Source organism: Curcuma longa, chromosome 1 (assembly GCF_044706935.1).
Source record: "Curcuma longa cultivar G26 ecotype Majalengka, Jawa Barat chromosome 1, ITB_CL_G26_1.1, whole genome shotgun sequence".
NCBI classification, from domain to species: Eukaryota; Viridiplantae; Streptophyta; class Magnoliopsida; order Zingiberales; family Zingiberaceae; genus Curcuma; species Curcuma longa.
The window spans coordinates 9,368,062-9,506,715 of record NC_133861.1 but is presented as its reverse complement, the minus strand read 5'-3'; the positions used below and the strand labels follow the sequence as shown (position 1 = coordinate 9,506,715).

General features: G+C 36.3%; 17 protein-coding genes, 3 long non-coding RNA genes, 1 other non-coding gene and 2 pseudogenes across 33 annotated transcripts in view; 12 read left to right on the top strand and 11 right to left on the bottom strand.

The window, feature by feature from the left end:
- The first annotated feature begins 7,185 nt into the window (after window positions 1–7,185).
- LOC141821992 (two-component response regulator ORR4-like) lies at window positions 7,186–8,940 on the top strand. Its single transcript, XM_074709398.1, has 5 exons — window positions 7,186–7,522; window positions 7,593–7,666; window positions 7,734–7,811; window positions 7,898–7,968; window positions 8,538–8,940. The coding sequence occupies exons 1-5, from the start codon at window positions 7,420–7,422 to the stop codon at window positions 8,797–8,799; spliced, it is 588 nt and encodes a 195-aa protein (XP_074565499.1). The 5' UTR covers window positions 7,186–7,419; the 3' UTR covers window positions 8,800–8,940.
- Window positions 8,941–18,071: 9,131 nt separating this feature from the next.
- On the top strand, window positions 18,072–18,665 carry LOC141812172 (nuclear transcription factor Y subunit B-1-like). Its single transcript, XM_074700210.1, has one exon. The coding sequence runs from the start codon at window positions 18,072–18,074 to the stop codon at window positions 18,663–18,665; it is 594 nt and encodes a 197-aa protein (XP_074556311.1).
- A 3,171-nt stretch (window positions 18,666–21,836) lies between these two features.
- LOC141814002 (uncharacterized) lies at window positions 21,837–27,652 on the bottom strand. Of its 3 annotated transcripts, none has more exons than XR_012600426.1 (4): window positions 27,600–27,652; window positions 27,345–27,455; window positions 22,244–22,671; window positions 21,837–22,155 (listed from the first exon to the last, which is right to left on the bottom strand). It is a non-coding gene; the product is annotated as an uncharacterized LOC141814002 (long non-coding RNA). The 3 variants fall into 3 exon arrangements; XR_012600425.1 differs by having other exon boundaries at window positions 21,837–22,419; window positions 22,522–22,671; XR_012600423.1 differs by having other exon boundaries at window positions 21,837–22,671.
- A 187-nt stretch (window positions 27,653–27,839) lies between these two features.
- Window positions 27,840–30,638, top strand: LOC141835067 (3beta,22alpha-dihydroxysteroid 3-dehydrogenase-like). Its single transcript, XM_074722496.1, has 7 exons — window positions 27,840–28,634; window positions 28,714–28,992; window positions 29,081–29,176; window positions 29,778–29,856; window positions 29,935–30,044; window positions 30,130–30,260; window positions 30,368–30,638. Exons 1-7 carry the CDS (start codon window positions 27,924–27,926, stop codon window positions 30,537–30,539), a joined length of 1,578 nt encoding a protein of 525 aa, XP_074578597.1. The 5' UTR covers window positions 27,840–27,923; the 3' UTR covers window positions 30,540–30,638.
- Window positions 30,639–31,371: 733 nt separating this feature from the next.
- On the bottom strand, window positions 31,372–37,011 carry LOC141835078 (uncharacterized). Its single transcript, XM_074722506.1, has 2 exons — window positions 36,172–37,011; window positions 31,372–32,118 (listed from the first exon to the last, which is right to left on the bottom strand). The coding sequence occupies exons 1-2, from the start codon at window positions 37,009–37,011 to the stop codon at window positions 31,372–31,374; spliced, it is 1,587 nt and encodes a 528-aa protein (XP_074578607.1).
- A 719-nt stretch (window positions 37,012–37,730) lies between these two features.
- LOC141844305 (uncharacterized) lies at window positions 37,731–40,441 on the bottom strand. 2 transcript variants are annotated; one of them, XR_012603129.1, is made up of 3 exons: window positions 38,898–40,441; window positions 38,412–38,659; window positions 37,731–37,962 (listed from the first exon to the last, which is right to left on the bottom strand). It is a non-coding gene; the product is annotated as an uncharacterized LOC141844305 (long non-coding RNA). The 2 variants fall into 2 exon arrangements; XR_012603130.1 differs by having other exon boundaries at window positions 38,424–38,659.
- Window positions 40,442–41,130: 689 nt separating this feature from the next.
- Window positions 41,131–42,176, bottom strand: LOC141823800 (uncharacterized; annotated as a pseudogene).
- Window positions 42,177–43,579: 1,403 nt separating this feature from the next.
- LOC141844553 (putative B3 domain-containing protein Os04g0347400) lies at window positions 43,580–44,825 on the top strand. The gene is made up of 4 exons (XM_074732628.1): window positions 43,580–43,735; window positions 43,941–44,232; window positions 44,316–44,494; window positions 44,574–44,825. The coding sequence occupies exons 1-4, from the start codon at window positions 43,676–43,678 to the stop codon at window positions 44,823–44,825; spliced, it is 783 nt and encodes a 260-aa protein (XP_074588729.1). The 5' UTR covers window positions 43,580–43,675.
- Window positions 44,826–45,283: 458 nt separating this feature from the next.
- Window positions 45,284–46,656, bottom strand: LOC141811987 (uncharacterized). The gene is made up of 3 exons (XR_012600213.1): window positions 46,510–46,656; window positions 45,683–45,817; window positions 45,284–45,595 (listed from the first exon to the last, which is right to left on the bottom strand). It is a non-coding gene; the product is annotated as an uncharacterized LOC141811987 (long non-coding RNA).
- A 2,116-nt stretch (window positions 46,657–48,772) lies between these two features.
- LOC141823793 (branched-chain-amino-acid aminotransferase-like protein 1) lies at window positions 48,773–68,491 on the bottom strand. Its single transcript, XM_074711026.1, has 18 exons — window positions 68,304–68,491; window positions 68,080–68,178; window positions 67,704–67,775; window positions 67,338–67,430; window positions 66,391–66,528; window positions 62,366–62,424; window positions 62,075–62,177; window positions 59,223–59,411; window positions 59,034–59,134; window positions 58,884–58,938; window positions 58,658–58,744; window positions 58,501–58,552; window positions 58,209–58,294; window positions 56,651–56,704; window positions 56,493–56,576; window positions 56,341–56,412; window positions 53,684–53,764; window positions 48,773–48,871 (listed from the first exon to the last, which is right to left on the bottom strand). Exons 1-18 carry the CDS (start codon window positions 68,385–68,387, stop codon window positions 48,773–48,775), a joined length of 1,608 nt encoding a protein of 535 aa, XP_074567127.1. The 5' UTR covers window positions 68,388–68,491.
- A 3,652-nt stretch (window positions 68,492–72,143) lies between these two features.
- On the top strand, window positions 72,144–76,523 carry LOC141840540 (putative E3 ubiquitin-protein ligase RF298; annotated as a pseudogene).
- Window positions 76,524–77,113: 590 nt separating this feature from the next.
- LOC141844592 (early nodulin-93-like) lies at window positions 77,114–77,954 on the bottom strand. Its single transcript, XM_074732640.1, has 4 exons — window positions 77,823–77,954; window positions 77,665–77,726; window positions 77,482–77,557; window positions 77,114–77,361 (listed from the first exon to the last, which is right to left on the bottom strand). The coding sequence occupies exons 1-4, from the start codon at window positions 77,881–77,883 to the stop codon at window positions 77,261–77,263; spliced, it is 300 nt and encodes a 99-aa protein (XP_074588741.1). The 5' UTR covers window positions 77,884–77,954; the 3' UTR covers window positions 77,114–77,260.
- Window positions 77,955–80,028: 2,074 nt separating this feature from the next.
- LOC141830691 (early nodulin-93-like) lies at window positions 80,029–80,668 on the top strand. Its single transcript, XM_074718112.1, has 4 exons — window positions 80,029–80,119; window positions 80,197–80,258; window positions 80,385–80,460; window positions 80,561–80,668. Exons 1-4 carry the CDS (start codon window positions 80,056–80,058, stop codon window positions 80,638–80,640), a joined length of 282 nt encoding a protein of 93 aa, XP_074574213.1. The 5' UTR covers window positions 80,029–80,055; the 3' UTR covers window positions 80,641–80,668.
- A 265-nt stretch (window positions 80,669–80,933) lies between these two features.
- LOC141830657 (sugar transporter ERD6-like 5) lies at window positions 80,934–101,192 on the bottom strand. Of its 3 annotated transcripts, none has more exons than XM_074718082.1 (18): window positions 101,053–101,192; window positions 99,136–99,199; window positions 98,843–98,932; window positions 98,684–98,743; window positions 98,451–98,516; window positions 97,447–97,512; window positions 97,290–97,365; window positions 96,559–96,623; window positions 93,203–93,295; window positions 93,042–93,122; window positions 92,881–92,965; window positions 82,695–82,741; window positions 82,566–82,628; window positions 82,405–82,464; window positions 82,278–82,331; window positions 82,136–82,195; window positions 81,708–81,822; window positions 80,934–81,267 (listed from the first exon to the last, which is right to left on the bottom strand). In XM_074718082.1, the coding sequence occupies exons 1-18, from the start codon at window positions 101,190–101,192 to the stop codon at window positions 81,140–81,142; spliced, it is 1,413 nt and encodes a 470-aa protein (XP_074574183.1). In that variant the 3' UTR covers window positions 80,934–81,139. The 3 variants fall into 3 exon arrangements, with proteins under 3 accessions (XP_074574183.1, XP_074574177.1, XP_074574191.1); XM_074718076.1 differs by lacking the exons at window positions 80,934–81,267; window positions 81,708–81,822; window positions 82,136–82,195; ... (2 more) ...; window positions 82,566–82,628; window positions 82,695–82,741 and adding exons at window positions 90,529–90,868; window positions 91,314–91,428; window positions 91,740–91,799; ... (2 more) ...; window positions 92,170–92,232; window positions 92,299–92,345; XM_074718090.1 differs by lacking the exons at window positions 80,934–81,267; window positions 81,708–81,822; window positions 82,136–82,195; ... (3 more) ...; window positions 82,695–82,741; window positions 101,053–101,192 and adding exons at window positions 90,529–90,868; window positions 91,314–91,428; window positions 91,740–91,799; ... (3 more) ...; window positions 92,299–92,345; window positions 99,284–99,448 and having other exon boundaries at window positions 99,136–99,198.
- On the bottom strand, window positions 83,296–88,039 carry LOC141847845 (sugar transporter ERD6-like 5). The gene is made up of 9 exons (XM_074735936.1): window positions 87,842–88,039; window positions 85,965–86,027; window positions 85,672–85,761; window positions 85,513–85,572; window positions 85,280–85,345; window positions 84,299–84,364; window positions 84,142–84,217; window positions 83,440–83,504; window positions 83,296–83,301 (listed from the first exon to the last, which is right to left on the bottom strand). The coding sequence occupies exons 1-9, from the start codon at window positions 87,980–87,982 to the stop codon at window positions 83,296–83,298; spliced, it is 633 nt and encodes a 210-aa protein (XP_074592037.1). The 5' UTR covers window positions 87,983–88,039.
- LOC141830679 (early nodulin-93-like) lies at window positions 89,611–90,327 on the top strand. The gene is made up of 4 exons (XM_074718102.1): window positions 89,611–89,717; window positions 89,795–89,856; window positions 89,974–90,049; window positions 90,147–90,327. The coding sequence occupies exons 1-4, from the start codon at window positions 89,654–89,656 to the stop codon at window positions 90,224–90,226; spliced, it is 282 nt and encodes a 93-aa protein (XP_074574203.1). The 5' UTR covers window positions 89,611–89,653; the 3' UTR covers window positions 90,227–90,327.
- Window positions 101,193–103,787: 2,595 nt separating the features above from the next.
- On the bottom strand, window positions 103,788–108,003 carry LOC141830645 (uncharacterized). Of its 2 annotated transcripts, XM_074718066.1 has the most exons (8): window positions 107,171–108,003; window positions 106,988–107,082; window positions 106,805–106,908; window positions 106,627–106,727; window positions 106,427–106,527; window positions 105,682–106,119; window positions 105,445–105,576; window positions 103,788–104,203 (listed from the first exon to the last, which is right to left on the bottom strand). In XM_074718066.1, the coding sequence occupies exons 1-8, from the start codon at window positions 107,432–107,434 to the stop codon at window positions 104,044–104,046; spliced, it is 1,395 nt and encodes a 464-aa protein (XP_074574167.1). In that variant the 5' UTR covers window positions 107,435–108,003; the 3' UTR covers window positions 103,788–104,043. The 2 variants fall into 2 exon arrangements, with proteins under 2 accessions (XP_074574167.1, XP_074574157.1); XM_074718056.1 differs by having other exon boundaries at window positions 106,427–106,727.
- A 2,626-nt stretch (window positions 108,004–110,629) lies between these two features.
- On the top strand, window positions 110,630–110,701 carry TRNAC-GCA (transfer RNA cysteine (anticodon GCA)). Its single transcript has one exon. It is a non-coding gene; the product is annotated as a tRNA-Cys (tRNA).
- Window positions 110,702–112,208: 1,507 nt separating this feature from the next.
- Window positions 112,209–116,964, top strand: LOC141834768 (cysteine proteinase inhibitor-like). The gene is made up of 3 exons (XM_074722126.1): window positions 112,209–112,456; window positions 112,664–112,874; window positions 116,734–116,964. Exons 1-2 carry the CDS (start codon window positions 112,223–112,225, stop codon window positions 112,850–112,852), a joined length of 423 nt encoding a protein of 140 aa, XP_074578227.1. The 5' UTR covers window positions 112,209–112,222; the 3' UTR covers window positions 112,853–112,874; window positions 116,734–116,964.
- Window positions 116,965–120,983: 4,019 nt separating this feature from the next.
- LOC141830760 (WAT1-related protein At5g07050-like) lies at window positions 120,984–122,953 on the bottom strand. The gene is made up of 6 exons (XM_074718186.1): window positions 122,686–122,953; window positions 122,523–122,585; window positions 122,316–122,432; window positions 121,824–122,229; window positions 121,586–121,737; window positions 120,984–121,484 (listed from the first exon to the last, which is right to left on the bottom strand). The coding sequence occupies exons 1-6, from the start codon at window positions 122,877–122,879 to the stop codon at window positions 121,208–121,210; spliced, it is 1,209 nt and encodes a 402-aa protein (XP_074574287.1). The 5' UTR covers window positions 122,880–122,953; the 3' UTR covers window positions 120,984–121,207.
- A 4,837-nt stretch (window positions 122,954–127,790) lies between these two features.
- Window positions 127,791–128,841, top strand: LOC141843353 (early nodulin-like protein 18). The gene is made up of 2 exons (XM_074731438.1): window positions 127,791–128,168; window positions 128,293–128,841. Exons 1-2 carry the CDS (start codon window positions 127,916–127,918, stop codon window positions 128,766–128,768), a joined length of 729 nt encoding a protein of 242 aa, XP_074587539.1. The 5' UTR covers window positions 127,791–127,915; the 3' UTR covers window positions 128,769–128,841.
- A 4,844-nt stretch (window positions 128,842–133,685) lies between these two features.
- On the top strand, window positions 133,686–137,315 carry LOC141812916 (uncharacterized). The gene is made up of 8 exons (XM_074700868.1): window positions 133,686–134,716; window positions 134,804–134,936; window positions 135,032–135,247; window positions 135,478–135,633; window positions 135,719–135,971; window positions 136,141–136,538; window positions 136,625–136,741; window positions 136,830–137,315. The coding sequence occupies exons 1-8, from the start codon at window positions 133,713–133,715 to the stop codon at window positions 137,187–137,189; spliced, it is 2,637 nt and encodes an 878-aa protein (XP_074556969.1). The 5' UTR covers window positions 133,686–133,712; the 3' UTR covers window positions 137,190–137,315.
- Window positions 137,316–137,549: 234 nt separating this feature from the next.
- LOC141812030 (uncharacterized) overlaps window positions 137,550–138,654 on the top strand; it is a 34,456-nt gene continuing 33,351 nt past the window's right edge. For 6 of the 7 annotated variants that reach the window (XM_074700123.1, XM_074700117.1, XM_074700126.1 and 3 more), the window contains exons 1-3: window positions 137,550–137,693; window positions 137,813–137,925; window positions 138,128–138,207. In XM_074700123.1, the coding sequence (XP_074556224.1) occupies window positions 137,621–137,693; window positions 137,813–137,925; window positions 138,128–138,207 (266 nt within the window). In that variant the 5' untranslated portion in view covers window positions 137,550–137,620. The remainder of the gene's footprint in view (window positions 137,694–137,812; window positions 137,926–138,127; window positions 138,208–138,654) is intronic. The other variant, XM_074700130.1, reaches the window with a different exon arrangement.

Here is a 138,654-nt window from a genome sequence, read left to right as displayed (position 1 = left end):
TTCTCCAAATACGCTCTACTGCTCTCTACCCTACATCAATATGTTTTTTTTTCCTTTGATGCTAAACTAGATTCTTTCCTAAAGTAATTGTAGACTTGCTATCCATGTAAATTCTTGCATCTTCATCTTATTTTAATCTTCCAGTCAGCTAAGTACTCTCTGCCCAATCGCCATTTGAATACCCTATAAGTTAAAATTTGTTAGAAAATAAGAGTAATCCATGGCTTAGGTATCATGGGGTTTGATTGGTGGCTTCTTCCTCCTTTTATGCCATCAAAAGAACACAATCTCTGCTCTCACGGGCTAGTACAGATGGTTCTTACAGAGGTGTTATTACCAATAGGCTTGGGGTCGATTCTCGACGGGTGTGGAATGCCCCATTGATTGCCTCCCTCTGCCAGCAATGTACCCCCTTCCATGGAGTGTGGGGCTGCCTTGGAGGGGTTGTCAAAGTGATGGTTTCACCTTTTTGTTACCAAAAGAACACAATCTCTCTCTCTTTTTTTGGTGTAATTAACTTTCTCTTGCACTAAGATCATGCCAACATTCAAATGCATAATGCCCAAAATTTTTACAATTGAAATATTGATCTTTGATTTTCTTATACCTTCAACCTTTGTCTATTTCTTCCTCTAATATGGTGGCTACTTTCTTTGTTGATTTTGTAACCACCAAGTCCTTGACTACGTTCAAGATTTTCACCATGGCCTCTTCCACGATTATAACTGTGATCTCCTTGGCTACTTTCTTCTTTTGAATCTTCTTGTCATTGATGGAAAGTTTGTTTTGTAGAGCTTGCCACAATGTCTCTCTCTCTCTCTTCTGTCTTTCTTTTGGATTTTAATCTCATAGGTGGAAAGAGAACCCATAAGTTCATCCAATTTCATGTCTTTTACATCATTAGAAATCTCAATAGCCATCACACCATAGTCAAATTTAAGATCCAAATATCGTAGAATCTTCACCACTTGATTCTCTTCAAATTCTATACCTGCCGATCGACATCCTTGTGGAGAAGTCCGACGCAAGCTCAGACTCTTCAAAGCTTTAAAGTCTCTTCTCAGGGATTAGAGGAGAATCCTTTTCATCTCTTGGTTCTATAGAATTCCACTCACCTTGGAACTAGTCCTTCAGAATTTTACTTGGTTGACCTTTTTTGGCACTAGTTTTCCTAGAGAATTACAAACACTGACTCAGATTATGAACATCTCTGCCCCTTTTAAATTAAGCTTGATATTTTATTTTTTCTAATAGTGTAATTCACTGCGAACATTGATTTTGTAGTTTTCTAGATTGTATAGTAATGTGACTTACCTACTTATATATTTCACTGTAGCTTCTTGTGGTGAAACATAATGATCTCATCCATGCTGGAAATATGTAGTGTGTTGCTTGTACTATAGAATTCAAGGCCATGCCTTACTGGAAAGCTTCTTTGCACGTCTGAATCTGTGCCTAATGCCATGCATTGTTTGAGGGCAGATTTGTTGAGTGTGCAAAATAAGACAGGCACAACGAATTGATTATTCTGAGTAATATTGCACCAATGTAGATGCCTTTACAGTGAGTTTGTGTAGTAGGTGTTCGAATGTATGCCTTTACAGTTAGTTAATCCTCTCTATTCCTTCAAATTTATCCAAATATGTAGGCATAGGAATTGGTGTTGAATGAACTCTAGTCTTATCTGTCTGCACTTTGATTATCTTTTATAGTTATTTGTTTATCAAGATAGAAAACATGATGTATATATTGACATCCTGTTGAATTTGGTTGGAACTTCTTCTATCTCGAAATTATTAATCATTCAAAGAAAAGTTACCAATACATAAAGATTAGTTTAAGGTTCATAAGAGATCATTGTTACTTAAATTTTGAATGGGATAATAAAATATCGAAGAAGCTATTAAAACTTCAATGATAATATAACATTTTAAATTACTTTTAGATGTAATTATTACATCAGGAATGTGGTAGATAAGGTTGAGGAATTTGTGGAGATATTTTTTTTTTCATACTTTGAATGGATTTGCCCTGTGATAGAGAAGGTTGACCATCAAAATCAAAATTAATTCGCCATGCAACTTGAATAAGCTTATAAGAATTTTGATTAATTTGGTAAGGTCATTTATTAGACAAAATTAGCACTTAACCAATTAAAATTATTAAATCTTAGAAATATAAGGGAGAGTAGATTTATGGGTGACTAAAACAGATAAGTCATGTAAGAAAAAATAATAATAAATCAATAAAAAAAGCCTAAATGCGTATTCATTAAGCAACTCTAAAATGCGAAGGACCGCGAATGCAACTTTGTGAGTGAAAAAAGATAAATTGTGTCTTTAATATGTTTTGATATGAAAATAATTAAGGGAGAATTATTAAAACTTAAATGGAAATAATAAATGCTGTTATAACATGATTAAAAGTAAGGATTAAATGACTTGTCAAAATTACAATAAACAACATTTTAAAAAGTATTTTTATATGTAATTATGTATCTTCAATAATTTTTAAACTTTATTTCCTCAACTAGTATAGGTTGCAAGTTGAATTTTGAAATAATAAGACTATTAAATACTTTAATTATTATAATCGAATTTATAATCATAAGAAATTTTAAATTTAAAACAAATATTTTTTCCAAACAATAATATTACACTAAATAATTTTAATATCTAAAAGCAAACTACTACTCTTTCTATGTCTAATAATATGACATTTTTGAAAGTAATATTATTAAATAAATTAATACTATTTAAATAAATTTTTGAAAATAATAGTTAAAAATTAAAATAACTAAAACATGATGAAAGTTTGTATTCACTAATATCAGGATTTAGAATTTTAAATATAGATGAATAGTGATATCAATTAATATTAATATTTTATGATGAAATTTCATAAATTTTGAACATACAATTTTGTTAAAAAATATTTAATGTGATACAGAAATTGATATAAGGTAAGATATAATTTAATTAATTAATTAATATTACAAGATAATTAAAGTATTTAATATTACAAAATAATTATAATAATATTCCACGTCATGATTTATTATAGTTTTTTAGTTGATACTGTTATTGACATTTTGACTAGTGTTATGTTTTTCGTAGTTAAGCGTAAGCTTAGGAAGGAAGTATTTTAAGGTATGTTTTATGGATGAGAAAAATTATATTAATTATAAAAATAAAAATTTCTTCTAAGAGATTTTTTAAATATTTTTCTTAATAATCTTTTTTTTCAATTGATGCGAAGAAAGTAGTCTATTGTAGCAAATGAAGAAAGTAGTCTAGAAAGGATAGAGAGGTCTTTCTTGTACAAAATGAAAATATTGATTTGTTTGTTTTTTATTATACTTTTCACTTATTATACATAGTTTTGACACTTGTGATTGCAATTATAGTCAGGTTATTGATTCTTGGAATATTCTTTAGGATTTTATAGTAGGTAGAGACGAAAGCACATAGATCATTTAGGGAATGAAAGAGATTTTGATATGTATATTGGCATTGTTTTTATTTTTGTGTGAGATCGCTGGCAGGTGAATCAATAAGAGATGATCATTGAGGAGGTGATATTGAATGATGACGAGGGCGAAGAAAATTTCTAAGATGCCTATAATACTTAGATGAGGATTAGAAGGGATATCGAGGCGGACTCGGCGTGACTATTCCGACATTTAAATTAGCATAAAGGCTAAGGAGTAGAGAAGAAGAGAAAGGAAAAAGTGAGTGCGCGTACATCCCCCTCTACACATACAATCTCTAGGGTTTATATAGAGCATAAAGAGCATAAAGAGCATCTCCACCCTAGCGCCAATTAAGAAGCTAGATCCGATAACCATTGAAGGTCTCTCCAATCACTAAGCGTCACCTATCTGTAGAGGGGCATCTAGCTAGGAGACCATGTCTAGTAGTCGTATGATTGCTTCTCTGTTCAACCATGGCGTTGCGTTTGAGAATATTCGTAGTAGTTGTTAGTGGATTTCGTAGGGTACAAGTCCCAATTGTGGATAAGGAAATGAAGTACATGGAGAGTGGTCTTGAAGATCAAGCTGTCTTAGTCGAGTAGCCGAGTACTCGGAGTCGAGAAGTTTGAGTCATTTGGAGTTGAGGTGGTTTAGCTAATGGAGTTGGGGTGACCCAGTTGATGTTTTCTAGCGTCGGGGTCGCCCAGTCGATGGAGTCAAGACGACTATGTCTTTTAGAGTCGAGGTGGTTGAGTCGAGAGAGTCAAGGAGTTTGTGTCCTCTGTAGTCAGGGTGATCGAGTTGATGGAATTGAGGAACTTGTGTCTTCTAGAGTCATGTGGACCGAGCTGAATGAGTCGAGGAGTTTAAGTCTTCTGGGATTGCGTGGACTGAACTGAATGAGTCGAACTGAATGAGTCTGGAGTTGTCCTCTGAGATTACGTGGACTAAATTAAATGAGTCGAGATGTCTCAGTCCTCTGGGTAGTTTAATTGTTGATTTGACTTTGCCACTTGTATATCCTCCTCTTCACCATAACAATTTCATATCAATGAAGTATATATGATCGTCTAAATATATATTCTATTCGTATTATCTTAACGAATACGTGCACAACACGCTAGTCTAACCAGTAATTAAACTCCATATATGGTACCAAACATGTAAACAAATAGACAAGCGAGGATCTCCCCGGCCCAGCCCTTATATTCTAATTAATAGCACTAACTAGCATTTTGTTTTAAGATATTTTTTACGATGATCCTCGTCTTTATTTTTTGGCTGACTTCAAACTGTGAAGGTTATAATTTTACAGCAAGTGTGAATTCTTTATAATGGGTGGGATGTTTCTACGTTAAATAATTGCCGAGAACATTGCTTGGGACACGGTGGTCGAATCAATAATTGTTGGGTTGTAGATAAGAGATTTTTCAAAGATATGGATGATTCGCTTTTTGCGACTTGCGTTTGGAGTCTTCGGCGTTTCCTGCTCTGCGCTGCTCTGGACGCTTGATTTCTTTTGGGAACTCCCTGCCTGCCTAAATTCAATTTGTGGATGGTCAAGACAGCTCGATCGAAATCACATCATATCTTATGTGAATCGTGGGAAGAAAAGATTGCATGATATCTCGCTAAAAGATATGATTCTAGAACGATCAGCATTCAAACAGCAGCGTGGACTGGTAGATACAGTGAGCACATATGCGTTGGGAATACGGCCCAGTCAGAGGCTGAGTTTCACTGAAACTGAAACACTTGATATCGCTTCATTGGCTGGCTGGCTGACTCTTGACTTGAAGATGATCTGTTCCATTCGCGATATCAGTATCACATCGCTTGATAGAAATGGATGCTTCCTTCAAAGTTCTCATATTGAATAAGAGAATGCTGCACCTGGACATTAATTAACCCATTTACACTGGAGGACTTGTATGATCATCGTTCTTTTCCATCACTTTATGAAAACACAAAAAGCAGAGGAAATTTAAGAAATGGGGCACTCAATTTTCAATGATACCTAAAAAAGGACTCAACTTTTGTATTTATTAAAAAATGCATCTATTTTTTAAAAATATCTTTCTCTTTAAAAAAAATAAAATAATAACACATCTTTGAGTGATCGTTCTCTTGGCCACAATCGCCATCCTAATGCGCAATCAACCTCCGATCACAAACAGAGGCTGCGCTTGTACTATTGGAATATAATTAAAATTTCACATTAAAAATATATGAAAAAGATCTTGTGATTATAAGATAAAAAATATTTCATTGATACGAGATCTTTTGAGTAAAATTTAAAAATAAAATCATGAAGACGTGGGTCCAAAATGGACAATATCGTATTGTTATGAAGATATATATACAATCAAACTCTCAAAAGTCCTTTATTTGAGAGGTAGATCCAATAAGAGATCCATTGGGGCTGTTAAGGGAGGCTCTCAGAAATTCTTTATTTGAGGGGTAGATTGTTGGAATACAATCAAAGTTCTACATTAGAAATACATAAAAAAAATCCTAAACTCTCAGAGGTGGTTTAAAAAGATTTTTCTGAGATTATAAGATGGAAAAATTCAAAAATAAAATCATGAGGGTTTGAATCTAAAGTAGACAATATCGTATCATTATATAAATATATATGGATTTCATCGGAGGAGTCGTGATTGGTTTTTGTCCATGATTTCGCTACAAAGAGGTTGAGTTCTTGCTGGCTCTATCCTTAATTATACTCTCCAAGCTTATCTTTTACATTGCCATACATATGACGATATTTTTAGCTTGATCTGTTATCTATAGGAAAATAATTAGACCTCAATGAGTTGGAAGATGATGTACACATTAAGCGGGAGATTTATTATTCCGCCACACCAATAAAAGTAAAATCAAAATAAAATGACGAACTTAAACGCTGTGCAGACTTTAAAAAGTTGCAAGTTTCATGATATATAGATATGAAATTCCACGGCGAATCATCTTTCCACAGCCGCCTCCAGATAATCTTTGGATCTGTCTCAAAGATTTGCTCATTGGCCTCATCAGCGAGCGCATGCATGCAGCTGTGGAAGAGAGGTTAGCACTGTGGCATGTGATTTTGAGAGCGCGACAAGCGCCCTGTTATTTTCCTACCTGCCCCGTGCCGAGCATGAGCATGAGCATGAGCATGAGAGGTGGTGCAGATCAGAGCCCGAGATTTGGTCTCTTTGTCATTAATAAGGTGTGACCAACGCGAGATAATAAGAAAGCGATGGAAAGGAGGGGGAAGATTTGGAGGTTGGGAGGCAAATCTTTGGAAATCACATGGAATTGCCTACCAACTATTATTGCCGCGAGATCGGATGTGGCCAAGACAGCATGTGTGATCTCTCTCTCACACAGGGTGGCCCCCTCCATCTGACGTCACCGTATCTGGTTCCCGGATTTTGTGGGGCCCCCTCTCCCACCACACACTCCTCCTCCTCCTCGTCCTCCTCCGCCGGGTGGTCATTCATTATCTTTTACTTAAGGCGTAATTAATGGCCCATGTGATACGAGCAAGTAAAAATTTTCCTGTACTGCAGCAGCGTACTTTTAGTTCATCATAAATTTTTCAGAAAAACATGTATAATAAATATTTTACTCAAAACATCACTATATATTTACTGTCTTTTATGAAACATGCTCTATATAATTTTTTTTAAAAAGGAATTCTTTGTGTTTGTGTGTGTGTGTTATATTACAGTGAGAGATATGCCTCCGTATATAATTTTGTTTGGTCATGGAGAGATACGGTGAGATTATATCATGTGGGATCTTGCTTTCCCAGAGTCGGGATTTGGTGGGTTGGATGCTTAGTTTATATTGCCTCCTCACTTTGCTTGCTGGCCGAGAGAAGGAAGGAAACAAAGAAGGAAAGCGAGCTATTTTTGCAACTCCCGTTCGAGCCCAAAGTGGAGGAGATCAGGTTGTAATCCATGGCAGTGGATGCAGAGACCCAATTCCACGTCCTGGCCGTGGATGACAGCCTCCTTGACAGGAAGCTCATTGAGAGACTCCTCAAGACCTCTTCCTTTCAAGGTAGTTAATTGGTTATACAATTCAGTCATCTTCTCTCTTCAAAATCCTGATGGGGTTGGTGTTGTTGCAGTCACCACTGTGGATTCTGGGAGCAAAGCTCTGGAAGTCTTGGGGTTGAGGGAGGACCAGCCGCCTGAACACAATGTAAAAAGGGCTTAATTTCTTCCTAATTTTTCAACTGCCACGATTGTGATGATCGTTGTCGCTACAGGAGATTGAGGTGAATTTGGTGATAACTGATTACTGTATGCCCGGAATGACCGGCTATGACCTTCTCATGAAGATCAAGGTACAATTCTTTTTTGCTTCTTTCATGCTATTCTTAATTCACTGCTACACTATCAAATTTGATGAACTTTTCTTGTGTATTACCAGGAGTCATCCTCTTTGAGGGACATCCCTGTGGTGATCATGTCATCTGAGAATGTTCCCTCCAGGATTAACAGGTGAGGAGGAGGATTGAATTCTCTCTAGCAATTTTGCCTAACTAACTTACTTTAGAGGTGTAGATTGTATATTGTCATAGATTTGCTGCTACCTAAAGAAATTCCACCAGTATTATTATTTAAGTCAAGAAAGCCAGGTAGCTACCTGTTTTAGTGCCCATGAATGGCATTCTGATGTGATGGGGCCTAAAAAAAAGTAGATATTCCTGATCTTCTAGCGCATTCAAAAAGATTTGCCTTCGAGGAAATCTTGTAAAAAAGAGAGAATGGCAGATAAATGTTGCTTTCATGAATGAGATCCGTGTAAGATCTATCTTGGCTTGAAAACTGTGGTCCTAGGTATTTTCCTCCCAAGAAAATTCTGCAATAGAAAACAAATTGCCTAGATTTCATCTACTCTGTGGTCAAATCAGGGAAGGAATCAGGGGGGATAGGGCGTCCTTCTCTGCGACTTCGTCAAACACATCAAAATCTTTTCCTTGTTCTTCTAGATTTGTTCAATATTCTGAAGTTGATGTGAAGACCACAAAATATTTGATGGAATTGCTTTTGATGTCTACTGCTCACAGATGCTTGGAAGGAGGAGCAGAGGAGTTCTTTCTGAAGCCTGTGCAGCTCTCGGACTTGAAAAGACTCAGACCTCACATACTGAAAGGCAAATCAAAGGAACAGGAGAAGGAGAATACGACTATCATTAGCACTAGCACGAGCACCACCAGCAGCAGTGGCAGCAATAAGAGAAAAGCCATAGCCATCGATGAGGATCTTGCACCTAACAAGAGGACAAGGCTAAGATTTTCTTCTAGTAGCAGTAGCCTAACCCTGGTGTGATGGGAGGAGGCTTAAAGGTCATACAGTATCTAGCTTTACAGATATACCTCAAGACGATGCCAATTTTGCTGCTTTTAAAAGCTATCGACAGCTAGGGAATGTAAATATCTGAAGAATATTGAAGGATTTAAACATTTTTAAGGCTGTTCTCACATGCATGTTCAAAGTGGCGTTTATAATTCAACTGAATTAGACATCATCAAGTTTGATGTGATTACTAGTCTTCTACCAGCTTATGCTCGACTTTGTGATGAAGGATGTAAATTGTGAAATGATCACATATGTGAAAGCTATAAGTATTTTCAGTCCAATAAAGAACTCAATCAATTTTTTTTATATAGAAACATGACTATTAAAACAGATTGACAAAATTTTGGTGTTGAAATAACAAAAGAAATTCCAAAATGTAATACGCATGGTACATAATAAAAGTCTATTGTATGAGAAAATAATAATAACCTATTGTAGATTTATGTATTTACTTGTTCAAATGATCTACTTGAGTTATGTAATACAAGTGTGGTAGATGGCGTGACTTTTTTGGGATAAAGGTCCAAAGTCAAGTGAAGATCAAGATTCAGACGGGGCTGACAAGACAAAGTCAATATGAACTGGGAGAAATGATCCCATGAGGGTGAGATAGCTATCGCCTTCGGCTCGAACCGTACTTTGAGCTCAACATTGGCTTAGTTTTGGATCTCACTTGGGCCTCGGCCATCTCATCTCGACCATCTCAGTCTCGGCCATCTCGTTTCGGCGATCTCATCTCGACTATCTAGTCTCGATCTCTCGGTTTCAATCTTGATCATCTAGTCTCAGCCTCTCGATCTTAGTCTCGACCATCTCAGTCTCGACTATTTCATCTCGACTAGCCTCGTCTCGATCATTTTGGTCCCGAGTCTCATTTCGGCCATCTCAATCCTGAGTCTCGTCTCGGCAAGCCTAGTCTCGACCATCTTGATCTCAAGTCTCGCCTCAGCTATGCTGTCTCAATTGGCTCCATCCTGGGCTCTATTTTTACGTCTTCTGTAAACCACTATCTTATATAGGTCTACTAAGAGGGAATGTGAATATTCTCGTGGACACGCGGTAGTCTGAAAATGAATAGACGATTAAGAGGTTGTTAGATTTGGTTCCCTCGGTTATCTTTTTTTTTTGCATATAAGACCAAAAGGAAATGACTGTCAGATCTAGTCTCCTCATAAGTTTCTATAATGACGTTATCCGATTCGAGATGGAGATGCCCTTGGCAAGTTATAAAAAGCCTATACACTCTTTTTCCATGTTCGACTCCGAAAACTCTTCTAGTATCACATTCTTTTTTGTCTACACTCATTTAGAATCCAAACTTGAACGTCAAAGTAACTTGCTCGGATTCCACGGCACGAGTCTAACTTCTTCTTGAAGTGTGTTTCAGTTTCTCATCGTCTCCCTCATCGAGCTCGTCCAGGAGGTCGCACACGTTGGACTGTTCGTTGACTAATAGTTTGACCATTCGCGATATTTAATTGGAATACTATGCATTAGGACTTGTGATTTGTACTTTTTATGCTAACTGATGCCCCAGTAAACAATAACATAACAATACGAGGAAAGGAGTCGATCGACACAAATTTGATCAATTCCAACAACTTATGAAATATCTAATTTAATATCTCTATATAAATTAAGAAGAGTATAATAATAAAGATTGAATTTCCTTTCAAAATCTTGGTCTCTTGCAGTTAATCTTTCATGTATGCCTCTTAAATTATATACAATTGGTTTTGGGCAAAAAAAAAAAAAACCCTATTTTTTCAGCCTGAACCATGTAACAAACTTTTGGAATATCCAAAATCACGTACGAAGGTTTTAATATTCTCAAATCACGTCTCTTTTCCTGTAATACCCTTCTTCCTTTCCACATATTCATCCGAACCAAAAAAAACTCCGAACTACTTTATTTGTTTCCGTAAAAAAAAAAATCTCCCAGCCCTCTTCTTTCATTTATGTCCCCGTGTCCCGACAAGTTACCTTCATCTCCATTCCTTTGTAAACATTGAGGTCCATCTTTCTTAAAGAGCTTCATCTATGCTAACCTTCACAAATATCTTGGCGGCGCCTGGGTCTATCTTTGCCTTCTCTGTACAAAAGTTATTCTTATTATATATCCAGATTAACAGCCATCCAATCAGTTGCGCCTTGGCATTTCATCAAACAACACTGCTAAAAAAATAGAAACTGTCCTAAAACATACAAAGTTCGTATCTTTGATTTGAAATAAAAAAAATTACTTCACCATCGGGACACATCCACACTACTGCAAATGTACCAACCTTACTGCGATTGTGGTTGCCCTTCAGTGAAGAATCGACGAAGTCAGTCTTATTCGCTAGAAACACTTATTTTCTATCCCTCGTGATCGGCTTCTTCGACACATCGAAGCTTGACAGACCAAGGCATAGCTCGTTGTCCTTGACGTAGCTCATCACAGTTTTCTTTCAAATCTCGATTAGAAACACCACCGATTCTCAGCGGCTACCACAGATCAATCCAAAGCTCTAACCTTGATCACAAATTATCGTCAATTTGTTGTGTCTCTTTGAGTCGTTGGGTGGAGGTGAAGGGGACGACGATAGACATTTGCTGCCGCCGATGCTCCTCCAGGTGGACAATGATGGAGGAAATTCATCGAGACAGAGACGAAAGAGGAGGGCTAGGAGATAAACCTTTTTTACGAGAAAAAATAAAGTGGTTTGAAGTTTTTTTTGTTTGTCAGCTTATCGTATCAACTTATTTGAATTCATTAAAAAAAAATTATTTGCAAGTAAATATTTTACACAGACCTAATATTTATTGGGAGATATTTCACAATACGCACGAGAAAAAAGGATGATACTTTTATCAATACTCGATTAAAAGTCATCGATATTGTTGGGTTGCAACGGTGAAAACATAGACCCACATCTAAAGTATATAGAAAAGATCATGGAATTAAAAAGATGGAAAGTATCTCCATTGGTATGAGATATTGAACAAAGGAGGATTTAGGTCCAAAATGGACAATATCATACCATACCATCATACCATTGTGGATGGTATGATATAAAATATATTCTTACAAAGTTTATATTCTTACATCTGAAATTATTCTATTTCATAAAATAATTGTTTTATTCTAATTTAAAAATAATGTCTTAAAATAATTATTTAAAAAAAATAATATCTATTTCATACAATAATTATTTTTTTAAAAAATAATCATTTCTGTTTTTCTAAAAAATATATTGTTTTGTAGAATAATTATTTTAAATTTATATCAACCTTTTTATTTTTTATTTATTAATTGTATATCAACTTTTTCTATTCTTTATTTATCCTGATCCAGCTGCTCGCAGCGGCCGACAAGCTCAACAGCAAACGGTGAGCTCATAGCCAGGCGGGCTTGCGAGCAAACTGTGAGCTTGTGGGCGCGCGGCTAGTGGACTCGCTAATAGACAACAAGCTCGCGGGCGACCGATGGGCCCACGAAGAGGCCTCAATCTCGCGGAAGTCTGACAAAGATGCTGCGAGTTCAGTGGTGGTGGGCTTAGCTTGGGAGGAAGGCGACGGGTGGACAACGAGGACGATATATATATATATTCACAAATGATATGCAAACCTTCTACTCATGTATGACTATCTCTATTTTTATACGATTAGATTTATACTAATAAATAAGATTCATGTAAAAAGTAAATAGGCCATTAAAGATATATAGGAAACACTTCCTCTATTTAGTTTTCTATTTTACTGTTAAACCTTTGATTTTTTTTCAATATCTCAACAAATTAATTAATTTATTATTAAGTTCAAAATGACAATAAATTTGTGGACAAAGGAAAAAAGAAATCTAAATTATTTAGAAGAGGAATATGCATGTAAGTTCATTCAAGAAAATCACTCTTTTTAGTATTTTTTTAGATAAAAAATGTAAGAGGTTGATTGCTAATCTAGGAGCCGTTTCTGAATTTATTACCGTATTATAAAAAAATAAAAATAAACAAGGCGACATTTTTTTTTCTTCCTTGCTAACCCCAAAACAAAAGTTTGGTTGGGTGCAATGGAATATATATATACATATAATGATAGCACCAAATAGCAAACCTTGGTCACGAGCAGCAACAATACAAGCAATCCTTGGCCCCCTTTGTCGCATGCATATGCACGTATAGTTGTAGCTCGTGGCGATCGAGGTCCCTTCATCCCTTCTGGACACGTACGCCTGATGATTCAAGTGCCTACGAACAGGGCCGGGGCAGATTCCATTGCTCACGAGGCCATGATAAGTCCGCGGCGTTCTCATTTAGTTCGCTCTCGTTTGGGCTTCCACACGTGAATTGAAGCCTCTGCTCTGCCCCTTGCTTGGCATGCCTATTAATCTGCAAATTGTTTTGATTCCTTGCTAATATATGGAAACATACAGATTATTGTATGGCATGTTCTTGTGTAAACTTACTATGTTTAAGTAAACAAGACTTAACTATCTGACATGAACCATTGTTTGGGCATGCACATTGATGTGGTGGATAGAAAATTGAGTTAAGTCAGTGGTTAACTCAATAGGTCAGATGGGGATGAAAGTCTAAATACTCATCCGACTGTTTTGAGTCATTAGATTTCTTCATCTCGATCATCCCGATTTTAACAACTTAGTCACTCGATCTCGCTGGTTCGGTGCACTTGATTCCAGCTCGGTCACCCTCCGACTCCACCAAATCCAACTCTTTCAGTTTGGGCCACCCGACCCCTTTAATTCGGTCTGTCCGATTCTCTCAACTTGATCATCCGACCTCTTTAGCTCAATCACCCCTGATGGGGACCCATATCCTATATGACCCCTGGTTGGTATCCTTGAATCAATCAATTCTGAAACTTAGGTTCCACCACAAACAATCAAACTTAGGTTGCTATAGAAACGATCCAAATTTGGTAGAGAAATGGAAAAGAGTAATACTGAATGTCAACAAATTAAAAGAAAAAAAAAGTAGAGAAAGGGCAAAATTTGGTAGGCACTTTTAAAATAAAAAGTTATTATCAATAGAGCGCTCAAGCATTCATTAAACAAATAAAAGTCAAGGTGACCAATGAGTAATTGGTATCTTCAAACATGACAAGAAATTAATTAGGATCTCCACCATAATGTGGATGTCGTTTTCTTGACTTGCACATTAATTACACTCTAATTATAAAAATCGTGCGATAAAAAGTGTTGATAAGATTAATAAAAAAGTGTTGAAAGATATATCTTGAGTCTACCACATAGATGGATAGGAGTCATATGTATAATGAAGTAGTACCTACGTACATGCATGTAGAAAGAGACTCGGTGCTCAAAGCAAAAAAATTGATTGCCATTGGTTCATATCTCTTGAAATGCAACGTCTCTTACAAAAGTCTGTAAGAGGCAGGGCGGTACACCCATCTCTCGTTGAGTATATCATATGTTTGCGGTGCTTGAACTACTGATGATGTTGGACCGTCATGTCAAGATCCAGGATTAGTAAGACTTGAATATATGGTGGATTAACAAAAGGAGACTTTTGATAGTTTTTGGCAAAAACATGATATTTTCTACCTACCCATATTTTGCAAAGTGGCATCACCTATTCTAGAAGTGCAAGAGTTTGGGCTCTATAAAGGGGAATTATAATTTGAACTTATCACTTCAGATTACATCTTCCATCTCAAGTAATGTACTTAATGTACTTAACCTAGCCAAATCATTTATATAAGGTTGTAGCTACTTCCACTCAATCATGCATCCACCTTAAACTCCCTAGGGACGAATTTATTTATCATCGCTAATTTTCCAACGAATTTAAAATTTTTCGTCGCCGTAGGTTGCGGCGAGCTATTGCCAACGAAAAATTTGTCGTCATCAAATTCGTCGCAAATCGGATTTGCGACGAAAATTTTATATTTTTTCGTCGTAAAATTCATCGCAAATTGCCTTTATTTTTGTAGTGCCTATTCAGTTCAACTAAACTCAACTTGGGCTACACTCGGGAATCAAAGTCAAACACTTACAACCCAAACTTGTCACTTTAGACAACTTCTTCCATCTCAACTATGCACTCAATTCTGCCAAATCATACCACCTCAACAAGGCTATAGCTAACTTAACTCAATGATCATGTGCCTACCTTGGACAAATCATGTTTACCTTCTATTCATTTTCAACTAAACTCAACATGTATCCTTTGGCTGCATGCAACCATATTAAGTTGTTGAGTCATATTGATAATAAAAGTCGTACTTGACCAACTCTTTTTTTATTCGTAACAATGAGAACATTATAGAGAAAATTGAGATGATGTCTATTGAGGAAAAACTCTGAGACACGTTTAAAATGATATAAACATGTACTTAAACGACCAATAGATGTACTAGTTAGGCGATGTGAAAAAAATGATAAATATACATATTAATCAAGGAAAAGAGAGACTAAAAAAACTTGATTAGTAATGATAAAATAAAATAAAATTTATTTTAATATAAATACAGATATAGTAGAGAATTGAGTCCCATAATATAGAAAGATTCATATAACTGACTCTACTTAGTGGGATAAAAATTTAATTATTGTTGTCTTTATAAGTTCGTTTATGAGAATCATCTAAAAGAAAAATTAGATAATTACCTTATTCCAATCTCATAATTGCAAATGTTATATTTTTATTTGTTGTGCTTGCTTTTGTTTCTTTGGGTGAAATCTTAATTATCTTATATTATGTAAACATGCATGTTGAGAAAATAACTACTTATAATTATCTTCCCTACATTATTTAAGTGTTCCTATAAATCATTTAGATTAATATATAGTTAATTGATCTATTTTTCCTTTCTTTTTACACTAATTGGCTAACATATATAGTTTGATATTCATGTTGACGTTGTTTTTATTAAACATTGGCTTTAGCACACAATAAATCTCTAATGCAGCCAGTGATGATCCTCAAAAGACTTAAACACCTAGGTTTTTGCTCCTTAATTTGGCTTAGTTTGAAGTTTCCACTGTATTGGAGCTAAATTAAAACACTACAGTGATTTCGTTCTTATCTGTGTGCATGCGCTCTAGGTTTGAGCTTCGTGTAGACTGTACTATTTATGGTTATGTGGCATCTTGTTGTCCAAAGACATGATTTAGGAACCCTAGATAATATGTTGCTCTAACTTTGGCATTGGACTAAAAAAATTCATAGCACTAATTGGTCATCAGAAACTGTATGATCTCCATTGATTGGTTATAATATAGTTTAACTTCGGCAACCGTGATATCTGTTGGAAATAAACTAATTAGAAAGTACTGCAAAGCTCCTTATTAATTAACTACTAAAATTCTCAACTTTTAAGAGAAATAATTATCCACAGTTCTTTTTGGATTAAGTTCGAGAAGGGCTTGAATTAATCTTTGAGTATTAGGGTTAAATGTGGTGCTTCTGTTAAAAGAAGAATGAGAAGTTTTGATAAAATCAATTTGTTGCAGCCAAGAGGTTGATGCAGACTAACCAAAAATCAATAGGATGTAACAACAAATCTAAACATGAAAACTAGTTGAGCTGTTCAATGAAACAAATAGAACATATTGAAGAATTAGTGAGATCTAAATTAACTTTCAGTAGAAAAATATAAAAACTAATACCACAAAAACCATCAAACATGTTTTGTATTTGTTGTTGTTAATTCTTTAGTTCAGGATAAATCAATGTTCAGAAATGAACAACAACTTATAGCTCCTCTCATAAAAAGAAAAGAGAAAAATGGAATTCTCATCATCGATAACAGAAATTAAAATTGCACTGGCAAAATATCATAGGAACTAATTCACTTACTGAGAACTTAGAACATCTTAATTACCAATAACTTTTAGCTTCAAAAATAAAATTTCTGTTGCATATGATCATGTTATATGATCATGTTGAGTGGTGCATCTATATGCTGTATTTCCAAAATAACAGTGACTTGAAGATTAACTAGTAAAGTTTCTGAAACAGCAAGAATATAGTTAATAAGGATTAATGCTGTAAAGAATCCTTCACTTCTTGTATAAATGAAGTTCTTTCACTTTGATCCCTCAATTTTTTATCGAGATTTTGAAGAGAGCTATGACCATTTGCGCTAAAGCTTACGTGTATAGATACACGTCTTGTCGACTAGTGTCTCCTTCATGTTCAGAAAGAATATTCAACATGTAGTTTGAAATAATTGAGACTTTATAGATTTTAGTACCACTTCCTTGATCTAGGGTTAGAACTAGACTAATGGCAGACAATGGTCAGAATTACTTAACTATTGTTCTTGCTCATCATAATGTTCACACTGCACTATCTATTTTTTCCCTCCATTCGATGTAATGAGTTCTCTATAGTCTATGATCCTCACATGACCCCTATATTTGCACTGTTTATTACTATAATTGTTCTTATCTCGGTGTCCAAAGTACAAAATCTAACCGAGATTGTCTATGTACTAGCTACCATATTTGGCATAAAATTTACTAAATAATAAGATGATCAACATACTGTGCACTGAATTTGTTAGGAAATAATAGTACGGCAACTTCTCCTGTAGCTTGAAGACAACTTAGAGAATTTTGCTATATATTTTTTCATACTGAAGTTGCAAAGAGAATATGTTAAGTTGCCTCACATGGATTGTTTTGTCTACATTTTCCTTTTATACCATCTAGTTAACTCGTTATCTATGTATTGCTAGGGTTTCATGCAACACTGATAAGTAAAGTGAGATAAACAAAGTATTGATCAGATTTTTTTTATTACTTGTATACTGAAAATAGTAGCTTTCTTTTATGAAATCAAGAACCTACTTTTTCTATTTGATAACCAGCATCTAATAATATGTTGCTGCAGTATCTTTCTTTTGATATATGCATGCATCTCATAGGAGTTATATATGAAGCCCTAAGTAACCATGCCATTCTCCCATAAGCTGCAAAAAATTGCCTTGAGATGCTCACACACAATCAAACTGGCCATGAGGAAGCTGACTAAAGTTCATAAAAAGAAAACAAGATTCACTATAGTACATACAATCCTTATTCTTATGTCAAAAAGTGTGGCTGTTCTTTAAAACAAGTGGTTCCACTAATAGTTAAGTTGAGGAATGACCAACCGACACACCGAATAATGTTAGGATTTGGAGCACCAATATAATCTTCCTTTCGTGAGTAGTTCAAGAAAAAAAATCCCTGACCATTTACATTCTGCTTTATACTCAAACAGTTGTAAAAGATGTCAGAGCAATTGCTGATATATGTAGTCATGTTGATGTGTTGCCTTCTAAAGGCATGGGAAGTAGGAGCTACATGTGTAAACCTATTCATGGATTTTAGCTTCTCCCTTAATGAGATGGAAGGCATGCCTCAAGGCCACGACTGCAATACCCCCAAAGCCACAAGTGGCTTTTCAGGAGATGCATGCATTAGTGAGCAGCAAGAACATCTACTGCCGATCGCTAATGTGGGACGAATCATGAAGAAAGTACTTCCACCTAATGCCAAGATATCCAAGGAAGCAAAAGAAACCATGCAAGAATGTGCTTCCGAGTTCATTGGCTTCATCACTGGAGAGGCTGCGGACATATGCCACAAGGATGATCGCAAGAGCGTCAATGGAGATGACATTTGTAGTGCTATGAAGACACTTGGGCTTGACTATTACGCGAATGCCACGAGGAGATACTTGCACAGGTACAAGGAACATGAGGAGAATGGATCCACTTCCAAACTTATAAATAGAAACACTGTAATCGATATCGTTGATGAATTGTCTATCTCAAAGGCTGGTTCCTCTGGAAGGTCTCCAATGAATCGTCCAAGAGGTTGATAGTCAAATAGGTTGCAATTAATGGTTATGGAGATGATTTCCTGTTTCTTTTCTATCGCTTTTTTATGATAAAATCTCAGGTGATGAATGTTTATCTAATTCGTGCACCTATCAACCTATGCAGAAAGTGATAATTATATAATCTCTGAACTCATATCAGTCGCAGCAAAGAAAATATAGTAGAATATGATGCATATTGATATTGAGCAGGTGTTTGAAATGTAATACATCACTGCACTTTTAAAAACATCAACAAACTGATATTATATGATTAGATTTCAAAACAAGCTTAGAATTTTCTTAGAATAGACAGCATGTTCTTTCTTTGGAGCTTCAATATGAATTGATGAATACTTGTTTCAGATTTCTAACTCTAAATTTGGGAGAATTGGGTTGCTTCATTATACAAGGGACTAAAAAGAGAAGGAGCAATGAGAATACATTTTTCTCTCTAGATAAACTAGAGGTATGGATCGAAAATCCCAAGATTAACCATTTTGGCAAAGAAAAAAAAAACAATTACAAAGACAAAAAAGATAATCATCAAAGCAAAGTTTTATATTATGGCTTATAACTTCTCTAATCTATCAAAACAATGAGTCAGTAGAATTGAATCCACATAAAATTCATCTTGATCTGACAACAAATCGAACTTGTTGGAGCAGTTGATGTAAGCCATCTCAGCATATATTGACATTTGAGGTGCCAAGTGTATGTAAATTTATGATGCTGTGAAAATCTATTGACATTTACAGTTCTTATAAAGGCCATTATTATGTGCAAAATCATATCTAACTATGATGGCTGACTTATTTGTAATAGTCGATCGATATAAGGTAATAAATATATCATCTAGTATAACTTAAATCATGTTATTAAAATTTTAAAATATCCTGATTAGATCTAACCACAGTGAAAAACCATCATCCCAACATAAACAAGGCCTTGGAAATCCTTCTTTTAACCTTGACTATTAAAGTAATTAATGAAGTTGTGGCTAGTTGAATAAACCTATCATTAACTTGAGAATGAGGCCAATATAACATTTTTAAACATTCTCGTAAAGTAAGGAAAAGTTTGTACATAAGGTCGCCAAAGTAACCAAGAGGGTGGAAGAGTTTCTAACATTGGAGAGGAATCACTCATATGTCTATTTGGTTCCATGGATTTCTTTAATGAAGAGGCATGTCTGAAGCTTGATTTCCATTTCTAATTTATAAAAGACTAACAAATTCAGTTTAAGCATACACAAATTGTTAGAACTGAGCTGAACAATTAAAGTTTTGTATAAATATATTATACATAGCTAAGTTGGTATGTTAATAATGTTCTCCTATTATATTTATTACATTTTTTCGATTAAAACTTTATTTAAAGGCAATTTTCAATTTTTTTATGAATGTAGTTTATTTTTTCAACATTTCAAACCAAGACCAAACTAAAAATTTTAGTTTGGTTTCAAATCAAAGCACACTAGTATCAACTTGTTTGTCATGATTTAGATTTTTCCTATTAACTCAATAAATCGAATTATGCCACCCCTAATATTAATAGTTCAATACTCTAAGGGAACTAGCCACATATTAGTGTTTGGTTCTAAGAAATCAAAGGGTAAAGGTGCATGGAATGCATTCAATGAGAACCTACTCTCACACCCAAGCCAAGGTTAGTGACATGCTAGGAAGTTTAAATCACTAGGATGTAGTTGTTACCTCTCTTAGCTTGGGGTTACCACTAGGTTCATCTAACCTTCTAAAATTTGCCTCATCTTTGTGACAAGCTCCACTTTATGGATTTGAATAGCAAAGCAGATTATAGTCTCTAATTATGCACTTTGTTTCTTTAGGGACTTGTTTACTTATTTGTATGTAGTGAGTATAGCGACTAACTTGGCCAAAAATTTAGCTCTCAATTCAGTGGTGGTTGTTTGCTATATTTAGTCTTGGATGTTAATGTTGGTAGGAGATTGTTTGTCTTTATTCTATTTGTGTCTCGTGTGAAATTATCATTTAACATAATCCTAACTAGGTTAGGTAGGATTAAAATAGACATCTAAAGGATTTATTTTTTATCTTGTCCTCACTAATAACATCATTAGCACCTAGATGACATGCATTGCCATAGCTCTCGAGAATAACCCTAAACCTCAATCATCAAGCACAAGAACTTTTTAAGCAAAGCTCTAAAAGATAGGGCACATCAAATGCAAAAAAACATACAGCTACAACGCAAACATAACGCACTAATACAAGGACAAAGGTGAATGAATCCTTTAAACAATACGACACCCAAGCACCAAACGATTCTTGTCCTTTCCTTTTTTTGAATCTTTTTTTTTTTTTTTTCACTCAATCTTGCTATGAAAGCATCTCAAAAGAGAGCATTTCTCGTTAAAAAAAAAATGATAAATCACAGTCAGTCTCATAGACTCAATCCCTAGGGGTGGTCGACCCGGTCCCACAGAAGTTTCCCACCGACCACCAGGGTAAATCGAAAAGCGCATACGGCGGCCAATCCAGATGCCCAATATCCTTTGATTGCGTTCCTCATTTGAAAGAAAATTCTTACAAATACGCCGTAGTTGGGGATCGAATCGCGGGTTCTGGGTCACAACCCAGATGTCCTACCGTTGCACCATTATCCCAAAGACTTTGTTCAAAGCTTCTAGTGATAATAGTTTATCAATATTTGTTCAATCATTATTCTCACAAAAATAAATGTATGCCATTCAAAAGAACTTGGACAAACAAAAAGCCTTTTTTTTATTATCATCGAAAGGATATTTCATTTTAAAAATTATCAAAAAGAGATCTCATTATATTTTTTATCTCAAAAATATTTTTATTCCACTACAACATGTAACAAATATGATCATAATTGCTATATAAACTTTAAATCAAATTCCTCCACGGTATAGTAGTCATGACCAAACTTGCTACAACAATATTAATTAAAATGATTTTGATTAAATGAGAACAATTTTTATACATTAAAAACTTCTAAAAACGATTCCCATATTGTCGAGTTTTTATTTCCTACCTGATATTGCAAACAAGTTATAAGCTAAAAACATCAAGAAAACAATAGTGCTTTTTGTAATCTTCCTAGAAAAAAGAGAGTTAAAGAAAGCACAGCATGGCTTTATCAAACAGCAATACAGATTCACTACTTTCTTGATGTTTGCCAACGAGGGACGAGTCTACTGAGCCGAGCCCATGGCCTTAGCTCAGTGGATCCATGGGCTCAGAAACGTGACCAGACATTTGAAATTAAACATGATTCAGGATCAGCCACAGGAGAAAAAGGCAAAAAAAAAAAAGGACAATTAATGAAAAGTGCTTTGAGCATGAAACTTGGTAGAGCCCACGCCGACAGGGAAGGCTACCATACCATCATAGCAGTTTCATGTTCCAGAGTAAACTTTGTTCAAAGCTCCGACAGCTGCTCCCTTCACTTTGCCATCCTGATGTTACTCATAATTGTGTAGCCCCTACAAAGAAAGTATACCTCAGCTGGAAGCATTCAAACTAATGCAAGTTATTGCACACACCTTTTCCTCTCTTGATGAGAAGCATCACCATTGTCTGTGCCATCTTTATGCTACTTGCCTGTAAAAGATCTTTTTCTTTGTAGTCTGTTTCAGAGATTCAAAGGTCCTACACAGCATACTTTATTGGTACCATTTTCAGTACTGCATGCAGATCATCATCAAGGGAGGTTCCTTGTGTTCAGAGCAACATCATTCTTCATGGGTCTGTTTAGTTGAATTGTTCACTCAAAATGAGTTCCAGCACCCATAAAGGAGCCAACAAGACATCCTACCAGAAGAGTAACATGGGGCAGCAGGAGACTTTACCAGCACAGAACATATACACGCTTTGGCATATCGACGTTGACAATTCGAAAGAGCTTGAACTTTGAACAAGATTTGATTGATGTCGGCACAAGTAGCTTGACACTATGTCAGAAACCATGAGGCACACCAGGAGTCTTTAGTTTAAAATAACTGAAAACCAAGGAGTGATGAGTTACATTTAGACTCTAGTCAGCAAGCACATTATAGAACAATTTCATGTGGCATAGTAGATAATATGCATAGATTAAAGATACAAGATGGGGCAGAACACAAGGAGGCAAAGAGATAAGGAAAAAACAGGTATCGACATCGTTTGTCCATCAGAAAGAACCCACAGCATTATGGAAGAAAAGCTACCAATAAGGTGAAGTGGAAAAATCCATGAGTCAACATAGCTATTATTGAGTAAAAAGTTCATAAATCAAATAATCACCAAAGTAGGACAATGAAAAATTATGAAAGAAAAAAGGAAAGATAGAGATCTTTGCTGTAATTCACATCCACAAGGACACTAAATAATATGCTGACTCAAGTGGGAAACTTAGACTTGGTGCAGCCATAGCACAGTTGATACCACTAAAAAATCATAATAAAACATTAAAATATATAAACTAAAGGATGTAAAAGGTAACATGGTTGTAGCAGTTGCACCAGTTTGAACAAATTACCAAGATCAAGTTCATACTCTATTGAAGACCATGAAAAATATCAAACCTTTGTCGATGGCTTGGTCAATCGGCTTGGGATGCCAGATTGCTCGCAGCTCGGAATGAGCTTTGAGAGTTTAAAGATGCAGATGTTGAGAAGAACAATGTTTGGCTGAAAGCATGGAGGCTGTTAAGGAGGCTCAGATGGTAAGGAGGCAAGCTGCGAGATTGAAGATGTTCTAGGTGGTCAAGAAAGCGGTTGAAGAGGCACTTGCTTTGAATGTGAAAAAAAAATCAGTTAACAAATCTTATTGTTGGGTTCATTTTGTTGACTACATGGTTAACAACCCTTTTCACCTAAACACTGTGAGAACCAAGATTCTTATTTTGGATTTTTGAGTCAATCCTTCTATCTGGTTCACACTTACCTGATTCGCCTGACAGCTATCTCCTCCCTAGTCCACTAGGTATTCACCTTCGAGATCAACTCCTGAAAGGTGGAGAATTATGCCTCAACTAGTGGAAAAAAGAAGAATTCCTCACGTTTTCAGATAGGCAGTGTCGAAGTTACTCATTTAGGCAGTTGTTCCTTCCCAACATCAATAGGCTAAGTGGCATCTATGTTACTCGGATGGGTACAAATATCTATACATGGCTGCGGATCAAGAGAAATATTGAGTGTGCACTCAAAGTGTTGGTGTCTAAATATTTTCAGTACCCGACATAGGTATGGAGGGAGTAGATGAAGAGTAAAATAGCAAAAGATGGCACATCGAGGTTTGTTTCTCTTGCAAGTTAACCATGTCACCACTTGCATCGTTTGGTTGAATGATGCCTCGTGAAGGGCTCTTTTCCATTCATTTGAGTGGTGCCTTGGGAAGGGTCCATGACAAGCAATGCCTCAAGCAAAGCGCCTAACTCATCATACAATCAGAATGCCACAATTAAAGCATCTACCTTGTTACAGGATGATTAATGCTTTCAGTAGAGCTGCTTGATTCACATTAGGTCGAGGGTACAATTGTTTCATATATCGAAAGATCTTCATCTCCTTATAAATTGAAAAACTCAATATGTTTAGGTATCCACAATCAACATTGTGAGTCTAAATTCTAATAGAAGTATAGCAACTTCTCTACAACAAAGTTATCGAGCTCACATTGTCATACTTTCTTTAGGGAATGCTCCACTGTTGTGACAATGCCACCTTCAAGAATTGAGGGAGTTACTTAAGCAGTGGGTAGAGAGGTCTTGATGTCGATAACTTACAGTTGATCCTAGTTTTTTGGATGCAAAGGGATAGGAGCGAAGATCTCTCGACCATTGCCCTCTCTTGAAAACTACCCTGAATTTCCATCCCCTATCATTTTATGTAAGGACAATTTTTGAATTTTCCATGTTGATTGGGAATAGAAATATAATACATATTTGACAAATAGCAAGGTTTAAAGTCCCAGTGTGGAACAAATTTTGGTCCTATCCCCAGATGATCCCATGTTGATCCGTTGGATTATTGCATAGTGCCTCAAATGTCATATATAGATACAAAGTTCTCTTCCCAAGATAACCATGTAACCTATAGAACAAATTAATTAATTTATGAAAACTAAAAGCGTACCTTTCTTCTCTATGGCTTAGTCTTCCTCCTCTCCTCTTAAATGATCTTCTTTGGGTTGGCACACGTTGAGCAATCCTTATACAGATACATTGAGAGGGTTTAGATCTACACAACCATCAATCTCATCATGAAGAGGGTGCCTATCAAAGCCCAATCCTTATACAGATGCAAAATCTTAAATGGTAGATGTTGCAACATCTCACAAAGAGTTACAGGGTTTGCCCTTCATCTCTTTCTTCTAGGTGCCTTAAGAGTGGTGATATGCTGAGATAATCATTGAACTCTTGAAAAGCTTTGTCACACTTCTGTTCCCACCATTGTCTACATGCTACAATTGATTGATTGGACAAGGAATTATGGTTCCTATATGCCCTGTCAACTTCTAGAATCCTCATATATGGCGATTAGGGTTGTCATGTCAAGGAAGATTACAATATTTTGTGGTTATCCTCCATTACCTTGTGGTTGATCATGAAACTGATAGGCTTCCTAATCTGACATTGAACATACACTTCTCTAGATTGAGGCATAGGTTGTTATGCCTCATGATCTGGAAGGTGACTGGAGGCATATGACATAGTCGGATGGCCTTGCTTTCAGTAACAATGATGTTATTGTAAATCTCCATTTCCTTTCTGATTAGTAGCTTGAACAACTTATTCACCATTCTAGTACTTCTTTGAGTCAAGGCAGGAGCTAGGTGTCCCAATTTCCCTTGCCTTTTGTAGTAGACTCCTTGCCTAGCTAAGAGTCTGAAAGTAAAGATATTTAGGGGGTAAACTGGATATCACTTCCTTCTCCTCCTCCTCCACCTCCTCCTATCTATTCTATGATTATGTGTTAGGTTGTTTGGTCTGGAATACCTTCCAGTGTAGCAGCAAAGAGGACACCAAGTTCAATGTTGGGCATCATGTAAGTTTTATCAAATGAACCAAGTAGTTCCATACAATTCATTAGGAGACACCTTGTTTTTTTTAATCAAAGAGAACCCTTGCTTCTTTAGCAATGGCCAATGGAGTGTCTTTGCAACTCTATGGACCATTTTGGAGGACCACATTTGAGTTAGTTTGGCAATCAAAAATAAGAAGCCACCTCTTTGGCCCCTACCTCCTCAACAAAAGGAGAGTGCTTAGTCATGAACTCCTTTCTTTGCCTTCTCCTTTCTCAATCATAATAATCTTCATAAAAGTCGAAGTCATTGTTGTACTTGAATCTTCTATTCTGAGCCTTACTACAGAATCAACTTATGGCATAGCGCACCTAAAGTGACTAGAGAAACCTAAAGAACTTTCTCTTTTGCTATGTTCGCTTCACCTTCCCATTTCCCTCCCTCTTACAGCCATTAGGATCTTTCCATGATGTCCTTCAGCATGTGCCTCAAAGCAAGGAGTAGGACAAACCACCAGATGTGGGGTGGTAATCACGAGGGCTCAAGTGTCATCGTGCCTTGATTAGGTTGAATTAGGGGATCATGACAGTTGGAGTGGACATCTAAATTGCATCTCTTGCTTGGACCTGAACTTGCTTGTAAAGTCTGAGAACACATCTATAGTGATGAGTGCTAGACAAAGCCAATGACAAAATTTCTGAACCTAGCTGGAATAATTGACATTGCATCCATACAATCAATAATGTCTCAAAACCTAAAAGTTAGTAAGGACTGTAGAACCTCTAACTAATTCTCAGGAGTTTACTTCTCTTGATTCATTTCTCTATCTCAAAGAAACCCTTCTTTAACACTGAATGAGTTTCAAAGGGTCAACATTTGACCACGTGGAGGAGCTCCAATCTGAATCAAATCAGTCTTTTAGTAATCGTCGATCTTTTTGTTTCCCTACCCTTGAGTTGCCATCCAAACAAGAGGAAAGAAGGAACTACGAATTAGCTAAGGGGATCGACACTCTGGTTTAAATTAGATCCTTATTTTATCATGTTAGAAGCAAGCATATTAACCAAGCTTGATTAATGAGCATACCTATGCCCCTCACCCTGAATGAGGAATATTACAATATAGAGAAAGGATAGATGTGCAGGATGACAGGTTATGTGGTTAGATTGATGCTTATTGAGCATGTGCATGCTTTAAATGTTTGTGCGACTAGCTAAAAGTAATCTATTTCTATAAGAGTAAATTTTGTTGCTTAAAAGAGTAACAAAATGTAAAATTGAATAGTAAAATTCATAGTACCAACCAAAAATAAAGGTATATATGAAGCATTAAATATCATCGTAAGTTAGGTTCAAACTGCGCACAGGAAATCACAAGATTATACTGGAAAACAGACCATTGTTAAGCAGGGCATAATTTTGGATGTCTAATTAAATCCGAAAGCTCAGATTGGTTAAACCTATCTGTAATTATACACTAAAGCATTATATTTACCAATGTAGAAAATTGTGTAAAATAGTAATCTGCAAACTAAATTGATAAGATCTTAACAAGAAGATAAAATTTCATTGGCCAAAAAAGAAAGAAATGAAGCTCTTTTGTTGTTAATTCTAACAATGGAAAAATCAAATGAAAGGCAATGAAGAGAACAGCACTTGTTAGATGTTACCCCAACAAGAACCAGTTAGCCAACCAGATGAAATCGTTGGAACATTACACCTCTGGTCAACTCCAAGATCCAGCAGCTCTGTTCTCTCTACCATGAAAGCAGGACCGTTTGCTGATCTAACACAACGACAGAGGTAAGTGGACGAGAACAGCAAAGCAAAAAATAACTACTGCTTTCAACATTACTTTCTGCTAAAATTGACCAACCAGATCAGCAAGAAGATGTTGAAGAGAAGGAAATGGCTGAGAGGTTTACCTCGAGTTTAGGAATTGGGATGGTAGTTTCTCTCCCCTGTGCAAAACCCTAGCAGGAAGGTCTGCATGGTACAAAATTGTCTATGGTGGGTTAGAAAATCGACAATGGGGCCCGCGCAACAAGGTCGGCCACGCTCGTCCGCCCGTGCGATCCCTTTACTACAGCGAAACGGATCCCATCTCTCTCACTATACTTAGTCAGTACCTCTCTGTCAATGCCAATTTATACTCGACGAGTTACTCTTCGTTGCCTCCCATCCGTCTTCCAGTCTCTCAATCGGAAAGCCAGCCTTTTGATTCCGGAACTTGCTTCGCGATCTGGTGAATGATGGATTCATGGTCTCTCCAGCTGCTTGATGTGCTCCTCATTGTGATAGCGAGCGTGGTGTTTTGGGAATTGGGGAGGTGGAGGAGGAGGAAGACGAGGGGCGGGCTGCCGCCGGGCAGCGTCGGACTGCCGGTGGTGGGAGAGACGCTGCGCTTGATCGCGGCGTACAAGACGGAGGACCCTGAGCCGTTCATCGACGAGCGGGTGCGGCGCCACGGCCGGCTGTTCACGACGCACGTCTTCGGGGAGCGCACCGTGTTCTCGGCGGACCCGGAGTTCAACCGGATGGTGCTCGCGGCCGAGGGCCGGACCGTGGAGTGCAGCTACCCGTCGTCGATCTCCACCTTGCTGGGCGCCCACTCGCTCCTGCTGATGCGCGGCGTCCGCCACAAGCGGATGCACTCCCTCACCCTGACCCGCCTCGCCTCGCCTGCCGCCATCCGCGACGCCGCCCTCCTGCCCCACATCGACCGCCTCGTCCGCCGCACCCTCGACGCCTGGTGCCAGTCGCCGGACCCCGTCCGCGTCCTCCTTCTCGATCAGGCCAAAAAGATCACTTTCGAGCTTACCGTTAAACAGCTGGTGAGCGTCGACCCGGGCGAGTGGACCGAGTCGCTCCGCCGCGAGTACCTCCTCCTCATCGAGGGCTTCTTCTCCATTCCCTTCCCTTCTTTCCTCTCCTTCACCACCTACGGCCGCGCCCTCAAGGTTCTAGCCCAACCCCAAATCTTCCCTCTCTCTCTCTCTCTCTCTCTCTCTCTCTCTCACCCGGATTCAATTGACGCAGGCGCGGAAGAAGGTGGAAGCAGCGCTTAAAGATGTCATAAGGAACAGGAAACGGGAGAGAGAAGCGGCAAGCAGAGGAAGCGACATCGCGAAGAGGAAGGCGGACATGCTGGAGGAGCTTATGGACGGCGCGGTGGAGGAAGAAGAGGCGATGACGGAGGAGGAGATAGTGGACTTCCTGCTGTCGCTGCTGGTGGCGGGATACGAGACCACGCCCACCATCATGACCTTGGCCGTGAAGTTCCTCACCGACCACCCCGACGCCCTCGCTCTCCTCCGGGTGCGTATGGCCGCCGGCCGCTTCTCCCCTCGCATACAGACCTGTAACCTCTAACACCAATGCTCACTGTCGGCATTTCATGGCGCAGGCGGAGCAGGACGAGATCAGAGCGAAGGAGGGAGCGCTCAAGGAAGGGGAGCCTTTGACCTGGACCCATTACAAGTCAATGCCCTTCACACAATGCGTAAGCCGCCCACCCCCTCCTCTTTCCTCAGCTTCCTGCTTTTTTATCTGTTATTTTAGTCTGATTTCAATCTCTCAGTTTCAATCGAGGAGTCTTTGATCAGAATTTTTCGCTTTGAGTATAAATTTAGCTACAATTATGCAATAAAACAATATAGATTACTGGCGACATAACACCCAAATTCTCGCCGTGGGTGGAGATTGTGATCGAGCTGCAACCTTCCATGATCATACCACTCAATTATGAAGGCATTTACTATTCCTTTTAAGAAAACGTGAAAGCTGTTATCCATAATAAAGAGAGGGTGGGTTGGGATGGTCAAGCTTAGGATTAGGAAGGAACAGAGTGTTGTGTGAGTGGGGTCCAAGTCCATAAAGATCCCGTGTCAATCTGCGTAGATTCTGATAGAAATCCAGCGTCGAATCCCGTCGGTTCAGCTGACTGATCCGTCAACGTCGCATCGTACGCAGTTCTGGAGATGTGAACAGCATTAATGAAAATTAATTTCTGGTTTTTGTCTTCATCTGTTCTCTCTGAGCCGGCTCGGCTGAAATGAATGCTCTCTCTTTCTCTCTGACGAACGCATGCGCATCATCGTCAGGTGATCAACGAGACGCTTCGAGTGGCCAACATCATAAGCGGAGTCTTCAGACGCGCCATGACGGACATCCATTTCAAAGGTATATCTATATATATAATAGTCTGATGGAGAAGGATTGTATTATAGCATGTTGGTTGAATTAATTAATTACTTGTAGGATATACGATCCCGAAGGGGTGCAAAGTTTTCATCTCGTTCCGAGCCGTGCACCTTGATCCTTTGTACTTCGAGGATGCTCGGACCTTCAATCCTTGGAGATGGCAGCAGGTCATTAATATCAATTAGTTGGTTAATCATCGATTGAATTGGTTAATTAATTAACTAACTAACTGCGCGCTAGCTGTGGATGCAGAATAAGGAGTCAGCAGCGACGACGCAGCCGCACTACGCGCCCTTCGGCGGAGGATCTCGGCTCTGCCCTGGCTACGAACTCGCCCGCGTCGTCATCTCCGTCTTCCTCCATTACCTCGTCACTCGCTTCAGGTGCCAGCCTAGTTAAATTTTAGTTACCAATTGATAATGTAATTGATTTTTCATAGTTTAGGATCTCAGATATATATTGGGAATTACTATATATATAATTAATGCAGTTGGGAGGAAGCTGAGAAAGATAGGTTGGTGTTCTTCCCCACCACGAGGACTCTCAAGGGCTACCCCATCAATGTGCGATATCGTAACATTAGCAATGATAATAACAATGGCGAGCCAGTCACTGATCAGTCTGCACCGTCTTCTTCCTCATCCAATATCGGTACACCTTGAAAAAGGGATAAATAAGAGGATTATGTATGTATAGGATAAATAAATCCATGTATTCATCCTATTTAGTTAGTTAGTGAACTATATATGTATGTAATTGATATGAAGCTTGTTCATCATATATAAAACAACTAATTAAAATGTATAAGTTAATCAATCTATATTATAATCAATTAGTTTGAAAAATGTGACTAAATTGCAAATATAATTAATTACATCAACAAAGTATATGAATGATTATGCCAAGAATGATAAAGAAGTTATCCGAAACTTTCATTTACTTCCAATTGGTGTTTAGTTTGATTGGCATCTACGATTTCACCGGTTATACTTTCCATCTTATGTGGGCATGATTTAAGGTAGTTTTTATTTGAAAAAAAAATGAACAATGTTGTTAATAATACATTCATCTTTAGCTATAAAAAGAAACATTTTAAGAAACATAACAAGTGTGTTGAGCCAAATAGAAAACCTCTAATTTGGACTGCATGCGTGTTCGTTCAGAAGAAGAGGTAGGCAAAATAGTGGATTGCAATTCTTATCATAGCTAGAACATTCCTGGGTTGGGATGTCAGTTAGCAGCAATAAAGAACGCCTATATTTCACTTCAAAGTCTAAATCCTTCTAATCCATTTCTAAAAGACAAAAGAGGTGATCCAAATTCATTAGTCTTCTACCAGCAAAAACAAAATACATTTTCAAGCTATAGGAACTGAAAACCAGAAGCTTTTTTGTTTTTTTTTTCCCAAGGATTTATACATCAACCAGATGTTGAGCGTTGAATATTGTTGAATTTATCTTTAAAGCCGAACTTGTAAAGTGAAAGAAGATTTGCTCATGCGTCCTCATCCACATCAAAACTACACTTCTCTGCAGAAGTACTATCATCATCATAATCCAATGCATTCAACTGCCTGTCCTGAAAATGGCCGATAACCGCTTGTGCTTCAGTCGTTAAAGCAGCCATAGCAGCTTTTATAACTCCAGATTGTGGCCTGTTATCATTCATATTATTGCAACTAACAGCATGATTTTCTTTACCGTGGCACGTTCTCCTTCTTCTTGCTTCTACACAATGTAGATGGTCAATATATTTCTCATGCAAAGCAACATTCTTAATCCGCTTCAGAACCTCTGGGCTTGGATCTACATCATTTGTTTTGAACCTGGACAAAGGCCTCTTATGAGCTGAGGAAGACGTCTCACTGCACTTCATAATAAAACCTGTAGTAAACAAAGAATCTGGAGTTCCAGGATCTCCACTTCCAGGCATTATAATGGCAGATGCATTTGGAGAGTTTTCAAGATGCGAGAAATAGTCTACACCTGTGGTTTGATCTGCCAATTGATGCTTTCTCAGCAAATGCCTGACTGTCTTTTGGGCGGCAAGAGTCCTGCGTTTACTTCCCCTTGCCTTGTTGATTTTCAACTTTGTGTCATCTGGAGGTTTGCCTCCGAATGCAAAATGGACTATTGGAGATAAATCAGCTTTCTTGGCTCTTGAACGAGGCTGGTGTTGAGGCGGAGTTGCAAGATTAGCATGGATTCTGTCAAAGCATTCTTGTGCAGACTTTGCTGGTACCTGTGGATGCATGAAATTATGGCATTGTATATGGAGCACTACAATTCATTCTAGCAAGGGAATCACTATCAATATAATGCTAGTCGGTGAGCAATATAGACCATGAATCATCACCATAATATGCCACATTCTATCCTCCAGTGGGTTTCACATGTTTATGTCATAAACAGAGAGTTTTTTTGCTATTTACTCTGGTGATCCTGTACATCCACCATATTGGGAAAAGGGAATACAAGCTCTGAGTAAAACACCTTTCATAAGGAATTCATCAGGAACAAAATAACAGTTGACAATAAATCAACTGAGCTAAACTGAAAACAAATCGGCTAGGTTATCTGCTGAATATAGGAATCACAAGGAACAACTACTAGTTGAAAATGTTTTTGCTACTCAATCAAGCAGGACCTTAAGCTACTCTTTAGTGGTACTGAATGTAAACATTGCTGAATGTTAAAACTCTTTGACATGTCTCTTGGTATCACCAAAAATGTATAAGACAATGCTAGAATTTACAAATGTATTCTTTCCTTGGTTTCACTTTCCTATGGTGAAATATGAAAGGTGATTGCACACCAGTTAGATGTTGTTTATATCATGGCAGACGTCCTGACAATAAATAGTGCACAACAGCACCACAATCATAGAATTCTCATCAAACCTAAGAAGGACATGCCACAAACACGACTCCAGAAACTCTTTTCATTTAAATTGCCCATTCTTTACTTATTAATGATATCTTCGTCCACCTCACCTTGTTGATTAGTATATCAAGATATTTAGAAAATCTACCTATACAGATTTTTTTAAAAAAATCTTAACTATATCCTTAATTCCCTTTATGTAGTTGACATATTCTGAGTTTTAATCCTGCATAACTTATTAGTTTGTATAATTTACTCCACACTCCAAACTTCAATTTTATTGGTCCACACTCATCAATTAGCACAATGTCATCAACAAATAACATGCATATATTAAATATGATAATAAGTTCATTTATTAATAATTTGAAAGATAGGAGCTTAGATTTACTCCTAGATTCTATCGGACAGACTGTTGTATCTATTAGACAGTGAAATGAATTTTTGGAATTTATTAACATCCTCCAAGAAAATTGTCAAAATTCCCATTGTACTGAAACCAATGAAAGAACACTTAATAATTTATTGAGCAGTGTGCAAAGGGTGGTTTGAAATACAGGAAAGAATATCATTCAAGTAAGATTTGCAAAGGAATTTCAAACAGATTTGCTAGTTCACCAAACCTTATTATAAAATTAGTTTAGGATGCAAGATGTATGACTCAAAGTTTTGATGTTGTGAATCGTGATAAATAGAATGAAAAAGTAAATTTGATAAATTTGCAAACTGACCACTTAAAAAAAGTAAACTCTAGTAGCTCTCAACACAACTGAAGGGATGTAACAAGAAATGAAACATATACTAGTTTGTCAACAAAATGGCAAATAAATCCAGCAAGTATGGTAGAAAAACTGTCAACTACCAAAACAAATTTCAACAACACTCAATTTTTTTCTTCTGGATTGACATACGTGGAATCTCTCAAGCCACCATTTGATGGAGGCTCCAACCAAGACCTTGGCACCAACTTCCAAGTCCCTTACCGAGTTAAAACAGACTTCTTTTAGTGCTGAATTACATAGACACAATTGTTTAGTCACTTAAGTAATCCCTACATATTTAGACAACAATTTACTAGATTCAAATGATTTTTAATAGATTTTTTTTCTAGAAAATGCTAAATGGTAAAGAAAAAGGCATAAAGTAACATAAATATAAAGGGAAATAAGACAGTAAAGGATATTTTCATTGCTCATCCTAACTTGAAGGTGACGACTAGCTTAGTTTTTAGGTTTTATCACTTACCGCTAAAACAAAACTATTTACCCTGATTTAGTGTTGTGCAGTCACAATCATCCACACAATTTAGTAGCTCATAAATGAAGATTCTCATGAAGAGTTAAAAATAAAGTTCATGCAGCTAAATGCTGAAAACTGACCAAGTGAGCACATTAGAATATTGTATAAATAGTAAAGTAAATATCTCAGTAATTCCATTTACTTGAACATAAGTCCATATAGATGAATCAGCCAAATATTTTTGTTTGAGCTAATAATAAAATGTAAAGGAACAAACACCTTAACAGCAATTTAATCAAGATATGAGATGACAAAAGGGCCTATGAGATTCTGTTACTATGCTAGACATGTGGTTCCTTACAAAATCACAACCTGTTCCTAGATAGACTAATGCTTGGAAAAATGGGTCTCATCATTCTGTTTTGTAAAGTACAACTGAACCCCATGGTGATTCGCTTGTTTAAACATGAATTATCAATATGCTTATACATGTATTTCAATAAAAAGGGGTAAGTTACCTAAAAACCACATACCATACCTCAATTTCTATTGTTATCTTGTTTTCAAGATGTAGCAAGGTGGGCCACAATCAAAGCAATTTTTCATTCAACCACTGGTTTAAAGCAGTCATTAAGTTGACAATCTGATTTTACATGAATAAATCTTAGTTAATGTTTTGTAGATAGGTAATTACATGGACAATGATAATAAGTTGATGGAGCCAAGATGACGGTAAACCAAGCTACAATTGAAGCTATTTTAGGAAATTAGCTCTAATACATCAAACCATATATAGCTGCTTCCCGTGCATGTAATTAAGATTTCTTTAACATCTCATGGTTTTGTTAACGTGTACCTCTAGCTCAGACCTCCATTATTACTTGTACTTCCCTTCAGTTATACCAGGCATAGTTTGAATTTTTCGTAAAGGTAGAATGGCCTTAAGAAAGAAATCATAAAAATAAGATCTGTCATTGACAAAGTGCTATGAATCAGCAATAGGCTCCAGCATCATCTTCATCATATACTCCATTGTGGACCACAGGAAATCACACAAATTTCTGCTTAATTATATAACTGTTGATGTTTAAAGAAAAAAAAGTATAATTATGAATATATTTGGGAATAGATAAATGTTTTTGGTACCAATTTATAAGAATAAAACTGATATACTTTTTTCTACTTAGCAGAGTCATAGGACAACTTTGGGAAGTATGCTTAAAAGAAGCAAATATGAAACAATGTACTAAAAATCATAGGCTCTGCGCCCAGAAGATCAATTGTCAATATTATTTATCAAGCTGGTATGGATAAATGCAGAGAAAAGAAGTATGTATATATATGAATTTTCTATCGAGCATATTCTGCTAATTGATGGGAGTCTATACATGAAATGTTGTTTCCACAAGATGGACATATAAAAAAAAAAAACTCTGCAAGAGTCTTTGAAGTCCTGAACTCTGTTTTTCACAACATGGACTTCAGCAATAAAATGAAATGAAGGAATAGCTATAGTTCCCCAAATACATATAAAATTCCATTATTAGTTTGTCATAGAACACAATCAAATCATAAAGTGAATATTTAATAGAGACCAGAAAGCTACATGCCAAGGCAAATTTATGCATGAAGCCTAGTATGAAATGTTAAATGACACTATTTCTTCCTTTCGATACCAATGCTTAAATATACTAAGACCTAATAGTTGATCCGTGGACCAAAGATTTAACTCATCCTTCCTGAAAATCTAGTGTCATATCTTTTCACATGAAACTCTTACATACGTGTATACTCAAAAGGTTCAGTTTTAGAGTCGGAGTGGGAGATGGAAGTACACTTGACAACCTAGAAGACAATCCAGAATTTTAACTTCAAAGAAGACAACTTGCTCTCTGTTTTCTATTTGTTTAAGACCACACTAAGACTCCATTGGTCTTATTGTCTATTGAAGTACTTTGATAGTCATATAACAATTATCTAATGCTAATACATGAAGTTTCACCAGGGAAAGGAAAAAGGGATCACAAGATAAAATTAGTAGATCTATCATATTAGTGGCAAAGGAACTAGCAGCAAGGCTGACCAAGACATAGGTAGGCATTGAAAAACTCAAGCAACTTGAGCACAAACAGGAGAACTGAACAGTAGAGAAGAACAATCCAGGGAAAAATACCATCTTGGAGACCTTCTTCCAGAAATGCGGTGAAGGCCTCGCCAACAAGTAAGCCCTCTGCAGTGCTCCCTCTTGCTCTTCCGTCCAATCCTCCGAAGTACAATCATGATGGACTTGGCCATCTCCTCCTGCAGCCTCTTTCCTCTCCTCGACCAAGATTTCAACTTTCCTGCTCTTGTCCCGCTTGCCTTTGCTCTCCGCAACATCCTCCACCTTCCCTCCACCCACCAAACCAAGAACTCCGTCCGTGTGCACATGCGTAACCGCACTGGATGCCAACCTCGAGGACCTCCTCAGCTTCTGAGGCGTCTCTAGCGAACCAAGAACTCCGTTCGCGTTCACATGCCTAATCGCAATGGATTGCAACCTCAATGACCTCCTCACCTTCTGAGGCGTCTCTACCAAACCAAGAACTCCGCCCGCGCTCACGCGCCTGACGGCAATGGATGCCAACCGTGAGGACCTCCTCAGATTCTGAGGCGCCTCGACCGACCTAGAACCCCTAATCTTCCTCCAATCAGGAGCAACTTCTTTCATGAATCCTCCACTTGAGCCGGGATCACTCTCGCTCTCCTTCGCCTCTCCTGAAGCCAATCTAGGAGACCTTCGAAGGAAGCGGGGTGCTGGGACGGGAGGCGAAGTTAGTTTATCCTCAGAAGACGGCGTTGCATTGCTAGGTTTCTTCGTTTTCTTGTTGCCGTTTGAACGACTGGGAGTCGGTCGTCCGGTCGTCTCGATACTCTTTAATGTCTGGAATCGAGGAGATCTGCTGGGGATTTGGTGATACCTGAGTCGCCGGCCGGTTTCACGAGGCCCGGTGGTCGGAACTCTCTTGGCCATCTTGTTTTTTTTGGAGCAAATGATTATGTGACTCGAGGAAGAGAGGGGAGACGATAGAGGGAAAAGAACATTCAGTATTTCGAAATTCATGGGCCGTTTGGGCTTTTACGACCCAATTAGATCTATTTATAGTATCAGCAACTTTAATCGTTTTGGTACAATTTTTAAAAGAGTGATGCTACTTGTCACAATATATTCCCGTCACAAATTTGTGATGGAAATCTGGACCGTTCAATCATAATCACTCATTCAATCACAATCATCCATTCAATCTACGATCATGATTTAATCTTAATTTTAAAATCCAACGGTGCAGATTCCCGTCACAACATTTGTGACGGAAATTCTATTGTGACAAGTAGCTTTTTTATTTTTAAAAGTGGTAATTTATATCATGCAGTAAGTGATGTTATAAATAGATGCTCATCTGAAAGGAATAAAAAACTATTAGAGAAATTTAAAACAATTTTTTATAAATTAGTTAATGCTTTTTAAATAAATTATGTTTACAAATTGCTTACGGGATATAACCCATTTACATATTCAAATCTATTTTATTTCCATTAATTATATTTTAGATTAAATCAAATCATATTTCAGAATTGCATTCCGATTTAATAGGCAGATCTGTACAGATAGCAACCAGGAGATTTTGTTTCCTTCCTGAACATAAGCATTTATCATTTATGTAGAAAAGAATCTCTACCATTTGAGCAGATACTACACCTGATAAAAGAGATAATCTGATTTAAAGAGTAAGAAAAAGGTCATCCACTGTATTCTGGTAAGAAAAACAAAATGCAGGACGCTAGCAACGATATTAAAGGTAAAGGCATCGTCATGGATTTGTGACTATTATCTTCTATTGTCCTTCGGACTGCTGTTTCTGTTGGCTTTAAGCAACCACCAGACTCCACTTGGTGAGAGAACAATGCGTCATGATTAGACATTCTGGAGGACAATTATCAAAGAGAATAATAGTTAAACCAAACATTGCACATTCTGAACTGAATAAAGAACCTCCATAAATGGTAATAAAATTGTAATATGAATTGTCTCGATCTAAGCAAAGAAAATTTCAGGTGCAAAACGATATGCCAGTGCATCTGATTTAAGTTGAAAAATCCTCAGCAGAACAAGCATGCTTTATTAGATGTGGTGCAGAGAATGTCAATAAGGTAAAGGAAGCAGCAGTTAAAGATCGTAGAAACAATCGAAGAAATAATCATGGAGATGAGAGTTTGGATACCTCCCTAATCGAGAAGCTAGAATTCACCTATGTGCTTGTTTAAACTTTCTTAAAACACAAATCATGCACACAAAACGATCCATCACAATCTTAACTGGAAATTTCCGAAAGGAAACAATAAATTCATTGTGACAAAGGAGTTCCAAAGTACCACTGTCAACACCTGACATCCGTTATCTTCTTCCCATGCCCAGCTTTATGGTACATCCTTTGTCTAGAAAGAACCTGTCATCACGTAAATATCAACCCGAGTGCAGTGAAAGAGCGCCAATTTCATCACTATTTAAACCAAACTTGAAGTCTTAACATTCATGTTGACCCTGCAAATCAATCTGCTGACCCGGACTTCACTTGATCTGCCAAAAAATGTAAAATGCTCTGCCAATCTGACTATTGATTCTGCAAATGAGAGCGATTGAGTTAGAATTGTGTTCAAATGGGGTTGTGTAAAATAGACTCTAGGCTTGCTAAAATTATAGAATAATTACAATTTTGATTAGGATTAAGATTAAGAATATTTAATTATAAATATCAAGGTTTATAGGACTAATTAGAAATATGATATTAGCTACTATGAGAGATCAAACCAAAAGAGCGGCTTTCCAAAGAATGGGTAACATCACAGATCCACCCTCACCATTAGGATGAAGCTACCCACTGCCTCTTTCACCCAATCTGAGGGAGGCAAGGTCGTACCCTCCGAATCATAGGGAAACTCCATTTTTAAAAGGTTGGATTTCCATCATTCAAATGGAACTGATGATCCAGCTGCATGGTTGGCCAACTGTGAACACTATTTCAACCATCAAAGTGGTTTTACCACCAAGTGAGATTACTAAAATATCATCACAAAAGTCATGCAAGTGTGGTCCCTCAAACTGTCCATGTATCAGACAGATCAGGCAGGGATTGGTCAAGCCAAACCTGAAAATGATAGATTTCAATAAAGTTATACAAATAATGAACAGTAAAATTGTTTGATAACACTTACCGTAATCTACAATGCAAGATTGGGAGGGAGGTATATGGAGATTGACAGAATAGAAATATTCCATTGTACTTGAACAGAATGATTTGTTTGGAAAAGATTTTTTTTTTAAAAAAAATACAACTGAGGATAAAATTTTTGGATGCAATATGATCTCAGATTAGCATTTTGGCACATTAATCCTCACCACCAATAGCCCAGGTCACATTGCACCCGGTACGCATATGCCAATGGGGCTCATGCCACAACTTATCATCATTGAGATATTAAAAATAATTAAGCATCAACATAAACGGGCTGTAAAAAGATAAAATCAAAGACATAGCAATCCATGTTAAAGTGATAAAAACAATACAGAGGACTCTTTACACAATATTTGTGCAATATTTTGAATGAGTCCTAAAATTACAAAAAACCAAATAAATAAAATTGCAAAAGTGAAGGCATTGAAAAAAGAAGACAATAGTACGAACACAATTTTCCTTAATCAAATAAAATAAAAATTTGGGATGCAAATGAAAGCTCAGATTAGCATTTTGACACATTAATCCTTGCCACCAATAGCTCAGGCCACACTGAACCTGATGCGCAGATGCTATTAGGGCTATTGTTACAAGCTATCATCATTGCATTCACAATCAACAAAATCTTTGGGTACCAACATGAACAAGCTATAAAAGTACAAAACCAAAGAAATAAAATTCTGTAGTAGAATAAAAAAATTTACAAACTTATTTTACCAAAAACTTGGATATTCAAATTGGAAATCAATTTATCAACATTATCCTCGAAAAGAGAACCAAAAATGAAAGAGAAAATACTGGAGGAAAAGAATACAATAGGCCAAGCATAGATTGAATTGATCTTGTGTGAGAAAGAGATAACAAATGGGGACAAGGTTTCATCCCCTGGAGCTGCAAGCAGAAAAATCTTTGAATTTGTGTACAAGAGACACAAGTTACACCTCCCTTCACCACTAGAAGGTAACTAGAGAGAAATCGAGAAGATACATCATATGTGCAAGAGAAAAGGTAGATGGTCATATTTATGTTCTCTCCTTCCATCCCACAGATTGAGGAGCAAATGAAGATTCCTTTATAGTACTTTTCCATTCATCTGAAGATTTAATCTTCTTCCCTCTCACTGCCCTCCAATCTAGATTCTCACCAACAAAATACAGGACAAGTAGAAGGAAAGAGGAAATGATGAAGCATCATAAATCACTAGTCGGAGATAACTCGCCATTGGTTTCGTGTCGAGGGATGAGAACGTTCGCATCGAGGGAGGAAGAAGAAGCAGTAGATGCGTCGTAGCGCGAGTAGATCGCAAGATCAGGAAGTGGGAGGCGCGGGCGGCGGCGTCATCTCCCTCTCCACAAGCAGCCACCCCCTCAAATATGGAAAACCCTAGCGCTTCAAATGAACGAACCTGGTTCGCTGCAACTGAACCGTAGGCCTGAATTTGATTGAGCCGGTTCATTACTTTATCTTTGTTTTTCTTTTTCAAAAGGAATTACTTGAGCAACATGAATAGAAAATTAGTTTTTAATAGTTTGGATCAAACATGGGGAAAAAACTCTAGTTAAAAACTTATCTGGTTATTGGAATAGAAAATTAGTCAAAAGCAATCAATCTTTTGCCCCAGAACAAGAAATTTCAAGAACCAAGAGCTTTAATGATCATAGTTGCACCGAAAACAAACCCCTCTTCTTAAATGACCTGTTGAAATCAATACATGTTTGAATTATTTTATTGCAGTCGATCCTTTGTGGATTTGTTGAGAACCTTAGTCAAACTTACAATCTCCAAATGGCCACCATTCTAAGTCCTCTAAGGAAGTTGTTGGCACGTTCGAATCAAGCGCAAAGGTTACACCTTATCTTTCACCGATGGCTGGAGGAAATTTGCTCAAGCTCACGACTTTGGTGGTATTTTATTCGCCATGATCTCCCTTTCATATCTTTGAGCAGAAATATTTGATCTGTGTTGCATTCACTACGTGAGGACAATTTTTTTGGAATACCCTGCATCAAATTTCCTCCTTTACTACTCTTCAACATTAGAAATTTCTTCAGGTACAACAGCAAAGTTCACCATTATCTTATACTTCAGATTGTATGGACGTATTTTCTTCTCGAATTGAAGTGGTAGTTCTGTCCCATTTGCCAACTGTAGTGGAGAATCTTCCACTACGATGCCATCTTTTTCTTCAATAAAGTTGTGATTTCATCCTCAACGAAATGGTGTTCCTCCTCATCGTCTGATCGCACTGCAACAAATAATTAGTAGCAAGAATCGCGTTCAGATAATAACTAGAAAACAGTTTTACTTGTTCTTTTGGCACGAGATTACCTAAACTTCTGCTCAAGCATCTGCTGCCAGTGCCATTCAAGTCTTGGTAGCGGGAAACCAAGAAGAATTTAACAACAAAGTCGCGTGCTTGAGCAAATTCTCTCAGCAATCGGTGAAAGATAAGTTGCAACCTTCACGTTTGATTCGAGCGTGCCAAAACTTCCTTAGAGGACTCAGAATGGCAGCCATTTGGGGACTGTAAGTTTGAGGAAGGTTCTCAGCGAATCCACAAGTGATCGACTGCAACAAAATAATTCAAACGTATATTGATTTCAACAAGTCATTTAAGAAGAGGAGTATGATTTCGATACTCTGATCATTAAAGCTCTTGTTCTCGAAATCTCATGTTTTGAAGCAAAAGATTGATTGCTTTTGAGTATTTAACTAGAGTTTTTCTGGGTGAATTCGAATGACTAATAATCTACCATGTGTTGAATAGCATTTCTTTGTGTTGCTCAAATAATTCTTTTTGAAAAAGAACAAGAAACAAAATAAATCAGCTGAGAAAAAGAAGAATACCAATTTCTCCAGGAATTCAGGCAAGAACCTTGAAGAACTGAGGCCTAGTCGAATCCATTCCTCCTTGATTTAGATCGAGCTTCTCCAGTAAATAGAATGCTCCGGGAAGGAAATGAGGGAGGAAGAAAACCAGTCTTGAGGAACAGATGATTTTGCAGTGTTTCTGAAGTCATATGCTGTTTCAGCTTTCTCAGTCACCAAAGAAGGTATCTTTGGCAGACGGAAGGTTGACAATGGAAAAAACTGAATTAATAAAATAAAAGAAAAGCTGCTTCAAATTAATGATTTCTTGTCTTCATCTTGCAGATCTGCTGTTTCTGGCGAGTTACCGGGTTTGGGAACACTGACTACGACGGCGACCTTCACTGCTGCCGCTGTACTGGCCGTTCTTGAACCTGGTGCGACGTGCGTGGGTAAAACTATCATGGACGAGCTGGCATGCAGGTTAACAGCGGCATAATGCTTATTTTTCCATGAATTTGATAGAATTATTTTGCGTACTGGAAAAGCAACAAATGTGATTTTCTTTCCTTTTATTGGATGTCTCCTGCAGCATTAATGGAGAAAACTATCATTATGGCACACCAACTAATCCATGTGCCCCTGATAGAGGCCCTGGCGGATCATCAAGTGGATCTGCAGTAGCAGTTGCTGCAAACCTAGTTGACTTTTCACTAGGTTTTTGCACCAAATTTCTTCACGTTTTTTATTCCAATAAATTATTTATTGTTATGCTGACTTTTATGGATGCAAACACCTACACAGATCACTTAACGAGGCCGAGTAATTATAAGCAAATGAACTGTAAGACCTTTTTTCTTCAAAAGCATTCAAACTAGGCCCTCATCCTTGAAGTCTTACAATCAAGACCATGAAAAAAAAAAATCACAAGTTTGTTGCTAAAACTATAGGTGCAACTCCAATGGCACAAATCTTTGACACTGTTGGTAAGGATCAAACTTCATTCTTTCAATACAATTTACTCTAGTTCATTTATTTTATGCTTTCATTACAGTGTAATGCCCTCCCTATATATGCATTATTCATAGGCAAAACCAAATCATGAAGGAAAATGGTTCTTCACCAAATGCCAAAATCTGAATATGCTTGTTATTGCATGGATATGCTACCTATTAGTATTCAGAATCTAATCTTTTATCATAAAATTTAAATATACTCTAGGTTCAACAAGGTACAGTGATCTAGATACGCATCAACTTCATACTTGAAGAATGATCCATGAAAAGATTGAACTTTTTTTCTTCCAGATTTTACATACAAGTGTAGAAGAACAGAAACAGCAGATCTGCGAGACGAAGACAAGAAACAGCAGATCAGGTTTTATGCATGGTCAACCTTCCTTCTGCCAAAGATATCTTCCACTGAGAAAGCTGAAACAGTACTTCACCAACCTTCATGCTTTAGAAACACGGCAAATTCATCTGTTCCCCCACCTTTTTGCTTCTCTTTGCTCCACGGCAAAGTCTGGTTTTCTTCCTTCATTTCCTTCCCGCAACATCCTATTTGCTGGAGAAGCTCGATCTAAATCCAGGAGGAATGGATTCGACTAGGCCTCAGTTCTTTAAGGTGCTCGTGCCTGGATTCCTGGAGAAACTGGTATTCTTCTCTTTCTCAATTGATTTATTTTCGTTTCTTATTCTTTTTCATGCTATGCAACACATGGTAGATGTTAGTCATTCAAATTAACCCAGAAAAAACTCTAGTTGAACACTTATCTGGTTATGATCAGAGTACCGAAAACATACTCCTCTTCTTAAATAGCCTGTTGAAGTCTATATATGTTTGAATTATTTTGTTGTAGTCGATCCCTTGTGGAGTTGCTGAGAACATTCCTCAAACTTACCGTCACCAAATGGCCACCATTCTAAGCCCTCTATGGACGTTTTGGCACGTCCGAATCAAGCGTGAAGGTGGCACCTTGTCTTTCACCGATGGCTGGAGGGAATTCGCTCAAGCTCACGACTTTGCTGTTGGATTCTTCTTGGTTTTCCGCTACCAAGGCAATATGGTTTTCACCATTAAGGTCTACGGCTTCAATGGATGTCTCAAGGATTACAATGACACTGGCAGCAGATGCTTGAGCATAAGTTCAGGTAATGTCGTGCCAAAAGGGCAAGTCAAACTGTTCACTAGTGATTATCTGAACGCGATTCTTGCTGCTAATTCTTTGTTGCAGTGTCATCAGACGATGAGGAGGAACAACATCTGGTTGAGGATGAGAATCATAACTCGGTTGAAGAAGAAGAAGATTGCATCATAGTGGAAGATTCTCCACTACAATTGCCAAGTGGGAGAGAATTACCACTTCAATTCGAGAAGAGAATACGTCCATACAATCTGAAGTACAAGATAATGGTGAGTTCTCTAAACTTTGCTGTCGTAGATGAAGAATTTCCTAGTGTTGAAGAGTAGTAAAGGAGGAAATCTGATGCAGGGTATTCCAAGAGGCTTGTCCTCACGTAGGGAATTCAACACGGATCAAACATTCCTACTCAAAGATACGAAAGGGAGATCATGGCAAGTGAAATACTACCTAAATGGTAAGGACGGTTTCTTAAGGAGTGGATGGGATGTTTTCAGTGAGGAAAATAATCTAGAATTGGGTGATCGATGCATCTTCAAGTTTATATCACAAGGAGTGATGGATGTAGAGGTGGTGAAGCGTGCGAAATATTTACTAGGATGAGGAGATTTGTCAACTAAACACACTGAAAGTTAGAGTTTAGGGAACTTTCAAGCTTATACTATAGAACCTACTTTTGGATTAACACTTTAGAAACTTTTAATATGTTGTCATGACATGATACATCCTTTTACATTGCAGAATATTTGAGGATTTAATAATTGATTATTAATCATCTTCACTGAATAGTTCAGGTAGAGGTGTTCATTCTAAATACTTGCAATGCATCATTAATGCCTACTCTTGACGAAAGAAGAAAAGAATTGATTGCACAAGAATCAAAATATTTTTCATCCTTACTTTATATAAAATTAAAGAAACAATCTTCCTTTCTCACCCTCACCAACTTCAACAATCCTAATCTTTTTATGTGTGCTTACAATCTTTTTATGTGTGCTTACATTCGCTGAAAGGATTCAGTTATATAACTCCATTTACATAAACTCAAGATAGACAACCTCTTTGTTACAACATCAAGAAATCATCAGTGTTAATGATGAAGTGTACATTCATTATCATTGTTTTTTTTAGAATAACAAATGGGGGAAATCCAAACAAAACTAGAGATCATATAGTGTACAAGAGACTCAAATAAACAACTTGACTTTTGACAATTACACTTAATTAGCATCTTCCCATGCTATGCTTGCTTGCTCCTTAAGGGTATCATAAAGTGTTTGGGCTAGATTTAGTAGAAAAAGATCTGAATTATGCTTCGCTAAAAGGGAAACGGACACAGGAAGGCCATCATGCATCCCAAGTGGTATAGAAATCTGGGCATCATGATACCAGTAAGCTTGCCATCCGGTAGTATGATAAAGAGAAAAATAGTGAAACCATGAATAGATTTACTTGGGTACCTGGCAAAATCCAGACATTCCGGCAATAGAAAGCAAGGAAAACGCCTTCGATCGAAAATTCTCCAGCTTATCAACCTCCATGTTTAATTTAGGTGGGGCACCAGGAGTCGTAGGCAGTGCAAGAACTCCATTGTCCTGTGACAAAAAAAGCAGAAGCAAAAAAAAAAAAAAAGAATGTCACATTCCCAAAGTATAGTAATGAGCAACTCAAGATTCAAGTTCTCTTCCAACTCTAGTTCTTAATCACTAGTAGACACGATCAATTATTGACAATATAAAAAATTAAACATCCATCAGTTTATTCAGTCCTTTAATAGTTCTACCACAATTGCATCATGCCCCTAGGGCGTAGCCGAGCGGTTGCAAGTGGTTGAATTGCCACCATATAGCAAGGATCGAATCGCAGCAACCGCGAAATACCCGTCCACCTGTGGACCTGTTCGGTACCTGATTTATCTACCTATATCTAGCAGTGGGGTCGGCGATACTGGACCACTTAGGGTGAGTGTAATCACCTTTTGCCACCATACCACAATTGCATCATGTGCCCAGATAAATCTAACTGATCTTTTCAGTACATGGACTACACATCACAATAAACCAAAGAAGAAAAGATGCAGTTTAACTAGTGAAGGTAGAGAAACTTAAAACGTTCAATATAATTAACATTTGTATCACATTTGAAGAGATACATATAGTCCAATAGCATAGAAGGATCCATATAGCCGACCCCACCTAGTGGGATAAGACTTGATTGTTATTATTGTATTACATTTGAAGAATGTGCAATAATAAAGGGAAAAAGTATTGGATATTTTTCAGGGTACCTGCAAAAGGTTCGACAGTGACACTTGAAGCTCGCTTCTTACAAGATAACATAATTCCAAGTCTTCATATGTTGTATTAAGAGCTTCGGATACCCGTTCGAGTATTCCAGGACCTAATATAGGTTTTGTTAAATTCAACCAAGCTTCATGATTTGTTTTGAACTCAAATCTACAGAAAGAAGAGAATGCAGAATAACTTGTAAGAAAAAATAATTTAGATTATCTCAAGATACATTAATAGACAATGAAAAAAACAAAACAAAAGAACGGCTATAATGGTTAGAAGCAGGGCTCTAAACACAAACTGAATCAATCCATCATACAAGGATATGCCAACAGGCATTCATTATTGTTGTTAACTCTTTTACATAAGTGTATCTTGGTACTCTATTAGTCTCCACAGTATGAAAATGACATGGTCTCCACATACATAAGCTCCAAGAGTTGCTACGTAAGCGGCTCCTTGATATGAAAATTTCTACAGGAGGGGGGGGGGGGGGGGGGGGGGGGGGGGATGACCAAGGAAGTTATTTGTTAGTTTTCCTTTACAAAATTGCACAACAGAGCATGGTGTTTTAGTGTAGGTAGTACTAGGCCATAATATACTAGGATATGCATAAATGTTCAAATTCCAATGGTAATTGTTGTTCAAATATTAATAGTTTTGTTGAGCAGGTAGTGGCCTGACCATGATACAAAAAATCTTCTGTGAATTAAATTTCGAGCACTTATTAGTTATCAGTTCTTCCTAGGAAAGACTGGATATCTTATGACAATAATGACATTGGAATCATAAAAAACACATTTTGATCATTGTTTATAGAAACTCGGAGGGGGAAGAAGGGGAAGGAGTGGAGGCGACCAAAGAAGGGGCAAGGAGGAGAACTTTAATTTGTCACGGCACTTTTGCTCACGGAAGACACAAGGAGCCGACAGAACGTGCTTGGGAGACAAAGTCCATGAGACAGAAAAGACTTGCAATGCACCACAGCACGAGTGAGATTCCAGTGCTAGGTTGTTCTATGTGTCAGTAAGTGGGAGGAATGAAATGTTTCGTAAGTGCCAATCGACACACAATGCACCTTTAAACCTTGGTAGCAATTGAGTCAATATACATTACTACATATTAGATAGCATTACTCAGTCAATAGGAGGAAATGCTAAGTGTACCAATATATAGTGTAGATACATGAAAAGAAAAGAAAAGAATCTATATGACTATTATCAAATTAATTATTCGAAAAGGATCTAGTTCATATCCATGAATATTTGATTCTTTCTCAGCATTTAAAATTTTCTTTTGAACCAATCTCAATGATTCATGACATGGTATTGGTATCATGTGGTCTGACATGATGCTGAGTGGTTAATCACTAGTCAACCTGGTGTAGGAAAAGGAGGAAGAAAACAGAAAGCCTTTCTTATTCACTGGACGAGGAATGTGGGATATTGGATTGAGGTTAATGGGTTAATTAGTCGGTTAAGTCTAATAGATCTGAATCTTAGGTTATATAGGGTGGGTTACTCTAATCGCAGCCTCTGTTAATCTAGAGGAATGCTTGCGCATTTTGTTCTAGAGGATCTTAGGTTATATAAGATGGCGTTGTTGTAACTTTCTACATCAGTCTTGTGGCAGGCACTGCATTCCACACTGAGGATATCTTAAAGTGAAGCAGAAGAGGCAATATAGGTCAACACCTTATCCTTTTTCCTCACATAGAGACTTTGCAGTCAGATTATTACCCTCCCTCATTAGGGCATTATGAACCGTAGATTAAATCTCATGCTTTGCTACCAAAAACCGAGCAACATATGTCATTCTATTCACACACTGAGATAAGGAATGCTTTTCAAACAACAACACCAAATCAAGATGAACAAGTTCCAACAATGTTGAGGAAGTCGTCGGCAAGATTGAAAAGGTTGACATGTTGACAAAGCTGATGACATAGGCAAGAAGATAAGCACAGAGGAGGCCTTGGTTGACTACTCAGTGACTTAAAATTATTGTTCTTTCTATTCCTCTTCCTCTTCAGTTCATCTTCTTGTTAACCAACTGATACGAGGTTGTACACTACTAAATAGTATCAAGAGGTAAAAAGGTAAATATCATGCCCACCAACTGATATGCTCCTTGTTCACTGGTGGTTCCTTGTCAGACCAGTAAACTTGGACTGCAATGAATGATAAAACATTTTTCTTTCTTATAATCTTTGAAAAAATTATATTATGAAATACTGCAACCACAGTTGTAAACACAGAATCAACTTAGTGAATAAGGATGCTGATTTAGCTCAAGCGACCAGTGGCAAATAAAAGAACAAACCGGTGTAAGTTCACCCATAGTTCCAGTTGTCCAAACCTGCACATAATCAAATGGTCACATTATAAGTGGAATTGAAATGAAAACTACTAAATCCAAATATCTTACAATTAATATTTAAAAAGCACAATCACACGGCGTTTATGTGAACTGTAGAACTTTATGTTTACATTCCTCATGTTACAATGGTTGTTATAGAGAATAAGCAATCTGACAGGTTGACTACTGAGTAAATGGATGGAATAATGAGCATAATGACATCATCCACAATGTCACAAATGAAACTGAACAAAGGATAATCTAGAAATTCTAAGCTCCCCTTGAGTCAAAGTAGCCTTCTGGAATTTACTAAAAGGGAGATGCTAAGTGCTAACTATATCTGCACTAGATATAGCTTTCTGTCTTGATCGGAGCCCTTTACAGATTAAATACTACAACTAACCATTGCCTCCAGGTTGACCTTGTTGAACGACAGTTAGCTCCATGAAGAAAATGTTGGAGTTGGAACAAATGTCAGCAAAAGCTAGCCTTGAGAGAACCTTATCAAAACTATGGGTACTGGATTGCGAACAATTAACAATGGAAGTCATCCCCATACTAATTAGCTATCACAATTTCTTACATTTGCGTTAGGCTCAAGCTTCTGACAAAAAATTGTTTCTAAGAAAATGATTCCAGTCTTTTTGTGATTGGCATTTGGTAAATAAAGAAGTAATTTCCCTGAAATAAGATAACAATTCATCATTTTTTAAAACTATTTTACTATTTTATTTTTCATACAACTTGGTTCAGCTAATTTTTGCTCACTGCATATCAGTGATGACATCATAAATATTTATAGTAAAAAAAGAAAATATATAAGAAATTGGCTAATTGCTAAATCTAGAACAGATTTCCATTTTGGCAAAATCTTAAATGTACTTTCAGTTTTGTAAAATATATATATATAAGTGCATTCTTAATTTAACACATTGTATGACATTTTATGATAAATGATACATTAAGTCATATATTGATTAAAATATTTTAAACATACTTTTTTAAAAAAAGAGTAAAAGTGTCATTAAACTTCTATTATATAAAGGGCAGCTAGGTACATGAAGCTCCAACTAATGTGGGGTCCTGAGGAAGGGTCTGACCACATAGGGTCTATTGTACACAGTCTTACCTTGCATTATAAGAGGTTATTCTGCGACTCGAACCCATGACCTATTAGGTCGCACGACAACAACTTTACCATTGCAGTAAGGCTCCCCTTCATTAAACTTCTATTACATCTATTACGAAATTGAAACTATGCTAAATATTCATTCAAATGAGAATTCATTCAAAAGTTGAGAAATTTATGTAGATTTTGCAATTTCCCTAAAGAAAATAACAAAACATACATAAATATAAAAATAAAAATACATAAAAAAAATTTACTTATGAAAAACTAAAATTTATATATGAATATAATGGACAATGTAAAATATTGCCTAGGTTGGCATGTCCTAAGCCATGCTATGCTCAAAACCAGAAGGAAAAATATGTTAACCAAAATAGACAAAATAATCACCAATATCTAAATATACAGCGGACAATATCTTAATTCAAACAGGAAAGAGTTCATCATGCTTCAATGCCAAAAGTTGGAATTCCCACTCAAAGCCCCAAGCTTTACAAACTCTCCAGTTTGCCTCTAACTTTGTCAGTGTTTGTGATGAAGCATGAATGTAGGAGCACTTTGAAGTTAATAAAAGCCTAAGACAAAGGCCAACCTCACTAGTGAGGCTGCAAGGTTAACTCCATTACTGCCATCCTTACTACCAAATGCAATGTCGGCGGGGGGCAATGTCATTAGTAGTATTAAGAGAGTGAGAATAAGGAAGTGGGGCAAATGAGTGGCACACTTTTAAGGGAGCCAATAACAGATCCTGCATTTGGTTGACTCCTATTAGGGTGACAACAAAAGTTGACTCCTACAGTCTGACCTATAATTATATGGGTATGGGTTTGAGTTCGGGTTGAGTCATAAATGGGGCCAACCCATTCATGATTTACAAATAAAATTGGCCATGTTCGGGTTCGATAAATTGGCCCTCTTTGACTCATTTAAACATGACCCATTTTGACCACATTTAAATATAAGTACGCCTATTTTGCCCCATTTAACTATGGCAGTTGACCCCTTTAAACATTTCTTCATTGTTTGGTATGTTCTTTTAATTTTTTATCTGGGTTTACAAATATTGTTTTACGTTGTGGCTTGTGATCCACCTATGATATGAGTCGACATAATCCATATAATTAAATGGGTCTTGTCGGGTCAGCCCATTCAAACCCTTAACGTGTTTAGGACATATTTTGACTCGTTTGTTAATCAGATTATGTTCAGGTCAAAGTTAAATATGTCGTGGGTCAAGTCAATTGACTTGTTGATCTGATTTGCCACCCTTAGCTCCTTGTTGGCGTTGTGACTTGGGCTCACGATACCATCATCTTTTTCCTTAGATGTCGTGCACATGTTTCAACTCAATGTCAACTTCTTTTGCCTCAATGAATGTGCACTATAATGGACCTCCATCACAAGAAAATTTATTGAGATGGGTGCACGGGTTGCATGGGTAGACCAATGCCTTCAATAAATTATACTTATCATCACCTCTACATTGCAATTTCTATGCCTCTTAAAGAACCCCGACCTCAACTCTAAACATTGAGACCTCCAACTTGAATTGACTTCTGTAGATCCTTTACCTGTACTTATAAAAACATTTTCCTCAAATCTAAAAAACAACCAAAAAACAAAAGGTGGTGACTTTGGTTTGTTGACCACTTTGAGTAAATAAGCAAAATCAAAGAGGAACTTGTCATTACATACTAAAGCTTGAGAGTTTTGAATCTTTCGTATTGTTCACTTTGTTATGATTCTTTGAAGTAGTAGTATTGTACCATCTTCAAGTTATCAGAAAATGAAGGGAGAAAGGAGGGGGAAAAAAGAAGATGGTTCAACTAATGTCTGTTTCTTGGTCTCTCTATCTTCTTCTCAAGATCTGTGTTTGGCTTGCAAGTTCTAAATTTGATTTGGAGTGTACTTACAAGTGGCATAAGAAGGAAGTGATAAGTGGTAACTGTACTCTTCAATCCATCTTATGTTGATCACATTTTTCTATAATAACAGTTTGGCTGAGTAATAAAATATTTCAATGTCTAGCGAACCGTGAAATTTGAACTCTTTTAAATAGTTGTTGAATGATGGAAGAATGGATGGTAAGTAGATTAAACGCGGCCATAGCTACAATTTCCACTACAAAGGGTGATAGACACATGATGGATCATGGAAGATAACAAAAAGGAATCATGCTCTCTCTTTAGCATGGAAATGGATGCATAATTGTATAGTCTGAGATACTATAACTCTACAACTCAGATGTCATTAAAGGGCTTCTGATATGTATCCTAGTTTAAAATTTCGAACCGTATCGGAGTTTCGATATGTGACTGAAACAATATGATTTCAATATTATATCGTATCATACCGATACAGTTTCGGTACTTTTTAAATATAAAATATATTTATAATAATCAAATATTATTATAATATTTGATTATTATAAATACTTACTATTAGGTTAAACTAATATTTTAAAAATTAGGATTGAGTAAAAGTTAATTTAGGAAAGGAATAATAAAAAGGAAAGGAATAAAAAAAAGAATTTTTTTCTCATGCATTGAAGGATGAAAGGAATAAAAAGAAATTAAAATATGGGTAGAAAGGAGAAAAAATTAAGAGGGGAAAGAATTAACCATTAAAAAATTAAAAAATAAGAAAAAACTCAATGGCCTTCGTGCGGCCGCAAGGTCTCGCATGAGGCCTTCGCGAGGCAGCGGTTTCGGTCAGCTTGGTACACGAAGCTCCCGCAAATGCGGGATCTCCTTTTGATAACTGTTCCTTTCTAGAAGAGTCTTGGATCACATTGGATCTATTGTATACAACTTTACCCAGCATTGCAAGAGATTATTTTCGCGACTCTATTGAACCCGAGACTTATTTTCAGGTTACACGACATCAATTTTATCATTACGCCAAGGAACTGCTTTTTGAAAGGAAATAGTTTCCATCAAACAAATAGAGTTATGTCGTAATTATGTTAGAGAACCACAACAAGCTTCCACAAGATATACAGCAGCAGTTCCTTACCCAACAAATAATGGAAGCTAACTCACTATTTGTGTCACACCTTCTGGGTTGTTCTGGAATAATCCTAATGTAAAAGTTATATATGGTATTTCCAAAATTTATTTATCGATGATCTTGAACAGCTAAAATGACTAGAGATAGAGTCAAGCTGCAAAAGAAATATAGTAATCATAGTACAGATGATTATCTAGAGATAGAGTCAAGCTGCAAAAGAAATATAGTAATCATAGTACAGATGATTATCCATATTATGCCAACACAGCACATACAATATTAACAATCAACTTGATTATTAACAGGTGTTTGAGGGAAACCACTATCAAAAAAAGGTAAACCAAGAAGTTGAAAATTTTAATTAAACTTTATGTGCAAATAAATTCACATATTTCACCCATGGTTTGACGCTTAATTAACTAAATGGCAATTTTCTGTTTCTTTATCTACTGGATGAAGTTTAATTAGCTAAATGGTAGGTTTCTGGACATTCACTCACAGCACAAAGCTTGTCAACTAAATGAAGGTTTCTGGAATTCATATACCCATCTAACGGCAAGAAGCTTAGCTAACTAAAACAGCAGATAAGCTATTCTTCAGTCACCTTAATGCTAAGAGAATCAACTAAACACTTCACTAAATTTGACTAAATTTCTGAATGTTAAAGCGCATACCTCATCAGCAGCATGGAACTCAGATAGACTTATCCGTCTTTCATGTAGAATTAGGTTTTCTTTAACAACAAGATCCATAACCTGTCATTTCACGGCAGAATGATGAATCAACAATCTACATTAGCTGAAAGTTTTCTCAGAACCAAACTTGTCATGCATTTGTAGAATTAAAATAAAAGGAACACTTGAATATTCACTTTCTCAAGATTGCATGTGTAAGTTTTTAGACGATGAAATATGATACAAGTGCATCTTTGAGATAATCTTAATCTTTAAGTATTGAAGTTGATTTATCCTTTTTTTCTTAGCTTTATGTTGGTTGTTATTATATTTCATTTATTTCATCTTAGGATCATGTATTTTAGTGAGTTTAGATGGCTGAAAATAGTTTGTGATAAGTGGAGATAAAAGCAAGGTTTAAAATATCGAGCCGTACTGAGGCTTCAATCCCGGACCGGAATGATACCATATCGTGTCGTGCCATACTAGTATAGTTTCGATATTTTTAAAATCTAAAATATATTAACTAAAAATAAAAAAATTAAATCTAAATATTTAAAAATAAAAATAAAATATTTTTTAAAAAATAATAGGATAATTTTATGATATTTTAATTAAGTCTATTTAAATTATCCCAACTATAGCTAGGAGTTAATTAAAATTATTAACCTAAGATATTATTAAAATCTAAGTTTAAAAACCCATCCACTGTTTCGCCCGACCCACGATCGGGTAGCGCGACACCTCCGGAGGCGTTGCCAGACTTGGGCGATGCCTCCGAATAGGGTCCCGGTCGAAATCGCTGGTGTTAGTGATGATCCACTGGCGGAATGAGAAATTTCACCAGTATCGAATGAAACAGCTCGAAATTTCAATCATTGGATAAAAGCAAGGATTAAAGCCATAGTTTTGATGATCAGTTGAAATGATACAAAATCCGAACTGTGCAGTTCCAACAGTTCACACATTTTTGGCATACTTCAAAGGGCGCCAAGATAATTTTAAACAAGTTTTGCTAACATAATTCCCTTTCACAAAGCTTGTATAGTTCCAAAATTTAAAATTTGAATGTAGCAATTTTATTGTTATACCTAAGCTTTAAAACAAAAAAGGCCCTTAGCCTATTAACTCTTCTTCTCCTAACCTGTTAACCCCTTTTTCTCCGTCAGGCCTCTAAATCTCCACATCTCCACAAATAGCAGAGGATTAATATCCAGAAGTGTGTCAAGATTTCACTTGCCTCACGATCTCCTTTTGCACATCCTCCTCGGTTAGAGTTGGCCAGAGACAATTTTGTCTATTGGCTCATAAAAAAGAAGATATGAGGTTGAGGATGGAGATCTTCGTCAGGAGGCCCTTCCTTTCTCCCCCACAGGTGAGCCTGTTCCCTTCCCCCTTTCTGCTCAAGCAGCAGAAGGAGATTGCCTTCATCCTTCTGAAGCATATAAAATCTAAATTGGAAATCAAACTGGCTGAGCTTCTTGTCAGACAAACGGCATGTGGAACACCACCTAGATCCACTAAACTGCAAATTTATTGATTGAATTTTTGAACATAAATTTAGATAATGAAGAAGATTAAAAAATTATATCACAGAGAAATACATATGTTTTATTTCATTATAGTTTTACATATAGTAATAAAAATAAGAAAAAATTAAACAAAACAAGGGTGATATAAAAATTACTGGTAGGTAATCTAACATAAACATGTAAGAAGAAATATTAGTATATATGAAATATAAACATTGATATAAAATTAGAATAATCAACTTGCAGAAATGGAGGATTTTCTAAAAATGGACGTGTTTAGTATTAGAGTAGCTTAACAATAAGAAAGGAATTATATTATTATCTTAAATTAAATTATTTGAAATTACAAATGGTCATTTTTGACATTTCAAGTCATGTTACCAATTAACACAATGTTTTGAAAATTTCTGACCCGTCCAATCCATGAATTTACCTGATCCAGAGAATGACCTTCCCTCATATATGATTTTGAGTCACTAAGATGCAATGGCACTCATTTGGCATGAACCAGGTCATCAAATACTTTTTCAAACACATTTATCCAAAAGTTTTTGATGGGCCTAGAGAGCTCCAAATAAGGGGAAAAACATAGACAGACCCAAAGGACCAATAGAGGTGTAACAGTGATCATTTGGCATGAATTCGAGCCTTTTAGAGCTGTCAAACACTTGGCAAAAAATATTTGATGGTCCTAAAACACTTAATATCTAGAGAAAAAAAGGCATAGATAGTTATCGCTAGGGGATGTGACAATTTGGCACAAATCTGAGCCCTTTAAGGCAATCAAAGTGTTTGATAAACACGAAAGGGCTCAAAACCTAAGGAAAAAAAGTAAAAACAAACTTAGGGGGCTAATCAGGGTGCAATGGTGCCAATTTAGCACGAATTCAAATTTTTTTAGGGCCATCAAATACTTGTAACTTCTTATCATGATTCGGTTTAGGCGAGCAGAGGACGCATAATACAGAGGGGTATCTTGGGAAACAGATGCTCCCTTTGGTAAATATCAAAGTAGGATGCGCCTTTTTGTGTGATAAATTTTAACACTATGAATGTCAAGGCTTTACTAATTTGGAATATAAGAATAGCAGAAAAATATTTAAAAAATAGAAATATAGAACTTACAGTTGCTCGAGTTATGCCTGGAAGGCAATAGTCAGCATGAGGAGTCAAAACATCCCCCTTCTTTACCATAAACTGAAAAAGAATGAAGGCATTTTGATTTAACTGGCTATTTTCTAATAAGACACCTCAGTATAACTACAGCAATGTCTCACGATGTTTGTAGCATTAGTTTCAGAGACAAAACCATCTTTGTCTAGCATGATAGCGTCCTCTGCATTGGCAAGGTTCCCTTCTATCTGGGAAAAAAATAGTCAGTTAGACCAAGAGCAGGAGACAGAAGTATGATTCAATTTTGAAGGAAAAGGAAGACCTTGGCCAATATGTTGTTGATCAGATTATTGTGATGAATCTTGGAGTCTATGCTCTGAAAGAAAGATGCAAAAAGTGACTCTAAGCATACAGAACATAAGAAGAAAGAACATATTTGAACTTGCATAATAAAAACTATATACATGCAAAATGAATTTTGGTGATATATGTCAATGAAATAAGTGCTAAATTTTAAGTTGTATGTTTCATTAAAGTTTATTTGCCAAATGACATGAAGCAAACAACGATAAAGCATACTTTTTTTTTAGTAAAATTGGTGACCCTAATAACTCCAGCTTTGAGTAGGAAATTAAGGCATTTACTTTTATTTCCTTATAAAGACCACAAGATTTCAATGAACAAAGATATAGAATGATACAAAGTAAAAATACCAATTCTGGTGCCAATATCAATGGTGTGGTGGAATGCTAAGATTCCGGTGCCAACTAGCAAACCATTTGACGATATAAGATGGTGCAAATTCGCGCTGATCACAGGATAAGTGCCAAGGATAGAAGAAGATGAAGATTAGGAGAAAGAAGTGAAAGAAGATGATAAGAGGAAGAGGACTGAGAGAAACAAAACATATACAAGATCTAGTGTTCTGTCAGATTGTTAAAGAAATTTCATTGTTGTTGACCATGGCAATTCACCAACCTTCATCACTAACTGGAGTACAAACTTCATCAGCTAGCATTGGAGTTTGCATTAACCTAGTATCGAGGTTTCAAGAATGTTTCCATACCAGTGGGAAGGAGGAATGGTTCATCTTGCCAGATATCAGGCAAGGCAAACAAAATTATAACCAATGAGACAAACAGAATCTTAATCTTTGGTTCCTTAATTGGTTTATGGGCTTTATGTTCATTGGCTAACCCAGTTTTTATTCAATTGGCGATACATTGTTCAATTTAACAAAGATTATCTCTTATGATATGTTCCTGGAGATAAAAGCTTGGTGATTTGTTTCTTGAATGTTAAGGTGTAAACCTTAAATATGAACTTTAAGGTAGATTCTTCTGCTAAGTAAGTTCCACCAAAGAACTTCCCTTGGAAAATAGCTTTAGTGTAGATTTGAGTACCAAGGTAGAGTGATGGGATGTGGGGTTCTTTGGCATGGTGTAGGCATGGGAGGATTGAGTAGTCGGATTCTGTGATGGTGCAATAATTGCAGGATTGTCCCATTGATTTGGTGCAACCAACATCAATATTGAGGTGCTGGAGAGGGAGAGGCCCTTGTTGCTCAAATATTTTTTGGAGACATCGCACACAAGTGAGTCTGCAAGCAATTAATATGGCACAGAACCTTGTGACAATCACTTTTGCATCTGTTGAGCCAGAAAGTATGCCCCATTGTAGTATTACACCAACTTAGCTTAGTTCCTTCATATTAGTTGACTTGAAAGCTTTGAAGTTAGAAGCTTGCACTTTATCACTAGACAAAGTGACTAAGATTTGTTCTTATTAGTTGAATCAAAAGGTTAGATACTTCAAATCATTCAGGGTATAGGAAACTCAATAATTCAACAAAGAACAAAATTTTAGTAGAATGCTCTTACATTTGGTGAGTTACGACGAGTAGTTGCTGTAACCAATCTTATGCCTCCTGTATTGTCATAAACTGGTGGTTTCCATTCAGCAAGCACTGCCATTGACCAGAAGAAAATTCTGACAAACTAGGATCAAGAATGTTCACTGCATGGGCGTAATGACCCTATTGTCTTAGGAATACATTAACTGGTTAATGATTGTATTAGAGCCAAAAATGAAGTTGAAAAAAAAATACAAAAACAAAGAATAAGCATGACTATAAACAACACAAGAATGTTGCTGTGTGATATGAGCTATTACCAATCAAAGTGCAACCATAAAGATTGAAAGCTGGACTCATACCAGAAGTAACCTGAGAGAAACAAATGACTTTTGTAGATAAATACAAGCTATAATTTCAGCTCCACACATCTGATCCTAAGTGGATATTTGATCAACAACCTACTATACTGATTACCTTCTTGCCACGTGTTAATGTGAGTCTAATATGAGCATTATCAAACATCCCATTTGTAACCAGGGTCTTGAAAACAGCACCTTTTATCTGAAAGAGCAAATAATAAAGAAATTTATTAAGTAATAATTATTTCATTTAAGACAAGCCTAGAATTAGACAATTAGTTTTACTATTTTGAAAGATTGCTTTGTCAAGGTTTGAACAGCATAGCAATCGTAATTCTAACCTCTTCTCGTGTTGGAACATCAATAAAGGCTAAAGCTTTTGCTGAATCGAACAATCTGGAAGAATTGAAGCAAATGAGGAAAATTAAATTATATTGAGTAACAAATATGGCTGCATTACATTGAAGACTAGAATGGATAAAAAAAACTACCTATCTAAATGTTCATCAAGCTTAAAGACTTTTCCATTGTATACACGGAGACCTTCCCACACTGCATCACCACCTTGTACAACTGAATCAAACACGGATACCTTTAAAAAAACATGGTTAGTTCACCAAAACAAAGAAACAAATAGTCAAAATGTAACAGGAAAATGACAAAAATAAACATTTCAGTACCTTGGCATTTTCACGAGGTAAGAGTTCATCGCCAACCCAAACGAGTATTTTCTCATTGGCTGGGACAGGAAGAGGTGGAAATGGTAGTGAAGGATGAAGAGATGATACCAATCTCCTACAATGGCGTCTGAGCATGTTGTAGAAAGGCAGGCTTTGTTCCAGCAAGTCATATAATTCAAGTGGAAAGGGCTGCAAATATTTTTATATCAGGAACACACAAAATGTGTCTCTTGGATGTCAGAGACAATACAAAATGTCTTCTGGAAAACAGGAAATGGTGCAATCAATTTAGTAGTGTTAGTATGAGCCAGGATATTGTTAACAAAATATTATATGATAAACATCAGCACAGGCTAATGTGCAGGACAGAAGAAGTCAAAAAAGGACTATGAGTGGCAATTTCTTGCAAAAAGATGCAGAATAGAATAGCCATTAATAACTCTAATTAGCAACAAAAGTGTGCAGCAGATAATGAACAAGAACTGAGGCAAATGCACATGATGCTTAAACAGACAAGCACTAAAAAAAGTAAGTCATAATGAGAAAAAAATACATACTATTCTTTCTAGCTGTTAAACTAATTAAAATAATTCAGCCTAATGGTCCATTACACCTTGCCTCCTATATATATAGAAGGGCTTATTTAATAAAAGATGAGACGATTATTCCCCTTTAACTTGGTACTAGAGCAAACTTCCTTCCCCATCCCCCTCTCTGATTGACCTCTTTAAGAGTTCGATAGATAAACTAAATCTAGCTGATTTAACTTACTTGGTACTCCCTTTAACTTGTGCAATCCTCAAGATCTCCACTAGATTAGATAGAGTCCTTGCAACAATGCCATGATCTATGTTGTTTGACACATTTGTCAAAGGTGACTTCTGTCCCTACTCATCCATTAATTAGTGTTATTCCAAGAATAAACAAAAAGAAAAAGGTTCTTTACCTTTAAACATTATTGAAAAGTCAGAATTAATGGTAAACACATAGTTTGAGACTCCTAACAACAGAAACCCTATGCTTACTCTCAGTAACAAGTTAATTTCTTTAAATTCTAATTTAACAACTTGGATCAGAGAAAATACTGGAAACCTTGGACTAAAAATCAAGGAAAATTCGAGTGCTATTAAGTTACTTGAAGATCAAGATTCTAGATCTGGCCTGTCCTTTAAGACCTAACTAACTTCAAAATCCTTCAACAAAAATTATTGTGCTTAACCAACAAATTAATCTTAAATGCTGGGTGAAGTCTAGATCCAAATGGATGGATAGCAGACGGTGACAAGGGCACTTCCTATTTTCATCAACTTACCCAGCACAGGAAGATTGCTGCAATAAAGTATATCATCAACTGAGAAAAGTGAGATTTTACAAGATCAACAACAGATTATTATTCATTTTATAGTTTGATATGCCTCTCTTTAGAATTCTGGTACTCAACAATATCCTTACAAATTTTCAGTTACAAATTCCTTCAGTTAATAGTGAATAGCATTCTGATCTTGTTAGTGAATTTCATTTTTTATACAAGTTCTTCTGCAGTTCTGCCTTTGTCATGGGTCTTTCATCTTAATACTAGCTCCACCCAAGCCTTTCGGCTTGGTTGTGAGCATCACCGAAGCTGTTTGCCTTCGTTGTGAGCTTTGCCCAAGTATTCAATCTTCGTTGTCAGCCGCCCGCAAGCACTCTGCTTCACGGCAAGTGTCTTCCACCTATGCCACGAGCTTTGCCAAAGCTGTGAGCTCCTTTTTGTGAGCATCTTCCAGCTTTGTTGCAAAACTGCAGCCAAGCAGGGAGCTACTTTGGGACCCCAATCCCGAGCGTCTTCTATGACCCACTTTTGAATCACAAGCTCCTTTTGCGACCCAAATCCTTCGAGTAATCCTCTTCCTACTCTTCTTCCCAGTCTCCTCCACAGAGCAATTGACACCTACCTAAATGGAATCATATTGTATCGAAATGATTTTGTTCCGGCAAGGAACCAAAACTCTGAAACAAATAAAGAATTTAAACCTTGATATTAACTCCCTTACAAGACATTGGCTTCTTGTCAAATCTGTTCTTGATTTTTTAATTCCCAAAGAGCAGTCAGCTTTTATTGCTGGAACCAGGAAAATGCATTCATGACTATACCATGATTGTGAGTATACTGAGATGAGATAATATGAAACATTCCAAGGGAAATCAACCTTTGATCTCAACTAAAATTGATATTAAGCCTTTGTAAAATCTCTTGACAAGGTCTCATCCTTGCAGTTAATGCATTTCCTAAAGAAGTTCATTGGTTGGGTTCGTGCTTGTATTTCCTCCCCATATTGGCTTGCAAAATCAATGAAAATATTTCTCACTAGTTTTCCAGATCAAGGCGTATAAGACAAGGTGACCCTCTATCACCATATCTTTTTATTCTTACTCAAATAGCTTTCTTTGATTCTTCTTTCGTGGATAAAATAAAACTACTTTTACAGTCAAAGTCAAGAAATTTTCTCATCTTATGTTAGCTGACGACTTTCTTATTGCCATTAGGGGAAATGACAAATCATGTAGGAATTTATTTAAATTATTTCAACACTTTCAAGGCCTATGAAATATTTCAATTAACTTGAACAAATCAGCGAATTACTTTACTAATTGTTTGCTTATGATTAGCATAAAATTTATGGAATTGTTCATATGAAATATGGTTTTATATTCTATGTCTTTGCTTGGAAACTATTTATCACCAAAAAGAATTCCAGAATAATATCGACATAAAATTTGTTGACAAAGTTATTACACATAAAATAAGATAAAATAAAAACTATCTTTATTCTTAGCATGGTTTCATAATAGACATTCAACATGGAACTTACAATCGTATGCAAATTTGGTTTCTGAAAACCTGTGGATTTGTGCACACTCTCATACCACCAAGGAGCCCAGATTCCATCAATGGATTTTGGTCCAGCTTCCCACCTGTACAATAATCCCAGATAAAGTAAAAAAGTTGAATCCGTTGTAAAGAATCATCAAGGTAACTTAGAAAATTGCATAGTTTTGAGTAGAAGATATAATTTGTAAGGCTCAATCATCAAAAACAGTCTTCATCAGTTATGTAAAGAATCAAATTTAAAAGTTGATTTTTCTATCATCTATAGCCATACTTTAGCATTGATGTCTGAAATGGGATGTCCAGATCTTGACAAAGCCCACGGAGGACAACCTGAAGGTTGGAAGAGATTAATTTATTATTATTCTCAAAACTAAAAAAAAAAAAGTTAAACTAAATGTCAGATAGATAATAAAACAAAAATATAGAGTCCTTAAGTCATATTTTCTAACCAAACAATGTGAACCTAGATTAAATCGTAGTAAAGTGTATTAATCTCCCTAAACAAAATATTACAATATATATCAGTTAGCCTACTACATCCAAGCAAAATAACTAAGGTAAGGAGAGTACTGTAGCCACGTAATTTCATTATTATTCAGATTGACTAGATTCAAACCTCTCTTACTGGTAGGAGATCATACATTGGGAAGTAGTTACCCTCCTATACATCTCTTATTTTAGCTGGATTTTTATTTCTAAATGTATGTTTTACACAAGAATTTGATGGTTCAAGAGTTGGAACTGGTGGTGTTTCGGTTAGTAAGGTGGCTAGGTTGCATTATATAATGAAGTCCAAGGTTTACGATATCGAGCCGTGTCAAGGTTTCAGTCCCGGACCAGAACGATACAATTTCGGTACCGTATCATGTCGTGCCAATATAATTTCAATATTTTTAAAATATAAAATATATTAACTAAAAATAAAAATTAATCCAAATATTTAAAAGTAAAAATATAATATAAAATATTTTTTAAAAAAATAATAGAATATTTTTATGAGGCTTTAATTAAGCCTATTTAAATTATCTCAACTATAGTTAGGAGTTGATTAAAATTATTAATCTAAGTTAAAAAAATCTGAATTCTGCATGACCGTGACCGTGACCAGGGCATGCATGGCCCGCGCGATGCCTCCGGAGGCGTAGCCGGACCCGCGCGACGCCTCCAGACAGTATCCCAGTCGAAACGCGAGTGGTGATGCCAGTCCGCTGGCGGAATAAAAATTTCGTCAGTATCGACCGAAATGGTTCGAAATTTCAATCCTTGATGAAGTCCTTTCTCCATTACATCAAAAGCTTTCTTGTATGATAAAGAAATGCTAGTTATATTAGAAATGCTAGTTTTTCACTTTGTGCAAAACTGAAGGGCTTACTTAATTAGGCACCAACTCCTGAAGTCCATATTAGAAATGGTCATAAAAGCTTGATGTGTATGGTAACAACAACAACCACCACCAAGCTTTGTCCCACTAGGTGGGGTCAGCTATATGGATCCTCCTATGTCATTGAGCTCTATCCCTTACTATATCATCGTCTATATTTAAATAAATTTTATCTGGTTTTATTGTTGCCCATATGTGTATGGTAACATGGTTTTAAAAAGCTCATATGTGGCCACCAAAACGAATTTCAAAGGAAATCCTCATAGCGGCATAATATGACTGCATATGACATATCTATTTGTGAAGTTGAAAAACAAAGACCATATCTGCTTCATTTGGACCAATTTAGAATGAACAAAATTGACCTTAAACCCAAAGCTACCTATTTGGTAGCTTGTGACTTGTAAGCATTAACTGAATCCCTTGTTTTTGTAAATCATAGACACTAGATATAAATTATATGAATATTACTTAATTATATTATTGTGTAATATTGATTATTGTACTACATGTGTTTTACATTGTATCAGTGATATATATTTTCTATGTGGAAGTATGAACTGGTAGTGTCAATAAATATACCGTATGGATTCAAGAGCAATCTAAATTGAAACTCTGCCATATATGAAATGAAGCACAAGGGGAAACAAATGGGTCACAAATTACATCTCATGCAAGACTGCGTGCAAGTACCCAGCACGCAATCAGACCCTCGTGGCCACACACCACCATGCTGCACACTGCACAACAATCTGCATCTATGATGTATGTTGGATTGTTAATTTTTTTTATCAATATAAATCATTTTTAATACTTTTAATACAGACTCATGTACCTCCACAGATTGCATATACATTATGCAGTTGGTCGACTGCATGACACCTCTATATATTTTTTAAAACCTTGTATTGTAGAACAGAGGAACACTTCTATAGAGCAACAAAAGTGGACCTTCAAATTGCTGGTTGTGACTAGAGGGGCACTTTTATCAAACAACACAAGTGGATGTTCAAATTGCTGGTTGAGATAATCTACAAAAAAGGAAGTCAGAGATGTGGACTAATGGCTAAATCATTTTTTATATTCCAGAGAAAGAAAGTTTGACACCCATCTGTAAGCATATTTCTATTGATTTGGATATCATTAGAAAGGAGTGACTAGAGGACCCATCCACTCCATGGACCATTCAGAAATTACTTCAATATATAGACACAACAACTGGGATGGAATTGAATTGAGATATGAATGGAGGATATTGCTGATTACAAAATATACTCAATGGTTACTGCTTCATGTGAGGCACTCTACTTTTACAGAAAAGAATTTACATTTTCTTGGCAACTAAAAGTTTACAGAAAGAAATTTACGTTTTCTTAGCAACTAAAAGATAAGTGTCTCTTAGAAAAATCAGACACATCCAATGACAAAAAGTTAAAGAAAGAAACATGCAAGGACATGCTTTGCTTTAACCTTTACAAATTAAACATCTAATGTGGCCAGATATTTCAATGGATATCATTGAAGGCATAGTAATATAGGAAGTAGCATTATGTTAGTGGTAAAAAAACTTACAGATTATGCTCACTTTCCCATTATACACCACATATAAATTTAATTGGACTTGAATATAAGTATCCTACATGAGCATGGATCTAGCTGTCTGACATGATTGTTCAATGGGAGCATCAGTGGTCAACTCAATGTCCAAAGTGGAGCATGGGAACAAAGGAGTAGATCCTCAATGTCCAAAGTGGAGCATGGGAACAAAGGAGTAGATGATAAATCCAAGTATCAAGATCATATATTGCCTATAAATGACCAATTTTCATTAACAGCCATTGTTTTCAAAGCAACCTTGGGGGTTTATATGGTCCAATTTTCAACCAGCTTAAGCAAACACCCAAAGAAGTGAAACTATGATATATTCAAGCCAAGTTTGGGTTAAGTCAAATAAAATAATTTTAACCCATATGATTATTACTTTCTCTGATCTCTTCTCAATTAATAAGGATTCTTATAAGGAAAATTATTGGAGTCTCATAAGTATTAATTTAAATACTTGGCAACTATATGATACATCTATCATTGTTAATTAATATAGATCAGTACATATAATGTATTTTACCATGTGTAGTTACATATAACAATTGTAAAAACTTTTAGCGAACTATTTTTACACTATGCAATGGGCCAACCGTAAACTGCTTTTATAGAATATTGTTAATACATCCTTAATACTTACATAATTTCCCATCAACAACAGTTAGCAATTATCCGATGTTTATAAGCAAATTTCAGCAAGAATTATTGTCTCTTGGAAAAAGCTACACATAATCACTTCCTACAATACCTACACGATAGGCAACCAAGATGGTAGTTTGATGTATTGAAACATATCTATATTGATTAGCTAGATTAACTAAAGGGATAGGGGTGTTGGATACCATAAGTTGTAGTGGTATAATACTACTTCTCATTTCTTCTATAAATAGAACAATTTAAGGTGTATCAAGCGAGTGCCAAAGACTCCCTCTCCCTCTCATGCAAGTTCGCTAGAATTTAAGCTTCAATAAACAAGAAGCTGACTAGAACAGATGAGTTTCTCAAAATCAGTTTAATCTGACATTGAGCATATTTAAATTGATTCTCTCATTTTCTAGATAAATCTTACTATTTTCTGGCTAATTTCTGAGACTTCTATTTTTTTAACTTATCCAACAATCTTCATCAGATATCCAAATCTCTAAAAAGATCAAATCAACCATTGCCAATACTAATCCAGCTCAGGCAGTATCATACAATTTTAACAAGCATAAAATAACCCTAGCTTCAACTAGCACCACTTATAAAACCAGACAACTAAAGTACAAAATTCATGTTTAAACAACAAAGATAATAACAACAAGTAAACTAACCTCCGGATCTTTTTTTAAGTCATCAGCATCTATTACAGGTGGATGTTTACCAAGCTTGCAAAGCTCACTGTATATGGATACAAGATCTCCCAGACCGAGCTCAAGAAATGAAGGCGATATAACTTTGTTGAATGATTGCTGATGGCATAAATCATAATGTAGCATTAGGAAGGAACGCATAAGCAGTTTGTAATGTTGGATTACTGAATATATGTACACCAGGTACTTCTGGTAATTGAGTCAACTTAGCTGCAAATATATGTACACCAGGTACTTCTGGTAATTGAGTCACTTAGCTATTGCAGCAATAAGTAGCTTGTGTTGTGTGAAAAAATCTTGAACGCAGAAAACAAATTATACAAATTTTCAGATAAGCATCCAGAATGAGAAATAATTACATGACAAAGAAAATGCTGCAGCTTTGAATGCCTCTTCATTCTTGAAGTATCAGTAAAATGCTATGCAGCAATGGACTGTGTATTATCAATTTTCACCATGGCTCAATTGCTTAAACCATGGGCCTCTAAGTTGCAGAAGAATATTGGTTTCTACTCCTGAGGAATTTGTCCATGGATTTGCATATTCACATCAGCCTATTCTTCACTTGGTTATGCAGCAAATATCTAAAGACTATGGCATGCATTTGAGGGCCCTAAATTCTGAGTTGTACTTTATTTGACCAGTATTCCATTATTGCAAAAAGAAGAAGAAGAAGAAGATTGGGCCTATTCTTTGAACAGACTTAAGAAATCTGAAATACAACATCATATAAGAAATTACACAATCATAAAACATTAAAACCACTCTAACATGTAACAATTGTCCAATAAATGCGAATTATTTGGATAAGTCTAGAAAATTCAATAATTAACCAGAGGCAAAGAGCAAGCCTAGCTAGTTAGGAAATAACAAGAGGCAAAAAGTTGTGGTTCACAATGTGTGCTTACCAAGATATTAAGGGGATTGCGAATCAATATAAAATGTTTTCCTTTCTTCATCAAATCATTTGTCAAATTTGGAAGATGTTGTTTTGCTATATGCTATAAAAAAGATAAAAAGATCGAATTAGATTCAGAAATAAGAATCATGATAGTTGACAATAGGCTAAAATCAGGCAAAACTAATTGCACTTCAGTGAAATCCAGAAGCATACTAGAAGCCAACAAATTAAGAATCGTGATAGTTGACAACAGGCTGAAATCAGGAAAAATTAATTGCACTTCGGTGAAGTCCAGAAGCATACTAGAAGCCAACAAATCCAGCATAAAACCGTTCAATGCAAGGTTTGAGTAACAATGATATGAAGTTAGTACCTTGCAGTATCGATATTTCTTCTCACCAGGACCAAATATCACCTCTTTTACCACCTTATTTCCATCAGAATCCTACATTTTGCAATCACAAACCCAAGTGGTTAACAAGATAAACACACACACACAGATATTCGTAAGTCTACCCTAAAAACAGCATGAAAGTCATATCGAAATTCAGAAAGTGAAATGTTGCTTGGCAAGATGGGGAAGCTATGACATAGTCCGCTCTCTTTAGGAAAAAGAAAAGAAAAAACTTGCATTTTGAAACTTACTCCGGTGATATAAAAGAAGCCAATGTTCCATCACTCTATCGATTAATCACTCAATTTGACTACGCCAAGAAAAACAGACTCAAAAACTCGTAACGAATCATTACCATCTTGGCAAGGAGTTCATCCCGGTAGGGCCTCTCCACGCCAGTGATCCTCAAAAAGTTTGCATATAGAGGTTCGTCGACCACATCCATATCGTCCCTCTGAACCCAAACCAACAAAAAGGATGAATGACGATCAAATGGCCATCAGGATCTCACCGTCAAAAAGAACACTGAATCACACAAGATCAAACACACGGCGGATGCAGAGAGAGGAGAAAACAAACCTGAGCGAAAGAGTACATGAGACTGGTGCTGAGGGACCTGGGCGCCGACCACGAGTGGATCACCTGCACCTCCTCGGTCGCCATGGTCGTGAATTGACTCAGAACTTCAGAGGTTTCCCCGTCGACTCTCGATCCGCCTCTTCCCTCTCCAACACTTTGGCCCTCTCTGTTGTCATCTTACGATGAGCGCAGGCACTCTTCTATTGCCTCTCTCGCAGCTTACTGCGACTCCATTGCCGCAATGTTGCTAAAATTAATCATTTTCCTCACTTTTTCAATAACTATTAATAGAATTCGATTGTGGGCTCTCCGTATGAGGCCAATAATAGTTTGGTGATCACGAAAGGGGCTGTTTTCACGTGCGTATGAAGTTTTTTCCTTTTCCAAGGCACGTCTTATTATTATATTAAATAACCCTCAACCCTAAAACCCTACAATATAGTATTATTATTATATTAATCAAATTTATATATTATAAATATAATCCCGTAGTTATACCACAGTATCAAAAATAAAAAATATTTTTTGAAAAAGAAATTAATGGAGTATTATTTTAATAAAAAATAAAAAATAAGACGATTCTAATAAAAGGGATGTGCTCTTGATTTTAAAGACCCAACAACTGAATCAACATCGAAACAGATTTTTTTATGCAAAATTTATCTGTTTAACTTTCAATTTTAAAAATAAAATAAAATTTAAGATGATGAAATCAATTATTTAATTATCTTTAATATATATATAAATAGATAATGATATGATAAAAAATTGAATTCAAGAGAATTTATATACTCGATCATATTTAATGAAGTAAAATTTTAACTATTATTTTGATATACTTTACTATGAAAAGATTATAATTTTAAAAGCACGTAATATAAAATTAGAAATTTAAATCTTTATTAATAGTTTGGAATTCAATATAACTAATACATGCATGCGCTTAATTACGGGCACATACACGTACAAAAAGGGAGACAACAATACAAAAAAATAAAAAATATATATATAAAGCAAGAGCAAAGAGATACCAAAATCAAACTAAGCAGAAGATAAAACTAAAACTATGTAAGAAAACTTGTCATCTAAAATACTTAGTCTGCTTTCTTGCAACAGTTTCATTAAACTAAAATCATAAAATAAATGCTTTGCAGAAAATGTAACAAAAATATGCAAACAGTGTTACCAAAATCAATTTATAAAGATAACAAAGCTGGCCAAGTGGTTCTACATTAGGAACACAAGGAGAGTTTGAATTGCTACCAGGAATGCCTAGTGACATTTTGTCTTCCTTTATAGAAAAGATGGGTATGAAATAAAAGAAAAGAAAAGAAATAATCTTCAACCATTCATTCAGAATGCTGATGGTTTCTTCTATCAGTCATCAAGGATATAGTGTAGAACTGTATCAAGATTCCAAGGCACTGCGCTGGTTTTCACCAAAGTAGTAAATAGATTTTATTCAATGAATAATACAGTGCTCCAACCTGGACTTTGTTTACTGTCTTGTCATCAATGTTAAAGCTAGAATGTAGTCTAAATCAAGCCAATTTGTTGGTACATTCCATACTATTGACTTTAGACTGAACTCACGTTAGAAATAGTTACACTAGAGCCTTCAGTTCACTCTGAGCTTTAGTGTCTGTAGACATAAAGTTAATTAAACGCTGACACCATCACTTTTCTTACAAGATTCTTCAATGTCATAAAAACTAATCAATGTTTGTAGTTACAATGACATGAATGATATCATATCCCCTATTTTGACAGGTTCTAGATGAGAATTCCATACTAAGTAGGGGCATTCAACCTGATGGTTCCAAATTAGTTACGGCACAAAAGCAAAAGAATCTCATTTCTAGTTTTTGTGGCATGCACAAAGAGCAAGCCACAGAACAATGACTTTGTTTCCGGCATATTAACAACAAGTAGCTATGCATTCTAAGTATTTGGCATCAGCTAGTTGAAATTATTAAATAGTCGAGTGGACCTCTTGTCAAACTCAGAATTCTTACAGATCTTAGTATATTTGGCTAACAATATGGCTCCTGTGTGGACATGAAACAAAGAAACTATGGTGGAGCATTCCCCAACTTGTAGATAAGTTGATACTAGCGTATGCATGGAACTCTTTTCAGAGAATGACAAAACTGAAGAAGCAATGGAGTAGACAGAAACAACTAATATAATGTTGGAATTTTAGCCTCATGGGGAAATTTTAGTCCCACATTAGAATTTGGAAAAAGGGTTGCAAATAAGTATAGATGGCATACCTGAGGTGCTTTGTTAGAACACTTTGCACGTTGCTTCATTGTAAGGCACACATTTAATTTTTTTCCAAGTGATTCAATGGCCTCAGATAAACATAGAGAGGTCAACTCCTGTTGTGCATAGATCACCTGCTTCATTAATGGTCATGTTTCCCAGCCTGCACATTCAGCAATCGCAACTTGAATTCTGGACATAAGAAAATAGCATACAAGATAGATTTCTCAAAGCCTGGATTACTAATAGATCAGAGCTCCACTGGATTTTTTTTGGAATTAAACCAGTCGAATCCAAACGGGCGAACTACCTCTGAATGTACCTGACCGGCTGGCCGCCCCCATGCTTGAAGTGGGACGTACCGCCTCCATAGCTTCCCTTCTCATGCACCCAATTCTGTCCCCCTTAAACCTCGGCGAGGCGCGAATGATTCACATTGTTACGCGGCACATAGTGCCTGCTCGTAGGCCACCTTATGGGTATCTTGAGTCAGCCGGCGGAGGCACCAAGCAAAACAAGCTTCTCTCCAAGCCTCTTTTCTTAGAAATATCCAAAATTCAGATCAAACTTAGTGCAACTTGAATCGTGACAAGGAATGTGTTCGTTGTACTCAGTAGACCAGACATTGACGCCCGTCGGTGGGATCGGCATCGACCTTGTTCTGTATGCGAGAGCGACTAGGTTCGGGAACCCCATTTCGCCTGCAAAAAGAATCTCCGGTTACATGGCCGGATCTAGGAGATTCCCGCATAAAGTTAGTGGAGGGAAGAAACGGTACCTTAAAATACGAGTGAAGGGAGAATGACCAGAAGGGAGAGGACTACGGCAACGGAGGATGAGGAGCTGGGGGAGACGAGAGTGTCAGCGTAGAAGGAAGCGACCATGAGGAGGAGGGCGATCAAGATCAACTGGACAGAATTGGAATCGAACTCGTCTTCTAACTTTACCGTTGGGTTGGGAAGCGAACTGAGCGGGCGTCGAGACGCAGAAGAGCACAGTTTGACGGGAAAATTTACAGTGACAACTTCACGCCATATCCCACATGGGCAATAAAGAAGCCATTAGCTTATATCGAAAAAATAAATCTTTTTCAACTATAAATTTTATTTGGTATTATAAAATGGGGGAAAAAATTAATTTTTAAAATTTAATTTGAATAAAAAAATCTTAATTAATGACACAAATAAAAATATTCAGAGTCAATGATAAATCTTCGTCAATCTCATGTACTCAATAAAATTTAATTTAAAAAATTCTTGCAAATACGCCGTAGCTAATCGAATAATGACAACCCGAATATCCTACCGTTGCAATTGTCCCGGGTAAAATATTCGGAGTCAAATTCTCAAGATATTTGTCTAATTTGATTGATTTTTTTTTTTAAATTTATTTGTAAATGTCAGATCATTTTATATTTTTTTTTTTAATGTTAAAAAAAATCCGTGGGGAAAAAAAGAAAATTCTAACCATGGCTGATGTCATTAAGTAAATGAACTGAAGGTTAAAATTGCAATTGGCTATATATACCGCGACAAATCTGATAGCCAACCCCAAAGCCAAATTGAGAGTAATTTTTCTGCCAAGCCGTTGTGCCGCGACCCAATCCACCCCCAATCCCCCCTTTTTTGATCGCCGATCGATCCTCCAATCGATCTAGACCGCGGTAGATCCACCCTGGTAAGCTCCGATCTTTATTGCGGCGCTCCATGCAACGAATTGCCTTGTCTCCGCCCGTCTGTGACGGTGTTTTCATCCGATGGATTCACACCTCTTCTTGATTGGACCTTATGGAATTCAATGTTAAACTTTCCGCACGATCGAACATTGGGGGCAGATTTACCCTAACTGATGTGTTTTTTTCCTCAAAAAGTCGCTGTGTTTTGTGTCGGAAATCGTTCCAATTTGTTTCTTGCTTAACAAATTTATGTTAAATGCGTTGGTTTGATCTCTCGTTGATTTCTTTATTGTTGTTCGTAGAACCGATGTGTTGATGAAGATTTGATTGCCACTCTGATATCAGATTTTTTTTTTCCCCAAATTTTTTGGGGGGTAGTCTGAGTTTCTTGGCATTACAATAATAATCTAGAAAATCTGAATGCTATTGTATTTTACGATTGTTATGACTGAAATTTATAGTCCAACTCTTGCGTCATCCTTGTGTTTCTGAATGATGTTTGTGTTCAATTTAATGTATCAATGGGGTTATCATTTCTATAATCTTGATATACAGATATCAATCTGTGCCGCTACCCGAAGCTAGAATGGCAGCAATTGTTGCCGCAAATGGTGCTCTTGCATCATCTGCTATATCCTCTCAAGAGAAGTATAGCAGGAATAAGAGAAAATTTCCTGCAGATTCCCCAGTACTCGACACGCCTGATCCTTCTTTAATGGAAAGTGCATACCATGACTATGAAACAATTTCAGCTGAACCTTTGAGTAGTCAAGAACTTGAGAAACATGTAAGCTTGTGTAGTACTTGTAGAGCGCTTACTCATAGTCTCAAAGAGGTATTAGATTTGGAAGATGTAAGAGAAACTGACTGGAGTGGCATGACAGAAACCCAACTTGAGGAGCTTCTACTGAGTAATTTGGATGCAGCTTACAAGAATGCAATAAAAAAGATTACTTCTTACGGATATACAGAGTCTATTGCAAATAATGCTCTCTTAAATGTTGGTCATTGCTATGGTTGTAAAGACCCTGTTGCAAGTATTGCTGAACATGCTCTGGAGTACCTAGCAAGCGGAAAAGCAGTGGATGTTTCTGAGAGTGAGAATGCTTCTGAACAGATTAGAAAGTTGGAGAAGACCTTATTGGAAGACATGCTTAGCGTGCTTATGGAGATGAGGCCTTTTTTTAGTAGAGGAAATGCGATGTGGTCCTTGTTAATGTGCGATATGAATCTTTCCGTTGCATGTATGATGAATAGTGATACTTTCAGTAGTTCAGGATACAGTGACATTTCAGGTTCTACTGCTGTTCAGTTGAATTCCAACTGTAATTCCTATGGTTCTAGTTCAGTCATGTCGGAATGCAATGCTCCTGCTGGTGAGCTAAGTTCTTCAACTCATCCTCCACTTTCCTTTAGCAATGAAGCCTCAAGATTGGCTAGCGTCCCTGACTTGCCTTCTTCACAATTCTATGCCTCAGGCAGTGTGCATGGTCCATACAGTCATTCAGAACCTTTAGAGGAGAATCCACTAACTTCATCTAAATCTTTAGAGGAGAATCTCTTCTCTCATGCTCTACCTAGATCTTCTCTTCCACGTGAAAAGCCTGCTGGAAGTAAAAAACAACTTGCTAGTAGTTCTAGAGGCCGGTGCCGATCAAATCAATCTGATAGGAATAGTCGACTTCATGGTTATAGGTCAGGTTCAAGATCAACCAAAAATAGCAACTTGGCTAGTGTTCTGTTAGCCAAAAAAAATAAGTCCATTTCAGATTTTATTAGTAATCCAAAATCCTCTCAACAAAAACTGGATAAAACAGTTGAACTGGCCTCTTCAGAATCAATTACAACTCAGTCCTTCTCTTTTACTGCTGGTTCATCTAACATTGTATCAACTGGCTTGGATACAGTTAGTAAGAACCCTTCCTTGCCTCCTGCAAGCATTGATGCTTCCTTATCACGTACTATTAATACTTGCCATAATGTCATTATTGGAAAAAATGGTAGTTCTGACTTCACTAGGAGGACTTGCATTTCTAATTTTCTGTACAGTCAGGCTAGTTCAAACTGGACGCCTATGAATGCCAAAGATGAAATATTGGTTAAATTACTCTCTCGAGTTGAGGTGTTAAAGACCCAGCTACAAGACTGGACAGAGTGGGGACAACAAAAGGTGATGCAGGCTGCTCGTAGACTCAACAAGGAAAAGGCTGAACTTCAAAGTCTGAGGCAAGAAAGAGATGAAGCAGCTCATCTCCTTAAAGAAAAGGAAACACTAGAAGATAGTATGATGAAGAAAGTCGCAGAGACAGAATTTGCTTGGTCAAAGGCCTGTTCTCAGTATGAATCGTTAAATGATACTATCAGGAGGCTTGAAGATGATAACAACAAGCTGAGGCAGGAATTGGAAGTTGCTAAGGCACATGCTACTAAACTAGCTAATAGTTGTCAAGAAGCATCTCTGAGGGAAATCATGACACAGAAAAAGAAGCAATCATGGGAAAAGGAAAAAATAATGCTTGCCGAGGATCTTGCAGCTGAAAAACAGAAGTTATTGCATCTTAGCCGGAAGTTTGAAGAAACTAAAGTGTACCATGACCAAAGTGAGGTAATTATCAATTGCAATTGTGCAACATAGTTGTGCCATTAATTTCTTGTTTCCACTTGTCCTTGTTTTTTTCTTGTTTTGTGAATGCTAGTCATTCGTCTCAATCATTGTTTCCCCTTTTCATTTAATGCTCTTCCTTTGTTACAGAAAAGAGAACTACTTGGTAACCTATGATTATATAAGCGGCTATACTCTATGATTGCTATATTGTTATAAATGATTGTAAATGAGGTAACATTTCCTGGCACACCATGAGCTGTTACTGAAAGCAATAGTAAGTTGACTTCATTATTCTCATCTGCTCTGTGTGTTTCTTCGTCCCACAAGGACTATTTTAAGAACCAAATAATGTTATATTTACAGAGGGAATTCATACTTCATTTGTGGACAAATTGTAACAGAATGCTGTAATTCTAGAACCTTATAGCTAAGAAAATCATTGATAATTTGCCTCATTGGAAAGTATTCAACATCCCTTGCCAGCCAATAATATCATTTTCACTTGTGTTTTTTGTCATTGTACCTGAGACTCTTTTAGATTCTATCTGAGACTTTAATTGTCACGTTTTTGGTTGAGAACAAAGGTGTAATCAACACTCAAGTGAACTGAAATAATAAATTTGACTATATATGTGTGTGCATGAGCGTGTCACAATTATAATAGTGACAAGTAAATAAATCATGTCTATCTAAGAGCCTATTCATTCAAGCACTTATGATGTGTATGTTTAGATATAAATACATATTTGTTTGTATGTAACTTACATCGAAGTCATCCTTGAAGGAAAACAATTTATAGACCAGGTAAATGGTCAAGGGAAGAACCAAGTGTGTTTTAGATGCCAGAGACCCAGATAATTTTTGTTTTCAGTTCTCTCCAATCCCTTGGTTCAATTATAGCTTCTGTCACTTTGTATGATACATTTTTTTCTCAGTAAAGTATTGGTCATTTTGAGTTTGTATATGTAACTTCAGATGGTGGTTCACTTAGAATAAATATTACAGGATAGATGGAAACTTGAAGTTAAGGCTAAACAAGATATCCTCATGCTGGTTGCTGCTGAAAGGAATGAACGTGAACAAATAGAAACTTCAGCTAAATTGGAGGAAACAGCCTTTGTATTGAAGTCAGAAAGTGATTTACAAAAATACAAAGAAGAAATCAGGGGCCTTGAGGACAAGATTTCAAAACTGAGAATTAATAGTTACACAAAAATCCCAGCACTTACATGGGACATGAATGGTCATTCTAATACTGAGATATTGGATTCCCAGGGATCTGACAATGAAGTACAGCGTGATAGAGAGTGTGTAATGTGCTTGACTGAGGAAATGTCAGTTGTTTTCCTTCCCTGCTCCCATCAAATTGTTTGTGCAAAATGCAATGAACTGCATGAGAAGCAAGGGAATGAAGGATTGCCCTTCTTGCAGGACCCCTATTCAGCGAAGGATACATGTTCGCTCAGCTTAATCTCAAATTGCAAATTCCATCTTAGGTCAGAAATAAAAGTTTGAGTTGTATTCTGAGGTTTTATACTGAATATGGAGGTTGTTCCTTTTATTTTCTCTTTCCTTTTAGTTAAAGCAATCAGACACCATTGAAGTGTAATTCAGTTGTCTTTTTTATCCTATTGCTTTCTTTTTTGTTTGAATAGCACACATATTACATATCAGATTACTGTTGCCATGGACATTACAGTGAAGAAAAATAAATTTGATTTAAAGATCTTGAATACAAAGTTATAAACTTTCACAGCATGTTTTTATTATGAGAGAGATTGAGATAAGCCTACTCCCTCCCGTTTGTCAGGTCAAATTTAATCTGCCAGTTAGTGTATATGCATTTCATCATCAAGTTTCTTGTATGATTGATTGAAAAAAAAAAGAATCTTGCTCTCTTTTACCTCCTTTTTTGTGCAATGGTCATTTGAGTTGTAGTGTACTTTTTTCCACTAGTATCAAAAATCATGGTCTGTGAGCAACTACTGTCTGACTTAATTTTGTTGCATTATAGTAGTGGAAATTCTTGGTTCCTAGAAGATAAGAAGCTGATATGCACTAAATAATTCTTTGAAAAAAAGTATGGGCTTTAGTAGTTAACTTAATTACCTAAAGTGTATAAGCCTTCATGAAACCTTCCAACTTGAATATTTATATATACACTGCTCCCGTTGCATTGATACTACACTGTTTGACAACTTTCGACTTGATCATTAGCAATTGGGACTTAAGGTTAAAGGTGTTTGTTTTTTTTTTTTTGCCATTGCAACAAGAGGGTACTCTTGTATAGATATTTTTCCAGACAATACTTGTGCGAAATACATTAATCTCACTCATTTTACATGCATTTACTTAAATTTTAGCATCAAGATAGCTGATTATATATATATTAATTAGATTCTTAACTAAGCACTAACGTAATTGCTTGGACATTTCAGCATGCTTGAAGGAGTTCTTCCTGGCTTGTGCCAGCACCGTCTTGTCTGCAACTACAAAGTAGGCGAATCCGGCAGCTGCATATATCGATCGATCCACAACATTCCAAACTATTAACTAATTATCCCACAACCGATAGTATTATAATTAAGAAGATCATCCACAACAGTGTGTTGATAAGATGAATATTGTACTACCTGTGGAAACGATGAGTGCTTGGGCTGTAGGATTGAGGTTGCGCTTCGCCCATGGCAGCATCCTAACGCTGGCCAACTTTATTTTTCCTCAAAATTAAGAAAAAAACTAAGTTAATAAACTGAAAACTGATCATAAGTCGCAGTTTTCATTAATGTGCCCGGCCGGCCGGCTTGCTTACGTACAGTGGGGACGGCAGCGGCGACGCTCGCGACGACGGCCGCCTTGGCGCCTGCGATAACTCCCTCTGCCATGAAATCGTGTGATGAGAATTCTTGAGATCTTTCATACTGTGGAAGTACTAAATTAAGCAATTAAGCTGGATATCGATTAGAATACCCACGAGAGCAGCGCTTGGCCATGGCCAGCTTCTGGTCCATTGAAGCACGAGTGACCGAAGCCATCAATTAACGTGTGTGTCTTTGGACGAAGAAGAAGAGGAGGAGGAAGAAGAAGGGAATGTGTTGAGGGGACGTCTTTGAGCCGGGGGTGGTGTTGGGATGGAGATGTTGGTAGGAGGGACAGGTATTTATGGGCAGTGGGGACTGTGTGCGTGCTGTGGAAAGGCAGAGGAGAGCAGAGGATCAAATCAAATACTGGATATTGCAGCAGCTAGCTGATGGTTTTGGGACTTCCTTCCTACCAAATTATCTCCGTGGCTGGCAGCTGCTTGTTTTGAAGCCATGCATGCAGGAGAGTGTGGGCGCCCCTATTTTACTGATGGGAAGGTAGAGATTCGTTGTACCCTCTGGTCTCATAGAAGACCACAAGACCATTAATCCTGTCCCTGTCCCAGTTTTGGACTGCCTGATAATCGGGTTAATTATGAAAGGTGTCTTTTTCTTTCAAAAACTGTCAAAAAAAAGTTTTTCTTGTCATTAATTTATCTATTGTGTTCAAAGGGAGGTTTCACTCGAAAAGAATTAAATCGATTTTTTCTTCAATTTTTTCAGAAAATCTAGTTCAATTTTTTCATATATATATATAGAGAAAATTAATTAGGAGAAGTTGGTGACCAGATCCAACTAAATAAATAGGCTCAAAGCACTTCAAGTAGTTGAGACCGTACGCAATGGTTATTGGACCACTAAATCTACAAGCATTTAAGGAAAATGATTGTCCCATCGGCATGGTACAGCGGTAAAACATCAAGATGGATACTGAGAGCGATCAATCCTCAACTAGGAGATACATGCATGGGCACTTAATTTGGAGGAAAAGACTGCGGTGGATCCACGGTTTGAGCTATGGATTATCAAAAATGATTTAATTGTGAGATTTGATGAAGGCACTCAATTGTGAAATCCAAGGTATCAAATCAATCGAATACTGGTTTAATTCTTGGGCAAAATCAAAGGATTGTCCATTTTATCCATCATCAAAGAAATGCTCTTTTTATTAAAAATTAATAAGACGTTCCATCCCATCAACCTCTCTTTTAAAATGACATAAGTGTTCTATATACTGTTTGATATTATTATGTTCTGTCATCTGACCACATCAGTCAGTTATATAAATATGATAAATTAATATTAAGTAGTTATTAAAATCTTAATTGTTACAATGTGAAAATTATTGAATATGAAAAATTTGAATTGTAACAATTATAGTTGTAGCTGCTACAATATGAATATTATCAAATATAATAAGTTTAAGTTATAATCAACTACTATTTCATAATTGCTACAACGTGAATATAAAATAAACAAATTTGAGTTATAACAATTATGATTTTATAACTGGTACAATGTTAATATTAATGAGCAAGTTAAATCAATATTATAGCAGTTATGAAATCGTACTTGTTATAATATAAATATTTTTAAATTTGTTAAATATGTATTATAACCGTTACGATTTCGTAACTATTAAATCATAACTATTACAATATAAATATATTCCTATAATTAGATTGATTTAAAATTTAATATATATGGTAGAAAATTTTAATATTGAATAGTATACTTGAAGATAAGTTATGTAATTTTATAAGGAAGACGGTGAGATGGAATATCCTTTGTATGAAAAAATTTTAAAATGGAACAAAGTCCTTTCAATTATTGACCTTAATTCTTCACAGATTTACTTTTCCATAAAACATGCACACCGTAATATTTTCATAATTGACGTTTATTTTAAGAAAAATTCATTCTTATGCACCATACTCGGTATTCTAACCAAAAAAAAAAATCTCAGGCTTAAAATTAATGAAAACTCAAGTATTTTGGTTTGTCGAGTGTTAACAAAAATTAAAAAATTCTATGTTTTGATAACTGGAAAAGAAAAAAAAAAATTAAGAAACAGAAATGATTCAAAAGAAAGACCAGGGGCTGTGGGCCTGTCTGCCACTACTTCAGTCAGTACTCGATCTTCACATGATTTCAAAACAAGCAAAAGATTCTGTTCCTGCCCAATCCAACCCATGGAATTCGCAAAACCATCAGCAGCAGCATCACTGTACTCAGTCTCATCCACCGCTGCCCATAAATACCGACTCATCGCACCCATCTCCCTCTCGCAAAACTCACTTTAACCTTCTTCTTCTTCGACTGTAGTAAACATAATTCAATCAACTGATGGCTCCGGTGACTCTTGCATCAATGGATCAGAAGTTGGCCGTGGCCAAGCGCGGCTCTCATGGTATTCTGCTTTTTTAATGCAACTTCATTGCGTTAGAGTTTCAGTACTTCTTATCACATGACTATCTTTTATGGCAGAGGGGGTTGTTGCAGGCGCCAAGGCGGCCGTCGTCGCAGGCGTTGCTGCTGCCGTGCCCACTGTAAGCAGTGCAGTAATTAATTGATGCAAACAAGTTTAATCTTTCTTTTCTTTTCTTTTCTTTTTAATTTGAATTTTCATTCGCCGTCAGTTTAATTTAATTTATTAACTTTGGCAAATTAACAAGCTGGCCAGCGTTAGGATGCTACCATGGGCGAAGTACAACCTCAATCCTACAGCCCAAGCACTCATCATTTCCACAGGTTTAATTTATTCAACATTTAATTTCATCTCGTAATTACACTCTTATGTTGGTAATTTTTTCATTATTAATATACTTTGAGATGTTGGCGCCGGATGCAGCTGCTGGATTAGCCTACTTCGTTGTGGCAGACAAGACGGTGCTGGCACAAGCCAGGAAGAACTCCTTCAAGGATGCTTGATTAAGAATCCATTAATTGAGTTATTTTCATGCTGATAGTGAAATGTATATGGATGGAATGTAAAAAATAATTATTGTTCTCGATACACATCGATCGATCGTATTCACTGTTTGCCCTTGTGGAACCGTGTTATGGATGTGATTCCCGATTTCGTACAAGCTGCAGGCAGGTTTGCTAGGTTGAAATTATGAACAGGACATATATTCATATTGTGAGACGAGAAAATTAAATTAGAGTACAATATGTATCTTGTGAATGAGCGACATAATAATTATGAAAATATATTAATTCGATTAAAACTGAAATTATGAATGCATTTTCAGGAATATACATTGGTGGTGCATATTATTTTGGCCTTTGATTCCTATTCTGAACCTGAGATAAATATTACAGATAAAGGAACTTTATCCTTTATATTATTTTTTATTATCAGAAATTTATCTTTTATGTTATTTTTACAAGTAACCAATTACTTCAACCTCAAAACATGGAGTCTTTGTTAACTTGAAGAAATGAAGCTCATAGAAGCCTGGATCTCTTCCAGAGTTCTTCCCTTGGTTTCTGGTACCAACCGTTCCACAAATACAACAGTGAGGCCACAATTGCTCGCAAATATGAAAAAGGTACCTGTCAAGACAAACAATCAATTCATGTATAAAACCCTCAAACTATGGCGTAGATGTTTAAAAACAACTAGACCTTTTACAGAAAAAAAAAACCTCCCACCTGAGAATCATGTTTCGTTAAAACAATATATTAAAAAAATTACTAAAGTATTGTCGCATGTGTTTTGGTTAAACATAACAAAGGCAAAATCAGAACTATCGAATCATGATTCCTTAAAACAATATATAAAAAAACTACTAAATTATTGTCGTATGTGTTTTGGTTAAACATAACAAAGGCAAAATCAGAACTATCTTAATTCGTGAAGTTTTAATAGCCTTCTTTTTTTAATGAAAGAAAGCTTCATTAAATCGTGAAGTTCCTTCTCATGTTTTGCGAATATCTTTTTTATTTCTGAAAATTCCAGCATAAAATGGAAGCACCTAGTTAGGCTTAATTACCTGCTGAGTTCCACATCATGAGAAAGTTGAAACCAAATGAGACAACCCATGAACCAGCCCAGCTAACGAAGGTCACAAGGCTTCCTGCGGTTCCTTTCATGTTCAGAGGAAATATCTGCAACCAAAGTCTCAATTATGACAAGCTGCTTCAATGACAATAATTTTCAGGTAATTTTTAAAATGCTCCCAACTTTTAATATTTTTTAAACTACTCCTCAAAGTTTTAATAATGTCAAAATGCCTTCTAAAATTTTTATTTTATATCAAAATCCCCAGAGTGGGGGTCGCTCATAACAGAATAAAAATCTTAAAAGGGCATTTTTGACATTTATAAAATTTCAAGAGGTATTTTGAAAAATATGTTAAATATTGGAGGGCATTTTAAAAATTACCCTTATTTTTCAGTTCCTTTTGTTCAAGTAAATCACCTCTGACATAATAACCCATGGTATCGCCCCCATACCCAATGAGAACGACCCAGTATATATCTGATATGAAAAAAAAAATGCCAGCTTGAATAATATAAATACAATTTAAAAGAAAAGTTATAATGAAATAAGATTGAGGTACCAAAATGCCACCCAGAGCAAGCGCGGTGGTCAAGTCCTTCGGAAAGTCATGGTCCTGTTGCACTTGAGAAATGAATGAGATTTCTTTTTTCACATTAATAAAGAGAGTTCTCGATTCAAGTGAAGACCTTCAATAGGAATACTATAGCAACAAGGAAACAACCTACACACGTTCCTGCGGCAGAAACCTAAAATCAAAAGTGGTAAAGACATGAGTTAATATGCAGATCATTTTTATGGAAAAGGAAAGAGAAATCTGAGCTGAAATATATTGCTTATATTTTCTTGCCATTAAAAGTGGTCTCCTCCCTGATCTATCCATTAAAATCACGCCTAATGTAGTCATTGGAATCTGCAACTAGCAATTCAGTTGTAATGTATTTGATAAAGTAAAACAGAAATTTCATAAAGGTTATACCTGCACTGCAGCCATAGCAATCATTCCGGTATTGCCAGAAGAAAAACCTGGTAAGATCATAAAGTTTGTGCGCATTGTGATTATGTCCCTCAACTCATTTTCATAAAAAAAAGGCATGGAAAATTTGCATTATTTGTCCCTCAACTTATTTGGACTTTTTAAAAAAAGTTGCCACCACCACTAGTTTAGGACTTTCAGTGCATTCACCACATTCTTTTCAAGAAAATGAAAATGCTGCTTCTAAATTTTCAGAAGCAAAATTTTAAATGACTCTGCACGATGTCATAGTCATGTAAGAGGAATCATCGTTAGTCCTCTATCAGTGTGACAATTGCACTCTCCGTAATGATATCTTTTGTTCATGGTTTTTCTCCCCTAAAGATCATCACATAAATCATTTTAACTGTTTTTCCTTATTCTGTATTTCTGGTCCATCATTCTTTATATCAAATAGGTATTAGGGTGATTCTAAGTAGTTTAGGTCTATAAAATCCACCGTAAGTTTGATAAAATGACCACTTACTTCTAGAGCACCAACCTAAACTTCTATTTGAACTCTGACGGGTGGGTGGAAAATAAATTCATTGAGGCCTGAATTCTCTTAGACCTGAAGACAATCTATAGTTTAATACTCATTAACACTTCTAACTCTTAGTTGTGAAATAAGGAATCCATTGAGGCTTATGTACTTAGACCTGAATATTAGTTTCACTTCAAAACTATAATTGATGTTCAACTTACTAACCAGCCATCGCGGAGATTCTGGAATAAAGAAGAGACCCATTAATTGCAGAAAACATGGAAATGTACCTGAAACAGAACATATTAGGTCAGTCAACTTCAAGATACGCTTGTTAGGAAAGAAAGGAGGTTGAAGACGTAATGCATTCATTAGGTGGGAAAAGTGAAGCTATTTGTAGAAACTAGTAAACCCGACACACAAAAACACTCTAGTTCAGTACCCCAATTAAGTGCTCATACAGGCAAAAGATTTAAAAAAAACTAAAAGAGGCAAGTACTAAGTTGGAGGTAGGAAGTAAGGTAGTTCAGTGCAATAAATAGTGCAGTATTGTCATTTGTGTGCAGGTTGCAGTCTTCATTGGCAATTTTTAGACAAGCCTACACCAAGCCATGAAAATGTGCAGCCCAAGGATAATCAGATCTCTGCTCGACCAGTACTTAATCTTCAAAATGTGGGGCTGGAGAAGTTGTTAATCTTCAAAATGCTTTTGAGAGGGACCAATAATCAGAATGATAGACCTTTTCTGTAACCCTATATAGCATAACAATGACCAGTTCAATCTAGCTTACACCTCTATGTAGAACATATAATTAGTTTTCAAATCCCAAACTGCTAGATTTTTAGTGGTATGAATCTTGTCAAATGATTCAACAATTCAACAATTAGGATGAAAATTATCTTTTCTTCAGATGTTAATAGTTTTACCTATAATTGCAAGAATACGCCAAGTGAAAACAGTTCCAAACAGGTAAGCTAGTGCCCCTCCACAACATATCATTAGCTGCACTAAAATTTTGTTAAAATAATATGATGCCTAAATTTAACTATGTACTATCCAGCTTCAGAAACCTTCTTCCATTACCTGATTAAGTGCAGCAAATCCTCCTCTTAAACTCTTTGGTGTTATTTCAGCAATGTACACTGGGACCTGAATTTGGAAAACAACTAAACTTCACAACTATATGCATAATAATAAACACGTGTATGTTGTAAGAGAGACAAATTTGTTATAACAAGTACAATCATTGATAAAGCTCAGCTTAAACCCATCATTGAAATTCATCATACTTGGTGTTCCTACTACTATGGTTTGGTTACAACATACGGTGATAAATCAAATCAAAGATCTCAGATCTACTAGTATCCATATCCTATAGTTGTGCTTGTCACAGGTCCAATTGTGTTAGTCTAAGCTTCATTGACAAACAAGAGTATAATAATAAATATATAGATTAACCAATTCAAATATCATCCTGCAAGCAAAAGCAATATTCTCATCCAATGCAAGACACTCATTATAGTTGAAACTCCTATTAATAAGGAATTAGTAGAAACACTTTCACTAGTAAGGTATGCTATAAGTTGAGATGGTTTTGATATTTGAGTCATACAAGAAGAAAATTTAATTCAATTGACTATGAAATTGTTATATTCTTGTTTTTTGAAGTAAATAAATCAAATGGGAGAAGAGTGGGGCAGTCCAAAACTATCTCAGCCCAAAACATACCCTATTGGTCCATGCTGACCACCAACACAGCTGGACATCAAGATAATACCTATTTGAATTGATACAAATCAACACAACCAAAATTTTAAACCTTGGGCCAAAGAAAAACAATCTAGTGTCTACACCCATAACTATTTATCAAGAAAGAAACCAATTGTAGCATTATCAAATTATCTTGAATGATGAGGATATAGTAACATATTTTGCATATGTCAGACTATATTTATATTCCACATAAAGACAGATGTGTCATGGCAATTTTTGACCAAAATAAAAATGAGAACAAGATAATTAGCTTCTAATTTTATTCAGAAAACCATACTGGCATGAGCTTACCACATACGAAAGAAGACCGATGCCACATCCAACTAATAATCTTCCAATATCAAGCAACCAGATATCCTTACAACAGGTAATAAGCTCATGATAATCAGTGATCATTCGAAACACAAGCATAGTGTTTAAGGACGAAACCTACATGACTGCTTTTGCAGGCTTCATGCTTCTTAGTGAATTTACACTAATAAAAAAAGTGACATAAAGCCTCAATTTCATACTCAGGGAAGAACCTTTGTTAAGAAAATAAAAATCCATCCAGTAATACAAAGAACATCTGAAACTGCCATTGCCTGCAATAGTCATGAATAAGTAATGCATCAGTTATGTGATTGTGGATTCTCTGATATGGATCCAGCATTGGGGGAAAAATAGATGTAGTTTTAACTTACACTTCTTCTTCCAATTAGATCTGCAACCCTTCCACTCAATATAGCACCTATCATTGCTCCAATTGTCAATATTGACCCAAACAGAGAGTACTGCACAGCCAAGTATAACATATGAATATGTGATATAAAATTGTGCTAGAAATTACTGTTTCATGTATCCCAGTGCACACAATGCTCAGGCTGTTTCTGAACCACCAAAAATTCTTTCTATTTGATTCTAATACTGCATCTGTAAGTTGTTTCTCCTTTTCTTTACCCATAATTAGGTGCCCATGTGAGAATGAAACGCATACCTGGGGCAATGAAAGGTTAAGGTCTTGCATTATTCCAGATTGTGATGGTGAAGAATATCCTACCTGAAAGGACAAATAAGGAAAAAATGAAAGAATTACAGAAAGTGACCAAGTAAACAGACTTCATTTTAACAGAAAACAAAAGTGCCTAAATTTGCAAGGATGTTTTCCTTATTTTACTGGACAAAGTACTGAAATTTTTTAACCATGCCATGCACAGATGAATGGCAGCATGTAATGCCCCAGTGATATTTATTACTTCAGCAACTTCTTTAGTTTTCTATGTCTAGGAATTTAGTAGAGAGTGTACCTGATTCAAATATTTAACCAAAATTACCAGCTTTCTAGCAACGACTGGGATGGCCCATTTGGTATGGCATGTGTTCCAGATGTTGAATTATTTTTTTCCAGAAAAAAGATATTTATTGAGCATATATTGTTAGATCTCTAGATGAAATATCTAACCTCTATTTTTCTTAAGCAGTTTTAACAGATTCTTGGAGGCATTTTAAGAAACATGCACCTGTCAAGAGCATATGAACTGGCAACATGCAATGGAAAGTGAAAACAAACACAAGATGGGGAAATGAGTTTACTCGGATAAGTAGGACAAGTTACAAAGAAAGATAAATCAATAAGTACGGATGGGATTTATTTGATCACTATTAATCCACCTTAATTACATATGAGAATAAAAGGTAAATGAGATAGTACTGATATCTTTTACACTGTTTGTAAAAGTCTAAAAGGATTGCTTTTCGTCTGGCTAATCTACAAAAATGTGAAAACTTCTAGTGTTTAAGCTACTTCAAATATAGACTGAAATCAACTACACACTCACAAACATAATCCCTTCTGTACTTGATATCAACCCCTAGTATAAAAATATAACTAAGCTTCATACGAGTTGCAAATTTAACACCTAAATGATCTCAAATTAACAACGGGAAAATAGGCTTATATCTAGTAGACAACTCCGAACAAGCATCTTTGACCTCTCCATTGAATAAGTTTGTTCTCAAATCTTCTTGTTGAAACCCCCAAGTGTTTTCAGTTCTTCATTCATAGTTTTGACTGATTTGGGAACCATCCGCCATCAATTTCAATCTTATTATCTAACATAGTTGACCTCAAATAGTTGGGATTAACACACGTTATTGTAGTTTAGACCAACTACTTTCTTAGATATCACATGGTATTATCTCTCTATTAGTTTTTAGCAAAATACTCTAAGACACTCGAATATAGTAAACAACATTCATGTTAGATGCTTAACCCCATCTCACATAGCAAAATCTTTACATCACTTAATTACTTAAGCATGTAAAAGTATGATTAGAGTCAATATCAAGATGTATTCGGTTAGCTAGGATTGTCATTCAACAAAAGGTGACTGAAACAAAATCTAAGAATCACACCCGTCAGTATAGTTCCTTGAAATTGCAGAGCATTCGATTTAATTATGAACCAACCTTGATATGCCAACATGCGTCGAAAAAGTTAAAATCAAAACTATTCACGTAAGGTTCTCCCGCATTTCTGGCACTTTTTTTTTCACATTTCTTTCGGCTTTATTCTCTAATTCCTACTTTCTTTCAGCAGCATCCGGTCCACTCGATATGCCCGAACCCACCAAATGAAAACATTTTCTGTATATTTACTTCTAAAACTTTTCAGATTCATTGGAAACCGGTGTCTGTGCTACCTAAATTTTGAACGTTCACGCTGTTGGTATTGACGAAAAGACTACTCTTGGGCTAGTTCCCAAATCCAGGGACTGACATGCAGGGAATCACCCCTTATCAATTTTTCACCCTCGAATAACCACCACTGAAATAGGAGAGATATGATTTTATAACAGGAGATTGTTCGCATACCGACATGCCGAACTCGAAGGAGCCGGAGACCGCGACGGCTGTGCTGGCGACCACCATCCATAAGGAAGGCGAAGCGCTTGCCTTCTCCCTCTTCCTCTCCATCAGCGGCTTCACTGTTTCGCCCTCTCCCTTCACTTCCATCTCGCCTTCGCAGCACCAGCCGAACAACTCCAAAGAGGACGCGAGTGTCAAATGAGATTGGAATTACCGGCGAAAGGGCCCGAGTAATCATGTTCGCCATATTTGACATTGGATTTAATAATTTTAATAGTTAAAGATTCCTCTACAACTACAGCAGCAAATTTAGTACTACAGTGTAACGATGATTTATTTTCATAATTAATTAGATATTTATAAATTAATTTTTAATTATAATATATTATGGATTAATTTCTTTCGATGAAAGACCGTCCTTGGAATGTTGACTGTAAAGTGAGATATCATCCGTATTTTTTAATTTATTTGATGATTGATGAGAAATTTTAATGAGCTCGAATATAAATTTAAAAATATTAATTATGAAACGGCGTGTTATTCATATTTCTTAATTTATTTAATAATCAATAGAAAATTTTTATGGAATCGAAGACCAAGTATAACTCTGGAACATTGATTATAAAGTGATTTGTTGTTTGTACTTCTCAATTTAACTTGATGATTAATAAAAAAAATTTTCATAAAATTGAATTAGTTACTTTTAGAATTAATCATTTGATCACACTAGCTAATTGTATAAATATGATAAGTTAATATTGTAGCAGCTAAGAAACCTTAGTTGCTACAATTGAAAATTATTGAATAAGACAAGTTCGAGTTGTATCAATATAATTAAGTTTGAATTGTAACAATTACGATTTCATAATTACTACAACGTAAATATAAAGTAAAACATATTTGAATAACAACTATGATTTTGTAATTATTATAATATAAACATTAAGTAAATAAGTCACATCTGTATTATAACAATCACGAAATTGTATTTACTATAATATGAATATTTTTAAATATGTTAAATATGCATTATAGCAATTACGATTTTATAATTATTAAATCATAATTATTACAATGCGGATTTATCATATTCATAAAATTTGACAAATTAATTTAAAATTTAATATATTTAATGTTAAATAATGTACTTGAAGATAGTTGTGTAATTTTATAGGAAAAATTGATGAGATAGAATATCGATAAAAAAAATTAAAAATAGATCAAATAAAAATGATGCCTTTTAATTATTGACCTTAATTCTTCACAGATTTACTTTTCCATAAAACATGCACACCGTAATATTTTCATAATTGACGTTTATTTTAAGAAAAAATCATTCTTATGCACCATATATATACTCGGTATTCTAACAAAAGAAATCTCAGTCTTAAAATGAAAACTGAAGTATTTTGATTTGTCGAGTGTTAACAGAAATAAAAATATATAATTATATGTTTTGATAACTGGAAAATAAAAAAAAATAATTAAGAAACAGAGATGATTCAAAAGAAAAAGAGCAACAGGCATATAATATTATTCTATAGATATATAGTCATTCAAGACCAGGGGCTGTCTGCCACTACTTCAGTCAGTACTCGATCTTCACATGACTTCAAAACAAGCAAAAGATTCTTCTGTTCCTGTCCAATCCAACCCATGGAATTCGCAAAACCATCAGCAGCAGGATCATCACTGTACTCAGTCTCATCCACTGCTGCCCATAAATACCTACTCATCGCCCCATCTCCCTCTCGCAAAACTCACTATAACCTTCTTCTTCTTCTTCTTCGACTGTAGTAAACATAATTCAATCAACTGATGGCTCCGGTCACTCTTGCTTCAATGGATCAGAAGTTGGCCGTGGCCAAGCGCTGCTCTCATGGTATTCTGCTTTTTCATGCACCTTCATTGCGTTAAGAGTTTCAGTACTTCTTATCACATGCCTATCTTTCATGGCAGAGGGGGTTGTTGCAGGCGCCAAGGCGGCCGTCGTCGCAGGCGTTGCTGCTGCCGTGCCCACTGTAAGCAGTGCAGTAATTGATTGATGCAAACAAGTTTAATCTTTCTTTTCTTTTCTTTTTTGAATTTTCATTTGCCATCAGTTTAATTTAATTTATTAACTTTGGTAAATTAACAAGTTGGCCAGCGTTAGGATGCTACCATGGGCGAAGTACAACCTCAATCCTACAGCCCAAGCACTCATCATTTCCACAGGTTTAATTTATTCATCATTTAATTTCATCTCGTAATTACACTCTTATGTTGGTTTATTTTTCGTTATTAATATACTTTGAGATGTTGGCGGATGTAGCTGCTGGATTAGCCTACTTCGTTGTGGCAGACAAGACGGTGCTGGCACAAGCCAGGAAGAACTCCTTCAAGGATGTTTGATTAAGAATCCATTAAATTGACATATTTTCATGCTGAAATAGTGAAATGTATCCGTGCAAATTATGAGGATAGATGGAACGTAAAATATAATTATTGTTCTAAATACATTGTGGAACCTTGTTATGGATGTGATTCCGGTTTCGAACAAGCTAAAGCAGAGCAGGTTTGCTAGATTAAAATTATGAACAGGATCGTGAGATCGATATATGAGGCAAGTGACATTCCACCTTATACAAAAGATTATGAGACGAGAAAATTAAATTAGAGTAAAATATGTATCTTGTGAATGAACGACAAAATAATTATGAAAATAATAATTTGATTAAAACTGAAATTCTGAATGCATTTTCAGGAATATACATTGGTGGTGCATATTATTTTGGCCTGAAGCTGTGATAAATATTACAGATAAAGGAACTTTATCCTTTATATTATTTTTTATCATCAGAAATTTATCTTTTATGTTATTTTTACAAGTAACCAATTACTTCAACCTCAAAACATGGAGTCTTTGTTAACCTGAAGAAATGAAGCTCATAGAAGCCTGGATCTCTTCCAGAGTTCTTCCCTTGGTTTCTGGTACCAACCGCTCCACAAATACAACAGTGAGGCCACAAATGCTCGCAAATATGAAAAAGGTACCTGTCAAGATAAACAATCAATTCATGTATAAAACCCTCAAACTATGGCGTAGATGTTTAAAAACAACTAGACCTTTTACACACACACACACACACAAACTCCCACCTGAGAATCATGATTCGTTAAAACAATATATAAAAAAGTTACTAAAGTATTGTCGCATGTGTTTTGGTTAAACATAACAAAGGCAAAATCAGAACAATCGAATCATGGTTCGTTAAAACAATATATAAAAAAATTACTAAATTATTGTCGCATGTGTTTTGGTTAAACATAACAAAGGCAAAATCAGAACTATCTTAATTCGTGAAGTTTTAATAGCCTTCTTTTTTTAATGAAAGAAAGCTTCATTAAATCGTGAAGTTCCTTCTCATGTTTTGCGAATATCTTTTTTATTTCTGAAAATTCCAGCATAAAATGGAAGCAACTAGTTAGGCTTAATTACCTGCTGAGTTCCACATCATGAGAAAGTTGAAACCAAATGAGACAACCCATGAACCAGCCCAGCTAACGAAGGTCACAAGGCTTCCTGCGGTTCCTTTCATGTTCAGAGGAAATATCTGCAACCAAAGTCTCAATTATGACAAGCTGCTTCAATGACAATAATTTTCAGGTAATTTTTAAAATGCTCCCAACTTTTAATACTTTTTAAACTACTCCTCAAAGTTTTAATAATGTCAAAATGCCTTCTAAAATTTTTATTTTATATCAAAATCCCCAGAGTGGGGTCGCTCATAACAGAATAAAAATCTTAAAAGGGCATTTTGACATTTATAAAATTTCAAGAGGTATTTTGAAAAAGATGTTAAAGATTGGAGGGCATTTTAAAAATTACCCTTATTTTTCAGTTCCTTTTGTTCAAGTAAATCACCTCTGACATAATAACCCATGGTATCGCCCCCATACCCAATGAGAACGATCCAGTATATATCTGATATGAAAAAAAAAATGCCAGCTTGAATAATATAAATACAATTTAAAAGAAAAGTTATAATGAAATAAGATTGAGGTACCAAAATGCCACCCAGAGCAAGCGCGGTGGTCAAGTCCTTCGGAAAGTCATGGTCCTGTTGCACTTGAGAAATGAATGAGATTTCTTTTTTCACATTAATAAAGAGAGTTCTCGATTCAAGTGAAGACCTTCAATAGGAATACTATAGCAACAAGGAAACAACCTACACACGTTCCTGCGGCAGAAACCTAAAATCAAAAGTGGAAAAGACATGAGTTCATATGCAGATCATTTTTATGGAAAAGGAAAGAGAAATCTGAGCTGAAATATATTGCTTATATTTTCTTGCCATTAAAAGTGGTCTCCTCCCTGATCTATCCATTAAAATCACGCCTAATGTAGTCAGTGGAATCTGCAACTAGCAATTCAGTTATAATGTATTTGATAAAGAAAAACAGAAATTTCATAAAGGTTATACCTTCACTGCAGCCATAGCAATCATTCCAGTATTGCCAGATGAAAAACCTGGTAAGATCATAGAGTTGGTGTGCATTTGTGATTATGTTCCTCAACTCATTTTCTTAAAAAAAAAAAAAGGAGGCATGGAAAATTCGAATTATATGTCCCTCAACTTATATGGACTTTTTAAAAAAATTGCCACCACCACTAGTTTAGGACTTTCAGTGCATTCACCACAGTCTTTTCAAGAAAATGAAAATACTGCTTCTAAATTTCCAGAAGAAAAATTTTAAATGACCCTGCACGATGTCAAATTTTAAGGAAGTCTGATGAGTACACAATTTTGGACCCAATCTAGCCTGCACATTAAAGGATGCATCCCATGTGCTCCAAAGGCCAGCAGGAATATGATGGCTTGGATTCGCCTTCATAAAGAACCACAATAGTTTTATTCTCAAAATTAAAAAATATTAAAAAAATTAAACATAAAAAACTTTGGATAAAGCCCTTATAAAATAATAGAAGTCCCATTTATTTGGTCTAGGATGAGGCCATATAGTTAAATTCACAATTATAGTTTGGAGGGACATTAATACTTCACCTGCTGACACAAATATTTCACTTGCATAAAAGCATATAGCATTAACTCCTCCAAATTGCTGGAGTATCATAAGACCAACTCCGACCTGGTTAATAAATTTGAACAAGAAAATATCAAGATAACTTAAAGCATTGACCAGTTTTGCTGAACAAGAACCTTACAGTCACTGCATGAAGGTATCTCTTCTGAAACAAGTCCACCATGTTGGACTGAGGAAGCCGTTGAAGACTTGCTGTGAACTCCTAAATGACCAACGTTAAATCATTCTTATATTCCAGAAGCTATTATATGCTATGAAACCATTTGAAGTCAAATATAGTACCATTATCTCCTCTGCTTCTTGAGAAACATCAGAGTTTTTTCCCCTTAGCCTTTTAAAGACAGCTACAAACACGTGATGGCTACCAATCATAGCCTGCAAAAAGAGTTTGAACGTGTACTTCAATGCCAAGTAAAGTTTGATGCCCTTACATTTTGATATTTGAAACCAATAATCTATCCATGACAACATTTAGCTAAGCCTTAGCACGGAAGAATCTTGAAAACTTCAATCACTGCTAGGAAGACACCTGTATTTCTACTTTTTTTTGTTTTAAATCTCTGCAGAATGTGAATAAGATTGAGAACCAAGTATTGCAAACAAAAAAAAAATCCTAAACATAAGAACTCAAAAAGGATGTTAATCTAGGAAATGCAATTGTTGGATCTATATGGTAACAAGAAAAATATGTTCAACACTCAAGATAAAATTTGTTCAAAAGGGAAGGTAACGAGACAAGAGTAGTTGAATTAGATATTTCCTATTTTTAGAATATTCTTAAAAAACAATATTCTTTTAAAAATATTGGTTTAAGACATTATCGTAATATCAAAGTGAGCTACTTTAATAGAAGAGTTCATACTACACTGACATATAATTACCTACTTGTTACTTACCCTTTTGAGGTCATACATACAATCCCTTTTGCTCTTGCCTCCAAATTCTCTTGAGGTCAGTGCTATATGAGTCAGACCAAGTTATTAAGCAATGCCCTAAGACATACTATGCTGTTGGACTTTCAAGGAGTTCATTCAGTTGGACTTCTCAAGGCTTCTTCATTATACTCTCCTTTTTGTTTCTGCTACTTATGTTTTCATGAGTTGAAGAGATATCTTTAGCTGTTTATTTTATAATGCCATGTTAATTATTTTGTTTTGCATTATTGGCCATTGTGCCATTATTCGGCTCAATGCTGGAACTAGTATTAGGTTGTGAGACATCTCACACATTTTTAATGCTATGACTACAAGGGTCAATGATCAACAATTTATCATCGATGAGGTTGTCTCCTCATTAAGTGAATCCTATCCCATCCATGGGAAAGGAGCCACTTGGGTCATGCCAATGGTGTACAAGGGATAACATGTTCTCTAGAGGTATAGTTAAATACCATGAGTTAAATTCAATGGTCATTTATCCCGATCTCAAGGAAATCTACATGTAAAAATCAGAAAGCCTTGTGATTGAGGGTGAAGAAGACTTGATAAGAAAGCTAACATGTCATTGCTTGAAACAATCTCTGAGCAGCATACAAAAGATTTAACTATTTTATATTCACTTTAGTTCAACAGTAGCTATTATGACGGTTGTGTCTCTCAAGAAACTAGATGGTGGCTTGCTCATCTACTCAGTACTACATATTGGTAACATATTGATTATTGTCTATAAATAAAGAAGTGAAAATTTTTCATTATGTACAGAAGACTTTTGACATGAATATGTGAAACGGATATGGAGTGGAGCTAGGCAAGTTGTTAATTGATCGAAAACACTACATCAAGAAGGTATTAAAATTATTTAACCTCCCATGTTATTCAATGCACTGTTAGTAAGAATTCAAACTAATAAATGTGGTACCTAAATCATCTCAGGAGATTGAATGAATGCACTTGTCCATTATGGTTAATGTGTCAGGAGTATGATTGTATGTCATAATCAGGTTCGAACTAGATCATCTAGACATTATTAGTAGAGATAGATGATGAAACTAGGGAAGCAACACTGACAAGCATTGGAGTAGAATAAGAAACAAGAAAGTACAGAAGAATGTTCACAATTTGGCAGATCAAGAATGATCTACAGGGCTATGTAGACTTGATCTATCTTGCAGCAGATCCAGACAAGAGATCATAGGTGGTGCTCATGCTTAGTAGGTGAGACATTGTTAGGCATTGCCCTCTATAGGCTATAGTTATTGTTTACTAAGGCAGGTGATATTAGATGTGGCAAAGAAAGCAATTCATGCAAAGGGCTTGGTCAATGAATTCAGTGTTTTCCTATGTGAGTCTCACATACTTGACTAAGGATCAAATGTTTTATAAGAGGACCAGACACAGGTAGTATCACTTTGTGTTTTATGCATGATGTGAGATTTTGAGGTGAAGCTTCTGTGGGATTATCATATATGATAACCTGTCTAATAATTTAACAGAGGCTCTTTTGAGCACCAAGATCTTACACTAATAGAATTTGGTGGGTGGACATTACAGCAACTATCCTATGGATTAGCAAGGAGTTAATAGCAGTTGTCTTTCACACATGTGAATCAAGGTGGAAAATTATTGTGCCACTCAAATGCATCTCACCTGCTCAATAAAATATTTTGAAGTGTTGTGTCAGTTGACACTTCTGAAGTATATGTTTACCCCTTCTAAAGTGTGTAGAGCTATCATGTAGAGGAAGCGCATGAATCGAGGTGTTGTAGAAGTGCATGAATCGAGGTGTTGTAGAAGTGCATGTGCCGAGTTGTTGTGATAACTGACCGCTCAAGTTAGACCCTTAAATCAAGCAGGTTAGATCCATACTAGTGAAATTAAGGCATTTTAGAATGGTTTGCTATGCTGCCAACACCTAAGAGGTGGACATATTAGTTTAGACTAGATTCATCTGTAGAACAATTGGAGAACCAAGTTGCAATACTAGATAGAAGCAGATCAACCCAATTTGGTCAAGGTTGACCAGCAGCAAGTCGTATCAAAAGAAGGTGACAAACTCATTAAATCATCACACATCACGCTCATCATCCCCTCAGCATTTCATCTGTACCATGTGTGGTTCAAGGTTTGTAGTCGCACTAATGTAGGTCGCCTATAAATACATGCATTGCATGTGTATCAAGATATAAAATCAGTGCGGGAACTGGGAAGTGTGAGAAGAATCATAGTCATGTAAGAGGAATCATCATAGTCCTCTACCAGTGTGGCTATTGCACCTTTTCCGGTTTTCTCTCCGTAATGATATCTTTTGTTCATGGTTTTTCTCCCTAAAGATCATCACATAAATCATTTTAACTGTTTTTTCTTATTCTGTATTTCTGGTCCATCATTCTTTATATCAAATAGGTATTAGGGTGATTCTAAGTAGTTTAGGTCTGTAAAATCCACCATAAGTTTGATGAAATGACCACTTACTTCTAGAGCACCGACCTGAACTTCTATAACAGCTTGAACTATGAAGGGTGGGTGGAAAATAAATTCATTGAGGCCTGAATACTCTTAGACCTGAAGACAATATATAGTTTAATACTCATTAGCACTTCTAACTCTTAGTTGTGAAATAAGGAATCCATTGAAGCTTATGTACTTAGACCTGAATATTAGTTTCACTTCAAAACTGTAATTGATGTTCAACTTACTAACCAGCCATCGCGGAGATTCTGGAATAAAGAAGAGACCCATTAACTGCAAAAAACATGGAAATGTACCTGAAATAGAAAATATTAGGTCAGTCAACTTCAAGATACACTTGTTAGGAAAGAAGGTTGAAGACCTAATGCATTCATTAGGTGAGAAAAGTACTAAGCTATTAGTAGAAACTAGTAAACCCAACACACAAAAACACTCTAGTTCAGTACCCCCAATTAAGTGCTCATACAGGCAAAAGATAAAAAGTTAAAAACTAAAAGAGCCAAGTGCTAAGTTGAAGGTAGGAAGTAAGGTAGTTCAGTGCAATAAATAGTGCAGTATTGTCACTTGTGTGCAGGTTGCAGTCTTCATTGGAAATTTTTAGACAAGCATACACCAAGCCATGAATAGTTGCAGCCAAAGGATAATCAGATCTCTACTCGACAGGTACTTAATCTTCAAAATGTGGGGCAGGAGAAGTTGTTATTGCCTGTTTGCTGATATGCTTTTGAGAGGGACCAATAATCAGAATGATAGGCCTTTTTTCTAGCCCTATATAGCATAACAATGACCAGTTCAATCTAGCTTACACCTCTATGTAGAACATATAATTAGTTTTCAAATCCCAAACTGCTAGATTTTTAGTGGTATGAATCTTGTCAAATGATTCAACAATTCCCAATATTAACTCTGCAATATCAAATTAGGATGAAAATTATCTTTTCTTCAGATGTTAATAGTTTTACCTATAATTGCAAGAATACGCCAAGTGAAAACAGTTCCAAACAGGTAAGCTAGCGCCAGTCCACAACATATCATTAGCTGCACTAAAATTTTGTTAAAATAATATGATGCCTAAATTTAACTCTGTACTATCCAGCTTCAGAAACCTTCTTCCATTACCTGATTAACTGCAGTAAATCCTCCTCTTAAACTCTTTGGTGTTATTTCAGCAATGTACACTGGGACCTGAATTTGGAAATCAACTAAACTTCACAAATATATGCATAATAATAAACACATGCGTATGTTGTAAGAGAGACAAATTTGTTATAACAAGTACAATCATTGATAAAGCTCAGCTTAACCCCATCATTGAAATTCATCATACTTGGTGTTCCTACTACTATGGTTTGGCTACAACATACGGTGATAAATCAAATCAAAGATCTGAGATCTACTTGTATCCATATCCTATAGTTGTGCTTGTCACAGGTCCAATTGTGTTAGTCTAACCTTCATTGACAAACAAGAGTATAATGATAAATATATAGATTAACCAATTCAAATATCATCCTGCAAGCAAAAGCAATATTCTCATCCAATGCAAGACACTCATTATAGTTGAAACTCCTATTAATAAGGAATTAGTAGAAACACTTTCACTAGTAAGGTATGCTATAAGTTGAGATGGTTTTGATATTTGAGTCATTCAAGAGGAAAATTTAATTCAATTGACTATGAAAACGTTATATTCCTGTTTACCATTCTTGTTTTTTGAAGTAAATAAATCAAATGGGAGGAGATCAAAAGAGTGGGGTCAGTCCAAAACTATCTCAGCCCAATACATACCCTATTGGTCCATGCTGACCATCAACACAGCTGGACATCAAGATAATACCTATTTGAGTTGATACAAATCAACACAACCAAAATTTTAAACCTACTGCCAGACAATAACAATCTAGTGTCTACACCCATAACTATTTATCAAGAAAGAAACCAATTATAGCATAATCAAATTATCTTGAATGATGAGGATATAGTAACATATTTTGCATATGTCAGACTATATTATATTCCACATAAAGAATGATGTGTCATGGCAATTTTTGACCAAAATAAAAATGAGAACAAGATAATTAGCTTCTAATTTTATTCAGAAAACCATATTGGCTTGAGCTTACCACATAGGAATGAAGACCGATGCCACATCCAACTAATAATCTTCCAATATCAAGCAACCAGATACCCTTACAACAGGTAATAAACTCATGATAACCAGTGATCATTCAAAACACAAGCATAGTGTTTAAGAATGAAACCTACATGACTACTTTTGCAGGCTTCATGCTTCTTAGTGAATTTACACTAATAAAAAAAGTGACATAAAGCCTCAATTTCATACTCAGGGAAGAACCTTTGTTAAGAAAATAAAAATCCATCCAGTAATACAAAGAAAATCTGAAACTGCCATTGCCTGCAATAGTCATGAATAAGCAATGCATCAGTTATGTGATTGTGGATTCTCTGATATGGATCCAGCATTGGGGGGAAAATAGATGTAGTTTTAACTTACACTTCTTCTTCCAATTAGATCTGCAACCCTTCCACTCAATATAGCACCTATCATTGCTCCAATTGTCAATATTGACCCAAACAGAGAGTACTGCACAGCCAAGTATAACATATGAATATGTGATATAAAATTGTGCTAGAAATTACTGTTTCATGTATCCCAGTGCACACAATGCTCAGGCTGTTTCTGAACCACCAAAAATTCTTTCTATTTGATTCTAATACTGCATCTGTAAGTTGTTTCGCCTTTTCTTTACCCATAATTAGGTGCCCATGTGAGAATGAAACACATACCTGGGGCAATGAAAGTTTAAGGTCGTGCATTATTCCAGACTGTGATGGTGAAGAATATCCTACCTGAAAGGACAAATAAGGAGAAAATGAAAGAATTACAAAAAGTGACCACGTAAGCAGACTTCATTTTAACGGAAAACAAAAGTACCTAAAGTTTGCAAGGATGTTTTCCTTATTTTACTGGACAAAGTACTGAAATTTTTTAACCATGGCAGTAGACCACAGATGAATGGCAGCATGTAATTCCCCAGTGATATTTATTACTTCAGCAACTTCTTTAGTTTCCTATGTCTAGGAATTTAGTAGAGGGTGTACGTGTACCTGATTCAAATATTTAACCAAAATTACCAGCTTTCTAGCAACAACTGGGATGACCCATTTGGTATGGCAAGTGTTCCAGATGTTGAATTATTTTTTTCAAGAAAAAGATATTTATTGAGCATATATTGTTAGATCTCTAGATGAAATATCTAACCTCTATTTTTCTTAAGCATTCTCTTTTAATGGATTCTTGGAGGCATTTTCAGAAACATGCACCTGCCAAAGAGCATATGAACTGGCAACATCCAATGGAAAGTGAAAACAAACACAAGATGGGGAAATGAGTTTACTCGGATAAGTAGGACAAGTTACAAAGAAAGATAAATCAATATGTATGGATGGTATTTATTTGATCGCTATTAATCCACCTTAATTACATATGAGAATAAAAGGTAAATAAGATAGTACTGATATCTTTTACACTGTTTGTAAAAAAATCTAAAAGGATTGATTTTCTTCTGCTAATCTACAAAAATGTGAAAACTTCTAGTGTTTAAGCTACTTCAAATATAGACTGAAATCAATTATGCACTCACAAACATAATCCCTTCTGTACTTGATATCAACCCCTAGTATAAATATATAACTAAGCTTCATACATGTTGCAAATTTAACACCTAAATGATCTCAAATTAACAGCGGGAAAATAGGCTTATATCTAGTAGACAACTCCGAACAAGCATCTTTGACCTCTCCATTGAATAAGTTTGTTCTCAAATCTTCTTGTTGAAACCCCCTAGTGTTTTCAGTTCTTCATTCATAGTTTTGACTGATTTGGGATCCATCCACCATTAATTTCAATCTTATTATCTAACATAGTTGACCTCAACTAGTTGGGATTAACACACGTTATTGTAGTTTAGACCAACTACTTTCTTAGATATCACATGGTATTATCTCTCTATTAGTTTTTAGCAAAATACTCTAAGACACTCAAATATAGTAAACAACATTCATGTTAGATGCTTAACCCCATCTCACATAGCAAAATCTTTGCATCACTTAATTACTTAAGTATGTAAAAGTATGATTAGAGTCAATATCAAGATGTACCATCACCAGCAATGGTGCGGTTAGCTAGGATTGTCATTCAACAAAAGGTGACTGAAACAAAATCTAAGAATCACACCCATCAGTATAGTTCCTTGAAATTGCAGAGCATTCGAATTTAATTTGAACCAACCTTGATATGCCAACATGCATCAAAAAAGTTAAAATCAAAACTATTCACGTAAGGCTCTCCGCGCATTTCTGGCACTTTTTTTTCACATTTCTTTCGGCTTTATTCACTAATTCCTACCTTCTATCAGCAGCATCGGGTCCACTCGGATATGCCCGAACCAACCAAATGAAAACATTTTCTGCATATTTACTTCTAAAACTTTTCTGATTCATTGGAAACCGGTGTCTGTGCTACCTAAATTTTGAACGTTCACAGAAAAGTGCACTGTTGTTGGTATTGACGAAAAGACTACTCTTGGGCTAGTTCCCAAATCCAGGGACTGACATGCAGGGAATCGCCCCTTATCAATTTTCACCCTCGAATAACCGCCACTGAAATAGGAGAGACATGATTTTATAACAGGAGATTGTTCCGACATGCCGAACTCGAAGGAGCCGGAGACCGCGACGGCTGTGCTGGCGACCACCATCCATGAGGAAGGCGAAGCGCTTGCCTTCTCCCTCTTCCTCTCCATCAGCGGCTTCACCATTTCGCCCTCTCCCTTCGCTTCCATCTCGCCTTCGCAGCACCAGCCGAACAACTCCAAAGAGGACGCGAGTGTCAAATGAGAATGGAAGTACCGGCAAAAGGGCCCCAGTATTCATTGGCTTCCTCTACAACTACCACAGCAAATTTAGTACTTAGTGATGCTACTTGTCCTAACATATTTCTGTCATAAATTATAAATTTATGATGAAAATCTGGACCGTTCAATTATAATCACCCATTCAATCACAATTATCCATTCAATCTACAATCAAGATTTAATCTTAATTTTAAAATTCAACAGTGTAGATTTCCGTGACAAATTTGTGACGGAAATTCTATTGTAACAAGTAGCTTTTTTCTTTGAATTAATATAATCTTTAATAAAATGCTCTAAGATAAATTTACAATTATATATCGTTGGAATATTTCTAATATTACGCCCCAAGACTAAGGTGGCATTTTCGTAGTTGGGATGACAATCTTACAATGTTTACTGTAAAATGACTTACCATTCCCGATTTACTTGATGATCAAATATTTTTTCATGGGATCGGATACAAACCTGCAAATACTTCTCAATTTATTTAGTTAGCAATCCCACACGATCACCTCCATGAATCAAACTCTGAAACATTGATTGTGAAGCGACACATCATCTGAACTTCTCAATTTATCTTAAATTGATGAAAAATTTCTATAACATCAAATTGATCAATTGATAAATTTGAATAGTTAGATACTTGATTATAAAGAAAAATTAATATTATTGAGTTTGTAATAATACTCCTAGAATTGTAGTCGTTCTCTTTTTAATTAAATATAATATAATAACTATATACAATTGTAATATTTTTAATATTACGCCCTTGTTTTTATAGTGTAACGATAAGATATTTTATAGTTAATTAAATATTCATGAGACAATTTTTAATTATAATATACTATGGATTAATTTCTTTGAATAAGAAAATAATTCTGGAATGTTAATTGTGAAACGATGAAACTTTCCGATTTAATGATTATGAAAAATTTTTATAGGACCGGATGTAATTCTACAATACTGGTTGCAAATTTATATATTGTTCATATATTTCTCGATTTACTTAGTGATCAATGAGCTGAGCATAAATTTTAAAATATTAATTATGAAGTGACATATTGTTCATACTTTTCGATTTACTTGGATGATTAATAAAAAAATTTCATGAAGTCGAATTGATTACCTTAGCGATTAATAAGTTGGAATAGTTAGATACTTTATTATTAAAAAAATTTCTAATATTACTGAGTTTGCAATAATACTTGCAGAGTCGCAGTTAGCCTCCTTGTAATTAAGTATAATATTTATTGTATTATTGACTTCATCAAAATTAATTAACTTTTATGATTCAAAATTTAAATCACTTAAACTGCAACCGGAGCCATTTTAGTCAACTCACAGTAATGCGCAGGTGCCGTCAGAAAGCAGGTACCAAATAACTTTTGTACGTGGATAATGTGTATGACAAGTTGAAAACAAGTCCTCATTTGTTTGGAGGTGGGGTTTGACCATAAAATCAACTTCCAAGATCTTGATTCACTTGGTAATTCGGCAAATCAAATGAATGCCCTTTTTGAGAGGACAATTAGTGTTCTTTATTTATTTATCATACCTACTATAATACACATATTTTAATTATAATTAATACTAATTTATAATTATGAATTATAATTATTATAATATAAATAATTTATTTTTGATCAACAGGAGTTTATATATTATAACAGCTATAAAATTATTTTGATAATCTCATAGCTATTTCAATATTATCGAAAATAAAAATAAATGGAGACGGAATGGAATAGATTGTTATTTTGATAATAAATAAAAAAGATGGCCTTTACGAACTCAATAAAAAATATCATTTTAACTTTTATCCAAGTAAATTAGTTAATACTTCAACAAATATTAGAATCTGCCATCCAGCGGTTTCATACGGTCGATCTCACGATCATCTATAAAGAGATAAATCGATAAATTATAGTTGGCCACAATGGAGGAAGACATAGATTCGATCCGTACTCATTTCAACAACTCTGTTCCATCGTAACCAACTCAATTATGTCCCGAGAGGACATATCTTCCCAACATAGAGCCCATCACAATACAAACGTAAGAGCTTACAGTTTAGATGACTTTCATCTTAAAATAAAGGTATTCTGTTGATGAACTTTCAAAACATTAGAACTTTTTAGGAACAAGAAAAGGAGAAGAGATCTTCAACTTTAGTTGTTTTGAATAACAAAAAGAGAATCTGTTTTTAAGGGCGAAAGTCTAAAATATTTTGTCTGGTAAATGAGATCAACTTTTAATCACTCGAAAATTCATAGACATTAATTTTTTATTTACTTATTTTTTTTAAATGTAATAAGTAAGCAACTCCATATATTCATCAATAAGGGAGTGTTGAGCTGGAAATTTGAAGTGTAGTTGTTATATTGGAGTCGTTAAGTTTAGACAGTATGCTGAAAACTCAGAATATTTACTATGAACTTTTTACTAGAACTGCTGCTGGACAGTGTTGAAGAAGGCCGAATATAAAAGCACACAATTTACGCTAAAACCTGATTTTTTTTTTTTTTTATTTTTTCCATTCACGAAATGCATATGTACAAACAAGCAAAGCTAAAAATCAGTACGAGTATGCCCTGTAAAACCTAGAAGCTTCAGGTTTGAATAATTTCAAGTCAATTGTGAGTGAGCATTGTCACAACATTGTGGTGGACTAAGGCGTGCATTCGAGGAAGCATGCTTGTAAAAGGATGTGTAGGATAAACTTGATGCATATTCCTTATCTGTTCCCTAGCCATATCTAATGAAGAAGAGAATGATGGTGTCATTGACTGCTCTCGTTGGGTATTAGTGTTTTGCTGCTTCTGAATACATGCTTTCTGCACCTCTGAAATATGCCATCGTACAGAACATCAAACTGCACTCCTGCTCTCTCCCTATTTACTATGAACAAGATGTGATCAGCCTCGATGATCTTATAGTACCTGTTACAACAATGGAGGATTACTTAGCATTCACAATAAGCAAATTTAAGAAATGAAATGAGGATATAATGACGTGTATGATTAAGCAAGTAACTCTTGAGAGAAAAGTCAGTAATAGCAGGAAGGGAATATGAGCAGCATGGGCATGTGTAATTGATTGTTGTAATAACCACATCATTTCTACCTGCACATTTACTGAGATACACACAAGAAAATTTTCAATTACAGAAAAAACATGAATCTTCTTGTTTGACCAAAAGGAAGTTCAAGCTCTTTGTGAGACAAAGAATTATCAATGATTGACCATGCCCTAAAGTGGATCCAGCATGTTTTATCAAAATGCAAATGGATGTCGGCTAGTAGGTTGAAATGAATCTTTCCGCAAAATTTTCATGTTGGAACAAGGAAAGATGACAGAAAAATTCTCCACAACGAATAGATAACTTATAGGTTCCACAGGGAATGTGTTTGAAATGGAGACACATTTAAATGAGGCAAAGTAGGGAAGTTGGACAGGACTATGCTAAGAGCTGAAATTTAAAGGAATTGTTCACCACAGCAATAGAGTGAATTTCTTAGATGCAAAAGGGTGTCCTTTTTATTGGAATCATCAAGAGGCACTCTTTTTTCATTTATCATCAAAACAGTTTCCCATCCCACTTCAATCTATTTTTATGTTTAAAAATACCCTCATTCGGCGTTATTGTAACAACTATGATTCGTAACTACTACAATATAAACACTTGAATTCTCATCAACACTAATAACGCAACTACAGTTTATAGTTATATACTTCATTTTTAGTCAATATTATATTATAACAACTACAAATTATAATTAGTATAACATAATCACTTCATCTCTAATCAACATTGATCAATATTATGTTGTAGCAACTACAAGATCATAGCTACACAGTCATAATAACTACGGGATGGTAACTACTATAATTATGTAATGGTAGTAACCATGAGATCGTAGCTGCTACAAATCTCATAACTGATATGACTATGTAACCGCTATGATTTCGTAACTACTACAATATTTAAAAAATAAAAGAATTATCAAAAACAAAAATAGGTTGAAACAGGATAGGATGTTGTTTCGATGATAAATAAAAAAGAAGCTCCTTTATAATGATTCCAATAAAAAGGATACTTTGCCTATGATATTTGCAGATAAGTAGCATTGTAATAATTATCCGTGTCAACGAATAGCTATTGAGGGTGAGCAAGACTGACCAGATTCCTGGTTGCAAAGGATGGCACTCCGAGTCATCCACAACATAAAAGCTTGGATGTTCCACCGGCAGACGAGGGTGGGTCATTGATATTGTGTTTAGAGCTCCATCATTGTGTTCCCAGTCTTCATCCCTGTACGACAATGTATTCAACTTGGTGTCAGATTAGCACCAAACGGTGAAAAAAATTCAACGGCCATGTCTCAATATGATCTGCATTATACCAAGTCCTACTGACCTGTACCCTTTATAGGGTGGGGGTGCGCCGGCCGGGAACCTCCATTGGCACATCTGCAAGACTCTAATAAAGAGCATAGGGTGGATGCCCCAGATGCTAGAAGGAACAGTGAAGCCAAGGATTTTTCGCGTCCTCCTAGTCGCATAGCTGAAATAGAAGGTGTTGGGGAAGGTCTGGAGACCAGAATTGAGATTGATTGAGCCTTGAATTGTAAGGTCTGGGAGGATCCAGTCTCCAGAAGCAAAAGGTCCTGAGTTTCCCAGTATGAGATCAACCAAACCAGTAATGCCAGAATTTCTCCATGCCATCTGAAAATGATCAAACCCAAAGTTGTAGTAGTTCTTCAGCCATGTAATGTCCAGCCAGTCATAGACTATGACTCCTAGGCGACAGAGCTGAAGCAGACATATCGATTTCATCGATCTTCCATCTTCAGGCCTGAATCAAATTCATCAAACGTGTATCAATGACAATAGAGTCAGCATAAATTTCAAGATCTTGTTACATAGATAATATAGTCACTATGACAAGACACAGATATATAATTATTATTCATGCATTTATCTTCAAAATTATTTTCAATGACACCGCTTTAAAGTTTGTTCATCTTTTTGGAGTGCATGTCCAGAAACATTCTAGCAGAGAACTAAATGTGCATTCGAATTGATCACTAATAATAAACAAGTACCAAGAGAGAATAATCCAACAAGCTAAGATCATGATCTAAAATAGACAAGTTACTCACTGCATGCCATCATAATATGTCCTAGTGGTTCCGTTGAGGGCTCCAGAGAGGGAGGTGATGCTCAAAACCCAGTCCTCAGAGGTGTCAAAGCCATTGAAAGCCTGTTGATAACCCATGTGTAGTTCATGAAGGTTTGGGTTATCGATCAAGAAACTGGCAAAAATAAGTAATGAATTCCTTAGATGCAATAAATCGAACACCTTATCTGCAAGCATCTGCTGCAACACCCTGACGACCTGCACGCCAGCAGAGTGGCCAACAAAATGGACAGGATGGTGCTCACCCCATGAAGGGTAATGGCCTGCACCCCAATCACAGCAATAATTTATGAGAAATGCGGGGGAACCCTAACTGACAGAAGGCATTCGAAAATCTCACCTCGTTCATATGTTCTTCCAAACTGTGAATGGCCAAATTTCCTACTGTGTTCCTCTCCATAATCCACCTTCCCTCCTTTCAGGTAATAGAACAATTCCCTTGCCCTAAAAAGTTTCAATTTTTTCCAACCTTCAATGTTCATGTCCTTTGCTTAATCAAACAAAAGAATTTGAGAAAGTTCACCTATCGTGGATGCTGCTTAGGGATCCCAAATCAGGGACAAGAACTCGTTCATCCTTCTTCTCTGCCCCAGCAAAGTAGGACAAACCTCCGAGTCTCTGCAACAATAGCAGCATCTCAAGATCCAACTTAAGATTGAGGCAATTCTCTAAAAGCAAAGAATGTCGAGGAATGGCATTGCTGTACCCCTTTGCCAAACCCAAAAATGCCATGAACAAGCACAATTGGGGGCGGAGAGCCCTCCAATACCACCATTTTCTCCTTGCTATCATTCCCTCCCTCCTCTCTGGCTCCCAGGTTGAAGATATTGGGCCGCAGGCAATCAGTTAGGACCTGACAGACATCTGATGCCACCGCGGTGCTGAAAATGTAGAAACCGAAGAGCATATGCACTGCTGTGCTGATAAAGAGCTCGGTGAGACCGAGGAACCCGATCGAGATCCTTGCCATTTCTCCTCCTCCAGCAAACCCAACAAGATGTCTCCACAAGCGCAAAAGGAGCGTTCGAGAGGATTGAATGGTGGAGGAAAAGAGAGTTGGAGGAAGAAAAACGCCTCTTTGTCCTCCACTTGTTAACAATTGAGTTGTGAAAATGAAAGATGAAGGGGAAAAAGGAAGATAACTTTGAAGAATTGCAGAAAACAAAATGGGAGGAGAAAAAGGCACCACCTTTATGTCGACTAGGATTCCGTAATGTATGGTTTGAAGATCAAAAAAGAAAACAAGAGGCACCTTCCCCTCCTCTTCCAGCAAGGAATTGCTGGAATGAGTGGATTAGAAGAAGAGGAAAGGATGAAGCTCCTCCTCCTCCTCCTCCTCCTCCTTCCTCTCTTTCCTCCTCCTCTGTTCCAAATCACAAATTGTGCTCCTTTTGACGGGGAAGGGAGGGAGGACGAGTCGTTATATTCTATTTATAGAGCGAATGAATGGATTGGACGAAGACGAACAGAGGACACGATGAAGCACCATCTCCTCCTTCCTCTGCTTTCTCCTCCTCCGCTTCAAATCACAAATTGTGCTCCTTCCGACAGGGACGGCAGAGAAAATGAGTTGTTATTCTATTTATAGAGCACAGACATTGGCAGGTGGGAAGGTGGGAAAAACATGCGATTTGTGCCACAAATGTCAACTCTTCACCAGTCCATTTTTATCTCTCCCCTTCAATTGCGTTCTTTGCCTCCCTCTACTTCCTTAATTGCTAGCTCTCTTGCACGAAAGCGTCAGGATAGGATCATTCTTCTGCAAGCTTGTGATTTTTTGTTTCTTTGTTTTTTTGATGATCTGGGTGTCCAGATTCTTATCCATTAATTTTTGGAGACGTGGACGGGCCTCTTCCGATTCGCTCATCAGACAATTCTAGAAACGCAAATGGTTCCTCATAATTATGATTCAAACCATTAATATTTGATTCCTCATAATCGTGATATTTTTCTTTAACGAGTGATTCTAGTGTGACTAATAAATGCAAGTTAGTTGATGCAGTGGGGGAAATATTTTTTTTCCAGCAATTTTTTTATTTATCATTAAGAGGATCTAGCTTTATGTTATGTGTTCTGTCAAAATTGTCAATTTAAAGCTCACCTTCACGTGCTGGTGTAGAAAATTTAGGTCAGTCATTGAACGGGTGTGATGGATTAAACATAAAGTGACTAGTATTAAAAAAATAAAAGTTTATAAATACTGCTGCATTTCATAAATTTGGCCGCTGGGATTGGACGGGCAGAAGCCGAGAGTCGATGAAGAGGACGTACGGCGGTGATCTACCGAGCGTAATGAAGGTCGTCGTATCTGACTTTTCTTAATCAGATAATGTCTCATTAATTAAGGGGCAGTTGAGCTGCCATATGTTCTCTCGTAATTTCGGCTTTAATGAGCTGTTATTGTATGCGGAGACCTTCTGGAAGTAGTTGACTAAACGGGTGTATGGGTTTGCGAGCCGTCGAATTAACCGCAATCCGCGCCACGGACTCGGTCCTTTACGGGCTGTGGCTGGGTGCGGCCCGGCCAATATAAATATTAGCCCATTGATTCCTCGTCTACTAATCATTAACTTCACGATATAAATGTTGATCGATAAATTTTTCATCCGTTAACAATTAACTTCATAGTACATATTATGAGTTATACATCTAATTGAAGAAAGTCAAGATCTAATGTAATTGACAGCGACACAATATGTGCAAGGTCTGATCTCGTGAATGACTGGCTCAGTTCGATACGTACCCAACCTCACAACTAGTACATCGATGATCATCTAGCTTGGCTTGATGCCCTAGACCTCCTTGATCAACCGTTCGAGCTCTCCCCTCTAACTCAGTGGTTGATATCCGACTCAGCTCCCTGGTCAACCGCCTGAGCTCTCCCCTTTAGCTCAGTGGTTGATCTCCGACTCTAGCTCCGACCGACTTCCTCAACTTTATGACCAAGCTTATGCCCAACTCCTAGACCATCTGAGCTTCCCACTCTAGTCCAGTGGCCGAGTTGCGGCTCGGCTCCTTGATCAACCAACTCTATGACCCACTCAGCGTCCTCACTCGGTGCTTCTACTGGCTTTGCTCCAAAATGAATCCAAGATCTCTTAGCTAGAAGTCGACCCCTTAGTCAGCTTAGTCTCTTCGAATCCATGTTTTTGCCTAGATCGACAGCCAGAAGGATACGTACAATGATATAATATTTGATGATAGTTCACTTACCTTATCAGTACAACATGTTTAACGTAATGAGATCCTGGACCATACCAAATATGAACGATAAAACCCTTAACTACCGCGATGATAGGATATTCTCTTTATCAACGATGGGGCATCTCCTCCCAATGATTTCATATAATGACCTGCTTCTTGCGGACGTAGATACGTGTACACACAATCAACACTCTCCTTCTTTAATATTTCTGGTTCTTCTTCTCTATCTTCGATTAATTTGTGACTTGACTTGAGCGTCAGAGTGATTAAGCAAGACACCTCATAGTCTTTCATTATCACCCTAGCTCCTTCTTTTTGCAATTTGATAGGAGTTCCACCGTTTACGGATCTTGCGTTACTTTATCATCATCAACCCGCCGGTGACTCATCCGTAGATAATCTCAAGTATAAACGGTACAACCATTAATCTACTAATTCATAATATAAACTTTAATATTCACTGACACTTATAAAATCCCCTAACTCACTCATTCATGACCCATAAGTTGCAACTCCTAAATCTCATTGTGTCAGCTTCTGTGCTGAAAGTATTTGAGCAAGCCTTAGAGCAATATTTATGGTATTTCTATGGATATAGAGCAGGTAATTAAAAAGCATGATAGCCGTAAAAAAAAGAAGAATTTCAAGGACGCCTTCGAACATTTTCTCCAGTATAAAATATAACGTAATCATTCATCCAAAAAGTTAGATGTCATGTTAATATATTAAGGCAAAATGACTTCTCTAATTATTCTGTGACTTTCAAACAAATATGCTTATAGATTCAAAGTCGGTAAACACTACTCTTTTTCTTTTTTATGTTGTGCATTAAATTCACCCTATGCTATTTGTTGACGGTAAAAGATAAGTTGATTTCAACTAAAACCTATTAATAAAAATCGGAGTGAGGCTCAACTCATACGTTAGAAAATATATTAATTAAATAGTGCAATTTATCAAAGGGTCCATAGCTCAGTGGTAGAGCAATTGACTGCAGATCAATAGGTCACCGGTTTGAACCCGGTTGGGCCCTTTTTAAAATAGTTTTTAATTTCTTTTGTTGGTTTAGCTATGCAGATCACTTAGGTGTTCTTAAAGTTTATTCGATCACACACATTGCAACTATTGCATAAAAAGACGTCGATAAATCTTTAAAAGTCACGACATTTTTTGGGATCCATTCTTAATATAGATAATTATAAAAGAATATCTAACGGTTTAAGATATTAAGTTAGTATATTTTTGTTCTTTCATATATAAGATAGTCACTTTGAACTTCTTTTCCATTAACATAAATTCTTTGATATTTTTAGATGCTCGTAGTTCATATTTTTCTTAGTTTTTCTCTTCGTTTGGTCCCATCTCATGGTCACTCCAACTGAAAGAAGGGTTTACTTTATAATCCATTTAATTCCTCTAATTTTTAATAAATTCAACTTATTTAATTAGCTTTATTTATTTGAATAGTGCAATTTGTCTCGTGCATTTAATATGATCTATTGAGCTAATTAGTTAAGTAGATTTGGTTAATTTGACTTAGAGATTTCAATTTAGTCTAGTTGACTCATCCATCCTACCTTTTTCTAGGCTTTCGGCAAATTTTTAAAAATGAGTCTTCTCAAATAATATCATAAGATTTGAATTAATATTTTCTCTCTCTTTATTTTCTTTTTTTTTGGAGCTAGACAAACATGTAAGAGTTATTTTTACTAATTATATCTAATAAAATATTTTAAAATATTAAAACATATAAATTATTGTTATTTTAAAAATAATCACTTTAAATACTTTAAATCGAATTTACGAAATATAAACATATAAATATATGAATGAATGAATGATATGAATACTTCACAACAAAGAGTAATTAAGAAACAATTTACTTAATTCATAATGAAGAGAGGAAAAACTAATATACGCTGTCAAATTAATTAATTAAATAATAAAAAGATATTAAAAATAAAATGAAAATAACACATCATTTGCCAAGCAAAATAAATTAAAAGTCCTTAGAGTTCACAACACTCGTTGAGGTTCAACATATTATATAAGAAAATATATATATTAGATGAAGTATAATAATTAATAAAAAATTCTCGATCAAATGAAAGGGATGTAAATTATGAAAGAAAATAGATTGTATTATTGACTCACCATCTATCAACATTACTAGATTGTAAAATTTTAAACTTATTTTGTTTTACAACTTATGATTTAAAATGGCTTTAAAAAAATTTAAGTCCTAAGTATGTTTGGATAATTATATTACGTAAGATTTAAAAAATTAAAATTATTTTTTTGAACTTATAATTAATTTATAATATTTTTAAGACCCTAAGATGGTTGGTTGGTTGGTCGAATAATTGATTAGCGAATATGATTTATAATATTATTGATTAGCGAATATTGCACGAGAAAAGTAAAAAATTAGGATTGCAAATTAGAAGAGATATATATATGATTTTATATTTGGCGGAAAAGAAAAATCCACGATGATCCAACGAGGCCCAACCCAACAGCATCGATGCGATCTGCAATTTTCTTAAAAGCCGGGATGGAATTGACCAAACTAGCGATCAGAAACAAGCGAATAAAGAGGAAAGGGATGGTTTCCTTCGCCGCGAAGACGATCCTCATTTTCTCCTTCTTTCTCTGCGTAATAGCGATAGCAGATCCGAACTCCATGGCCAACCTCGGAGGGATCAGAGACGTTGAGGGGGAGGCTGCCAACGGCCTCGAGATCGAGCAACTAGGTCGCTTCGCCGTCGATCAACACAACAAGAAGGAGGTATCTCTTTCTACTCTCTTATCTCGCTACGCTCCTTTGATTGAGTTTTTTTTTTTCACATCCTGTTTTTCCAAGCTACATTCGTTAAATTATTGTTCTTGATCTTTTATTTTTGGCTCTTATTCGCTCTTCCTCGCCTCGATCGGTTGTTGTTTTTTTTTTCTTGTCGTTTCTTGGTGCTTAAGTGTTTTGTTTGTGGTGGTGAAGAACGCTTTACTGGAGTTTGCGAGGGTGATCAAAGCGAGGGAGCAGGTGGTCGCTGGGACTCTGCACCACTTGACGGTCGAGGTCATTGATGCGGGAAAGAAGAAGACATACGAGGCCAAGGTGTGGGTCAAGCCATGGCTCAACTTCAAGGAGCTTCAGGAGTTCAGTCACGCTGGAGGCTCATCCTAAGACATCCCCTGCCATAAGCTAGGTAATGTGATGCTACCGAACCTCAAGTTGCTTGAAAGTTTATTTTTATTTTTTCTATAGGTGAGGTCGTATTGTGCTGTGGCATCTAAACTGTTTGCAAATAGAGTAGGCATCGATTTGTCTACTTCTTAAGATGTGTAGTGTGTGGTGTGAAAATAGGGCTGGTAATGAATGAACTGTGTTGATACCAGCAAAATCATCCTCGAGATTGTTTATAAATCTTATTAGCTTCAATCTGAGATCAAAAATTAATGTTGAAGTTTTTTTTTAATTAAAAAAATGGCTTTAGCAACCTTTTTTACCTATCTTAACTAGATTCAACGTGGTAGTTCGCTTTAAACTAAATCTCAGCTTTATCAAGTTTTGATATTTTAGAGTCTATTAAAACACATAATTACTACTTTTAACAATAAGTTTACATTTTAAAGTGTTAATTAACTTTTCTATCATATGAGTAACAGGCATTAATATCACCATATTCATGAAAACATGATAAATGTTTATCTAAATGTAAACTGTATCTCCAAATGATGTATACACGTTTAATATTTGATTAAAATCCACCAACAAAACCTTAAGCTCTCTTTATCAGTTTCTCCCCACCTTTTACATAACGTAAAATATATTATATTTTTATAATACATATGTTTAATTGAATATAAAGTTATATATGCACGACAATTATGGATGCAGAAATCAAATACTTATTTACATAAATAAACTTAAATCCAAGTATATATTCAAGACTTGATTGAATATCTATTTAAGACTCATTGGTCTTGTTCAAAAACATTATTCATAATTTTTGTTATTAGCTTTGACGAGAAATGTTTGCCAATAGTGCATAAGCATTGTTACCAAACCATTATTTTAAAAATTGGTTGCTTGGGGGTGCAGTCAAATTCCTCTTTGTCAACATGGTTAGATGGAAAAGCAAGGGGAAGTGAAGCAATTTGTAGTGCTTTCCCCACTTTTTTTCCCATTCAAAACTGGATAGAAGAGAGCAAAACTGATAAAAGGACTAATTTAGCTCTGTATATCTTAGAAATTATAGAATCAAAGGCTAGTTTTGTAATTTGTTCTTCTATATTCAACTAGACACAAAGACAACTCCTCTCTTCTTCCTTCTTTTCTCTCCTCCCTTTCTCAGAACTATTTCTTCTTGTTTCTCTTACTCTACTCAAGTAGACATGCCCTTGGAGTGTTGAGCTTTTTGTCCTTCTTGCTAATGCAGCTGAAAAAGATGTTCTAATTGTTCATTTACTGTCTTAAACATGAATAAACACTTCTCAAATCGAGTACAAGTTTGTAGATGAACGTTTAGTTACAATTAGTGGAGAAATATATCGGCATGATATGTAACTTTGCATAAAGCTCGGTTGAATGAGGACAATAGATTGGATATTAGACCTACAAGTTGTAAAAAGAAAAAGTATTTGTGATGTAGTCAGGAAAGGGAAGTATGCAAATTTCATGGAAATAGAACATAATTAAATTGAGAATGGATGTTAGGTATTCAACTAAAACTGCTAAAAAGAAAAGGCAACTATGATGAATGATGAACTTAAGAACACTTTGAACTAGATAACAAATGCAAGGGGTGATAGGAAGGGATGCTTGCAACCTGATATTGGAAAAGAAAACTTTCCTTAGTCAGAACTCAGAACAACGACAATTTCACACCTCTCATACATAGGCTACAAACCACCACAATAGATAAGTTGCTAGGCTTTAAAAAGCATACACGGGCAGTATGTGGTTAATCCACTGCATAATGGACAAGCAGTGCAGAAATGCAGGTGGGGGCATATGTGGTTTGTATTAAAATATTTATATCAATGAAAATGATTAAAACTTATATAATTAAATTTATCATCCTAAACACTCCATCAGTTATTTTTCATATCAATCTAAGCATTACATATATATCCTAAAATAGTAACATATAACAATGCATGTTAATCAACCAATGTTGCTCACATGAGAGGAAAAGAAAATCATCCATTCATCCAAAAAATTCAAAATTTACATTAGTGTAATGGACCAAGGGGTGGCAGAAATCCTCGGAAATCCTCGTTCTTGGAACCTGAAAGAAAACTTGAAATTAGAATAGATTTGAAATGAATTTGTCTTAATGCAATTTTAATGCGAACATAACTCATATCACAGCTCCACACCACGTAAAATAGAAAACTACGACGTGAAATTAAACTTAAACATGATTTAATCAACACATTGAGACATTTATCATTCCCAAATTACGATGTGACTTAAATGGCTCCTTCACCACAGCCTAATTTGGTCGTCACGTGTTGTGGTACCAAAACATTGCTTGAGCCTCTCACTTTATTCTTCAAGTTTGGTCGGCTGGTGTGGACTTTGATCCAAATCAAACTGTAATGAATACGTAGGCTTAGTCTGGTTTGGTTCATGGTTGCAAGACACAATTCTTAGCTTTTCCCTGTTTTTTCTTATCTAACCCATAAATATTGATAATCCAAATTGATGTGTAGCTAGAGTAGATTGTAATCGAAGAAATACAGTTGTAGAGGAAGGCATTACCAGATGAGTTGAATTAATTTCCATCTATTTTGATGAGCATTTATTGGATGTGTTTGTCTAACTATTGTTTCATAGACTTACAATTGCATCATTGTTACGGGTCATATTTGTGCTGCATGTTTTTCTTAAAAGTCATATTGGAATTGATTTTAAACATGCAGATTCTTTGGCTTATCCTTCAACCATGATTTTTTGCTTGTTGGAGAACTTGTACAATTTTGCTTCAGTATGTCAGATTTTGTTTTTGGAATCCTCGAATAGTTTAATTTTTCTAGATTTTGTCAATTGGTGCTTGTTGCTTGCATGTAGTTGAAAAGTGTTTCTGTTAAGCGCAAAAAGGCTTCCTCGTTGACTTTTGTTTTTGAATCTTTTTTATCCTCCTATGAGGATGTAGCATAAATTGTCTTAAATTCTTTTACTAAATATATTTAGAATTTCAATAATATGGTAATTTAAATGTTAAGGATTACAAATGAATTTAAGCAAAATATAAATTGATGAACAATTACTTACAAAAGCTTTATCTCATTGTCACAAATGTATCTATACGATGTGTGACTATTAGGACCAAATTTTAAGATCTCAATTAATATCATTATGGGTCATTGGTCAAACTACAATTTACCATTTGCATTGTGTATCATCCCTCAATACATAATGCTCAAACATCAGGTTGGCCCAGTGGTGGATGTATCTAGTTGTATGTGTTACCTTTGTGATGTAGTTACCTATAAGGTAAAATTCAGAAAAATATAAAAATTGGCAATGTTCGCTCGCTCCTGACTCCATCAGCTTTTACCTAAGCAATCAAGTTTTAGTTATAATTTTAACCCAGAATGCTTTGCACTCTGACTCACAATTCTACTATACCAAGTATTCTAAAATGCACTACAATTTGAGTTTATTTTATTTTTGTTCAGTAGAATCATTTAAGGTCTCTCCTCTTCTCAGTCAATCATGGCATATTCCTTCCACTGCTCATAGAAATAGGGTTCTTCTGAACTCAATCATTTAAATAGGATTTTTTGCTTCAAATTAAGTTCGTGTTCAAATTTTGATCGTTCATATAAACTTTCATCCTAACTTAGTAGGTTTGTGGGCGTTAAGTTTCCAAAGAAGACTGGTTTCTTTTCACTCTTTTGAGCTAGTAAGTTTAAATTGACTTACAATTTTGAGGTCTTGCTTCAAATCAATATTGCTTCCATAGTTTGTTTTCTATATGACCTGTTGGTCTTTATTCTTCCATAGTTTGTTTTCTATATGACCTGTTCGTCTTTATTTCTATTGTTTTTCCACAGGGGATTGAAAGCGAAGACTTCGCCAAGACTTTATATTGTGTGTCAATAAATGGAGTGATTGCATACTTTGAAAACTGATGTCTCTATATTGTCTGTACTTTGGACCTCAAACTCCCAACTTATATAATTAACTAAGAAGTTTATCTTCTATTAGTCTTGGGCGTTCTATTGCTTTTCCACAGGTGATTGAAAAGTGAAGACTTCGCCAAGACTTCATATTGTGTCAATAAATGGAATGATTGCCTACTTTGAAAACTCATTCCTCTATATTGTCTGTGCTTTGAACCTCAAACTCCCAACTTATATAATTAACTAATTAAGAAGTTTATCTTCTATTAGTCTTGGACGTTGTATTGTTTTTCCACAGGAGATTGAAAAGTGACGACTTAGGCCAAGACTTCATATTGTTTGTCAATAAATGGAGTGATCTGCTTACTTTGAAAACTCATTCCTCTATATTGTCTGTATATAATTAACTAAGAAGTTTATCTTCTGTTTGCTAGTCTTGGACGTTCTTTGATGGTTGTGCTGTATGTGTGAGATTCGGAACAGAGTGGTCTCTGAATTAATCAATCATATCCCTCTCCAACCTTTTATACATAAGATAGAGACACTCGGTCCCCTAATCTGCTGCCGATAATCAACTTCTTCAACACGTTCGAGAGAAAATCTTTATTTTTTATTTATAAATATTATTCATTTGTTTTATAATTCACTGTTATTTTACTCGCTTTCACAATTATTATCTAAACATCTTATTGTTTGAAGAAATGCCTATATAAATAGGGTACTATCAGCAATCCTTGTAAAGGTATAAGAGGTAAAATGCAATAAGAATATTTAATGGTCATTGTTCATGTTGGTGTTTAGCTTTAGGCTGAGTCATGTGAATATGTCATATAGATACAAGTAAAACCGATGAAATTTTCAACCTACTTGCGATCTCTTGATCGTGATAAAATCAGTCTTGCCAAAGTCCATTAGTACTCAAGCATGGTTCTCTTCAGAGCTACGGACGAAAGTCCACTAATGAAAGAACTTTCAACTACAAACACCGTTCAAATACTGCCTTGCTTTGTTAATCTGGACATGCAGAGTGCCAATAGCTAACAATGTTTCAAAAGTTCATATTTCTTTATCTTCATATCTCTCAATATCGGAAGGCATTAAAAGCGTATCTGTTTCTTGCATCAGCTGTTCAGTTGTGGCTTTCATCACAGAGACAGACAGTATGCATGTTGCCAATTATTTAGAAATATTGGAGTCTGTGTGTACTCCACTTTTGTCCAAATTGTCCAAATGATTCACTAATGCATTCGCCTCTACTTGCGAGTTCAAGGACGTGCTTATCGATTTTTTTTTTCTTTCAGTCTCAGAGGGATTCGGACTGCCACACTTTTGGAATTTGCTTGCTCAACTTACTCAAGTTAATGAATCGTGTATGAGTGTGTATCCACTCGCTTTTCATTTCGAAATCCATTGTAAATTTACTTTCCATTTAATGTAACCACACAATCAGCTGCAGTGCGAGTTCTTTTTTAAGCTGAAAGGAAGTTGTTGCTTAATTATTGCTGGAGAAAGATTTTTAACAGTTTAGTCTCTATTAATATTTGATGGAACTTGCCTTTTTGTTTTCTTTCCAGTATTAAAAATCTGAAGCTACAGATATAAAGCGAGAATCACAGACGTATAAGCGTTTGTTTTGTTCGTCCAAGTATAGAACTTATTTTTCTCGTGAGGCCAGTAATAATTGAGCCTTTGGAGACCATGAACTGCTTGCTACATTGCCAAGTGTATAGGTTCACAAAGGATTTGCAGCCCTTTCCTTGGAACTTCACGATGGTCAACATCCAACTCTTAATTTTCTTTAAAAAAAAGAAAGGAAGCCAGGAACAACTAAGCAGAGTTCCTCCAAAATGGAAATACCAGTACTTTGTGTTGCAATCAGTTACTGTAAGCCTAATTAAAGAACGAAAACTATAGAGACGGCCATGGTGAACTCTCTTCCAAACTTTTGAGGTCAGTACTCTTGATTTGGAGGATAGCGATCAGAAAAGATGTTCGTTGCATGCTTTGGTTTGCCACATTTCCTATACTTCTACAGATGGTCTATTATTTCAAAAAAGAGGAAGAGTTAAAAGGTGTTTTAAGGAGTGGGGGTTTGTTAACCTTTATGTGCATTACATGTAGTAAACTTTTCTATTTGGAAAATTAATATTTGCTCGAGTTCTTTTTAGATACAAGTTCTCCAAGGAAGAGAGCTAAGGGGAAAAAATGGTTGAAGAGATGGCTTTGCATCCATTAATTTACTCAGATTATGTCACCTAAGTGACCTTTGCTTGGTCATCTGCACGATAGAAAGCCTAGCACCTTCTTTTCAACCTTTGCCCCCCAAAACCCTATTGCTCGTCCAGCAAGCAGAGCAACAAACAAACCCAAATCTTCCACTACAATGAAAATAACTCCACCATGGAGCCTTGCGTACGTTGGGATCTCATTCCACAGCAACATTAATATAATATAATTAGCTAGCTATATAAACAAACAACAACAATTTAAGACTCTCAAGTCATCACAATAGCTATATTTTATGTCATGCGTGTATAACAAAGAACAAGTTAAAGAAAGACATGTTTCTGAAGTCGCATCAAAATTCCCCATGAAAATGACTGTTGTCTTCAGATCATAGGTCCAATGGAAAGATTAAATATGAACTCGACTAAAAAGAAATTAAAAACGTAACATGCACAGAGATACGCTGGGAATTGCCGTTGCTGCTGCTATCAATAATGGATTCGTTCTTTCCATAGTGACTTCCAAATATACACCCATGAACTTGCTCGGCTAGTGGGTGAAAGAATTCCCAGTGCTATTAATATAACATACTGAATTAATTGGCATTTTCAAAATATATAGCAATTAATGTTCTTATCCATTTGGTGAGGATGACGTGAATCCAACTGTGAATGTTTAATTAATGCTAAGTAGCTAGTGTATAAGATTCTTAAGAGCTTGATATTTCTTTCCACAAAGTCTATTCATAAGTTCTCTCAACAACAGAGGATTCTATGCTACAGATATATATCAATCAATCGATTCCATGTTAAGAATTAAAAATGCAGAAAATAAAAATGATATATATATATTCTAGAACGTGATCTTTGCGTCACAAGTTGCCCACGAATACACCTCACTGAAAAAGTAAAGGTGTCTTCTTGTGCTGAAGCAGATCTATAATTTGGTTTAATTTGTTAGATATCACTTTAATTCTTTCTTTATCCACTTCTAAATAGTAATGAGTATAATTCCACCATCACCGATTCCTTCCCAGCTACTTGATATATCAGGGGCATCTTGCTTAATTAACCTTGTATTTATCCACTTTGTAACATTCTTTTCTTTAGTTTTCACTCAAATCCTTTGCCTGTTATTCTTCCTGAAAGGTATCTTAATCATTGAAGGCAATGCTTAATTAACCCTGTGTTAAAAATCTCGAAATGGTGTTACTATTTTACACCAGTTATGATCATGAGTGATTAAGAAAGGGAATGATTTTTATTAAAAGGATTGTATGTATTAACTAATTGAGTGCTGTATAGTAGGACATTATAGACCCAAACTAAATTGAGCCTAAAATAAATTAAGTCATTGAAACAGTTGTTTAAACTTAACTTATTTTTTTTTTATGAGCTCAGTTTAGTTTAGTTTAAACTAGACTTGAATTTAATTCGTACAGATGTTATTGAATTCTCAATTTGAGCTTATTTGATTGTTTAAAATTTTAATCTTATTTGATTCATCAGCGAGCTCAATATTAGAAGTTTATTTGTGCCTTATGAGAACTTTAATAAAAATTTTATTAATGAATATAATTTATAAAATTTTGTTTGTAGATATTATTCATGAACAGTTCAAGAATATTAATGAGCAGAACACATATGCATTCAAATTTATCCATTTAGTTTAACAAATTATTTAAACTTCTTTATTTAATTAATTTTATGTGTATTGAATGAATATAAACAAGCTCTTGACAAATCGAACTCTAAACTTCCTCACAAATGTTTTAGTTTTAGCAAATTAACTCAAGTCAATATTGGTTTACTATACTTTGCTCATAAGAGTCAATTATTTGGATACAAATGTGTCCAAAAAGGAAGCTTACATTCATATATATTTATGCATTTCACAAAAAGAAAAGGCCTTCTTGTGGCATAATCAGTAGTTTAATGTAATTGACTTATTGAGCATTAAGCAACACTTGATGAGATTATAAGCTCTTCATTGCCATTCCTTCCAAACTTACAAATCATAGTTCGCGTGCACCAATCTCAGCTAGATCATCATCATCATCATCACAAGAAGGACCAGACGCAGAAAATATAGCCAAAAACAAGGAAAAATCCATATAAAACCCACCTCAGACCCTGTGCCTACTTAACTATAAATCTCCAATTCACTCGATCCCTGCTTTTTATGGCTCCTCCTTGGCCAGCAACGATTTATCTTGTACTGGGACGTTCACTGCCACCACAGCCTTGTCAAGGGACGAGACCACCGTGTTGTTGGCTTTCGCCTTCTCCAGCTCAAATCCATCCACTTCTATCATCTCCATCACTTTCCCATTTCCTTCCACGCCCTTCACCACTACTGGTATGTCCAAAGCCTCCATCTTCTTCTCCTTGTTCTCCTTGTGCTTTCCCCAGAGAACAGAGTAGAGTCCGAACACGATGAGCACTGCACCCAAAACTCTGCACAAAGGGTACAAGTTTCAGTCCAAAATTCTTGCTGATCAATCGATCGAAGGCCTTTTAATTAGCTTGGTTAACTACTAGAGGAGTGGTAATCTTACCCTCCCAAATAGATCTTCTCAGCGAGGATAAAGGACCCCATGATTGCCACGACGATCATCATCAGTGGACTGAAGGCAGAGGCAAACACTGGTCCTTTTTCCTGTATCACCAGGCCCTGAACGTAGTAGGCAATGCTAGACGTCACAATCCCCTGCATATTGAAATCCAAATCCAAAAACTCATCAGTAATGAGCTAAAGAGAGAGAAAGAGAGAGAGAGAGAGGATGAGAGACGGACAGCATAGGCAGCAGCGAGGAGGTTCATGTCGAAGCCTATTTTCCAAACAGAGGTCTTGTGCTCCATGACCAAGGTCACAGCAATCGCCTGCAGAGTGCCGACGCCACATATCAATGTGGTGAGTGAGAGGGGTGCGTCGTACTTCTTGATCGCCGCCGCCTGAAGGACGAAGAGCGAGGCCCACGCTAGAGTGGCGATGATGAGGAAGATGCAGCCTTTGAACCAGTCCTTGTCAGTCGAGTCTGCGGCTGCCGCACCGGAGTGGCCCGGGCTCGAGTGCTTGCTCCAGGCCATCTCCATGAGAGGCCCCTTGTACAGGGTCATCAGCATGGCACCGGCTACCGTCAGCAGAGTTCCCAACACCTTGGCTTGGCATCTCAGCTTCTTCATGTGCACCTTCTCCATCCTTTTGATGACACATCAGTTAGCAGATACATACAAAGAACATGATCTCTGTACTGTCATAATATTTTCTCTTATCAAATCACAAACCTGCATATGACAGCCAACACAAAGGTCATTGCAGGGAGCATGTTGCTCATGGCGCAGGAGAAGGTTGGCGAGGTGAACTTGAGTCCAGCATAGTAGAAATTTTGATCGATAACCGGCCTGAAAAATTTAGCGCACACAGAATGTCAAAAGCCTCGCACTATATATGAACCACCATGCATTAACTCCTTCAAGACACGCATCACTGACCCGAGGAGCGCTAGAACAAATATCTGCAGGAAGATTGGGAAGGTGATCTTGGGTCGAACTTTCCTGTGAATTGTAACACGCATGGATTAATGGTTAGAACTCTGTGCATGGCCAATTAGAACGTTGTTAATTAAGTGAAGAGTAAGAGGAACGAGTACGTTACCTCTCGAGGATGAGGGCGAAGGGGGCGATGGACAAAGTGGCGAAGGCATGACGGTAGACGACGAGGACGTAGTGGCTCATGCCATGGTTGAGGGAGACCTTGGTGATGATGTTCATGCCGGCGTAGCCGAACTGGAGGGAGATCATCGCCAAATAGGGCTTGCACTTTTGGAAGAGCTTGGAACAGCCCTCCATCGATCTAATTGGTTGTTCAAGCTTGGAAGGAGGAGGAGTGTGGAGATCGAGAAGAGGAGAGGCAATTCTATGCACTGCTCAGTCTCCTGGAGAAGGAACTGGCCATTTGGGCGCGTATTTATAAAATCACCTCGGCACAGCGAACAGGATCGTGGCCGTGCGGAACGGGGCTCTCCAAAGCCGTGTGAGTTGAATCGGACGCGGCAGCATTAGCTGGGCCCCAGTGGCACTTGCCAGTGGTGTGATGAGACTTCCAATTATTTAGAATCTTTGTTCTCATTCATTTATAATGGGATTCAAATTTCAATCTTTTTTAATTATTTTTAAAAATATTTTATTACACTAGTTCATCATGTTTCAAAAGCCTACATTCTCAATAAACAAGCTAGCTAAATAATTAAAATCAAGCTTTGTATTATTCAAATTGATAAAATAACTAATGTAATTCAAATATAGCTTAAATCCTAAAAGTTATTCGAGTTTGTTGAGCTCAATTCTTGGCTTCAAAGAGGAACTCACTTCACACCGTGCAAATGATATATAATTAAATTCTAAGCTCATGGCCATATGATAGTGAATTTACTACCAAACTCTATGTATATAATTAATTTCCCCTACGCAGTCTGCTAATTAAGCTTCCACTGATCGGACAGAGTTGGTGGATGCATCCACCATTTGCTTTAGATTCATTAGCCAAATTGGTGATCGTGACTAAGAATTCGCTATATCGAGCAGTGCAGCTAGCCATGGCATCCTTACAGTGTCAATTCCGGGGAAGACATGTGTAAGACACAAAAGGAGCAGCCACAGATGCTCATGTAGTGCATGGTCGTCTGCTTCAGATGCTTCCGCGGGGAAACATGAACGATAAGTTAATCGAATTTGACATCTAGTTTTAATTACCAGATCGCAGCAGCCTCATGCAGGTTCTCTCGTCTTGCAACGTGAAGGAGAAGTCTCGTTGTGTATCGATTCCTACAATTAATCTCAGTATCCAAGTCAATGCATGCACTTAATTAGATTTTATATCAACTTGAATTACTTCTATATGTAACAACTGCACCACTGAATGTTGTTTAATGTCTTTTTTTACTCGCGAGGTATCAAAACACTAGGGAAGGCGAGTAGGCAAAGAAAGAATAGATGTTTTCCAGCAGCATTATTTTCATGGCTGGCCGACATTCCAAAGGCATTTATGCAGCCTGCAATAGCTTGCTTTTCAGGTGTTCCCACCATTATCCAACATTCAAGCTCTACGCTTACATTGATTCAATCAGCAGACAGCTTCCCAGAGTTTGGAGTACTCCCACCCAGACCTGGATCTCACAGGGTTCCGAATAAAGAAGGCGAATTAATTTTGACTTCTTTTTAAAAGGTACAAAAAGGAGGATGACTTGTGATACTTGTGTCAGCGTTCATGTCCGCTGAGTGCGTGATCTTCACGCTAGACGACAAATCATATGAACAAATTAGATTAACTGCTATTCCCCCGGCCCCTTTGTATGAACAAATTGGATCATATGAGTGCACCTCTCATTTTGTCCAAGCTATTAATTCCTAGTTCATCTAAATTGGATGAACTACTTTCGCATTCGTCCAAATTACTCCAAGTTCATCTTAAACCACTTCCAATTCATTTCAAATTGTTCTCACTTCTTAAGAACTGAATGAACTTCTTCTACTTTATTCTGAAACACTTTAAGTTCATCCCGAAGAAATAATAAAATGAAAAAGAAAGATCTATAGGCGCTCCTAAACGATCTAAAAAGTAGAATGAATTATCCTAACTTTTGTTTCTTGAAGATCAACTATGTCACATGCTATTCATTAATTCATGACTTATTATAAGAAGCATCACAAGTCTAGGAATAATGATGACGACGTTTGAGATTGAGCCATGGAATGGATGCACAGGGTGTTGAAGAACAAAGTAAAAGGAGATGGGATATAGAGGAAGCAAGTGTTTGGACCAGTGGACCACAAGTGGGGTTTCAAAGTAATGCTGTGATTATTTGCTATAAGAATAATGCTCTCTGAGGACATCTATAAATATTTTTATAGTATAGTTTTAGTAACATAAAAATTTTAATGATATCATCCAAAAAAGCTCTATAATTAATATCGTCTTCTAAATGAAAAGAGAATGAAGATAATTTGATTCTTTCTACAATTGTCAAAACATTAAAGATAAAAGTATTTGTGTCCATTTACAATGTTCTTAGGTTTTCTTTTCAATGTATCTAGAGTATGATCAATATTCTTTTAGCTTAAACTCTCTTATTCTTATAAGATCAATCACTACTGTTGATACTTTAATCTTCTCCAGCCTCAAGAAAATCCAATATCGAAAATAATTCATGTATAGTTTAAGAACATGGAGATATGTCACTGCCGATAGATAACATCATGCATCATGCAATGTCGTCGCTCACTTCTATCCCACAAAATCCTCAGATTTAGTTCATGTTTGCAATAATCAGAACCTGCGTGCTTGATTATCACATTCTCGACCATCTTGATGGCACCACTTGAATCAAATCAAACTCGATTAAAGTGAGAAAGTGCCCTACTTTCATCAGCTTCGCTGTCGATACGATATCTAGCTGCATCCTTTCCCTACTCACTCTAGCAGTAGCAGACATCCATTTGCACCAACTGCTTTCTGTCTTGGCTCAGCGACTATTAGTGCCTTTCGTTTCATGCTAAAGAATGTCTGTCTTGCACTTCCATGGACGACCTTAAAGCTAAAGATTCAGCTTGTCTCGTCAAAGATTCATTGGATCTTTTACTTAGCTTTTTCTTGCCTTTTCATCTTGCTTCGGAGAGCAATCGTTTACTTCAAGATCGATTGTCTTCTATTATTTTATACATCATGCATTGTAATGACAGTACAATGATTATGCCATTAGCAGCTTTAACAAGAAAAAAAAAAGCATAAGCTTTTCAGAAATGTATATTTTTATCAGAGAAAGCTTCACCCACATTGCCTATCCTATCATGCATCTTTTCCCCAACAATTGCAGCTACAAAGCTAATTAGTGCTTATTTGTTAAACAAAAGAAGTTGCAAATCATCAATTTTTGAATGGTATAAAGAAGAACAATTATTGCTTAGATATATTTGCAATGACAATTGCAAAGCAGAAGCGCAGAAGCGTGCAAATTGATTATTCAAAGTAGAATACTACTGGTTTATTCCTAATCATTTGATGGAAATAGAACACTTGAATCATGAACTTACTGCTTCGTAAAGAAGAAAAGAATCTGCTTTCTCTTGCAAAAGATTCGATCAGTTCCCGTTTGTCAGTAGCCCTAAGTTCTAAGATGCAAACATAGCGTTAAGATTAACAAATATTAATGCTGTCATCAACCTGCAATGCAGTTTTGAAATTAACTTGATCAAGAATTTGGTGACTAAATACACAGACACATCCATTGGGGTCTTTTTGGACTATCCTTAGTTTCCATGCTTAGTATCAACAGAATGCCTTTTTCCCCGATAAAACGAATTAATATCATTGAAGATCAAGCAACAGGTAAGGACACTGTATTCAGTGTAAAGAGATTGTTGTCACAAATTAAGAGGATCATGCAACAAATGAAATGGCCACATAAACATAATGATATTCCCCATGAGATCCCATATCAGTTGCTTAATGCATCGCAGAGTATCTGATTCTATTCTCTGGTGGATGTTTCTGGCTTCTTCATGCCACAAAATCTTTTCATTCCATGCAAGTGTTGTTCCAGATTCCATGTAGTTGCAAACTTACGAAGCTTCTAAGCAGTAGAGTATCAGAAAGATTATTCCAGCCAACTTCAATTGGACAGGCCTTAACAGTGATAGGTATCAAAGGTGTGCTTGGATTACAGATCTCGCTGATGGAGGCTGATTAAGATGGGCATATGTTCCCTCTTATTTCTTATTCAGTGGACGTCTACACCAAGAACATGCATGATGATGATTTTTCTTCTTTCTGTGAAATGCATTTGGCGAGAAAAGTTGGTGAATACAGGCCCAGACCATCAGGCCTGGATCCGTGGCCTAGATCTGTCAAATATCTAAGCAGTTTGTTCAGATAGCTCGGCAAAGTTACGGTCATCTTTGCCTAACTATTCCAATAATTTCTTCAGATAGCTCTCAATATCTTTGCAATGCAAACCTTCTCTTCAATCCAACAATATCTAAGCAGTTTGCTTCTAGTTGAATATAAAAAAATCAACACAAACTTGAATAACCAATTCAATTGACTCAGTTCATTTTGAATTTGACTTGACTTAATTCAATTACATTATCAAATAGATTTAAATAATATAAAATTTAATTTAACTCCACTCGTTTACAATCTAGCAGTGATCATCTTTATGATTCAAAATCAATGGTCTTGACTAGATACGTTTCAACTCATATATTAACGAGAGTTTTCTATATTTAACTTGTTTACTACTAAAACTAACTATTATCAAAATCATATTTTAAATATGACCTTGAGCATAGTCAAATTTTAACTGGTTAAAACTTAAAACTGTCAAATAGTTACTCAATTGCTAAGTGTATCCTTTTTTACATTAAAAATGTATATTGTCAACATTTTTAATTATATTTAAGGTATCTTAACATATAAAGTATAATTTAATTATATTTACAATATAATTATAATTTGACAACATTTTTAAATTATAATCGACAAATGGCACTTTATTTTAAAATTTATATGAAAACAAAATTCCTCCTTTCACATGGCCACCATGCCAAATCATCCAGCTAGCGATCGTTCACATGGTCCAACGCATTTAGCCCACCGACACCACCTCTATCATCCCACGCGGAGCACTTATCCCTTATTTACACTTGTGCCACTCTTTACTTTCTTCTTGTTGTTATTCAGAAGAAGTGTTCAATGGAGTCTGGAATTGTTCCTGTTAATTGTTCCACAAAGGATCATTGCAGTGGCACAAAAGTAGTTTAGATCCGGTTATGCCCCTCTTTCGAAGCGACCAGAGATTACGTTCCTTAACAAATACAATCAGTCCTTGATGCTTTCTCACTTCGCAGGAAAAGAGATGACAGGGAGCAGCAGATCGAGCAGAGTTCTTCCGTTTAGCAACCATGCTGTTTGTTATCTGTTGCTTTTCGTCTTCGTCATCCTTGCAATTGCTGAAAGAAGCAACGCGTATGTTAACTACACAGTGGGAGACTCCTTGGGCTGGTACGACAGGCTGCAGGAGCCTGATGTGAACTACCAGAAGTGGGTTGCAGGCAAGAACTTCAGCCTCGGAGATTTCCTCGGTAAGTCGACGGAACTTCCCTTTTCGTCCGATCATGGAAAATGTGTGCATCATCGTGGTCGGATTTTTAGGCCCGGCCGGCGCGAGAAGAATTAAGCGCTGATATCATGGCCGACTGCTTGCAGTTTTCAACACGGACAAGAATCACTCGGTCGTGCAGACTTACAACGTGACCACCTACAAGCGCTGCGACTACAACGACGCCGAGGCCGACGACACGACGGAGTGGTCGCCCCCCGCGCAGCCGACGGCGAAGGTGAGCATCGCGGTGCCGCTGGTGAAGGAGGGCATGAACTATTTCTTCTCCGGCAACTACGACGGCCGGCAGTGCCGTCACGGGCAGCACTTCAAGATCAACGTCACCCACGGCCGGGGACTGCCCGAGAGCCTCAAGCATCCGGCGGAAGCCCTGGCTCCGAGCAAGCAGGAGACGAGCGCCGGCGCCAGCGGGGGCGTCGTCGTCCCGTCGGTGCCTTCCAGCTTCGACAACCCGGCACAGGCGGGGACTGCTGTGGCCGAGTCTGGGGCCGAGGAGACCGTGGCAAAGATGTGGATTTGCTTAGGCTTGAGCTTCGTGGCGGTGCTCGTGGTGATTGGCTGAAGGAAAATGATTAAATTCTTCGCGTTGTTATTGTTGTTCATTTGATTGTATTCATGGCTAGAATTGGGCAAATTGCAGTTCTTTATGTTAATATTTTGTTAGTTTTTTAAAATGAAGCTACAATTATTTTTTAAACCATAATATTGAGGCAGACAATATTTGACCATCAAGGTTGTATTAGTATCACCTTCATTGGCATTTGACTAAGCGTTTGACTAAATGGTCAACATCTTGTTCAATGTCAAAGTTTTAGAATTTGGTTCAACTTCAACTTCTTTCCCTATGGTTGCTGTGTAATTTGAACATCACGATGCTAAGTGGCTTCTAATGATAATGATAACACAATATTAGAATTAGTCATTTGAAAGTTTGTTTAGGGACTTTCCATGCTTCAGTCTTGTATCATAGATTGAGTATCATCTAAGATTCAAGCAATTGAAGTCTAAGATTTTAAATGATTAGAGGTCTTTGTATTGTATTGTATAATGACATGTAGGCAAAGGCTTCAAGGTTTAAGTTTCATGCACCTAGCATGGGAACTCTTAAGAGGCAACTCATGTCCTCAAGCTAAACCAACCAAGTTTGTCTCCCAGATTTTGATCCATCGTAAACTTGGTCCAATTCTAAGTCATTAGCCAGTGTGAGTCAACCCACATCATTTGGTATGTTCGAGGACTTGGATTGTAATTTTGCCTACCGTGCAGTAGATATGCCATAACAGCATTAACAATGGAAAAACTTATAACACTTTTTTAAATACAAAGATTCAATGTTGGTTGTTGTATATTTTATATCTACAAATTTTAAGTTACTTTTTGGTATTTTTACTTGTAGTTTAACTCTAGGACTGTATATGCTGTGTTGAGTTTTGAATTATGTGTTGAAAATTTTTAGCGTTTTTGTGTCCTACCTGAGAAAAATTTCTAGCTCCACCACTAAAGACCAAGGGAGAGCAGGGTGTGAAGCTCTACAAAAAGAACTGTGGAAGTGAAGATTTGGTAGGGAAGCATGATAGAGGTTGGTTTTCTGCACTTTAGATTTGATGTTTCTTCTTTGAAGATGACCACAAGAGGCTGGAGGAAAAGTCATAGAAGAATAGAGTTAATTCCATAGCATGCTTAGGGAGATGATAACGACTTGTAAGAGCATGGATTGTGTAGTGGGAGGGAGGGAGGGAGCCTCCATCTAAAGTTGTGGAATTGGGGGCAATGTCGAATTGAGGGCAATGTTGGACAGGTGGGGAGGTTGCAGATGCTGGTGAGACAAGTGATTGATGCCCATTGAGGGAGATTGAGAAAGAGTAAATACAAAGGGAAAGCAGGTATGGGCTTTTTTGACTGCTAGCTGGTTGATATGCCATTTACGTTAACTAAATTATGAATTTTTTAAAACTGGTACTGGACAAGAGAGTATACAGTTTAGCTTGAAAAAATCACACCAAAGTCTGCAACAATTTCAACTTTGACTAAATTTGTTTAAACACGCTTCATGCTAGATTAGGATGCCAGGTTAATTATTGTCACCCTTGTATTAAACAATCTAATTGGATTATAAATTATTGATTGGATGATTATGTTTCTTCAAAGAAGGTCCAGATTTCCATTTTTTCTAGGGGGTACTTAAGGTGAATTCAGGTGCATAAAGTGTCTTATGGGCGTTCCATGTGTTGTTAGTTGCTACTTTTTTTATTTTGCAGATCCTGTGGCTCTTAGTCTTTTTGTCTATTAATGAATATTTGTGCTCCCTAATGGTCTAGTTTTTTTTTTAATAAAAAAAACCTCCTTAAGCAATCTATATGGCAAATATTGCCACTGTAAGAACAAGTGCAACACTAGACAATCGAAAGAAACACCGACATACGGTAAACACTACTGTGTTATTTGTGTTCTTTTATTTCACTGTATTCTGACTAAATTGTTTATGTTCTAAACAGGTTATTGATTTGCTTCTTCTCAAGGCAACAGAAGAACTTAGCAACATAGTTTCCCATTACAAGCAGCGGCACCATCTGATCGGGCAATATGTTGTTGGACGTGGAGGGCTCATCCAAGAAACAGAGGAAAAGGACAAAGGAATATCTGATTTTTTGAAGCAGTTCTACACCACGAACTATTTCTGAAGCATTTGAAGACTGAAGAATCAATTTCCCCATAATTTTCTTGGTGATAAACCTCGTAAGCTTCCAGGATTATGCAAGGAAACAATTTCGAATTCTGCGCATTTATGTCTTCGTGTCTCTCAAGTTTCTATTTTATGAATAAAAAAATCATGATAATTGCATGAACGTGTTCTGAGTATTGAATTTTGTTTGCCAAGTAAATCCCCATGAATCAATTGTTTTACTTATCGTCTGTCTCTTTGCAAATGGAAAATGGCATTTAGTTGGTTCTGCAATTCTACATTTCACACATTACTTTCCAACAAACGACTAAAATTGCCACAATGTCCTTTATCAAGTAATCATTCAGGCCATGTCCACATGTAAGCCCAGCTTTGATACCTCTTCGACATCATATGATGTGTTATTTGCATGCAATATGATACAGGCGGTTTTATTTAATGCCAAAATTATAAATGTAATCGTGTTCTTTGATTTTTGCAAACGAGCTCATGTTATGTATTTTCTTATTTTTAAACATTATTAATGCCATGCCTCTTTTCTATTAGTTGTTCTTTTTTAGTTGAAGAGTTTCTAGTTATAACGCACAAATAGTTGCACTCTGTACTTTCTGCAACCACACAATAAATTCTTGGTGAATTTAACAAAGATTAATGATACTCATTTGTGAATGTTAAATCCTCATCTAGAAAAGTATTTGATCTCACTGTTAGATTGTGGTTCTTATACTTCAGCACCATCAGATCATCGCCATTTGGGCACACTTATGCCTACAGCTCATGTATGCCCTCTGCATCCTTGTCGAAGCGGAATGAGTTATGGAACTTTGCACACCAGGAGAAGGCAAAGAAGAGAGACACATATTAACTAACTGTTGCATCATAGTTTTCTAAGGTAAGTATTGGAAACTAGGGCCTAGAGATTACACTAGTAAGCATGTGGTTGCATTGCCGATGTTCTATGGCCCGACCATAGGAGGTCGAGTCATTTATTACTTAATCTCAATATTGCTAAGTTTGAAGGAATTTACTTATAATTGGCCTCTCAACATGTGTTTGCATTCTTGAACTATCCATGATACAGTATGCTTGCTTAATTACTGATTCAACATTAAAGATCTAGGGACACGTGTGCCATCTTCTACCAAATATTGTTTGAATAGTGATATTATCAGTTTTATGTTTATCATTTTGTCATTTATACTCAATGGTACAGAAGTTATTAATGCTAAGAGTACGTTAAGTTCCTCAAGTCAGATTATACGTTTTAACTTATTTAGCTATTTTATGAAAAAAGGGTAAGTTCATTAATATTGAATTGCTTGAGAATACATTTCTCAGAATCTCCAGGAACCCAAAATGGAAAGTGTAGTTCTCATTTCGTCGCTTGTGTTGTAGCTTAAGTTGGCACGCAAAGATGTGTGTTTTACGAAGGCACGCAATTGGGTTGGAGAATGCTTCAAGTTTTGATCAACCGAATATATATATAAAAGATATAATAATTTTGAAATTTGTTTCTTCATATTATAATTAATTTAACATCACAACTATTTAAATTATTAAAAAAATAAATTTTAGGAATACTAAATATGACTCATTGAACATTAAGACTTTTAAATAGACTTATAAGTATAGATATTGAATATCAATGAAAAATTAAATTTGAAATTAATTTTCAAATATACTTGTAGTAATTAATTAATTTTTATTTATAACTTCTTCTGTAAAAAAGTGGAATCCCTCTCCGCTTACAATTGCATATGTGAGTCACTGTAATTGATCACGAGAGGGTATTGTCTGGTTTTGTTAGGATTTGAACTCTTACCTTCTTTTGCAAGTCTGTTACATCGTAATCAACTCAATTATATCTTCGGAGAAATAACTTCTTGATCATATTGAATGAAGTTGTTACATGCATATTAATTGACTATATTAGTTAATGGTAGCTGGTTCTAAATATAAATGAATAGATCATATTTTTCATAAAAGTGGATAATTTCAATCATATTCATAAAAATTAATATGGTAGAAAACTTTAATTAAATTAAAATACTTTGAATGTCTATATTTAGCTATGTATTTTAAATATATGTATGACAATTTAAAATTTGATTTTTACATGCTATGATTATTATTTGAGCATAGAAAATTTCTAAATAGCTACACAATCAGTTTTATTTCAAGAAGGATTATGTATGGAGCCGTAATGACGGGAAGAAGCAGGCCACCGAACTGTTCACTTGGAAGTGTCTACGTACATTACGAAAACCCTTTAAATAATTGTTCCAAAAACATGGCGTGATTCCGGGTCCCACAAATCTGGATGCAGTTCTGATTCTAAAGATCCAGCAACGCACGACGCCAGGAACGCATCTATATACATCCCCGGATCAAAATTCTAATGCTTCAAATGCCAGATTTCTCTATCTTCTCATTCCTTTATCTAAAACATGATTAGCAAACTACAAAAACCAAGTTTGAAATAAAACAAACAGATCTAACAATCTGAAAAGCAGTCGGTGATTATCATCTCAACAAGCTTACAATTTGTCATGTTTTGGTTTTTTGCCCCACAGGTTACGACTTACCGTAAACAAGAAGCTTTGAATTTGCCATGGACTGATGGACATGGTGTAAGAATTGTCCATGAATATGATACAAGAATACGTACATGTGCAGTGAAGTTGTCATGTAGTCTTCCATTGGGATCCACCACTGCCAGTTATTCCGAACCAGCTGATGTTCGTAGACTTACATTTGGTGGTTGAATCTCTGAATCTTTCCAACCAATAGGGAGAGGTGCCATCGCCTCCCAATTGCTCAGCCATGGCAGAGTTAAGGGTGTCCAATAAGCACCACAAGCACGTTAACAACCCCTTCCCTTCCACCCCCAACTGCCTGCCTTTCATGCATGGAAGGCTCTCCTTCAATCCGTGCGCGCTTTTGCGAGACCAGAGTTTCTGTATCGGGGATGATTTCCAGCTTTTCTGGAGCACTAAAAATGGCGGCCATCTTTCGATCTCGCACCGATCTCAGTTGAGCAGAAGCGTATGGTCTACAGTCCCTGGGAAGGCCTTTGTTTCGGCTGCAGCAGTTCAAACTCATGCCGAGGAAAGCAGAGGTTCCTTTGCTATCCATGATCGCGACGCTCACTTCATCTGCAAGCACCAAACAGTAGAAGAAATAAGAGTCGTTTGTGAGGCAGATTTTCAAAAGAAGGCTAATGATTTTGATCCCTTATTTGGGTTTCCAAATTCAAGCAATAAAGGCACTCCTGAGTTGCTCGAGAAATCCCAATTCCCCATTCTGATGATCACAGGAAGGGTCTTCAGCCAGAAGACCAACTCAATGGCTAAGAAGAACTCTGGGAAGAAAAGCTTCAAATTCGGTCGTTCCAGGAAATCCTCACTTACTGCAAGGTACTGGTTTCTGTTTGAGCAGAAGAGTAAGAATCAAATTGGATTTCATCTGAAGTTTGGTGAATACGATAAGAAATGCTGCCCCAGCATCATGTACAAAGCAAGTAGAAAGATCTCCAGGTGGAAATTAATTCGAACGAGGCGCCCGTGGCTCATCTGCACGTCGAGTAATAAAGGTTTTGTTGCACTGCCATCGCATGATGAACAAGAGGGAAAGAAGGGGGTGACTACAGAGTTCAACAAAGTTTTTATCACACATGCAAGCGATGAACATGAGAGATTCTATGGGTTTGGGGAGCAGTTTTCCCGTGTTGAGTTCAAAGGAAAGAGGGTGCCCATACTAGTGCAAGAGCAAGGCATTGGAAGAGGAGACCAACCCATCACCTTTGCTGCCAATTTGGTCAGTTACAGGTACTAGACATGATTAGCTGCAGCATCTTATAGAATTGTAATGCAAAAAATATATATATTTATAAGTTCTACATTTTACACTGGCAGATCTGGAGGTGACTGGAGTACGACATACGCCCCTTCTCCATTCTACATTACCTCGAGAATGAAATCCCTCTACCTTGAAGGGTACAATTATTCAGTTTTTGATCTAACAAAGCCTGACAGGGTACAGATTCAGGTAGTTTTACTAGAACACTCAGAAAACCTTTATCTATGTTAATTATGTCTCCTTTTCTAAATGTGCAATAATGAGTTTTTCTATTTGTATTACAGGTACATGGCAATTATGCTCAGGGGAGAATATTGAATGGGAATTCACCTGTTGAACTCATAGAGCTTTACACAGAGACCATAGGAAGACCTCCTGTACTTCCAAGCTGGATTCTTTCAGGGGCTGTCGTCGGGATGCAGGGAGGTACAGAAGCTGTCCGCAGAGTGTGGGATCGATTGCAAGAATACGATGTTCCTGTTTCAGCATTTTGGTTGCAGGTGATTGAACTGTTTATAGAATCCACAAATAAGTTGAATTGTTCAGCTGAGTTAATTATATATCAATATATGTGGTGTTTGGATTTTATTAGCAGACAAATCTTGTTTAGGATGGATTCTTAGTTTAATTTTGATATTAGAATAATCACTAATGACTAGCTGAAACTTTTTAATGGGGAGAGGAATACTAATCGATGACACTGATCAAAAGTTAAATGATCACTTTGCAGGATTGGGTTGGCAAGAGGGAAACTGTAATTGGATCACAACTTTGGTGGAATTGGGAAGTTGATGAAAGCCATTATGTCGGATGGAGAGTGCTAATCGATGATCTTCGTGCTCATGATGTTACAGTGATGACATACTGCAATCCTTGCCTTGTTCAGGTAGATCACTTGCTCAAATCCTTCTACTCAAATGAGTAACAGATTCATTCACTAGTTGAATGAAAAATGAGACGGCAACTTGCAGACTGATGAAAAACCAAACAAAAAAAGGGACCTGTTTGAAGAAGCAAAGAGATTAGACATTTTTGTCAAAGACAAAGCTGGAAGAACATACATGGTACCAAATACAGCTTTTGATGTCGCAATGTTGGACTTCACCCACCCAGCAGCGAGTAGTTGGTTCAAGAAGATTCTGCATGAAATGGTGGATACTGGAATAAGGGGCTGGATGGCAGATTTTGGTGAAGGATTGCCTTTAGATGCTTACCTATATGCAGGTACTTATGATGTTGCTTTATCATAATTTAAACTTCACTGTAATATTAGAAATGATGTGAGTTACTTATTTACTACTAAAGATACAAAGTTACATGTAGCCCAATGGTTGTATATGATCAATTGTATCATTTCCTTTGATGTTAACTGACCAACTGCTTCAACTCTTAGACGAAGACCCTATTCAAGCTCATAACAGATATCCTGAACTTTGGGCTAGAGTCAACAAGGAATTTGTGGACGAATGGAAATCAAACAGTCGTGTTGAGGGGAGAGACCCAGAAGAAAGCCTGGTCTTTTTCATGCGTGCAGGTTTTAGAGGCAATCCCAAGTGGGCTATGCTATTTTGGGAAGGTGATCAGATGGTAAGTTGGCAAGCCAATGATGGAATAAAAAGCAGCGTAACAGGCCTGCTCAGCAGTGGAATTTCTGGTTTTGCCTTCAATCATAGTGATATAGGAGGTTACTGTGCAGTAGATATGCCTATTATCAGGTATCGGAGAAGCGAGGAGCTTCTCATGCGCTGGATGGAACTAAACGCATTCAGTGTAGTATTCAGAACACACGAAGTAAGCACCACAAGCTTAAGCTATAAAGAAATTCGCTTAACAAACACAAATTCCAAGCAATGCTAATGCTGTAGCCTCCTGTGCAGGGAAACAAGCCAGCTTCAAACTGTCAGTTCTACGACAACAAAAACACATTATCTCAGTTTGCACGCTGTGCCAAAATCTACAAAGCTTGGAAGTTCTACCGTATTCAACTAGTAAAGGTAAAGTCTTTTTCTATATAGGTGGACACATGCAAGCAAAAGCCCTTTCAGTTGATATCTGATGAGATCCTGTTGATGGTTTTATCAGGAGGCAGCAGAGAGAGGCATGCCTGTTGCCAGACATTTGTTCCTGCATTATCCAGATGACAAGCATGTGCAGAGCTTGACGTACGAGCAGTTCCTTGTTGGGACAGAGATAATGGTAGCACCTGTGCTGGACAAAGCCAGAAAGGAAGTCAAGGTTTACTTCCCTGCAGCAGGTGGGTGTTCCTGGCAGCACATTTGGACTGGAAAGATCTTCACCAGGCCTTTCAATCATCCAGGGCATGTACAAGGGTATGAGGCCCGGGTTGATGCTCCCATTGGCTACCCAGCTGCCTTTGTAAAGTGTGGCTCTCAGATCGGGGAAGAATTTCTAAGCAACCTAAGAGCTCTTAAAATATTGTGAACACTAACTAATTCCTTGAAGAAGAACTGGGGATGTAAAACTATCTCCACATAGCTCTTACTTTGTTCCTTTTTCAGATTAAGTTTTTGAACAGAAAACAGATCGTGTAAGAATTTAGAGAAGATTAGGAGCATTGGCAGGATTTAATTCTTTTGATACATAATTGAAGTGAGATATTAAAGTAGTTTGTTAAACTTTTTTTTTTATTTTTTTCAATGTAAAACTAATTTTAGAGATTTTAGGTGAAAAGGAGCCCGCATGGCTTATTCCGTTTGGATTCGGATCCAATAAGCCCGCATACCCTATTCCGATTCGGATCCAATAAGCCCGCATGCCCTATTCCGTTTTGTCGCTGTTCCTTTGTTTAACTTTGACCAGCGTCAACAGAGAAACAAAACGAGGGCGGTGCCCAAGCTTCGGCAACGAGACGGATGTTGCATGTCGCTTGCGGTAGACGACTTCTCTCTTTCATCATGACCACCAAAGCCCAGCACATCCATCGGAGTCAGTTCCTCTCCTTCAAATCGAACCCTTGTTGCCCTAACAGCCTTTCAATCCGCGCGTTCGGCATGATTCGTTTCTACTAATTTTTTCTTCTTCTTCCATTGCCTCTCTGTTTGTAGTAGCCACAGGTACATCGATTCAGGGTCTTGGCAAGAAGCCGAGGACAATTACGACTGACGATTCGCCCATCAGAGTGGAGTTTGCTAAGCACGCCGATTATCTCAACCAGCTGGTGAGGTTTCTATTCTCTCACTCCGTGCGTGTAACTGAAAAAACTTACTTTGGAAGAATATGGTGATGTATTTAATATTTGGTTAAGGTTTACATATCCCGGAGCATAATTATTCTTTGCAAAGTTTTTGTATATGCTTGCTTGTGTCTCAACTCAACTAGAGGTATGAATTTAATCCCCCTACATTTAATGTAATTTGTAGAATGACAAGAGGGAAAGAGTTGTCAAGGCTAGCCGTGATGTGACTATGAACAGTAAGAAGGTCATATTCCAGGTGCACAGGTGCGAGATATGTAAGAGGCATTCAACATTTGTTGTGCCCGGCCTTTGTGTTTGGCTAGTAACCTTTTGCATATGTTTGTTGTACATTGTCAACCAGTTACTATTTTTATTGTTTGATTTGGACTATTATCAACTCTTCAACCGAATTTTCCTTGACATGTATTCTTCTGTTATGTTAAGGTACATTATGTCAAACTAACCAGCTGTTGAATAACAATTTTGTTGGTGCATGATGATTGATAGTATATCTTATTCCTCTTCTCCAGTCGCACAATTACCATGAGAATTGTACTTAACTTTGTTAGCTAACATTGATTATTCTCCACAATCAAAGCATTTTATATGCAATTGTAACTATTTGTTGTCCCTCAATTAACTATTACCCTTACTAAGAATTATAAGTTGACTAACCAGATTGATGCTAAATTCATATCCCTCCTTATTTTT

What these genes read in the sequence shown, in the direction of transcription:
- LOC141821992 (XM_074709398.1), top strand. Translation starts at nt 7,420, where the DNA reads ATGGCAGTGGATGCAGAGACCCAATTCCACGTCCTGGCCGTGGATGAC. An exon ending in CAAGACCTCTTCCTTTCAAG is followed by an intron (nt 7,523 to 7,592) that starts GTAGTTAATTGG and finishes GTGTTGTTGCAG; the next exon opens with TCACCACTGTGGATTCTGGG. An exon ending in ACCAGCCGCCTGAACACAAT is followed by an intron (nt 7,667 to 7,733) that starts GTAAAAAGGGCT and finishes TTGTCGCTACAG; the next exon opens with GAGATTGAGGTGAATTTGGT.
- LOC141812172 (XM_074700210.1), top strand. Translation starts at nt 18,072, where the DNA reads ATGTCAGAGCAATTGCTGATATATGTAGTCATGTTGATGTGTTGCCTT.
- LOC141835067 (XM_074722496.1), top strand. Translation starts at nt 27,924, where the DNA reads ATGATGGATTCATGGTCTCTCCAGCTGCTTGATGTGCTCCTCATTGTG. An exon ending in ACGCCCTCGCTCTCCTCCGG is followed by an intron (nt 28,993 to 29,080) that starts GTGCGTATGGCC and finishes TTCATGGCGCAG; the next exon opens with GCGGAGCAGGACGAGATCAG. An exon ending in CAATGCCCTTCACACAATGC is followed by an intron (nt 29,177 to 29,777) that starts GTAAGCCGCCCA and finishes CATCATCGTCAG; the next exon opens with GTGATCAACGAGACGCTTCG.
- LOC141835078 (XM_074722506.1), bottom strand. Translation starts at nt 37,011, where the DNA reads ATGGCCAAGAGAGTTCCGACCACCGGGCCTCGTGAAACCGGCCGGCGA. An exon ending in GGAAGAAGGTCTCCAAGATG is followed by an intron (nt 32,119 to 36,171) that starts GTATTTTTCCCT and finishes ATGCATCCACAG; the next exon opens with GTACCAGCAAAGTCTGCACA.
- LOC141844553 (XM_074732628.1), top strand. Translation starts at nt 43,676, where the DNA reads ATGGATTCGACTAGGCCTCAGTTCTTTAAGGTGCTCGTGCCTGGATTC. An exon ending in CTGGATTCCTGGAGAAACTG is followed by an intron (nt 43,736 to 43,940) that starts GTATTCTTCTCT and finishes ATTTTGTTGTAG; the next exon opens with TCGATCCCTTGTGGAGTTGC. An exon ending in ATGCTTGAGCATAAGTTCAG is followed by an intron (nt 44,233 to 44,315) that starts GTAATGTCGTGC and finishes TCTTTGTTGCAG; the next exon opens with TGTCATCAGACGATGAGGAG.
- LOC141823793 (XM_074711026.1), bottom strand. Translation starts at nt 68,387, where the DNA reads ATGGCGACCGAGGAGGTGCAGGTGATCCACTCGTGGTCGGCGCCCAGG. An exon ending in ACTTAAAAAAAGATCCGGAG is followed by an intron (nt 62,425 to 66,390) that starts GTTAGTTTACTT and finishes TCCAACCTTCAG; the next exon opens with GTTGTCCTCCGTGGGCTTTG. An exon ending in TACCTCGTGAAAATGCCAAG is followed by an intron (nt 59,135 to 59,222) that starts GTACTGAAATGT and finishes GTTTTTTTAAAG; the next exon opens with GTATCCGTGTTTGATTCAGT.
- LOC141844592 (XM_074732640.1), bottom strand. Translation starts at nt 77,883, where the DNA reads ATGGCTTCGGTCACTCGTGCTTCAATGGACCAGAAGCTGGCCATGGCC. An exon ending in TCGCCGCTGCCGTCCCCACT is followed by an intron (nt 77,558 to 77,664) that starts GTACGTAAGCAA and finishes GGAAAAATAAAG; the next exon opens with TTGGCCAGCGTTAGGATGCT. An exon ending in AGCACTCATCGTTTCCACAG is followed by an intron (nt 77,362 to 77,481) that starts GTAGTACAATAT and finishes CGATATATGCAG; the next exon opens with CTGCCGGATTCGCCTACTTT.
- LOC141830691 (XM_074718112.1), top strand. Translation starts at nt 80,056, where the DNA reads ATGGCTCCGGTGACTCTTGCATCAATGGATCAGAAGTTGGCCGTGGCC. An exon ending in GGCCAAGCGCGGCTCTCATG is followed by an intron (nt 80,120 to 80,196) that starts GTATTCTGCTTT and finishes CTTTTATGGCAG; the next exon opens with AGGGGGTTGTTGCAGGCGCC. An exon ending in TTGCTGCTGCCGTGCCCACT is followed by an intron (nt 80,259 to 80,384) that starts GTAAGCAGTGCA and finishes CAAATTAACAAG; the next exon opens with CTGGCCAGCGTTAGGATGCT.
- LOC141847845 (XM_074735936.1), bottom strand. Translation starts at nt 87,982, where the DNA reads ATGGAAGTGAAGGGAGAGGGCGAAACAGTGAAGCCGCTGATGGAGAGG. An exon ending in ATCTAATTGGAAGAAGAAGT is followed by an intron (nt 85,573 to 85,671) that starts GTAAGTTAAAAC and finishes TGACTATTGCAG; the next exon opens with GCAATGGCAGTTTCAGATGT. An exon ending in GCGTATTCTTGCAATTATAG is followed by an intron (nt 83,505 to 84,141) that starts GTAAAACTATTA and finishes GTTCTGTTTCAG; the next exon opens with GTACATTTCCATGTTTTCTG.
- LOC141830679 (XM_074718102.1), top strand. Translation starts at nt 89,654, where the DNA reads ATGGCTCCGGTCACTCTTGCTTCAATGGATCAGAAGTTGGCCGTGGCC. An exon ending in TTGCTGCTGCCGTGCCCACT is followed by an intron (nt 89,857 to 89,973) that starts GTAAGCAGTGCA and finishes TAAATTAACAAG; the next exon opens with TTGGCCAGCGTTAGGATGCT. An exon ending in AGCACTCATCATTTCCACAG is followed by an intron (nt 90,050 to 90,146) that starts GTTTAATTTATT and finishes TGGCGGATGTAG; the next exon opens with CTGCTGGATTAGCCTACTTC.
- LOC141830657 (XM_074718082.1), bottom strand. Translation starts at nt 101,192, where the DNA reads ATGGAAGCGAAGGGAGAGGGCGAAATGGTGAAGCCGCTGATGGAGAGG. An exon ending in GATTTACTGCAGTTAATCAG is followed by an intron (nt 97,366 to 97,446) that starts GTAATGGAAGAA and finishes ATTTTAGTGCAG; the next exon opens with CTAATGATATGTTGTGGACT. An exon ending in GATACCTTCATGCAGTGACT is followed by an intron (nt 92,966 to 93,041) that starts GTAAGGTTCTTG and finishes TTTATTAACCAG; the next exon opens with GTCGGAGTTGGTCTTATGAT.
- LOC141830645 (XM_074718056.1), bottom strand. Translation starts at nt 107,434, where the DNA reads ATGGCAAGGATCTCGATCGGGTTCCTCGGTCTCACCGAGCTCTTTATC. An exon ending in TTTTTGGGTTTGGCAAAGGG is followed by an intron (nt 107,083 to 107,170) that starts GTACAGCAATGC and finishes CTATTGTTGCAG; the next exon opens with AGACTCGGAGGTTTGTCCTA. An exon ending in CTAAGCAGCATCCACGATAG is followed by an intron (nt 106,909 to 106,987) that starts GTGAACTTTCTC and finishes GAAACTTTTTAG; the next exon opens with GGCAAGGGAATTGTTCTATT.
- LOC141834768 (XM_074722126.1), top strand. Translation starts at nt 112,223, where the DNA reads ATGGAATTGACCAAACTAGCGATCAGAAACAAGCGAATAAAGAGGAAA. An exon ending in ATCAACACAACAAGAAGGAG is followed by an intron (nt 112,457 to 112,663) that starts GTATCTCTTTCT and finishes GTGGTGGTGAAG; the next exon opens with AACGCTTTACTGGAGTTTGC.
- LOC141830760 (XM_074718186.1), bottom strand. Translation starts at nt 122,879, where the DNA reads ATGGAGGGCTGTTCCAAGCTCTTCCAAAAGTGCAAGCCCTATTTGGCG. An exon ending in TTTGTTCTAGCGCTCCTCGG is followed by an intron (nt 122,433 to 122,522) that starts GTCAGTGATGCG and finishes TAAATTTTTCAG; the next exon opens with GCCGGTTATCGATCAAAATT. An exon ending in TCCTCGCTGCTGCCTATGCT is followed by an intron (nt 121,738 to 121,823) that starts GTCCGTCTCTCA and finishes TTCAATATGCAG; the next exon opens with GGGATTGTGACGTCTAGCAT.
- LOC141843353 (XM_074731438.1), top strand. Translation starts at nt 127,916, where the DNA reads ATGCTTTCTCACTTCGCAGGAAAAGAGATGACAGGGAGCAGCAGATCG. An exon ending in CAGCCTCGGAGATTTCCTCG is followed by an intron (nt 128,169 to 128,292) that starts GTAAGTCGACGG and finishes GACTGCTTGCAG; the next exon opens with TTTTCAACACGGACAAGAAT.
- LOC141812916 (XM_074700868.1), top strand. Translation starts at nt 133,713, where the DNA reads ATGGCAGAGTTAAGGGTGTCCAATAAGCACCACAAGCACGTTAACAAC. An exon ending in AGATGCTTACCTATATGCAG is followed by an intron (nt 135,972 to 136,140) that starts GTACTTATGATG and finishes TTCAACTCTTAG; the next exon opens with ACGAAGACCCTATTCAAGCT. An exon ending in ACCGTATTCAACTAGTAAAG is followed by an intron (nt 136,742 to 136,829) that starts GTAAAGTCTTTT and finishes TGGTTTTATCAG; the next exon opens with GAGGCAGCAGAGAGAGGCAT.